The 137,699-nt window shown below is 56.0% G+C and overlaps 5 protein-coding genes across 10 annotated transcripts in view; 2 read left to right on the top strand and 3 right to left on the bottom strand.

Moving 5' to 3' along the window:
• The window catches only part of NUP98 (nucleoporin 98 and 96 precursor), a 36,178-nt gene extending 18,414 nt beyond the window's left edge, over positions 1-17,764 (bottom strand). For 2 of the 3 annotated variants that reach the window (XM_084301264.1, XM_084301265.1), the window contains exons 1-16: positions 17,668-17,764; positions 16,034-16,140; positions 15,186-15,287; positions 14,869-15,048; positions 14,020-14,159; positions 12,758-12,865; positions 11,959-12,142; positions 10,248-10,411; positions 9,375-9,512; positions 8,598-8,736; positions 6,860-6,952; positions 6,343-6,483; positions 3,667-3,800; positions 2,184-2,371; positions 811-927; positions 22-326 (exon numbers count right to left, since the gene is read on the bottom strand). In XM_084301264.1, the coding sequence (XP_084157390.1) occupies positions 22-326; positions 811-927; positions 2,184-2,371; positions 3,667-3,800; positions 6,343-6,483; positions 6,860-6,952; positions 8,598-8,736; positions 9,375-9,512; positions 10,248-10,411; positions 11,959-12,142; positions 12,758-12,865; positions 14,020-14,159; positions 14,869-15,048; positions 15,186-15,287; positions 16,034-16,106 (2,206 nt within the window). In that variant the 5' untranslated portion in view covers positions 16,107-16,140; positions 17,668-17,764. The remainder of the gene's footprint in view (positions 1-21; positions 327-810; positions 928-2,183; positions 2,372-3,666; positions 3,801-6,342; positions 6,484-6,859; positions 6,953-8,597; positions 8,737-9,374; positions 9,513-10,247; positions 10,412-11,958; positions 12,143-12,757; positions 12,866-14,019; positions 14,160-14,868; positions 15,049-15,185; positions 15,288-16,033; positions 16,141-17,667) is intronic. The other variant, XM_084301266.1, reaches the window with a different exon arrangement.
• Positions 17,765-18,104: 340 nt separating this feature from the next.
• PGAP2 (post-GPI attachment to proteins 2) lies at positions 18,105-30,050 on the top strand. Of its 2 annotated transcripts, none has more exons than XM_084287639.1 (6): positions 18,105-18,133; positions 19,092-19,266; positions 20,457-20,709; positions 22,401-22,495; positions 28,662-28,770; positions 29,069-30,050. In XM_084287639.1, exons 2-6 carry the CDS (start codon positions 19,102-19,104, stop codon positions 29,197-29,199), a joined length of 753 nt encoding a protein of 250 aa, XP_084143765.1. In that variant the 5' UTR covers positions 18,105-18,133; positions 19,092-19,101; the 3' UTR covers positions 29,200-30,050. The 2 variants fall into 2 exon arrangements, with proteins under 2 accessions (XP_084143765.1, XP_084143764.1); XM_084287638.1 differs by having other exon boundaries at positions 22,401-22,507.
• A 2,499-nt stretch (positions 30,051-32,549) lies between these two features.
• Positions 32,550-38,599, bottom strand: RHOG (ras homolog family member G). The gene is made up of 2 exons (XM_084305893.1): positions 38,528-38,599; positions 32,550-33,598 (listed from the first exon to the last, which is right to left on the bottom strand). Exon 2 carries the CDS (start codon positions 33,556-33,558, stop codon positions 32,983-32,985), a length of 576 nt encoding a protein of 191 aa, XP_084162019.1. The 5' UTR covers positions 33,559-33,598; positions 38,528-38,599; the 3' UTR covers positions 32,550-32,982.
• Positions 38,600-40,408: 1,809 nt separating this feature from the next.
• STIM1 (stromal interaction molecule 1) lies at positions 40,409-125,313 on the top strand. Of its 3 annotated transcripts, XM_084293926.1 has the most exons (13): positions 40,409-40,637; positions 72,931-73,061; positions 80,620-80,734; positions 84,049-84,160; positions 85,424-85,539; positions 98,894-99,071; positions 103,561-103,738; positions 107,773-107,940; positions 109,156-109,256; positions 109,710-109,945; positions 114,783-114,849; positions 114,956-115,173; positions 122,636-122,773. In XM_084293926.1, exons 1-13 carry the CDS (start codon positions 40,517-40,519, stop codon positions 122,641-122,643), a joined length of 1,749 nt encoding a protein of 582 aa, XP_084150052.1. In that variant the 5' UTR covers positions 40,409-40,516; the 3' UTR covers positions 122,644-122,773. The 3 variants fall into 3 exon arrangements, with proteins under 3 accessions (XP_084150052.1, XP_084150051.1, XP_084150050.1); XM_084293925.1 differs by lacking the exon at positions 114,956-115,173 and having other exon boundaries at positions 122,636-125,313; XM_084293924.1 differs by having other exon boundaries at positions 114,783-115,173; positions 122,636-125,313.
• Positions 125,314-126,241: 928 nt separating this feature from the next.
• LOC311220442 (sodium-dependent proline transporter-like) lies at positions 126,242-133,125 on the bottom strand (the record flags this gene model as incomplete). The annotated part of the gene is made up of 15 exons (XM_084303978.1): positions 126,242-126,382; positions 126,668-126,841; positions 127,036-127,154; positions 127,255-127,354; positions 127,552-127,686; positions 127,925-128,037; positions 128,187-128,311; positions 128,476-128,579; positions 128,687-128,821; positions 128,916-129,054; positions 129,251-129,300; positions 129,481-129,629; positions 129,733-129,864; positions 131,050-131,236; positions 133,060-133,125. 15 exons carry the CDS (start codon positions 133,123-133,125, stop codon positions 126,242-126,244), a joined length of 1,869 nt encoding a protein of 622 aa, XP_084160104.1.
• Positions 133,126-137,699: the final 4,574 nt, after the last annotated feature.

Here is a 137,699-nt window from a genome sequence, read left to right as displayed (position 1 = left end):
GCTGCCCACCCACAAGCTAACCTGCAGGATGCACATGATGCATGGTTTCAGTCTCCTCTTCACGTTCATCTTGAAGGGAATCGTCATGAAACGAGGCATCTTCACTGCTGCCTTCCAGACCATTTCGCAAGGCTGCCCGCATATTCAGAGCCACGATGGTATCGTCCACGTTGTTCTGGTGTTTGTGCACAGTGTTCTCGGGAGTCTGGGGGATGGGCTTGGCGATGGGGTTAGTGTAAAACCTGGTCACTTCATGTTGATCCTCCTCTTCCTCTCGCTCACCATCTTGTCTGTGGTTTTCATCAGAAGGTACTGACAAAAAGAACCTAAAGAAAAACAATTGAATTGCTAACAAGCGCTCCAAGTGGGGCATTACAAGGGCAGAGCAGAGGGGGACAAATTTAATACACAAAAACAACCTTAGTAATAGGACACATTCAGATCAGTGAAGTTTCCTTAGAATTCCACCTTGCTGAGGAGGACTAACCAAAAGAAAAGGTTTCTCTCACTTCAGGGTGAGGTTTAGCACTCAAGTGGCCTAGTCTCTCTCTACAGGGAATGAGGAGAAACATATCCCGAAAAGTTACCCCTCTTTGAACTCCTGAGTTTGGGTGGAATGAAGTGGCACGTGACTACACAGGAAGAACAGACGGCCAGCTTAAGAGTAAACGAATCTCACAGTACGTCCACTCACTTCCAGTGAACAGCTAGGATGGCATCCCTCAAAAATAACTACCTACATTATTAACGATAATTTAGAGACAGGCATAGGCAGTCACAGCCATGGACCTGCAGCAGCCATCACCGTACCGGTCTCCGTTCTCTGGATATTCTGACGGAGAAGCCAGGTCTTCGTTTTCGCGATTGACAGGTGAGAACAGACTGCTATTGTTGAGATTCTTCAAAACCAACTTCTTGATGCTCTTCCTAAAAAAAAGGACACAAAAAGACAAAACAAAGGGAAATTGGGTTATATCCACTGCAAAAATATATACTTCACGCTTAATTTGAGTGGTCCAGGGAGCAGAAGCCAGTTGTGTAAGACCTGCTTCCACACCTGTTATATACAAAGTCTTCTGTAAGAGCACTGCAGTAGCTGAGTTACTACATTGTTTTTTTTTTGTTGTTGTTGTTGTTTTTTTGTTTTCAGTTTCATTCAAGGCTTGGGTTTGCAAATAAGTGTAAAAAAGTCATTGAAAGCTCCAAAGCCCACGTTCAGTAAACCACAGTTATCAGTTTTTACAGAATGTTGCCTTTCCAGCAGAAGCACATAAAATGTGCTTTCCAGAAGCACATAACCCTGTCCCGCAGATGCAGGCTTTTCTTTAGTACAGGGACACTTTAGGAGCAAATCAATGGCCGTGCTAGGACCCACTACCTGTAGTATGAAAAGCACTGAAGACCAACACCAATTACACCTGAAAGAAGAGTTTAAGCATCTGTTTTGTCCTGAATTTTCATTCATTTGGTGTTTTTCAATAAAACACAGAGTAATTCCATACTCTGCTCTCTCCCTGGAAAGTGAGCAGATGTTTCAGGCTAAGTTAAACAGAAACTAAGCTCATAAAGATTACAAAACATTATTTTTTAAGTGTGTGTCTAGAGGGACTTTCAGTGACTGATTCATCTTTGAAGTATTTGTTTTAAGTAAAAACGAAAGCTTTCTAAAGCCCTTTTTAATCTGATTGCCACTGGTATGCTTAAAGACCGAAACCAAAAGCTTTTTTTTCATTACAATAGATCCACAGCACTGCTATTCACTTCTCACAGAAACAGCTGTGTATCTCAAAGAGAACCAGCATTAGGCTGTGAAATTATCAGAGATCTTCCTTCAAACTGGTGGCATTAACGAGCTTAACAACTATTTCACATGCAGGAAGCTGCACGCTATACAAACTTTCGTTATAACAACTTCTGATTTCATACTCTTCATTCCACTCATCACCATGTTTTACTGCTTATTTGCAGTTAGCAGTTTAAGCTGATTGTCATCTCCTCCCCAGAAAATATTTCTCTCCAAATTATACACAAGTTCTGTTATTGCTATTGATATTTGAGCCCGGTCACAAAAAGTGATGGGATTTACAACACTACGAAGGACTTAACCTGATCAGAACGGGAGTGATACTACAATTATTCTTGTACTGCTTGCTCCCTCTACCATACACGAAAGGAACACTAACTTGGGCATGAAAGCGCCGTTGGACAGGGATGGCTCATCATCATCGAGACCATCGAAGAGCTGGGATTTGGCAGAGCCAGCTGACTGCAAAGCTTTTGGTCGCACTCTGGTCGCGGGGCGCGGAGTCAGTTTGTAGTGGGTGGGTGTCGTTAAGGCCTTCTGAGCTGCTGGGTTTGTTGGTTTCAGCCTCTGAAACACAAGGAAGCAGAATTTGAGTTTCCATACCGTGAACCATAAGGTTAGTTAGCCAGGGACCTTATAAAAGCAAGGAGTGTAATAAGCAAATGGGGAACCAATAAACAAGGACAGACACAAAGCTGGCTGATGACAGGTAATAGAAACAATGCCAAAGGCCAAAATTCCCCAGTCTCGCATTGATGGGCCACCAAGAAGCCACAAGCACAGCTTTCAGAGAGCCAACCTGGACCTCAACGGTTAGGGGGCAAACCAAGAGGAATAGGATTTGGGATATTCCAGGAGGTCTGGGGAAGCACATAAAACTTCAGGAATGCTTAGAGGAAGGGAATGGGGGAGGTGCAATGGAAGGGGACAGAGAGAATGAGCATGAACAGGCTGGTTGTGTGTAAACACAACTTGTCAGCACACTTCTGACTCGAGTCCCGCACCTGATCACAACTCTCTCTCCCATTTTCTCATTAAAACCCTTTTTGACCATCTTTGTGTTATCTCACCTCAACCTGTGTGTGAAAATACAACTGGGACAGGCATGAGGGAATTTGGGGCCTGCAACTGCAGTTGTCCTGGCGAGGCTATCAGCCAGGCAGGGGAGTGGTGCTGACACCGAGGGAGCCGTTAGCACAGGGTGAGCAGAGAGCACAGGGTGAGCAGTGCCTGTGTCTCTGCAGCAAGCTGGGGTAGGCAGCAGGCAGGAGACGTGCAGAGCAGGTAGGGGGGCTCAGGACTTGGGCAGGGGGACTGGGCAGACAAAGGGGGCAATGCAACAGCCAGCAGCCTGGGAAGGAGCCCCCTGGGCCCAGGGGAGCGCTGTGCTGGGCTCCAGAGCTGGGCTGGAGGAATCCCCAGCCTCTGGGGCTTGTCAGGGCAGCGGCCATTTATGCCGTCCCTTAACACTTAAGCCTGAGAGGTGTGCTTGGTTGGTTTTCAAAACAAACCGACAGCTCAAGACTGTCATAAGCCACACTCAAGCTAAATACTAAAAATACTCCAAGCACAGACAGCTACCCGTCCTCATTCTCAACTAGCAGCAGCGAGCATAATGAACTCCAAAGTCAAGGCTCTGATGTATTAGAAGCAGTAAACAAAGCACCAGCACAAGCTTGTCCTGGATAGCATTAAAAAACAAAAACAACAACAAAAAAACACCCATACCACAGAGTACAGGGATGGTAGGTCACTAAGTTACTCACTTTACTCACTGTTCATCTTAAGTGAAGACATGAGAGAGAGCACAACATATGAAGTCATTTCAAATCTTTCCCAGAAAACTAGTTTAATACACTCACCTCTTCTTTCTTCTTTGGATCTGACATGGGGTTTCTGAACAGCGGGGAATCTCCGAAGGGTGAGTAAGTCAAGCTATTGAGGTGCTGCTGGAGGACCGCCTGCTGGGCTGCTGATGCATTAGGGTCTGTCAGTGCTATAAGAAGAACATCTGTTTTTAGCATTCAACACGTTTATCAACAGAACCAAGGCAGACAGGAAAGACAATGCCCCAGAGGCTCTCCTCATAGGAATTCAGATTTCTGTATTGACTTCACCTTTCTTTCCCCCTTTTCTTCAATCCCCATTTCTACAGAATTCTGCAGGAAGAACTCATCCTGTTCCTTCATTAGTATTTGGAACCCCATTCAGTAAGTTTTTATGTGTGAAAAGCTGAGGGCATAGAGTTACCCAACAGCAGAATGAGCCTGGCCTGCCAAAACCTTTAATTAATAATCTGATTTCTGAAGCATTAATGTCAAAGCTGCTGCAGTGATCAAACTTAGAGCTCTCTGCATAAAACGGCCTCTGAAACTTGTCCATCTCCTAGCATCTACTTGTAGAATTAGTAGGAACTAAGAAGTGTTCACGCTATGAAATATTTAAGCAACATAAAGCACCCTAATTTTAATTCTAAGAAAAACAGACTGAAGCTGTGCATTCCCAGAGATGACCAAAACTAGTCTCGGAAACAAGACCTTACTGTCAGACAAAGTGTGCTCAGGAGGAGAGTGTGAGACAACTGGTCCTTACCAGATTGAAATCTGTAGGAACTGAGCAAACACTAACCCGAGACCTTTCCCTGAGCTGTGCCACTGAAGGCAATATCTACAGAACACTGTACCACCTGAACACTCAGACCACCTGCTGACATACATCACTGAAGGCTCAAGCTTAGAAAATGCAGAAATGCAATGGAAGCAAGACAAATATGTAGAACCTGACTGCAATATATTGAGCAGGTATTTTCTCCTGAGCTCCCCCCTCAGCCAAATCTTTCCTGTTACATGTAGTAGGTCAAGTAACTTTAACAGGTGTTCACAGCAACCCAGCATAGCTAATGCTTGGGGTACCCCCTGGGTGCTGCTGCGTGCCCCCTGCCCCAGCAGGGCCCCGCGGAGGAGCCCCCAGCCCCTCTCCTATCCTGCTGACTGTGCAGGACAGCCTACACAAAACACCCACTGCTCTCCCTTTGTCTACCAGACCAGTCGTTTCATTGTGGAAGCTTATAAGGTTGGTCAAGCATGATTTCCCCTTGGGGAATCCATACAGACTGCTCCTGATGACTTTCATGTTGCTCACGTGCCTGCAAATGGTTTCCAGGATTAGCTGCTCCACCACGTTCCCAGGGCCAGACCTGAGGCTGACTGGTCTGTCACTCCCTGAGTCTTCCTTCCTGCCCTTCTTGATGACCAGAGTGATATTTGCTTTCTGCCAGTCCTTTTTTTTTCCCTCCACTCCACACTTTTCCCAACTGTCAGAATTATTCCACATTTGGGAGTAGCTCTGCCATGACATTTGCCAACTCTCCCAGAACCCCTGCACACATTCCCTCCTGACCTATGGGCTTATATAAGCCAGCTTTGCTTAACTCTTCCCTCACCTGATCCTCTTCCACCATGGGTACATCCACCTGCCTCCACCCTTTCACCCTCGTTTCTGGGAACTGGTGTTCCTGAAGGCTGGCCTCGCTGGTAAAAACTGTGGCAAGAAGGATGCTCAGGACCCGAGCCTCTTCCCTGTCTTGTGTCACCAGGTCTCCATCTCATCCAGCAACAGGCTCACATTTTACCCAGCCTTCCTTTTGCCACCCACCCACTTACAGAAGCCCTCCTTGTAACCTTTGACATCGCTGGTCAAGTTCTGTATAGGCTTTAACTTCCTAACTTCATCCCTGGATGCTCAGTGTCTGTGTTCCCTACAGGTCACCTGTCCTTGCTTTCACCTTCCATCCACCTTGTCTATCTGTGCAGGCCTCCCGGCATTTTGCCTGTTCTGCTCGTTAGGATGGACCACTCCTGGACTTGCAGGAATCCTTACACATTACCCAGCCACACCACCACACGGTGCTGTGGACCATCCCCTCCCTCCTCACCACCCAGTCAGAAAACATCTTCCCAAAATTGCCACCTCAGCAGGGCTGCAGCAGTTCCGTATGCTGTTCATACGAAGTGTTCAGGTTTGCCAAACAAGATGAAGACTGCTGGAAGTGCAGAAGTGGTGCAGTTCTAATTTACAGAACGACAGGGCAGTGACTGAATATAAAGAGCAGTCATCTGGCCGATGGTACAGCTTACTCACTAGTTAAGTCTCTCTAGTTCTCCTAGCTAGGATCACTGAAGAAGCTACTGCCACATTTCACCCCCCCCTTTCTTACATTATAAGAAGGGCCTACTGCTGCTGCCCCAAAGTTGATTGATGGAAAACATCTTGGTAATATTGAAGAGAAAGCCTTAAAATAGCTGCGACTATTAATAATGTTAAGTAACTTTGTATACATATAATATTAAAAGTAATTCAAACACAAACAATTACCAGAAAAGAAGTGTCATGGTCTATTGATGCCACTTCTGTTCTCAAAGAGCTCCTCAAACATTCTTTTTCACTCCGTACCATTTCAGGGGGATTTATCTATATCTTTAGGAATGTTTGAGAGAAGGGAGGAAGCAGCAATTAAACCTGGGTTAATGCACACTTACCTACGGCAGGCTGAGGGGCTCCGAAGCCCAGAGTCGCTGTTGATGTATTGAACCCCGGTGCTCCAAAAGCTCCTGTTCCCAGTGTTCCACCAAGTTTAGGCTGGGTATTTCCAAATAAAGAAGTCTGTCCTGCCCCAAGAGCTATGGGGGAAGAGGAATGTTATTCACTATAACACTGACAAATTTAGAAGCCAGTTTATCCCACAAAGAATCAATTATTTGTTAAATTGCAAGAAAGATTTGACACGCCCACGTCAACTCAAGGCTCGTGTGGTCAGACCACCAGAGACTTCAGAGGGTGCCATCAATTTTTGGAGCCACTGGCCACCACCATAAGCAATGCCACTTGCAATTTCTAAAATGTTATCGAGTGCATCATTATTCTGCTCTGCTTTGTTCCGATTTGAGACAGAGATTCGTGACTTCAAGGTAAAGCATCTAGGGCCACAGCACGTAATACAAATGGTATTTTATTATCAAAGTTTGAGGACTATGCTTAAGCTAATAAACTGTTTACCTGTTCCAAACCCTGTCCCAATTCCAGTTCCCAGAGTCCCAGTTGCAGGCTTATTTCCAAATAAGCTATTTCCAGCAGTGTTGGCACCAAAACCTTCAAGGACAGAAACAGTATCTCATTAGTCTAAAGCTAAGAAATTAAAAACATAAATAAGCATCACCAGCTCAAAGACAGCCCTACCATAGTTAAGGTCAAAATTCACGCACCATTTTCAGCCATGCATGTTAAACATGCAGCAAGAAGCTACTTAAGTGGTAAATTAAATATTTAAGTTATGAACATAGGACTGAAAACATTGGTATAAGAATTCACCACCTTGCTTTCTTAGACTATTAAGTTTGTTACAGATTAAAAAAAAATTATAAAGCCAGAAAGGACATTGCGATGCTGTATCAGGCAACAGAATGTAACATTAAGTTTCTTCAATGCCTGGAAGAACAAACCCCTTTTTATACTGTTTATACCACACACGCACTTCTGATTCTTACTGACAAAGCAAGTAACAACTCAGGTTTGTAAGAGCGAACTACTCAAAGACATCTAATCCAAATCTAGCAGTAGACAGGCTATTTTTTAAATTGAAGATTGTGAAACCATTAAATGTTGGTTAGTGTAAAGACAGAATTAAACTAGAAAACTGCAGTCATGGACCAAGATCAGAAACACCCTAGGACTGAACTCCACTTTTCCTATAAACTGCACTAACACAAGGAATGCAGGGAAACCAAAACACACACTAGAATCAATATCGTTTGCTAAACAGGGACTAAAAAGCAGTGTCAATGTGCTAACTACTGTGGCTACTTAGAGAGCAGCAGAACAAGAAACTTGGAAGCAACTTCCACAGAAAACGTGATGATCATTTACCTAAGCTTGATTACCACAATGAACTATGCCCTGTAAAGCACTGCCCTGTCAGTCTAAGAGCTTGACAATTTATTCCCTCTTTCTGGAAGGCTGGCATGGCAGAGTAATCATGTTTTACTTTTTTTTTTTTTCCAGATTTAAAAAAAAAAAAAAAAAAGAGGCATATCAGGATCTTTAACATTCTAAAACCATTCCTGCTTAATTTTATGAGTACAGTTTCAATGCTCTCAACTTCAGGAGTAAAATAAAGATTAAAAGAAAAACAATGAAGGAAGACTATCATTTACCTGAACTATCACTATGCATTGCCCTACTTGATCACCCACTCATTTAACACTCAATATTTAATGGTGTCAGAGGCCAACATTAACACAAGACCCAGTTCTTGGGACTTTGTTTTTCAGTGTGAAGAGTCAAAACCAGCTACAACTGAAACCAGAACTGTTTAATTTTCTCCTTGCTCCAGTATATTTCGTTGTATCTGCCACCAAGCTATAGGCATCACTATTTTCACCCTGTTTTCCTCCAGCACTCCTTTGCAAAGACGGAGGTTTAAGAGGCTATTAATACACTATGCTGTGTGAGTGCTTTGATTTTAAAAGTTTTAAGTTACAGGTTAGGTCTTCTTAAGCACTAAATGAAATAGTGGTACTTTTACTTCACCATCTGCCTTGCAAGTCAGGGAATACCACCAAGAAGAAAGGTGTAAAACACCATCCAAGACGTTCCTCTGCAGCAAAATTCATCAGAAGCATGGCTTACCTGAGAATTCTAAACTCATAATCATTTAGCATGCGATATTCAGCAGCCAGGTATGTGGTATATGCAGTATATTTTAAAGTGATTGAATCCCACTTTTTTTTATATGTACCAAAATTGGAAGTGTTTGTATTGGTTCCTAAAGTCAGGGTTGGTTTGTTACCAAAGAGCCCGCCGCCAGTGGTTGTGCCAAACGAGGGAGCACTGGTCGTGGTGGTTCCAAATCCAGCCGGCTTGCTACCAAACAGGGTCTGAAAGGGAAGAAAATGAGAATTTGAAACCTGAAAGACTGAAATTAAAAGAAATTGTATTAGCTTCACTGCAGGCAACAAAGCAGAAGTAAAGCCAAGCATAACTTTGACCACACAACCCAGACTCTCAAGAATGGTGTTAGTTGCAAGCCACGTGCACTAGCATACAGCAAGCACCTTCTGGAAATAACTTTTTCCCTCTTTTACCCACCTCCACAGAGCATAGATTAAAACCTAAATAACTGAAAATCTTGACTCAAGTTCATTTTAAGTCAATATATAAATCTAAACGCTTGTATTTTCAACGCCACTTTGAGGCACCCCTAGCGATACAGAATTACAGAATTCTGTGATTTGATATCATAATATCAATCTGTGATCGATGTCACAAAAGGCTGTGATTCTGTATCAGAGGGCATACACAGGCAGATGTTCAGTCTCTCTCACTGTCTCTCATCACTAGAGACGAGAAGTTCTATCATACACGCTTATACCTTGATTTTGCAAGACACACACAGTTTTTGCCTCTTCAGTGCCTTAGTTTAGACAACACTACTTTGAGTGAGGTCAACACACAGTAACAGGACTCTAGAAGCCATTTAAAAAAAAACATTTTATTATTCAAGGCACGGACATACCGAACCGCCAACACCAAATCCTGTGTTAGTTTGTCCAAAAAGACTAGTTCCCGTTCCAAATCCAGTACCAGCATTTGTATTGGCAGCTGTTCCAAAGAGGCCTCCAGGCTGCGAGGGCTGGGTTGCCCCAAAGAGACCCTACAAAGAGGAATTATGTTAAATTATGTTAAGATAATGCTTCAAAGCACTTATAATGGCAGAACAAATATAAGTCTGTTAACAAAGTGATACTATAATATTTCACCTTTTGATAAGGAAAAAAGACAGCTAAAAATCATTTCATAAGCTTTGTTAGTTCTCTGGGAAATTAGTTACATGTTCCCAGCTTGAGAGGATATCAGAATCTCCTCCCCACTTCGAATGGCAAAGATGGGCAATAGCCATCCCATCCGGTTTTCTGGGAGAAGTTACAACACACGCAGAAAGAATACAGCAAGAGGTTTTGGCTCCAGATGCACAATGCAACAAGTTACAGCTATGCAGTGCCTTTCTACCCTAAGAGCCCACAAATGCGGCTCATTGGTCGCCAGAAAGTACAGAATCCTCAGTAACACTCAGTGGGAATTTATGTAACTCCATTATTATTTGTTATCTGTGTGAACATGATTGGAAATACCTGAGTTGGTGAGAGAGCAGAGTCTTTAAAGAGAATGGGAAATGTTACTTGTTAACAGCCATGCTGCTGCCCACTTGTTTTAGTTGGCAATAAGTTCCTAGATCAGACAGCAGCATTCAGAGCTTTGCATCTTACTTTTAACAAAGCTGTATTACAATTGGACGAAGATGCAAAGAACTATGTAACAGCCTCCTCTGTGTAGCTGGAGGAGATATAGCACAATTTAAAGCTTTCTGGTTTCAAACAGTTTATCTTACCATCGTGTTTGTGTTGGGCTGCCCCAGCGTGTTGGTATTGCCAAAGGAAAAGCCGGTGTTCTGCGTTGTTGTGGCTTGACCAAAAGGTTTGTTGAACAGGCTCGTAGTTTGAGGCTGCTGACCAAAAAGCCCCCCTGTCGTTCCTGTTCCAAAGCCAGTTGTACCTACAACACAAACAGATTACAGATTTGTTGGCTTCGTTAAACCAAATTAGTTTAAAAAAAACAAAACAAAACTCAAGAATTTATCCAAACCAATGCTCAGTGCATTTAAGCAGGAAAAAAGAAACGCCTCAAGCCAATGGAACAGCATGACACACAGTGTCAATACAGCACAGCACCTGCATTCAGATGGAAATGGTTTGTGTCAGGTGTTTCATCAGGTTCTCCTTGTCCTGAAGTCAGTGTGAGTATAACACTCAACAATTACCAGAAAACTTCACCTGACAGGTAGATCTGACCAAAAATATGCCACTTTTGATATGGTCAGCTCATCATCCGTTGTAAAATGGAAACTGTCCCATTTGCACCTGAAGAGAGCTGACTGGGCAGGAGGTAGATACAGTCCCCTGCTTTCCAAAAACTGTTCTATAACCCACACAACTTTTACTACAGAAGCTTCCACCTGAACCTCAAACACTCTCCCTTTTTTCCCCCGATGGAAAAAAAAAAAAAAGCCTGTTCACATGTGATGTGGTAAACACAGCATACACACAGCCAAAAGCTTTTGTTCCTTCTCCCACAACTGTCATTGCTATCTCTGCAGAACTTTCTTCAGAGCTGACTGCACGAGAAATACACGAAGTCCAGCAAGACTGCTACGTTGGGCAGTCTGGGTATTTTAGTACGGCCTCCTCTATGTGGAACCCGCTCAAGGACAGCAGCTCAGCTCAGCCCTGAAGGGTATCAAGCAAGCCTAAAGGACAGACAAAGTTCTAACCTCTGAAAGCAGCAGATAGAATTGTTTCTGTTTCTATCAGCTGTAGGATTTTGGTCTTCTGTCTCCATTTTAATTCCACAAATGCAAATATTTACTTACATCTAGGTTCACGGCAAAAAGCCGATTAGTTCACATAATAGAATTGGCATTCAAGCTTTTCAGCAGCATTTTCTTTACATTAAGTTCAAAAAGGTTCACCAGCTGATCAGTCCAACTGACCTGCAACTGCCAGATATGCAACACCCGGCCTTTATTTTCCATCCAAGAATGGCACAGGGTGGCACAACAAACGTGTCTAGACCCTAACCCTGAGGTACGGTGGAGAAGAGATCCAGGCAAAGTCTAATCAGGTCAATACGTTAACAGGTCAAAGGAATGTGTCTGCTCATCAGCAGAAGTAAAATCTTGACTTCACCTTTAACCACCTGATGCTAGCACCCTGGTGCACAGAAACACTATCCTGGTGGTTCTACTTCAAATTGTTTTACTCTTCCACATGAGCTAGCTGACGTTCTTGTAAAGACAGATGCTCGAAAGAACTGTTTACCAGCAAAGCTTTGGGGATGCAGACAAAGCACACAAATGCTGAAGAGCAAACCAGTAAATATTTTTATGGAGAAGAACCTGATTATCAAACGCTGACAACGCAACTAGTCAAGCTCTGAGCTCACTCCAGCACTTCCTCATCTTTTTTCATGGGCGAATTTTATGGAGCTTAACAAAACGTTTGCATGTTCAGTCACAGTGAAGACAGACATTCGGCAGTACTTACTAGTTCCAAAAGCAGTTTTATTCTGTCCGTAAGAAAAGCCTGTATTAGTAGTAGAAGAGCCAAAGAGTCCTGTAGCTGTACTTGACGTAGCCGTAGAAGACCCAAACAAGCCTGCAGTTGCTCCTGCTCCTACAGGGTTTGTGGGGCCTTTCCTGTTTGCCTGGTAGTCTTCTAAACGGAGCTCCTAGTAAAGGAAAATCCAAATCTCTTTACATGTTCTTTTTATACAGAATAAGATGAGAACAGTGTTGATAACATGTTTACACAGCTTTCAGGGTGAACGTGTCAAGAACAGCTGGTAACACCTCTACATTTTTAGAAATAAGGGCAGCATAATCAGGACCTGAACTTATCACTGCTGTTCACATTTGGGCTTTAATTTTATTTCTATGCGCTTCTACAGATCTTTTGATTAGACCTATTTTGAAGCATCAAATAAGTCAACTTGAACGGAGAAGCTTCATGATTAAATCCTTGGGAACATTTGTTTATAATAAACAACGGAGTTTTGTCTGGGGTTCTGCCATTTCATCAGCATAGGATTGCTCCCAGCAGGATCTCTTGCCCTTCTGGTACATGGCAAGAGAGAATTTCAGCTCTTTAAAAATTATAATTTTAAGCATTTAAGACCAACATGATGCGTCTTCCTTGATGATGCCTCTTTTGTGAGAGACGCAGAAACTGAAAGTTGTACTCATTAATGAGCATGCACAATACTTACTGCAGTCACAAAAAACCTCTGCCAGAAACAATACTAAATAACAGACAAAATCAACACGTTTGAATATTATCGACTGACCTCAAGAGATTTGCTTTCATATTCTTTCATAGCAGTAATGCACTGGTGCTTGGTATTAATGTTAGTGCTAACTCCAGATTTTACCATAGTATCTGTACCGGTTGGTGGCTGCAAGAGAGGAGAGAAAGGAATCAAAAATATATCCATATCATATCTGGATGATATACCACATCCAGACAGGTTTTCATCGATACCATTACTTTCTGGGCAGACAGTGTTAAAAACTACACTTATTGCAGGAACTGAAGCAGGACATTAGCATTATCTTACAGCTGGGGCCTCACACAGTGGTGACGCATGTTCGGTGGCAATCAATAATGAAATTTACCCTAGTAACCCTCTAAACAACGCAGTGAAATCATTTGTTTTATTTTCAACGCAGTTTACGATACAAATCCTCCAGCTATATCCAGGGATTTTATTATCCCTGATGATTTGTTTCCTTTTTTTAAATTGTACTACGTAGAAACTCACAACCGATGCCCCTCTGACACTGCCCAAGTTGATCACCCTTCTGCCTACAACCGGGGAAGCCGAACGAAGTCTCAGGCTGTTAAATCAGTTTGTACAAGCATCATCCCTCTTCACTTCTAAACTGAACAGATATTTGGGAAAAGGAACGCCTCTTTCAACAGCTATCAGTTACCCCATTTCCACAACATCTGCTCTTCCAAGCCACCCTCCATCTTCAACTGCCACAGAACCTTCAGGACGGATTATTCTACCCTTACTTAAAGGGAACTCAGCCACAAAACACGCACAGGGAACCAGTCTTCAACTTTCAGTTTTCATTCCCAAAGCCATGATGACTTATGTAAGTGGATTACATTTATTTTGGCCCACATTTGGAATTTTTTAGCCCTTTCTGCTCTGAACATTTAGCAGTGATCACCGTGAACTCTGTGACACCTCCTGCTTCCGAGAAGACTCAAACTTTTGAGCTGGTTTCTCTCTTCACCTCTCACACAGCAGTAAATCTAACAAGTCTAGATAGGGCATTACTCCACAGTGCTTGAGAACTTGTCAAATTCAGAATAAAAGAAGTACATACAACTAATTCCAAAGAGCTAGACTATTTCCACTGCAACGGGATATTTTCAAGCTATTTCAGAATACCACATACTGTACACATGAACTTTTTTTTTTTTTTTTAAAGAAAAAAGAAAGCTCAGCAGCCAAGACAGTGCTCTACACAAAGAACTGCAAAACGTAACATTTCCTATAGTAAGCAGGCTGCATTAAGAAGGAAAAACAGAACTTACATTGAACTTAATGGTTGTGCCAGTTGGAGCAGCAGTGAAACTAGTTGGGCCGAAGAGAGAGCCAGATGTACTCCCAAAAGGATTGGAAGTTGTGTTTGTGGTTCCAAAGAGGCCGCCACTGCTGGTGCTTGTTCCAAAGTCTTTAAAAAAAAATAAAAACAAGAAGATCAGTACAAGGACAAACTTTAATTTTAAAACTGAAAGTCAAATGCTCTATTCAAATTAGAAAGCATTTTGGAAATGGAAGAAACTGTTAAAAAAAAATTGAGCAGTACTGGAAACGTGTAGCCTGTCAACGCACGACAGATTAGCCCCCAACTCGTCACCCCAGGAAATACTACAATAACCACAGCAGCCAGTTCCATCCTCTTCCTGACAACACCACTAAGGAAATGATGTGCACAAAGGGAAACAGTGAAGTTTCTATTTCTCTTCTCAAAAGTGTCTGCAAGTTGTTGTTTCTGCTTCAGGGAATTACGGTAGAGTTTAAGAAGCATTTCAAACATTGCAGTGCCAGAAGCAGAATCAACCACAACTGCCCTGCAGAAAGCAGAATAAAAAGCTAAGATCAAGCAGAGCCAAAGGACATTTGAGAATGGAAAGTACCAGTTGACTACTAAACAGGCTACAAAATCTGTAGCTGTCATTTTAGCCATGAATTTTGAGCTAATCAGTTTCACATCTGGCTACCACGGGTCACAGTAACATAACCACACCCTCTGGAAGAAAAGGAAGAGGAACTACACAAGAAAAACATGCTGAAACCTCACATTAACACTTGTATCTGATCCCCACTTATACCCAGCGTTCTGCACTTCTCACTCAACAATTAGGAGCAGCTCTACTCACTTCCGAAGCCAGCGGGCTTGTTCTGCGCGAAGGCATTGCTCTGGGATGAGAAGAGCCCTCCACCGGTGCTGGTGGTGCCAAACAGGCTGTTTGACGTCCCCGTTGATGTCCCAAACCCAAAGCCAGTACTTGTGGAGGAGGTGGCCGGCTGGTTAAACGTCGTCGAACCAAACAACCCTCCTGAAGACAGAAACAAGCTGTTAATTATTTGCAGTCATTAGCTGCTGGGGTTTTTTGTTGTTGCCATGTTTTGGTTTTAAGTTACTTCCTTCTTTCAGGAGAGGATTTGCACTACAGCTGTAACACTGCTGCAATACCTGGCTTTGTCTGTGTGCTGCCGAAGAGGCCTCCAGTGTTGTTGTTCGACCCGAAGGCTGAGGTGCCAAACGCTCCTCCACTCGTAGTACCAAAGCCAGCATCTGAAATATCAGTGACACAGTTTAGATGAAAGCATATTCTGAACGTGCAGTGAACACTGTCACTGTCCTCACTTCCAAAAAGAGGTCAGTGCCTGACCGTGCACTAGTGAAGGGGCACGCTTAGCACTTGCACAGCCAGAGCAGCAAAAGGCTGAAGCCTTGAGCCAGCCACTGCGACGCGAGGCACAGACACCCAGCTCTGTGCCACCCTGCAAGCTCTCCACCGCTCGTCACAGCACTTGGGAGCAAGGCAAAAAAAGCCCGTAACAGAACTGACGAGTTGGTTTCCCCCCCCAAGAAGACAGATGTGGTGATGTACAGCCTGCTTTAACAGCCAAACCCACCTCGCTGTGATACTTATAACGTGCACCTCCAGAAAACTCCTCAGGTTACATGCTTTTTCCTTCCAAGCCCTCCCAATGTGTTCTCATCCTGATTGAAAGGCTTCCCCCCAACCCCACAAGACTGCCTTCACCTGGCTTCCGCGTTTCTCCTTTTATAAGGGGAAGTTTTATCACCCGTACGTGGAATTCTGGTGGCTGCTGAAGGTAAAAGCTTGTGCTAGCTGAGAGCCCTGGGACTCCTGAACCCGATTCAGGAGCAAAGCAAGGGAGCTGGGCAGCCCAGCAGCGCTCCGTGTCCATCACGCACAAAGTCACCCCCCCACGTGAATCTCTAGCTGCACCTCTGCAAAAAACAGACAAAGCAAGGGAAAACCAGACTCCAAGTTTAGACGTAGGACTTACTTTGTCCAAATGTTGAAGTTGTCCCAAAGCCAGTGCTGCCTCCAAACGGAGTTCCGAAGGATTTGTTGAACATCTTCAGTATGTATCTGAGTTTCCTTTATCTAAACCTAGAAAGAAGAATTCAGTTTTATTTAAAGCTTAATGTGACAACTCATTTTCACCTTCCTTGCTCTTGATGGCAGCAAGTAATTTGAACGCTCAAGCCCCCAGACACATGAAAGCATGACTTTTGTCACACTAACTTTAAAACAGTCACAGCCCCTAACTTTAAAACAGCCCTAGGAGACACAACACTAATAGTTCAGCAGCAACTTCCCTCTGTCCTTCACTACATTTCATGCATGTGTTACCTGCTCAAGTAACTAACAAACGAAGCTGTGCTCCCAACAAACCCCTCCTGAACCTCTATCAGGAACAGCAATCCCCACATTCCCACTCTATCTGACCTGCACCAGGCAACTCGCACATGATTTTGCTCAGACACCTGCAGGCCTGGCAGCCCACCCCATCAAACAGCCTCTGTCAAACACGCACAGGGGCTGCGCTGCGGGCACCAAGGTTTCCCTAAGGAGCTGCCCTTTCAGCCCTACCTCCCAGCCCCTCCACTCACAGCACAAAGTGGAAATGCCCTGCACGAGAGCTACATGAACAGGGCTCCCCTCAGCTTCCCTTTTACTGCTCACTGGGCTGCACTGAGACTGTCTGAAATTCCCGAACAGGTCTCTAAGTTAGCTGCTGGCTGGGGCTTTATGCCGGTCAGGCAAGGCCCCATCCTCCCGCACTGCACCTGCCGCTTATTTACAGATACATTTGGTAACACCACCATGCTCCAACCTTTCCTGCATGTACAAACATGATGCCAGACCTTTTTCATAAAAAAACAGAGCCAAAATAAAATCACAGCAGTTGTACTCCAGTGCAGAGAAACCCATAGCCCCTTTCCGTAGGGGGTAGCCATTGTTCCATCACTGGCAGCACCACTATGACATCGAAAAAGGCACCCTCAGGACTGGCTAGGAGAGGGCAGCGCAGACCCCACGGGTTTCCCCCACAGCAAAGCGCAAGGCTCGGTGGGCACCGCTCGTGTTTACAACGCGCTGCGAGCCACAGCGGGGTAGCTCCGTTCCATAACAAGGCGCTAAACTCTCGCAGGACCATTCCCCGGTACTTTGGGCTCCCCCAAACCCCAACCGTTTGGCAGCCAACACCTCCCCAGCGCTGTCAGCAAAGGAGGCACCGCCACACGGCCCCCCCGCGATGGGGCTGCCCCGCGCCCCCCTCATCGCCCCCATGGGCAGGCCCGGGCCGGGGCTGCGAGCCCCTCACACCCCCCCGGGGCTCGCTGCCCCCCAAATCCGAGCCCCAATCCCACGGCGGAGCCTCACCACGCCATTAACCCCCGCTAATTACCCCCAGCTAATTAACGTCACCTCATTACCCCCAGCCCACCACATCCCCGCGACCCCCTAGGCCCTGAACCCGGCCCCCTCAGCCCCCTGCCCCCCCCCCCAGGCCCCGTTCGGCCCCGTTCGGCCCCCCCAGGCCCCTCGCGGCCTCCCCCGTTCCCCGGAGCCCCCCCGGCTCCCCCCCAGCCCCTCCCCGTCCCGGTGCTCCCCCCCCCGCCCCCCGCTCACCGCCGGGAGGGGCCGGGCCCGCCCAGGCCTCTCCGCGCCGCCGCCGCCGCCCGCCGGAGGAGGGAGGCCCGCAGGGAGGAAGCTGCGTCACAGCCCGCTCCGCGCGCGCCTCCCAGCAGCCCCCGCGCCGCGCCCCATTGGCCGGCCCCGCCCCCCCCCGCGCGCCCGCCGCCGATTGGTCGAAAGCCGGGCGCCCCCTGGGGGAAAGGGGCGGGGGTTCGATTCGATTGGTCGAGGAGGCGCCCGCGCGCCCGCCCCCCTCCCCAGCGCCGATTGGCTCGCGCCGCCAAGGGGCGGGGCCGGCGCCGCGGAAGGGTCCAGAATACCCCCCCCGCCGCGCTGCGCCACGGCCGAGGCGGAGGGGGCGGGGCTTCTGCGGGGGGAGACCAATCAGAGAGCGGAGGGGGCGGGGCCGCCAGAAGGGGCGGGGCCGGGCGCGGAGCGGCGCGGAGGGGGCGCGGGGAAGGTGCGGGGGGGAGGGGCGGGGGCGGGGGGGGACGGGAATGGGGGGACCGGGACGGGGGGGGCGGGAATGGGGGGCTGGGAACGGGGGGCTGGGAATGGGGAGCTGGTAACAGGGGTACGGGAAAAGGGGGACCGGAACGGGGGGCTGGTGACTGGGGTGCAGGAATGGGGGGGTGTAGGAACAGGGAGCCAGGAACAGGGGGTGCGGGAACGGGGGGTGTGGGAATGGGGGACCGGTAACGGGGGTGCAGTGATGGGGAGCCGGTAATGGGGTGTGTGGGAATGGGGGACTGGGAACAGGGGTAAATGGTAACGGGGGACCGGTAACGGGGGTGTGGGAACCGGGGGGTGCAGGAATGGGGGGCTGGTAATGGGGAACCGGTAATGGGGTCTGGTGATGGGGGTGCGGGAACGGGGTTATGGTAGCGAGGGGTCAATAACAGGGGTCTGGTAATGGGGAGCCGGTAACAGGGGTGCAGGAACGGGGGGACCGGAACGGGGGGTGCAGGAATGGGGGGTGTGGGAATGGGGGACCGGGAACAGGGGGATGGTAATGGGGGGCCAGTAATGGGGGTGTGGGAACTGGGGGGTGCAGGAACGGGGGACTGGTAATGGGGGTCTGGTGATGGGAGTGCAGGAACGGGGTTATGGTAGCGGGGGGTGTGGTAAGGGGGGGTCAATAACGGGGGTCTGGTAATGGGGAGCTGGTAACAGGGGTGCGGGAATGGGGTGTGTGGGAATGGGGGACCGGGAACAGGGGTATGGTAACGGGGGGCCAGTAACGGGGGTGTGGGAACCAGGGGGTGCAGGAACAGGGGGCTGGTAACAGGGAACTGGTAATGGGGTCTGGTAATGGGGGTGCAGGAACAGGGGGCTGGTAACAGGGAACCAGTAATGGGGTCTGATGAGGGGGGTGCGGTGATGGGGGCCAGTAATGGGGTCTGGTGCCGGTGCTGCAGGCCCGGCAGCATGCTGCAGGTTCCGCTGCCCCTGGACCGGGACGGGATCCTGCTGCGGCTGCCCTTCACCAGGCTGGCCGTGGGCACCGTGTGCTGCCCCCTCTTCGGCTTCCTCTTCTGCGTCACCTGGTCCCTGCTCTTCCACTTCCAGGAGACCACGGCCACGCACTGCGGGGTGAGCGCCGCCGATCCACGGGGGGGCTGCATGGCCCTGGGGGGCTGCAGGGACTGTGCCAGGACCTTGGGTGTACCCTAAGGTACCTCACAGGCACCCTATAGGTCCATAAGGTACCTCATAGGTACCCTATAAGTCCCTAAGGTACCTTATAAGAACCATATAGGTACCCTATAGATCCCTAAGGTACCTCACAGGTACTCTATAAGTCCCTAAGGTACCTTATAGGTACACCATAGGGCCTTAAGGTACCTCACAGGTACCGTATAGGTCCTTCAGGTACCTTATAGGTACCCTATAAGTCCTTAAGATACCTTATAGGTACAATATAGGTACCCTACAGGTCCTAAAGATACCTTATAGGTACCCTGTGAGTCCTTAAGGTTCCTCACAGGTACCGTCTAGGTCCTTAAGGTACCTTACAGGTACCCTATAGGTACTCTATAAGACCTTAAGGTTCCATATAGGTACCCTATAGGTCCTAAAGGTACCTTATAGGTACCGTATGTACCTATATGTACATACGGTACATATATGTACCGTATAGGTACCCTAGCAGTCCTTAAGGTACCTTATACATACCCTTTGGGTCTTTAAGGTGCCTTATAGATACCTTATAGGTACCCTGTAGGTCCATGAGGTACCTTATAGGTACCTTAAAGGAGTAGCGAGGTGGGGGTCGGCCTGTTCTCCCACGTGCCTGGTGACAGGACGAGGGGGAATGGGCTAAAGTTGCACCAGGGGAGGTTTAGGTTGGATATTAGGAAGAACTTCTTTACTAAAAGGGTTGTGAGGCATTGGGATGGGCTGCCCAGGGTTCAGTCCCCATCCCTGGAGGTCTCTAAAAGACGTTTAGGTGTAGAGGGGGCTACGTGGGGGCCCCGTGGGGGGCTCTGGAGCCACGGGCAGGCTTCTCTCCAATGCTGGTGTCCAAGGAGAGGGCGTTGGGAGGACCAGTGAGTCCAGCAGACTGGTGTGTGGTGGGGGGGCAGGTGCCAGAGCCAGGGGCTGGCCTGTTACACCCTGGGACCCCGAGAAACCTCCTGAGAGAGCCAGGAACAGGATCAGAGGGCAGCGGGAGAGCACCTGGAGGACAGCACGAAGGAATCCCGACCCCTTCATCCCCACGGGGCTGGGTGCTGCCCCCCCTGGCTCCCCACGCCTCCCTGAGCCGCTGCGTCCCCCTCCAGGTCCCCAACTACCTGCCCTCCATCAGCGCGGCCATCGGGGGCGAGACCCCGCAGCGCTACGTCTGGCGCCTCTGCATCGGGCTGCACTCGGCGCCCCGCTTCCTGGTGGCCGTGGCCTACTGGAACCACTACCAGAGCTGCCACTGCTCCCACCCCCGCTACCCGCGCCTCTGCCACTTCAACCTGCTGCTCAACCTGCTGGAGAACTTCGCCCTGCTCGTGCTCACCTACGTGTCCTCCTCCGAGAACTACGGTGGGTGCCTCCTCCCTCCCGGGCCCTGCGTCCCGAGGGCGCTTCCAGGGTCTGTATCTTGGAGAAACGGAGGTGGGAGAAGGAGGAGGATCCCTAAACGTCGGGGTTGGGACGTGGAGGTTACCCCCAGTGTGCAGAGAGCCCTGTTCTTCCTGAAATTATTGGGGCTGACGAGTGGCACCCAGCACAGGCTGGGTTTTTGTCGCTGCTGGCCGCTTCTCGTCACGGCTGGGCAGAGAGAGGCCAACGCCTGCTGCTGCTCCCAGCACTGCCTCCACGCCTGAGCTTTGGCTCCGAGCCGGCCTCCAGCCTGAGTTTCTTGTAGCAGCACTTCCAGCACCCTCCCACCAAAAATGCCTGGGCGAAACTCCCTGAGTCAGCCTCAGGGCAAAGCCAGAACCTTTCAGGTTGAATCAGCACAAAATGGGACCGTGCGAGGCTAGGAAACGCCGCTCAGGAAGGGAAGGGAAAGGAAAACTCTTTTTTTCCCCACACGGTCTGATCAGAAACGAATCTGAAAGCCGGCAGCACCAGCAGCTGCTGGGTGCACGAGGGCTCGTGGTGGGTCAGCGAGGTGGAGCTGTTGCAGAGGAAAAAACAGCACTGCTGGGGCTCGCTGTGCCTGCTGCTGTGCCGGGGCACAGGACGGAGCCCTGCGGGTTCTGGTTCCTCACCGGGTGGCTCTTTGGAGCCGTTGCCCACCCGGCTGTGGTGCAAAGCCCAGCAGCCAGTGCAGCAACCGCAGCGCTTGGGGCTGCAGGGACAGCTGGTGGCTCAGCACGAGCCCATTTCCCTGCTCGCTGCCCTGTGTTTTGCAGCCCAGAGGTTGATTCCTCTGCTCCTCACGCAGGAGCTGTGCCTGGGGCAGCCCGTCCTGGGGCCCTCTCTTGCCTGCTGGATGTCAGCCCCGTAAATTTCCCACCAGCCAGGCACTCGCAGGCTTAACCTGCGCCTTCAGCAGGGAGCCCGTGGGCTCAGGGCCGAGGAAGGAGCCCGGGGATGTCCCCTGGGTGCTCCAGGATGCCCCCCGCTGCAGCAGGGTTCGAGCAGCCCCATCCTCCAGTCCTGTTTCTGGGTGTTTGCTGCTCCTGGGGGGCTCAGCACGGGGCTGGGGGCGAGCTCACCAACAGCTCCGTGTGCTCCGGGGCAGCTGGATGGAAACCTGGTGGGTGGGGGTGTGTGGTCCTGGGAGGAGGAGGAGGAGGAGGAGGAGGAAGGGCAGAAGCTGCGCTGAAAGCTGAGGCCAGCCCAGCCTCGCAGCTCCTCGTGGCAGCTCCTCAGGTCTGTAGGGAGAGCTTCGGAGCTGGAGGAGGAGGGCAGGGGCTTGGCCACCTCCAAGGGCTCCTTCCCCACGCTGCTCCCCGTCCCCTGGGGTGAGAGGGAAGGGGGGGGGGGGACCTGCTTTATGGCTGGGGGTCTCGGCTGTGAGCTCAGCCGGTGGGCTCGGTTCCTGGAGAAAAGGCTGGGAAACTTTTTATTATTATTTTTAACAGAAACACTTCTTTAAAAAGTCACCTGGGGTAGCTGGGCTCTCCCTCCCCCTTCTCTGCACGGCTGGCGTGGTGCCGTGAAGGCTCCGTGCCCTGGCGCAGCATCCCCGGGGCTGTCCCAAAGCCTGTCCCTTCCCCCTGTGCTCCCAGCTCGCTTCCCTGCCCGGCTGTAACAGGAACCCTGTTGTCTCGTTGATTCAGCAATCCACGAAAATGCCTTCATCGTCTTCATCACGTCGGCCCTGGGCCACATGCTCCTGACGTGCATCCTCTGGAGGATGACTAAGAAACACACAGTAAGTCCCGAGGTACAGACACTTTTCCTTTCTTCTCTGCTCGGGGCCGGGGCTCTCGGCTGGCGGTGGCAGGGCTTCAACCTCTACCTCGCTTCGAAATAACCCCAACGGGGTGGGAAATCCCGTGATGTTGGAGCGAGAGGGGCTGGAGGACAGGCGGTCACCAAAATCCACGATTTGGTCCAATTTACCCAAACAAAGCAGGGAGGAATGTCCGTAATTCCTGCTCTCTCGTTTCCACCTGGAGCTGACACCTGGAATCCCAGCCCCTGTCCCCGTGTCCCCGGGGTCTGCCCTGTCCCCCGGGTGCCCATTTGGGGCCCTGTGGGGTGCGGTGCCCCCATGAATGGGGGCGGCTGCGGCAGCGGGACGCAGGCACCGTGCAAACCTCCTGCTCCGGGGAGGAGCTGCCCCGAGTGCTCCTGTCTGTCTGTCCTGCTGAGCAGGGTGGCCGTGGGTCTGGCCAGGCAGAGAGCCCGGCTCGTGGCTCTGTGTGGTGCCCTGTCTGCTCCACAGCGTGCCACGGGGCCGGGGGGCCGCACGCTGCTGCTGCCCGGGCTGGGAACAGGCAGGAGGCTGCGGCCGTAGCTCTGTGGGCATGGTGGTGGTTTGCCAAGCCCGGTGGCTTCGCCGTGCTCGTGGCCTGGGGGTGGGACAGGGGGTGGCTTCCCAGTAGCTTCCTCTATTTCATCTTTTTTTTTTTTTTTTTTGCTTTCCTTGATTTTGCACCCCCTGCGCCTCTCCCTCGCAGTCCTGCAGCTCAGATGAGGGCTCCCCGAGTAGCACGTGCTGACAGGGTGCGTGTGCCCATGGGCATTACAGCTCCATAGCACCAAGCCCAGCTCATGGTGCACCAGCAGCAGCACTTGTCCTGCTGTTGGCTTGCAGGAACACCAGTTTGGGTGCGTGCTGTGAGCCCGGTGGCCATTCCCTTGCCACGCTGGAGCACACACTCTCTGCCTTTTGGCACAGCTGGCCGTGCTGCAGCGGGCAGGGCGCTGCTGTCCCTCCTGTCCCTGCCACACACGGCAGTGCTGCTGCAGGAGGGTGAGGGCAAGCGACCTGCCAGCAGGCAGCCGGCTTCTTCTGCTGATCCCTGGGGTGTCTCTGCACTTTGTGCTGGGAAACGTGGGGACCAAAGTCCTGGCGGCAGCCCGAGGTGCCCCGCAGCCGTCTGGCAGCACTGCTGCCTGCGGGTTGTCCCCCGGCTGTGTCACCCCGGGGCCATTCCTCTCCTTGCCAGGAGGCTGGCACAGCGAGCAGGGGGTCTCCTTTCTGCCCAGAGCCCTTCCCACACGGCTGCACCCCCCGTTCCCTGCATCTGAAGGGGCTGGGAGCTGTGGGGAGCACCCTGCACCCGCAGGCTCTGTGCGCCTCGGGGGGTGAGGCGGCTGCTCGCCCCCTCCCCGGTGCTGCAGGGCTCAGCACACGGGGTCAGGGCTTGGTGTGAGCACCCAGTACAGCACCAGGGACATGTGCAAGCAGCCCCGGGTGGCCCCCCTGGAGCAGGGCTTGAAGCAGGGGGACCTGGAGGTGCCCCAGCATCAGCTGCGCTAGGATGGAGAGGAGCTGCCCGAGCAGTGTGGGGCAGCACCCAGCGGCTCTGGGTTGGTTGTGAGAGGCTCCGCGCTCTCAGGCTGGGCAGGATGGGACTTGGAGCTTGTCACAAGGTGCCCAACCTGCCCCAGAGCTGTGGGTGCAGGGGCAGCACAGCCCAGGACCCCAGGAAACCTGGCCCCGAGCCCGGGCTGGTTCCGATGGGGCCGCCTGTCAGCAGATGGTGCTGTCGCCCGGGGAGCGAGGTCCTCTGAAAAAGAAAGTGCGTGTGCGACGGAAAAGCTCCCACATTAAATAAACCCTTCTGGAAGCAGCGGGACCAGGACAGAGCCCGTGGCCGGGGGAGGCCTCTCCAGGGAGCTGCCCCTCCGCAGGGCGGCTCCGGTGCCCCATCAGCACCCCCAAAACGCAGCCGGGCTGGAGGTGCTGCTGTGAGCCGTGCTCCTGTGGCTTCCCCACCTCTGGGCCAGGCAAAAATGGGGTTTGTCCTGCTGCTCGAGTCCCCTGGGCTCGTCCCATGGCCCCAGTGTGGGTCTGGGGGCTGTGCTCGGGGCCACAAGGGGGGCACAGGGCCGTGCCAGGGGCCGCTGCGGTGCCACATCCTCCTCGCCAGTGCCAGTGGGAACTGCCCGGCCCGGCAGGGAGAAGTGTGGCAGCTGCTGAGCTGGGCAGATTGCTGAGCTGGGAGCCTTGTGGGGTTATTTTAGGGGAGAGCACGGGCTGTGTCTGCTCGCAGGGGAAGCCAGGGCTGTCTGGGAACAGCCCTGGTGCTGCCTCGGAGCCAGGCTCCGGCTCGTTTCACATGGGTTGTGGGGCGATTTGGTCACCTCTGCCATCCCCCAGCCCTGCAGCAGGAGCAGATCCTGCACCCCGAAGTCGTGGGGTCCTTGGGGGAACTTCCAACAGCCCCCAGGAATGGGAGAATTTGGGGCAATTCTGCACGGCTGCCCTGTGCCATGGCCACCAGAGCTCCCCGACCCAGCTTGGGTTTGCCAGGGCTGCATTTGGGGCCGTTTTGGGCTGGGTTCCCAACCCATCCCATCCCGCAGGAGGGCGCAGAGCCACAGCATGGGGTCACCGGGGCCCTTTGGAGGCCCCGAAGCTGCCGGGCTGCGCTGGGGTTTCAGCGTGAGCACGTGTGTGACAGGAACCGGGGTTGCAAAAGCCTCGCGCTCCCCAGGGCTCGTGTTGCAACTGCAAGGGCAGGAAGGTGCTGGGGAACTTGCTGCTAATGGGGAAGTGCTCACGGCTTCCAGCTGCAAAGAGCGAGAGAAAGGAAAATAAAGCTCTGCGGGAGGGGGGGGGGGAAAGGAAATCGGGCAGGGAGGAGGAGGGGAAGGGGCAACAGACAAGAGCTCGGGGGGGGAAGGAACACAGAGAGCCCCCAGCACGGGGCTGGGCGCACAGAGGGCGGCGCTGAGCCCTGCGCACATCGCTGCTGGTGCTCCCCAGCTCAGCCCCAGCTCCGGGCCAGCTGCAGGCCCCCTCAGCCCCGTGCCACGGGGAGCAGCGCAGCCAGGCAGCCGGGTTTCACTTCTTGTTTGCAAACACATTTCTCCTCTTCCCCGGCAGCTGGCGTCACCCTCGTCTGCGTCCCGGCCCGGAGACACGCATGCACGCGCGCGGTGGCCGGGCGCTGGGGCTGTGCCGCGCTGTCCCTCCGTGCTGTGCCGAGCCGTGCCGAGCCGTGCCGAGCCGTGCCGAGCCGTGCCGAGCCGCCAGCCCCTCAGGAGCCGAGCTGTGAGCAGGGCCCGTGAGCACGCGTGGTTTCAGCCCAGCTCCTCGCCAGCAGCCCCGCGGCGGTGGCTCGCACGAGGCCGCTATAAATATCCCGGTGCTCAGCTCGCCCCGCTGGAGCCGCTCGGCTCCGCGGTCACCGCAGGGAAGCCAGAAGTGCTCTGGGGGCCAGCGGGGCTGGGGTGCAGCACGTAGCCCCCGGGAAGGGCTCCCAGCACACAGGGGGTCTCTGGAAAGCCCAAGCCCCCTGCGTGGGATGCGGCTGGGTCTGGCACCTGGTCTGCGCGTGGGGTGCTCTGAACCCAGCCACCTGTGCCCTCCTGTGGCACATCCCTTGGGGCACTGAGGCATAAACCCCGCGGGGATGCTCCCTGGAGGTGGTGGAGGAGCAGGCAGGCTCCGTGCCTCCTGCTGCCCGTCCCGCAGCCTGGTAGCCAGGGCTCGTGGTGCGGGGCTCTTCCCAGGGGGAAGGGGTGGCTGGGGGCTGTCGGTGGGCTCCGCACGGGGCGCAGGGCACGGGGCCAGGCCCCTCCGTGCTGGTGGCTGCAGCCGGTGGCATTTTGTCCTCCTGTCCCCCTCCGTCTGCCTCCTGCTCCTGACTCACCTTCGCGTGCACGGGGCAGCGTGCTGCAGCGCAGAGCCTGCAAGCGGCGGCTCTAAATATAACGTGCCTGTGGTTTGCTGGGCCAGACGCGTGTCCCAGTGCAGCGGGGCTGCCTCGGGGGGCTGTGTGCATGAGGAGCAGGGGTCAGGGGCCGGGTCCACCAGGAAGCACAAACTCCCAGTTTCCATCGATGCTCCGCACCGTGCCAGGACAGGGACATTGGTCTCCATGGCCAGCACATATCCCGAGCCCGTCCCATGTCCCTGGGGCTGCCTTGTCCCTCTTGTCACCCACCTGCAGCCCTGGGGGCTGCCTCAGGCTCCTGCTTGGAGCCCCTGCACCACCCCTGGCGCTGCCTGGGCCCCCCCACCCTGCACAGCCGTCTGCCCCACGGCTTAGCTCGGCTTTTCCCGGCAGCAGGGGGGTGAGACTCTGGGCTGAGCCCATCCCGAGGAAGGATTATAGAGGAAAACAGCTAATTAGGTGCTGCCCGGGGCAGAATTAATCCTCGGTGCCAGGGCACGCGCAGCTCAGCCCCCTACCCCACAGCTCTGTGCCTGCGGCACCGTTCCCATCCCAGCTCTTGGCCACCAAGTCCTGGGGGCACTTGAAGGAACCTGGCAGCGCCGTGATCCTGCTGCACGCAGCGGCTTCCTGCAGGGCTTGTCTGGGGCTGGGGGCACGGAGCTGTCAGGGGCTGGGGGAGGTGCTGCGTGACGTGGTGCATGAAGGTGGAGGAGCTCAGAGCTGCGTGGTGCCACGGGGTGCAGCGCGGCACCACCAGCTGCAGGGCATTGCACTGGATGTGGTGCAGTGCAGCACGGTGTAGTGCAGTGTGATGTCACGGGGTGCAGTGAGGTGCCACGAGGTGTGATGCAATGCCACGTGCTGCCATGCAGTGCAGCACAGTGCCACGAGGCGCAGCAAGGTACAACACAGCACGGTGCCATGAGGTGCAGTGCCGTGCCGTGTGCTGCCTTGCAGTGCAGCATGGTGCCATGAGGTGTGGCACGGAGCAGTGCACCACGGTGCCACAAGGTGCAGCACAGTGCCACGAGGTGTGTTGTGGTGCCACGTGCTGCCATGCAGCGCAGCATGGTGCCACGAGGTGCGGTGTGGTGCCACGAGGTGCAGTGCAATGCCACGTGCTGCCATGCAGTGCAGCATGGTGCTCCGAGATGCAGCACGCTGCGGAGCATCCCGGCATGCCATACAGCTTGATGCAGCGCCGCGGGGCGCAGCTCAGGGTGACGTGGTGCAGCTCGGCGCGCTGTGGTGCCGCGGGGCGCGGTGCAGAGCGCAGGAGCCAGGAGCGGGGCGCTGCCGCTCACCTTGCTGAGACGAGCGGGGCTCCACCACTGCCTGCGGCGTGCGACTGTTTCCGCTGCCGTGGGACCTGGATGAAAACAAGGCTGTGCCGTGACCCGCTTTTCCGGTGTGAAACTTTGCATAACGCGGCCACAGCCCCGCATGCTGCCTGCTGCCCTGCCACCGGCTGGCACCGCCGCGCTGCGCCCCGCGCCCCCAGCGCTCCCCCAGCCCCTCGCCCTTGTGGGTCGGCACAAGGAGAGCGGCCGTGGTGAATTGGGGAGCTCCGGGCTGAGCTCCCCGAGCCCCCAGATGGCAAACGTAACCGCGAGGCCGCCCTTCCTCTCTGGGTTTTCCTCCCCGCCGCAACCTGTTTGTGCTCGGGGCGGCGGGGCTGAGCCTGCAGGCGCGCTTTCGGTGGGGTAATGGAAAGTGTGATGGGGCAATTTAAATTTTCCTTACTCTCAGCAGTCCCTGAAAATGGAGTTTTTGCCTCACGTGAAACATCAGGCGAGAGGAAAATTCCCCTCCCACTCAGCAGCAGGAATAACAACCAGGGTGGCCCGGGGGGCCGTGGGTGGCATCCCCGTGTCCTCCGCCTGGGTCCCACCCCGATGCTGGTGCTCACCAGGGACGCGTGCCTGAGCCCTGCTGCGGCTCGTGTGGTGCCTCCCACGCGGCACCGGCTGCCCACGCTGGTGAATTCCCCACTGCCGGGGCTGGAGGATCCAAGTCTGGTTGTGCCGTTGCCCCTTCCCTGGGTGCCAGCATGAGCTCTGCTGTGGGAACCATTCCCAAATCGCTGGCAGTGCCAGGGCACGGTGTGGTGCACGGTGTGGTGCATGGGGCTGTCCATGTCCCATGTCCCCGCGGTGCCGCGTGCGCCGTGACGGGGCCGGATCCAGCACCGGGGCCGTGCGGGCGGCCAGGCTGTGAGCAGGTGCCCTCGGTCTCTTCCAGGAGCGCAAGTCGTACAAGTGGAAGCAGCTGCTCTTCTTCTTCACCTTCATCACCTTCGCGTTTGCCGTGTGTGTCTACTTCCACCACAACTGGTACTGCGGGCCCGGAGGTACGGACGTGCCGGCTGCGCTCTGTGCCACTCGGCTGTGCCAGGGTTTTGGGAAGGGGCTGGGGTCACCCTGGCTCGGAGCAGCAGAGCCCCCACGCGGGACGGTGCCCAGCCACCCTGCTGCTCCCCTCCTCTGCCCTGTGCTTGGCAGAGGCCCGGCACCGACCCCTGCCCCACGTCCTTGCAGCCCTGGGAGCTGTCCCCAGAGCTCCCTGCTCTTGGGGGCAAACTGGGGGCAAATCCGGCTGCCGTGCGGCACGTGAGGCATCCCACTAACCCGCTGTGTTTCCCCTGCCAGTTTACACCATCTTCGCTTTCCTGGAGTACCTGGTTGTCCTCTCCAACATGGCCTTCCACATGACTGCCTTCTGGGACTTCAGCAACAAGGAGCTGGTGGTGAGCTCCATGCTGGAAGACAAGCACTTCTAGCCGGGCCCCGCACGCCGCGGGCACCCCGCAGCGGTGCTGAGCCGTGCCCTGGGTGCAGTGAGCAGCCCCTGCCCGGCGGGGCTGTGGGCAAGAGGTTTGTGCCTGCCGGTAGCCGGGGCTGTCCTGCAGAGGTGCTGGCCCCGTGGCAGGGACATGAAGCCGAGCCCCTGCCCCCTGTGGTGCTCGGTGCCCTGCTGCTGGAGACGTCTCCGTGTCCTGGGCTCCAGCCTTGGTGCTGTGCGTGGTCCCTGCCCGTGGCCAGAGCTCTCAGACGCGGGGGGCGTGGAGACCCGCGTGGCCAAGGCTCCCTGCCCCAGCTCCCTGCTGGTTTTGGGACCCAGGGGAGGGCGGGCGAGGGGTTGGGTGGCTGCTGCCTGGTTCTTTGGGGGGTCCTTTCCTGCCCCACACTGCAGCTGGGTGGCCTCACGGTTTCTCCTCCAGGCTGGGGGAACTTTGTCAGGGGACCCTTGGCCAATGTCTCCAACAAGGGCTCATGGCCCAGAGGGGGCTGCGAAGCTTAGGGGAGCCCCCACCCCGCGTCTCTCCGGTCGCACCCCCAGAACTGAGTGAAGTGAACGGGGCAGAGCTGGGCACAGGCTGCAGAGGCTGGGGCTGATTCAGGCCCCTCGGTGCTGCTGTGGGGCAAAGCTGCCCCGGGCTGAGCTGGAGGGGCCCCAGTTGGGGTCCTGGCAGGGCTGGGCAGCCCCTTAAACCCCTTAAACATCTCCACCCGCGTGTGCCCTGCTCCGGGTTCCACCCATCCCTCCGCCTGCATGCGCGCGGCGTGGCGCCTCCCAGCAGCGTGTTCTCTCGGTTTGGAGGATGAAATAAAGCACTGAATATTTTTGTGAGCTCTCTGCCTCCTCACTGCCCTCCCTCCTCCTCCTCCTCACCTCCAGATCCATCGCCTGCACCCGGGGCGGGCTGGGGGCTCGGCTCCCTGCAGCTGTGCCGGGAGCTGCTCCGGTGCCCGCGTGGACGTTGGCACGGCTGTTTGGGGACAGGGAAGTGCCCAAGCCCCCGGCACAGCCCTGGCACAGCCCTGGCACCCCACCACGCCCAGGACCCCAAGGCGATGTGGGGCCGGGGCTGGGTGCAGGATGTGGATTGGGGTGCGGGTTGGATGCTCTGGGCAGCCCTGGCGGGGTGCGGGGTCGGGGGGAGCTGCTGGCAGGGACCTCCTGCAGCTGGAGGCGCTGCTCTCCGCCCGGCCCCGGGGGCCTGACGCGGCTGCAGATGCTGCAGGGCTGGGCTGGGCGGTCACGGGGCGGGGGACGTGGGATATGGGGCATGGGAGGTGGGATATGGGGCAGGGGATGTGGGTTATGGGGCAGGGGATGTGGGATATGGGGCACGAGATGTGGGTTATGGGGCACGGGAGGTGAGATATGGGGCACGGAATATGGGAAATGGGGCACGGGAGGTGGGATATGGAGCACAGGAGGTGAGATATGGGGCATGGGAGGTGGGATATGGGGCAGGGGATGTGGGACAGCCACGTGGGGCTGATCCAGCTCGGGGCAGGGTGCAGGCAGCGGGGCCGGGGTGCAGCTCAGCCGCCAGCCCTCGGCTCCCCTTTGCGCCGCCCTGGGGCTCCCCCGGGGCTGCCCACGCCTCGGCACGGCCCTGACCTCATGCAGCAGCAGGGACGAGGAGGGGAAAACCCAAACCCGTGAGCTCATCCCCACGCTGCGCCCCGGGGCCAGGGCAGGGCCGCGTCCTGCTGCAGCTCCACGTCCTGCCCCGGGTCCCTGCCTTGTCCCAGCCCCGCTCCCCTTGACCCCTCCGGGGGTCCCCATGGCCAGACCCTGCCCCAGCAGCTCCAGGCGCACGGAGCCCCCCGCTGCGGCCCTGGGGTCCCCGTGGGGGCAGCACCCTGGGGACACAGGGACGAGGTGTGTGGGGCTCCCGGGGGGCTCTGTGGGGTCTGTGAGGTTGGGGGGGGCTTTGCACCATCCCCAAGGCGCTGCGGCGAGGCTGGCGGCCGGCACGTGCCCCCGGCACAGGATGGGGACGTGGGCACCCCCCCAGCCTTGTGGGCACCGTCGCCCACGCCAGGCCCCCGGGGCCCCCCCAGATCTGCCGAGGAAGCTGGCGGGGAACAAAGGCGGCTTGTGCGGGGCCGCCGGGTCTCTGCCCTTCCTGCAGCGGGGCCTGGCTGCGGCCCCGGGGCCAGACAAGGGACCGTGTGTGCCGGGGCCCTGCCAGGGACGGATCCGGCCACCGGCAGCGCCCCGAGCCCCCTCCCCAGCACCCCCAGGGATGGCTCCGGGCGTGGGGGGCTCCGGTGCTGAGCTTGGAGGGGGTGAATGGGGCTTTGGGCAGCTGGGGCTGGGGGCTGGAGGCCCTGCCTGGGGAAGGGGGGTGGGATTGGGGGGGCTTTGGGGTCCCTTCCAACCCAAAGCAGTCTGTGGTTCTGTGCGGTGTCCCCTCACCCACCATCTGCAGTGCCCCCGTCCCCGTGCCCTGCAACGTCCCCATCCCATGTCCCTGTGCCCACCCCTGCCGTGTCCCCATGGCCCCGCAGAAGACCCCAGCGCTGTCCCTGTGTGGGCCCTGGGCTGCAGGCCCGGCCATAGCGGGGTACCCCAGGCTCCCCCCAGCCCAGGAGCACCCCCAGGACACCCCAGATTTTGGGGTCAGCGCCCGCATCCCCCCAGCAGGCGGCTCCAGGGGTGCTGGGAGCGCACAGGAGAGCACAGGAGGTGCGGGGGCCTGGGCAGGGCTGGTTTTATTCACAGAAAAGCAACTCGGCGAGGGGCTCGTGGCAGGCAGGTCCCATTGCCATTTGCAGTTCTTTGTCACCGGGGTCCTGGGGGGGGGGAAAAAAACCCTCCCCAGGGCCTCCCCAGCTCTGCTCTCGCCGGGGCCGGGCTCCTGTGGTGGAGCGGGGCCGGTGCTGGGCGCGGGGAGCGGCGATGCTGAGCCCCCCCCGGGACCCCCAAGCAGGACGGACCCCAGGCACCCATGGGGTCCCCGTGGGGCTGGGTGCCCAGGCAGGAGCCGGGGGGGGGGGGTGCAGCTCCCCCGGGCATCCCCTTCTCAGGAAGCGTTGCTCTGTGCCGGCACTGCAGAGGTGTCACCCGAAAGCGAACGCTGGCAGCCAGGGATGAGGAAGGGGCTGGAGGGGGGGCAGGACCCCAGGGGGGGCAGCAGGGAGCCCAGCCGGCCCCGGGGCAGGTTGTGCAGGGTGCTCGGTGCCGCTCGGGGCTGGCAGCCCTCGGCCCTGCTGAGCACCACGGGAGGCAGCGAGCCTGGAGCTGGGGGTGCTCGGAGCTGGGGGGGGGTTTGGAAGGAGCTGGGGGTGCTCGGAGCCAGGGTGCTTGGAGCTGGGGGTGCTCAGAGCCGGGGGTGTTTGGAGGGAGCTGGGGGTGCTCAGAGTCAGCGTGCTTGGAGCTGGAGCTGCTCGGAGCTGGAGCTGCTCGGAGCTGGGGGTGCTCTGAGCCGGGGTGCTCGGAGCTGGGGATGCTCAGATCTGGGGTGCTCGGAGCCAGGGGTGTTTGGAGACGGGTAGGCTCAGAGCTGGGGGTGCTCAGAGCCAAGGTGCTCGGAGCTGGAGGAGTTTGGAAGGAGCTGGGGGTGCTCTGAGCTGAGGATGCTTGGAGCTGGGGGTGCTCAGATCTGGGGGTGCTCGGATCTGGGGTGCTCGGAGCCGGGGGTGCTCGGAGCCGGGGCAGCGGGGGGATGCTGGCAGGGTCCTGCGGCGCTGGGCAGCGCCCGGGGAGCGGCGGGGCCGGGGCAGGAGCGTCTCTGGCTGGGCTGGCGCTGCGCCCGGGCTGCCCCTCACAAGAGGACGCAGGGCTTCTTGGGCTTGGCCGGGGTGGGGTTGAGCACGGCTCGCACCGCCTCCGTGAAGACATCCTTGATGCCCTCCTGGTTGAGCGCGGAGCACTCCAGGTACTTGACGGCGTGGATCTGCTTGGAGAGGCTGATTCCCTGCTGGGTGGTGATGGGCGCCTGGTTCTGCTCCTTGAGCTTCTTCATGGTCTCGGGGTTGTTCCTCAGATCCTTCTTGGTGCCGACGAGGAGGATGGGCACGCTGGGGCAGTGGTGGCACACCTCGGGGTACCACTTGTGCTTGACGTTCTCGTAGGAGGGCGGGCTGGCGATGGAGAAGCAGATGATGAAGACGTTGGTCTGGGGGTAGGAAAGCGTCCGCAGGCGGTCGTACTCCTCCTGGCCGGCCGTGTCCCAGAGGTTTAAGTTAATAGTCCTGCCATCCACCGTGTTCTGGGCGCTGTAGTTGTCGAAGACGGTGGGGATGTACTCCTTGGGGAAGGCGTTGGTGGTGTAGCAGATGAGGAGGCAGGTCTTCCCCACCGCCCCGTCGCCCACCACCACGCACTTGATGCTCTGCATCCCGCTGGCCTCGGCGTCCCCCGTGTCGGCCCTCAGCAACCTGTGGGGTAGGGGGAGGAAAAGGGGTCAGGGAGCGGGGCCACGGGACACAGCCCTGCTGCCTGCAGCCCCTGCGGTGCTCAGAGACCCCAAAGGGGATCCGTGTCCCAATGGCACGGGATAAATGTGCCACTGGGGAGCATGCCTTCCACTGGGTGCTGCAGCACCCCGTGCCATGCCGTGCCATGCCGTGCCGTGCCATGCCGTGCCGTGCCGTGCCGTGCCATGCCGTGCCGTGCCGTGCCGTGCCGTGCCACCAGCCCCGCTGCAAGGCCACCACCGCCCCCAGCAGCTGTGTTTACCCCCAGCCCCGGCGCACGTTTCCCTCTTTGCCTTCCTCCGGCTCCCTCTGCGATTCCCATCAGGGCCGCATCCTGCTGCCCATCCTGCTGCCCTTCCTGCGGGACCGGGGGGCCGGCAGCCCCCTTCCCGGGGGCAGGGTCCCGCTATCAGCGGGGACAAGGACCCCGAGGGCTGCTTGGGGGGAGGATTTATCTCGGTCGGGGACCGAGGCTCACGCGGGGCTCACATTCGGTGCCGGCACCACGGGGAGGGAGCGGGGCCATGGCCACGAGGAACGAGGGGGACGGGGACCGGACGCTGCCCGGTGGCTGGGTGGGGGGGTCCCGGGGGGGCTGAGCACGGCTGGGGCAAAGGCAACGGGGCCGTGCCCCCTGCCCCCCATGGGGAAGTCTCTCTTCCTCTTCCCGCGCTGACACCGGCTTCCTGCCCGCGGGGGCGGCTGCGCTGTGCCCCCCGCCCTGCCTGGCTCCGGGCCCGGCCCCGCGCCCCCCACCCCACAGCTTTAGGGAGCTCCCCAGGGTGTGGGTGCTGGGCAGGGGGGGGCGGCCACTGCGTCCCCCACCCCGTGCGGGATCCCCCGAGAGCGAGCCCCGGCCTCGTCTTCCTCCCCGCATGGCTGCAGGCTTTGGCTGCGGGCGGCTTCCTCTACAGGAGCCTCACAGCGGCCCCGGGGGGGTCCTGGGGGGGTTTTGGGGGGGCAGAAACACGGCAGGGCCTGGGCAGGGGCTGGAGCAGCAGCACGGGGCCGGGCGGTGGGATGGGGTGAGGGGAACGGGACCAGGAGCAGGTTTGGGGGCAGACCTGCCCGGGGTGGGGGCTGCAGGGACGCACGGGGGGGGCAGCACTGGGGGGGGATCCCTGGGGTGCCCCCTGCCCCGCTGCCTTCCCGGGCAGCTGACAAAGCTGCGACCTGGCTCGGTTTGGGGTTTTTTAATCTCTTTTCAGCACAGAGGAGCCGGCACAAGCGTGGCTTCCTGCAGCCAGCTCTGTTCCCAGTTCCTGCGGGTTGGACCCCACGCAGGGCTCAGCCCCCTCCCGACCCCCTCTGCACACCCCAGCCCTGCTGCGGGGACCCCACGGGACCCCACGGGACCCCACGGGACCCCATGGCACCAGGCTGAGGGGCTGGGGGGGGGACCTGGGGGGGCTCTGCCCAGCACGGGGCCGGGGACACCCATCCGGAGAGCAGCCGGGGGGGGCTCAAGGAAGCCGCTGGCGGTCTGTAAATACCCAGGGGACGGACACGGGTGGGAAGAGCGGCCGGAGCCCGAGGACAATGCTGGCAGGAGAACAAATGGGCAGGAGCCGGCCCCGGTGTGCGCGGGAGGAGGCTGCAGCAGCGGGGCCGGGGCCCTGCTCCTCCGCACAGCGCCTCGGGCAGCGGGGACGGTCCCACCGCTGCCAGATCCTGGTGCTGGGACCACCGTGCTGCCCCCCAACGCATCCCGACGTGGTGGCAATCATGGGAACCACGCGTGTGCCTGTCCCTGTCCCTGTCCCTGTCCCTGTCCTGGAAAAGTCATTAGGGCCGCAGGGGCAGTGCCCATGTGGAAGTGGCCGTGCCCCTGAGACCATCACTGCCCCAGGGAACGTGGCCAAGCCGTGGGGCAGCCCCTGTGGGAAGGGTCCCCGCAGCCCCCCGGGGGCTGTGAAGGCCCCGCACAGCCCCGGCACCACGGGCACGGCTGGCTCTGGGTGCAGGGACGGGGACAGGGACACGGCAAGGGCACCCGCAGGCACGGTGGCAGCGGGCACGGGGCTCACCGAGTGCGGCACCGCGGCACCTGCCGAGCCCCAGCTCATCCCCGGAGGGATGGAGCCACCCCAAAACCCCACAGCAAACGGGATCAGGGGCTGCACCTTGCTCTCCCTGTGCCACGGTCCCCAAGCATCCCGCTCCGGGGCTCCCAGGGCTCCGTCAGCCCCATGGCTCCTGCCCCGCGGTGCCCGGGGCCACCCGTCCCCAGCCGTGTCCCCAACCCCGGCCCCGCTCTGCACAAGGCCGCTCTGTTCTCCCGGGAAGCTCTGGCAAACCCCACTGCTGCCGGCAGCTCCTTAACTCCTTCTCACCCCACGGGGAGCCTCGGTCACGGCACGGTGCCCCCGCAGCTTCCCGGGGTGCCCCGGCCCCAGGACACCCACTGCTGAGGCCAGAAAGTTTTGGGGGCATCCCCATGGCACACACCCCACAAATCCAGCCCCATGCTGGCCTCAGCTGTCCCCAAAAGGCCATGGTTGCTGTTAGGGGATGGGGCTGGCCATGCTTTGCCCCATGGGTGCGGGATCACCCCATTTGGGTGCAAGATCACCCCATTTGGATGCAGGATAACCCCATTCAGGTGTGGGATCACCCCATTCGGGTGTGGGATCACCCCATTTGGGTGTGGGATCACCCCATTCCTGCTCAGCCCTGGGGTCACAGACCCTGCTGGGGGCTCCAGGGGCAATGGGATGGGGCAGATGAGGTGCAGCGGGTTTTGGGAACAGCCCTCGTGCACGACCCGGGGACGAGGGGCAGGGGGTTGCAGGAGGGGCCCCTTCCCTGCCCCACAGCCCGGCCCCACACCCTCGCCCGGGCCCCGTGGGGCCCCCACAGCCCCGGCCCGGCGGGAGGAGGGGAAACCAGGGGAGGAAGAGGAAGAGGAAGAGGAAGAGCAGGGACACGGCGGGGGCTCGGCACCACCGGGCCACCGCGGCCGGGCTGCGGGGTGCCGGGGAGGGGCTGCGGGGTCTGGGGGTGATTCATCCCCCGCCGGGATGGGAGAAACGACTCATCTCGGCTTCAGCAGAAAAGGGAAGCAAAACCTCCATCCCTCCATCCCTCGCAGCCGGGGCACCCCCTGCCCCCCCCCCCCCCCCCCCCGCTGGGTTTTTCCGCTGGGGGAGCGCAGCCGGCGCACGGGGCAGGGCGCCCGTGGGGCCGCGGGACACGGCACGGCCCCACAGAGCCCAGCACTGCACCCCACACCCCACACCCCACACCCCACACCCTGCCCACACCCACGCTGCCACCTGCCCCACACCGTGCGCCCCACAGCCGCAATCCCTGCTGCACCCCACGGCACGCACCGTGCACCCCACACCGCGCACCCCACAGCGCACAGCCCCTGCCTTTCCCCACCACACGCTCCGTGCACCCTGCCCACCTCTCCCCGAGGTCCTTCCCACGGCAGCGACCCTGTCCCGGACAGACGGACGGCCCCGGACAGCCGGACACCACAGCGGGGTTCCCCCGGCCGCAGCCGCTGTGCCAAGGGGGCCCCGCTCTGCAACGTGACTTTGTGGGTTCCCCTGAGGAGGAGGCTCCTGGAGGGGGCTCCCTGACCCTGCAGCACCCATAGGTGCTGTCGGGGGACGGGCAGAGCACCCCGCACCCCCCCGCAGCCCCTTCCCCACTGCACGGCCCCCACCCCAGCTACCAGAAAGAGGAAACTCATCAAACCCAAAAACACGGAGCAGGGAGCCCCGCAGGGGCCGAGCCGCGGGGAGCGGGGAGCGGGGCGATGGGTGCCGGGACCCCGCTCGGTGGGAACCTCCCCACGGCTCCCCCACGGCCTGGGGGGGCCCCGGCCCCACTGCAATAACACCGACACCGTCTGTGCTGAGAAAAAGGATTTGGGGTTTCCCCCGCTTTCGGGCTGCAGGCCCTGCCCGAGCCATTTCCTCATCCTGCTCCCGGCGCTTCCGAGCGCAGCCCAAGGGGGGGGTCCAGACCCTGCTCCCCCCCCGGTGCGTTTGGGGTCATTTGTGCTGCAAACGTCACCCAGGCACCGGGGGGGCATTTGGGAGACGGGGAGAAGGGGACAGTGATGGGGACATCATTGCCCTGCTCTGCGCCTTGTGGGATGGGGATGGGATGGGATGGGATGGGATGGGATGGGATGGGGATGGGATGGGATGGGATGGGATGGGATGGGATGGGATGGGATGGGATGGGGATGGGATTGGGATGGGATGGGGATGGGATGGGATGGGGATGGGATTGGGATGGGATTGGGATATGGGATGGGATTGGGATGGGGATGGGATTGATGGGGATGGGATTGATGGGGATGGGATGGGATGGGATGGGGATGGAGGAATGGGGATGGGGATGGGATGGGATGGGATGGGGATGGGGATGGAGGGATAAGGATGGAGGGATGGGGATGGGGATGTTGGGGACACCTCCCCGTCCCTTTTGGGGTATGTGGGGGCTCTGCAGTGCTGCAGACCATCCCCGGGACTTGGCGTGACCTCGTGCCCTGCGTGTGGCCCGTCAGGTGCCGCGAGGAAGAGGAGGGGAGGACCCCACAAACCCCCCCCCGTGTGTCACAGCGTCCCCAGAGAGGGGCTGGGGGCTCCTTTTTGGGGTCTCCAGCAGCCGCCGGGACCTGGGGCTGGGCGAGCGGCTCCGCGGGACCCTGCTGGGGCGGGGGGCGAGCAGCAGCACCCAAGGGTGCCCCCAGCATCCCCCCCCAGCGGGCTGCAAGGGGACGCAAATTGGCGGCACCCCCCCGGACCCCCCGGCATCCAGGACCCCCCGGCGCCCCCGAAGGGGGGCGCCGGGGGGTCCTGGATGCCGGGGGGTCCGGGGGGGTGCCGCCCCCACGATCTCCCCCCCCCCCCAATTTCCCACAGCACTCACCCCGGGGCATGGCGCTGGCTTGGTGGGGAGGGGGCTGCGCTGCGCTCCCCCCCCGGGCGGGCGGCCCGAGAGCTCCCGACACACACACACAGAAAAAAAAAAATAAAAAAAAAAAACTTTCCTCCCGCCGCCGAGCCCCGGCCCGCCCCCGCCGCTTCCTTCCTGCTTTGGGGAGGGGGGGGGGGGGGGTTGGGGAAAAAAAAAAATTAAAAAAAAATAAAAAAATAAAAAAATAAATTGGGGGGGGCCGTGGGCACGGCAGGATGAGGGCGTGGGAACGGCGGGGGGCAGGGGGATCCCCCGGGGGGGGCAAACGCCCCCTTTTTGCAACACCCCCCCCCCCCCTTCCTGAGCCCCCCCCCCTATACTGACCCCCCCCCCGGAGCAGGGCAGGGCGCTGCGGGGTCCTGCTGCCACCCAGAGGAGGGATGGGGCAGGGGGGGGGCTGCTGGGTGGCACTGAGAGGAGGGGGGGGGGGTCCCACGCCTGGGGGATGCTGTGGACACGTCCCCATCTCGGGTCCCAACGTGAATCCTGGCCCCGTCACATCCTACCCCATCCCCATCCCCATCCCCATCCTCATCCTCATCCTCATCACCATCCCCAAGCCATCCTCACCCCTATCCCATCCCCATCCCCTCCTTATCCCCATCCCATCCCCATCCCATCCTATATCTTAACCCATCCCCATCCCATCCCCATCCCATCCCCATCCCATCCCCATCCCATCCCATCCCATCCCCATCCCATCCCCATCCCCATCCCCATCCCCATCCCCATCCCCATCCCATCCCCATCCCATCCCATCCCATCCCCATCCCATCCCCATCCCCATCCCCATCCCCATCCCCATCCCCATCCCATCCCCATCCCATCCCCATCCCCATCCCATCCCCATCCCATCCCATCCCATCCCCATCCCATCCCCATCCCCATCCCCATCCCCATCCCCATCCCCATCCCATCCCCATCCCATCCCATCCCATCCCCATCCCATCCCCATCCCATCCCCATCCCATCCCCATCCCAACCCATCCCATCCCCATCCCATCCCCATCCCATCCCCATCCCATCCCATCCCACCCCATCCCATCGGGGCCATTCACTGCACACCCCCCCCAGCCCCCCTGCCCTGGGAATGGCTCCGGGTGATTTTGGGGATGGATCCGAGCTTTTTGTGGGAAAAGGCTGTGGGAAAACCCGACCCACAGCGGGACCGGCTGGGGATAGGGGCTGGCAAACACCTCGTGGAGGCCAAGCAGGAGCTGTGTGGGGCCCTGCCCTGGGGGTACCCACTCCTGTCCCCATCCCCGTCCCCGTCCCTGTCCCCATCCCCGTGCCCTGGTGCTGGGAGCCAGCCAAGGGCCCTGGGGGCTGCAGGGGGCCTGGGCTGCACGGGGCCCTCTGCTCTGCACTGGGCACTGCAGGAGGGTCCCCCCACACTGTAGGACCCCCCCCCGGCCGTTCCTGCCCAGAGAAGCCACAAGGTTGGGGGCAAGAGGGGGGGGGGGAACAGAGGTCCCCGTCCCCTCTTCTACCCGCACTGGTCACCCATCCAAGCTTCACACGCGGCCCCTCCTGCTTAGCTTCCGCGCCGCGCCTCGAGCCCAGCCCTCTCACCCCCCCCTCACGGCCACCAGAGGGCGCCGCGGCTCAGCGGCAGCGGCGGGAGACGGGGAGGGGGGGAGAGGGAGCGGAGGGGGCGTGGCCAGGAGCCCTCCCGCCATTGGCTGGGCGTGCCGGCGCTTGGCTCCGCCCTCTGTCAGCGAGCGCGCGGCGGCACGGGCGGGGCGGGGCGGGGCGGGGCGGGGCGGGGCGAGACCACGGGGGCAGGGCGCGGGGGGGGGCGGAGGGAGAGACCACCCCGGGGGGCGGGGGGGGGCCGGCCCGCGCCGCCCCCGCTGCGTGAGCGGCCTCAGCCCGCAGCCGGCCCGGGGCGGGCGGAGCGGCCCCGAGGAACGGCCCCGAGCGGCCCCGAGCAGCGGCCCCATGGCTGTGCGGGTCGCCGCCGCCTTCTGCGTGCTGTGCGGCCTCCTCCTCCTCGTCCTCCTGCAGCACGGCCGCGGCGAACGGGCCCCGGCACCGCACCTGGAGGACGCGGCCATCGCGGGTGAGGACGCGGGGACGGGAACGGCCTCAGGGCCCCCTCAGAGCCCCCTCAGGGTCCCCTCAGGGTCCCCTCAGTCCCCCCAGAGACGCCTCAGGGTCCTTCAGGGCCCCCTCAGAGCCCCCTCAGGGTCCCCTCAGCCCCCTCACAGCCTCCTCAGGGCGCCCTCAGTCCCCTCAGAGCCCCCTCAGAGCCCCCTCAGGATCCCCTCAGCCCCCTCAGAGCCTCCTCACGGCCCCCTCAGACCCCAGAGCCCCCTCAGGGTCCCCTCAGGGCTCCCTCAGAGCCACCTCAGAGCCTTCAGGATCCCCTCGGAGTCCCCTCAGAGCCCCCTCAGCCTCCCCCCAGCCCCTTCAGAGCTCCCTCAGAGCTCCCTCAGGGTCCCCCCAGCCCCCTCAGGGTCCCCTCAGAGCCCCTCAGCCCCTCACAGCCCCGGGAGGGCCCCGCGCTCCGTGCCCGCCGCCCAGCCGGGCCCCGGGGCTCCGGGCACCCCCCCAGCGCCTCAGCGGGGCCGCCCCGTGCTCCCCTCTCAGCCCCGTTTCCCCCCGACCCCCCCGGCACAGCCCCGGGGCTCCCCCCGGCCGTGCCCGCAGCCGGCACCCGGGGTCTGGGGCTGCTCGGGGCCGGCAATCGGTTGGGGCCCCGGGGTGGTGCCTGGCTCAGGGCATGGGCCCTGCTTCAGGCCCGTGTCCGGGCCCTGCTGGGAGCCTGGCTCAGCACCGGGGCTCGGGGCTGCGGGGTGAAGGTGCCCAGATGGAGCCAGGCACCCTGAAGGCCTTTGGGGCTGGCTGGGGGTAACGGGGAAAGTCGCTGGGATCCCGCTATGGGGTGAGCCGTCAGGAACCTGGTGCCTGGTGTGCAGGGAGCTGGGTTCACCTCGCCGGCAGCCCGGTTTACGGGGCTCCCTTCTGCTTAGTGCAGCCCGTGTGCTGCCTGCTCTGCTGGAAGTTGTTTTTGTGCCCCCCGTATGTGAGCTTAAAGTCCTTAAGCCGGTTCGCATCCAGCCCGCTCCATTAAGGAAACTGGATCTCTGCCGTCCTTTTGATGAAGCAAGGTTTATGCCTCCAAGGAATTTTCGGGTGAGTTATTTTTGGAGGCCCTGCAGAAGTGTGGCGGCCCTGGTGATTCAGCTGCTGCCTCGCTGTTCCCTTGCAGCCGTCGGTGTGGGGAGGGCGCGGGTCCCAGGACCTGCTGCCCAGGCTGCCCACAGGTGGGGTTTTCCTGCAGGAGGGCTTCGTTCTTCTCCACGCCGTTGGCTTTTCTCTGCTGGCACGTTCTGGTTCCTTCTGGGCGCGCAGTGCTGCAGAGCAACACGTGGCACCTCGCAGGCTGCAAACCCAGACACGCGTTCATACGGAGCGGGGCCCTTCAGCCTGAAGGCTGGCAGCTCCTGGCACAGCCACGCCATGCACGGGGGGCTCGGTGGTGCTTGTTGCACTCTGGTAACACCCTTTAAAGTAAGTGTGCCCTTTGAGATCGTGTGGCCACTTGCTTTGTAACTTTTAGGGCCACTGCCTGTAGCCTGGCACAGTGAGCAGCCCCAGGCAGCAGCACGCCGCTTTTCTCCCCGTCCCCAGCAGCACAGGCTCTTATCGTGAAGCAGGCGCGGGTGTTTGACACATTTTCGAAAGTGAAAGGGTTCCGTTTATTTATTTGTTTGACATGCCACGATTTTAATGATTTAAAAAAAAAAAATAATTGGACGGCTCTGGTCACTTTTCCCTGGGGCAGGGGGTGCCGTGTCCCAGGAGATGCAGGGAGGCTGTGTGCCAAAGCAGAAATGTGGCCTCAGTGCTGTCTGTTGCTCAGGCTCGGCTGCTTGTGTTCCTCTGCACACCCCACGGGCACAGCGATGCGCTTTGCTGGGCGTTTGTGCATGGTTTGGGTCCTAAGATTTATGAGTGGGGGTTTGAGAAGAGCAATTTTGTGTGTGGAGGAAAGTCAGCGCTGGTGACCGGGCTCTGGGGGAAAACCAGATCAGATTTTCTTCTGGCTTCGACTCGTTCACAGGCTGCTGGTGAACGCTTCATCCTTAATCTTCCCGTGCCGGTATCAGATTCACGCTGGGCTGCTCTCAAAAGGGCAGGAGCCATTTCGTAAGGCCCGGGGAGCCTCGCTGCGCGGGTCGGTGCCGCGGAGCCAGGAGGGGCGGCGAGGGGGTCCCGAAGCTGCCCGCGAACACCTCGTGGAGCAGCGCCGTGACCCGGGGAGCCCGGGCAGCGGCCGCCCTGCGTTGCGCAGGATGTGCTGACGGCCGGCCTGCCGGTAGGATTGTTTTCACCCACACGTGGTTATTTTTAGCCCCAGCCCGTCCGGCTGCACGCCCGGCCCGGGGCTCTCGCCGTGCCGTTCGCACGCCCCCCTGCCGGCGGCGGGGACGGAGCCGAAACCAGCGGTGCTGCCAGGAAGGGGCCGCTCCTCTTCGTGGCTCCCTGCTGGGACCTCACGGCCACCGGTGTCCGTCCGGTCCGTGGGGACGGGCTCGTGTGTCCTGCTGTCTGCGTGGCCTTTGGCTCGTCCGTGCTGCCGTCTGCGTGGCCTTCAGCCGCGCGTCGCGGCCGCTTACGTCAGGGGGGAGCACGCACGGCGCTTCTGCTGAGCCTCGGGAACTGGTGCATGGGATCGCAGTGAACGCGGTGAGTGCCTCGATGGTCCGAGCTGGTGTGGCTGAGCTTGCTCCTCTTCTCCTGTCATCGCTGCCAGGGACATCGCTGGAGATGCGGGGAAGGCGCAGGGGCTGTGTCGGGGGTGGCAGTGTCTTTTCTGGCTTCCTTGGCCGTGGCACAGCTCACCTGAGCTCTGTTAGGTTGCCACCTGCCCCGTCCCCTTCCAGCAACAGGGAAATGGCAGTCTGTGCCCCTCAGAGTGCTCTGTGGGACGCTCCATGTGCGTGGCAGGCCGTGCCTGCCCCCTTCTGCATGTGCTCCCAGTGGCCTGGTGCTGGGCTCCAGCCCCTGCTCTGCCTGCATTATTTGGGCAGGGGCTGACCTGGGTGTGGATTTACCCCATTTCTCCATCCTGCAGGAGCCTGGGGGGGTCCAGACGGGATCAGCCCCAAGCAGAGCAGGGGCACTGGGGCTGCCATGGGACCAGGATTTGTCCCGTGTTTGTGCTGTGCAGCAGCACCCCTCTTTTTCTTCCTTCTTCTTCTCCACACCTGCTTCCCTGTCGGGGTTCCTAGATCCTGAGGTTTCTGGATCACCTCTGCTCCTGTCTGAGTGGTGTTTGGCAGAGCAGAGCCGTGCCCCAGCTGCACTGGGGGCTGCCACGTGCTGGTGGCAGTGTGCGGGTGGTGTCAGAGGGAACCCAAAAGCAGGTGCCCAAAACCATTCCGGAGACCTGTAGGGCTCTGAGGGAAAGCTACACAGAGAGAAGGATGTCAGTGATAACAAAGCGAGTGTGCCGAAGGGGGCTGCAGCCACAAGCTTCTAACCGCTCGTTGCTTTGATCAGGATAAAAAAATGTTTTCTGGATGATTGTGGTGTGACCACAGCAGGACGTGGCCGTAACGGGGCCTTCTGGAAGCACCGCGTGGTGACCATCACCGGTGGGAGCACCCCAAGGGGCGGTTACCTCTCCGGCTCCCAGTTTGAGTATTATATTGAGCATTAGGGTTGCTGGTTGTTTAACTGGTGGAGCATTGTCACTGCATTTCTTTCATGCTATTTCACGTTCACCTCACCCACCACGATGCCAAAATCCGCACCTGTCCTCTGTTCCGTTGCCAGAACCTCTGATTTCGTGCACGGCAGCAGGGGAGCTGCACAGCCGGGTGCTGGTGGGGGTGGCACGGGGGGTGCCCGAGGTGGTGTGGAACTGGGCGCTCCCTGCTGCTCCTTGCCCTCCGTGACCTGACTCCTCTGAAGTCACCGTTTCTGTAATAACTTCATGGCCTCACCTTTCCCACAGGCCTGGAGGGGCTCGTGAGGCACCTGGACCCGCTCCCTTTTTCTTGCTTTTAAACAAAACGCTTTCAAAAAGCGGCGCTGTCCCCGAGGCTCTGAGGCTTTCGTCACCGTGCCTCTTGTTCTAGCTGCAGCCGTTCCCTGCCAGCACTTTCACAGAGCAGAGGCTGCTCTTGCTGGGCAGCTTGAGGACATCTCCGTGGAAGGGACAAGTGTTTTTTGACGTGCCAGCTCAAAGTGTGGCCGTGGGGCCGGCCGAGGCAGCTCGCTGGGTGCCCCTTCCCCGCCGCAGGGCAGCCGGTGCTGGTGCGGCTCTGGCAACGCACACCTCCTGCTTGGGGCAGTGCCACTGCTTCTGGGAACGCGTTAAAGAAACGCTACCAGAAAACAGGGAGTCTCCTGCTTGGGTGGCACGGCCTGCGCTTTTTTTTTTTTTTTTTTTTTCAGGGAAGAAATTTTATCTCCAGGAACCGGCGTTCTGAGAGCTGGAGAAGTTCCCGTCCCTTGGCAGCGACCGCGGCCCGGTGCCTGCGGAGCGCGTGTGAGAGGAGAGCCTCCAGGGTTACTTGGGGCCTGCTCGTCCTCCTCCTGGGGGAGAGGAGAATCCAACGTTAACCACATGGAGAACGTAGGCAGAGGGAGGCTGAATGGACAGCACAGGGACATAAGTGGCACCTCCTTGCCTCAAGCCCCGATCCACGTAACGCGGTGCCGTGGCCGCAGGCAGGTGCTGGGGAGGAGCACGGGGCTGGTGCTGCTGGGGCTGGGGAGGCTGAGGCTGCATTCGGCCTTTTGCTGGCTCCCTCCTGGAATCCTCAGCCTTCAAACTGCCCCTCTCAGAACCATCCCGTCCCCACGGGGGTGGCGTTTGGGTGTTTTATGGCTCCGTCTGTGTCGGGCTCGCAGGGTGCCAGGGGCGTGTTGGTGACGCTGTGCACGTTACCTGCTCCTCCTGCTCCTCCTGCCAGCACGGAGCGGTGCCTGTCCTGCCTGGGGGCTGGTCCTGCGAGCCAAGCGTGTCACAGTGCCCTGGGTTTGATTTCGAGAGCTGAGTCCTGAGGGAAGGGAGGCAAAAGGGCACCGAGCGCAATCCCACGTGGATCCCGTCGCTAAAAGGAGGCTGTACCAGCAGGCGATCCTCTGAGAGGAGCAGCTTTCCTCGAGGCTATCCCCTGCTTCTGAAACTGCTGCTGCAGCCCGTTAAGCTCAGAGGCTGGTTACAGGAGGCAGCAGCATTTGCCCGGTGTGGTCCAAGCAGCTCACCCCTCTGCTGCCCTTAACTGCTCGTTAGCCGCCGTCGCGTTTCGGTTTTGAGAGTCCTTATCACACGACCTTCATGTTCAAACGCCCGGCTGCTTCCCGACTTATTTAGCTGTGAAGCAAAGCTGGGGAGGGAGAAACAAAACTGGGAGCAGGCAGGAGCCCGGGAGGCTGTGGCTGCCTGCTGGCCACGGGGAGATGTGGCCGGAGGTGTTAGCGCGGAGCTGCCACGTGTGGCTGGGAGTCCCCCGGGCTGGGCAGGGCCCCGGGCTGGGCAGGGCGGCTGCGTGGCTCCCTGCAGCTCTCCCCCAGCCCAGGCTGTGTGAGCAGCACGGCCTCTTGGCCCCGCTCAGCTCTGGGGCCTGTCCTCTCCCCCCTTCGTGCCCTGAGGGCTCGCTGCCAGAGCCCAGAGGCGTTCCTCGAGGGCGTGAAGCTGCCCTGCTGCCCCGAGCCTTTGGTTTTTCCTCGTGTCACTCTCAGCCAGCCCCTGCGGTCCCGTCTCGCTGACTCTGCCTCTAACTGCAGCTCCTCCTTCAGCGGCTGATGCTGGCCCTTCGGCAGGGGCAGAGGACGCGGCCGCAGCTCCACAGCGGGGTTGGCTCTGACTTGGAGCCTCCCTGCACCGCTGCTGCAAGCCTGGGAGAGGGGCTGGTGGCCGGGGCGGGCAGCAGGGCTGTGCCCCAGTGTGGCACCTCTTGTCACCGGTGGCTGCAGGGCAAAGCACCCGGCGCTGGGCTAGGTATGAAAGTCGCCAGAGGAGCACAAGGAAGTCATTAAAGCCACTGCGCACGGCTTACGTACGCAAACGGTCCGTGCCTGTTTGTTTTATCTTCATGAAATAGTATCAGATGCTTGTTTGTTTGCGTGACCGGCCTATTTTTAAGTAACCTATTTTTTCCACGTTGGAAACTACACGAGCTCGTGGTGTGTCGCGGGCATCGGCACGGGCTGGGCTGCCCTCGGGAACCGCCTGCTCCTGGGGGCTGCGGTGGGCACCGACCCCTCCCCAGGGGCAGGGGCATGCAGAGGAGGCACCATCTGCCCTGGGCGTGCAGATTGGGGCTGTGGAAGTGCAAGAGGCCTCACTGCCCCCAGCCAGCCTTCAGAAAGTGGTGGAGAGAGGGGGAACCGGTGGGCAGCAGGCACCGCTCCGTGCCTCGTGCGGGGCGGCGAGGCGCTGGCTTCATGGCGAGGTGCTCCGTGCTCTGCTGTCCCCAAAAGGAGGAGTGTTGAGGTCAGCTCAGTTCACTACTCTAGGTTTTCGAGCTCCGGTGCCTGAATTTCTGCAATTCTTGGAGGCTGGAAGCATAATAAACAGGAGAACTTGAAGAATGTTCCGCATCGGAGTTGTAAATGAACAGCCTGCTTGTTTGCGCTGCCTGCCCCGTGCTGCTGGAGCCAAGCTTCGTGCTGCAGGCTGGGGGGAAGAGCTCAGGATTAGAGCTGCTAAGCAATGTGTGTTTAGGTCGGGGAGGGTGCCAGTGCAGAATTAATTTGTGACTAAGCAAAAAAAAAGAAAAAAAGATGCTGTTTTTTCCTTGATATCAACAGATGCAGGATAAAACCTCGTTTGGGGGCCAGACATAACTTCTGAAGATATTATTGCCCAGGTTGCTGCTGTTGTTAATGCTGCCCTGAAGCTGCAGAACTCGGTGTGTCACCTTGTGCCGGCCCGCGGGCCCGGTGCTCGCTGCGGAAGATCTGCAGGTTTTGGTGTATGTGAGGGGGAGCCCCGAGCAGCAGGCCCGGAGCAGCGTCTCCTCGTTAATTACTCCCGCACGCGGCGGCTGTCAGCACGGGGCGGTGGCGGTGTCACAGCTCGTGGCTGAAGTGTTGAAGGGCCCTGCAGCTCCCGTGCAGCCGCGGGGCTTTCTCCTCTTCCTGGTGTTATACAGCAGGATCAGCGTCTGCCCCCTGATCTCCACGCAGGCATTAAGCTCGTAGGAGGGTGTAAATAACTAAGGAAGAAGGGATTTGTGCGAAAATGACCAAAGACCACCCCGACCATTCCATTTGGGGGAACGTCAGCAGTGACCCTGCAGGAGAGGAGCCGTGCAGTGGGGCAGCGGGTGGGGAGGGCGGCCGATGCTGGGCACGGGGAGTGTTTCCTGCCCCTGTTACCAGTGGGGGCTGCGGGAGCATCGTCCTGTGGGGTTCCTGGAGCCCTTGTGTGCTCAGCATGCCCAGGGCCCCGCTGCTCTCAGTGGTTTCTTGTGGGTGGCACCGCTTCCTGAAGACTTGCACCCTGTGCTCTGTAGATAATTGTGTTTTCCTGTTACTTGTTTGCTCTAACTTGTACCATTTTAAAAGAAAACGTGGCAGGGGATACTTGGGGGCACTCGGTGCCCCTCTTCCACACTGTGCAGCGTGCCGAGTCCTCTGGCAGTTTTTCTTACAGCTCTTGGTAGGGAGGAAGGGAGATGGGGTCTCAGTTGTTGTTTCCTCCTTGCTTTTTTTCCTCGTGGTGCCCGTGCGCCTCGGTGAGGGTGCGATTCACCCCTCTGCGGTCATGTTGGTCTAGCAGCCTGCTGTTCTGTGCCATCGCTGCGGCACTGGGTGTCTTCAGGTGCAGCTTTCACCTCGCTTGCCCATGTTAGGGGCGAGTTGATCTCCAGAGCTGCCTGCTCGTGGTGCTGGTGCTGGCTGAGGTGAGTGCCTCGCTCAGCACCGAGCGGTGCTGCCTTCTGGAGGCGCTCCGAGGGTCCGCACGGGGAGCTGGAGTCGGGGCCGTGGTGTCCCCGCGCCGTGCCGTGCCTCCAGCTCGCTGCAGCCTTACCGTCCGGATGAGTTTCCAGCTGGTTTGTTTTTCATCCCGTGGCTATTTTCAGCCGCTCAGCCTAACAAGGTGAAATGGCTGAGATGTTTTTCTGCTCCCTGTGGCTGTGCTATAAGGAGGCAGAGCACTCGCTCAGGCAGGCTCCCCGGTGGGGAGCGGCTCACCCCAGCCTCCTGCGTTTGGTAGCCCCTGGCTGTCTGCTGGCACGGCCCCTCTGCACCACTGGGCTCTGCGAGAGCTGCGGCCAGCCCTGACCAGAGCCCAGGGGTGTCTCCTGGGGGTGCTGCTCGTGTCTGGCAGCGTGGTGCTGCCCGAGGAGCCGGGGATGTCTTCAGAGCTGCGACTGGTCTCATTATGCCTTGGCTGGAGGAAACCCTCAAACTGCTGTCTGCTCGGGTAAGGTTAATAAGGGGAAGAAAACAAGACAGAGACTGGCTTGGTTGATGAGGAGGGAAACCCGTGAGTTAAGGTGGTTTCTGTGCAGCACCCACCAAATATCCGTGGGCCCTCACTGCAGGGGGAACTTTGGCACTTCAGGCGCCTCAGAGTTGGCTGCAGGCTCCGGTATCTTTAACCTCGTGGTGCTGTAGGACGTGGAAGCGCTCCTCTTCCTATTTCAGCTGGAGGATTAGCCTGCAGAGATCCCGTTGCCCTGCAGGAAGTCATCTGGCAGGGCCGGGACTTGAACCCTCTCCCAAATGTCAGGCCGGGGTCCCAGCCTGTGGACATCCATCATCGCGGGGCGCCACGAAGCGATTCCTTGTGGGGGAGTTCAGGGGAAGCCGCTTGGCTTCTGCAGCAAATTGAGCACCGGGACGTGCGTCTGCTCACCTGCGGGCTCTGCTGCCCTGCCAGAGCCACCCCTTGCCTTCCGAAATGCTTCGGATGGAAGCAGCAAATTGTCCCAAAACCACGGCTTTTTCCCCCGGTTTATGGGCAGCCTGCTGGGCTCAGTTCATCCTTCTTCACTCGGGTTTCACGCTGCGTGCCTCTGGAAGCTGTCACTGGTGGCACGGGGCACATCAGACCCATTATAATTATGCTAATCTAAATTATGCTAATCTAAAAGCACAAACACAGCGTGAGGAACTGCCCAGCCCAACACAGGCTTCTTGCCCACCACAGCTGAGCAAATCCCTCTGCCCCTCCAGGGAAAGGGAGGGCCCCCAGGGCTCAGACCCCCCAGAGCAGCGCTTTTCCTTCGGTTTGGAGCCCTTTGCACACCTCCTTCCCTGCTCCTTCATCCGAGGGGGGAAGGCAGCTTGGAAATGGGTTTGTGGAAGTAGTTGGGGTTGGGATTGAGCTTCCCAGAAGCAGGCGGCCCGACAGAAGGGCTTGTGAGGCTGCCCTGTAAAGCTGTGACCTGGTTCACTGCCTTCTCGTCCCGGGCTGGAGCCCTTTGTGTTTGCTCAGGAGCAGCACGTGGGGTGACGCGGGGTGACGCGAGTTCTCCTTTATTTCGGTCCCAGCCAAACTCCTTGGAGGTTACCAAGCTCTTGGGGAAGGTTTGCTTGGTTGTGGCAGGCCGTGTGTGTGCTGTGGGTGCAGTTGTGCGGCTGCTGGGGCGATGCAGAGCCCAGCTGTACCGCAGAGACAAGCTGCACTGAGAGGCGAGAAGGAGAAGGCTGTATCGTTCAATGGAGGCTGCGTGTGGCTGTTGGTAACTAACCCTTCCCGGAACTTGAAATCTCTTTTCCGTGCGTAATTTTCTGTTTCTGAGGGAGGAAAGCACTCTGCTAACCAGTAATTGTGCTGGATTTTACTGCTGGGTGCTCGTCCCAAGAGAGGAGCCGTAAGAACGAGGCCATCTGGAAGAGACCACCTCAGGCTCCTGAGGTTTTGCAAGCAGAGGGACCCGAGGTGGCAGTGGTGATGGCTATGGCTCAAGGTGCGCGTGGAGGCTGCTGCAGAAGGTGCCCAAGGAAGGAAGGAGGCTGCTCTGCTCTGCTCTGGGACCGGGAACTGCAGGAAAATCGCCTGGTGGGAAGCAGCAGGAGAGGCAGCTGCACGTCTTCCTCACACTGATGCTGGAAATAATTCCTGCCTAAAGAGCTAGAGACCAGAGCATCTCTTATTTTCTATTTAATGAGGTGTTATAAAGGATTCAGAGGAGGCTGGACTTCTATTCCTGAAATCACAGAATGGCTCAGGTTGGAAGGGACCTGAAAAATCCTCCAATTCCACCCCCACCAGGTCAGGTCACCCAGGGCCCCATCCGGCCTGGCCTTGAGCACCTCCAGGGATGGGGCATCCACAGCTCCTCTGGGCAGCCTGTGCCGGTGCCTCACCACCCTCTGAGGGAAGAATTTCCTCCTAATGTCTAGTCTAAGTCTATCCTCTTTTAGTTTCAGACCATTCCCCCTTGTCCTATCATTAGCTACCTGAGTAAAAGTCCTCCATCCATTTATAAGCCCCCTTTACGTACTGAATGGCTGCCAGGAGGTCTCCCCGGAGCCTTCTCCCCTCCAGCTGCACACCCCCAGCTCTCCGCCTTGCCACAGGAGCGGTGCTCCCCCCTGCGTATTTGTGTTAGGATTTGGCACCGAATTTTATTGGTAGTCAGAGCTACACCTTCTGTAAACACAGCTCTCGAATGTAGCTGATGTTAAACTACGAATCCACGTAACCCTGGTGCAGGCCCAGAAATAACCCGCGGCTTCAAGCCTTTGCAGCTCTCCCTCATTCTGCCCTGACCACGTGCTGCTGCTGCTCGGGGCCGCGCTGTGTCCATCTGCAGGGGAGCCAGCGAGGAGCTGCCACTCGCCGATGGTGGCTTTGAAGAAAAATCAGATTTGGGGCAAACGAGTGGTTCTGGGCGGGTCAGCAGCAAGCGAGCAGTCTTTTTCTAGAGTGGCTCTCATCAGCTGCAGCCACTCAGTAAAACAGAAACTGCTTCCATCCCATGGCCGAGGGGAAGGAGCTCGATTCAGGCTGCACAAGGTGAGCAGTCAGGCTGGAGACTTTCTTTCTCCCCCAATGCGTTCATGTAACGCAACGAATGCGTGTGACACGCTGGCCTGGAGATGAGTGCTAAAACTCGTTTCCGCTTCTGTGGCTACCCTAATAGCTGGTAGAAGGCCCGGAGACCAGAAGCTAAAGGTCTAAGAGTCCTGCTGTGCTGGTACTTGTAACTCACGTGCGTAATGACGGGCTGCTTGGGGTGCAGCCCTAGCAGATGAAAGGCTCTGAGCAGGGCTGTGTCAGCATCCTGCTGACGGCTCAGCTCCGTCACTTGTTTCCTGGCACAGAGGAGTGCTGGGGGTGACGTGCCTGCTCCTGGGGAGTGTGTGCTGCCAGCACGCCCAGCGGCCGTGCTCCTGTGGTGGGACTGCTCCAAAGCCTTGGGGCAGGGCAGAGGATTTAGGAAGAAATGCGATATACCTTGTAGTTTTTCTTTTTTTTTCAGGCTAGCTGGTGAAGCCTGGAAGATAAAACAAGCTTTCAGCATCAGCACAAAGGCTGGTTTTCTGAGCAAAGGGGACCAAAAGCGTGGCAAATCAAACTTGGGGCTCACGTTGAGCCAGGAGCACCAGGAGCATGGGGCAGGGACAGCCCTGGGGCTGCCCTCCCTGGCTCCGCTCCGGCGTCTGTCACGGCGAGGCTGCAGGAATGCTCCTGGGCTTTGGGAACCGGCCGTGCCGAGCAGCTGCTGCAGCGTGGGCCCGCGGGCTGCTGGAGTCGAGGATTTCGCACATTTTCTTCCTTTCAGCCCCTGCACGGAGCAATTTGTGCAGCTCTGAGTGCAGCGGGTGCCTTGTCCATGGGCTCACCCAGCCCGGTGCCCGAGCAGCCCTCAGCCCTGGCTGGCAGCGTCCCTGTAATCGCCTCCCTCTTGGCTCTTTGCAGAAGGGACCAGATGGCTCCTTTCTGCCAGGATTTAATGATTTTAAATCCGCCCAGAACAATAATTCCCTGCTCCTGAAGCATCTTCATGTCTGTGCAGTAACCAGATTGTTTCGATCTTTAATATTTAAGGCTATTACCTTTCTGCAGTGCGTTGTTTCTTGTGATGTGGAAAATAACGGTCCCTTCCAGTTGTATTTTTTCTTATTCAGAAACAGGCACTTAAGTAGCCTCTACTGTAGGTGGAAGCTGTGGTGGTCCGTAATTAACTTAAACGTAAATTGAGTGGTATTTTTCTGAATATACTTAGTGGGTGCTTGGAGTTCAGAGAATCACAGAATACCCTGAGCTGGAAGGGACCCACAGGGATCATCGAGTCCGACTCCTGGCTCCCCAGAGGACTACCCCAAAATCAAACTCGATGTCTGAGAGCATTGTCCACATGCTCCCTGAACTCCAGCAGCTCGGTGCCGTGACCTGGGCAGCCTGTCCCAGTGCCCGACCCCCTCTGGGTGCAGAACCTTTCCCTAACCTCCAGCCTGACCCTCCCCTGCCCCAGCTCCATGCCGTCCCCTCGGGTCCTGTCGCTGTCCCCAGAGAGCAGAGCTCAGCGCCTGCCCCTCTGCTGGTTTTAATAAATAAAAATATATTAATCTAAATTAATAGAGCTGCAGGTGCCACGAGGCCTCCCCTCAAACCAGGTAGTCGACAGGCGGTTGTGGACCCATCGGTTACTGGGCGATGGGAATAATGGAGCTGGGAAGAGCATGGATAGTAGGGTTAGGGGAATTCCTAATAAGTAGGGGCTTAGAAGTGGTCGAAATAGCTTGGGTTCATGTTCAGGGCCATGGGGTAGGTTTAGTGGTGAGGGGAATCTCTTTGGTGGGGGGTTATGATGATAAAGATGCAGATTTGGCTGGATCAGTAGTGTGAGGGTCAATCAGGCTGTGATTCTCATGGGGAATCACGGTGTGGGGCTGAGTTGTGGCGCACCATGAGGGAGGGGATCCCCTCTTTCTCTAGCTTACAAGGCTGCTGCGTGGGATTCTGCCACGGCTCCTCTTCCCTGGGCTGAACAAACCCAGGGCCCTCAGCTGCTCCTCGCACATCCTGCCCTCCAGACCCTTCAGCACCTTCCTAGCCCTCTGGAGGCTCCCTGATAGTTTGACCCCTTTCTGACGCTGTGGTGCCCAAAACCTCACACGGTGCTGGAGGTGAGTTGATTGCTCCGGTTGCCAATAAACTCTGGTAAGCTGCCACGTGGTTTGGTTCAGCCTGGCGTTTATTCCCGACGTCTGTCTTCTCGCCCAGGTGCTGTGTTCGGGGCTTCCAGCTCCACGCCGTGGGCTTTCCCCTTGGAGCGGGCGACCCAAAATGTCTTTTCCATTTCTAATCGTGTCCGGGTGCTGTGCCAGCTGCAAGCTGGGCACCGGGGTGTGCAGGAAGGTGCTGCAGAGGGAGCAAACAGCAAGCACAAGGCGACGCTCTGCTGGACTCGCCTTTAGGCACAGGCTGCTGGGCACTCAGGAGCAGAAGGGTTTCTGTGTCGTGTTCTGTACCTGCAAACCGGTGTTCGTGCAGGATTTATGGGGTGCCAAGGGACAGGTGTGCTTCATTTGCTCTCTACCCCATGCACACCCTGGTACCCGCTGTGCCGTGTAAGTGCACCCAGCCCTTCAGGGGCCCAGGCTCTCTCTCGTGCAGGTCTCAAACCCTCCCTCCTGTTCCCGTCCAGCGTCGTGCACGAGTTGTCCTCATTGAAACTCCGGGGGGCAACTCAACTGCCAAGTGCCTGGTTATGAAAAAGATGCTGTTTGTTCAGCTGAAATCAAGATGAATGGGGTCAGGCTCCAACCCGGCCTCGTGGCTTTGTGCCCGGGGTGACTTTGAATAGTACTTTCCCTCCTGGCACTTCAAAATAATAGACGGAGATTGATCGCATCGCTTCTGGTGGGAAAGCGAGCTGAGATCTCAGGAGCTAGTAATTTAAACTGACCCTGGTGCAGATGGAAGCCACGCATCCAGTGCACATCATACAGCACGCGGGTAACGCGTGTCACCTCGTTAAAAGGTGTGTGTGCATATAACGGGACAAAACTGCTGGGCTGAGTCTCCTGAGGCTGAAAGGAGGAATCCTCCGCAGGCGTGGTTGAGAGCCCGGGCTCTGCAAACTGCTGCTGTGAGCAGGGCTGTGGCTGGCGGGTGGGTGAGCTCGCCTTTGGGGGAGACGTCCTCGTGTGTCAATGGAGTCTCTCCAGAAGGATGGTCATTGCTCCTTGGGGGGCACTTTGTGCTCTGCAGGGATCCAAGCCGCAGTCCCTGGCTGCAGTGCTTAATTGGAGTCCCTTCCTTCCCCTGCCATTTCCTTACTTTATCCTCTCCAAATTGCTGCCCCTGGACTGAAAAGTGGGTTTCTGTGGTCAGGTGTGGCAGCAGCGTTCTGGTTGTGCAAGGCAAACGGAGCCTGGATCTGGATTAAAGGCTCTGAGCCTTGAGGTAACGTGCTGTCTGCATCGTTGGTTGTGCTGTGCTTCATTCTGATGGCCCGGCTGGAAAACTGCCCGTCTGCTCTGCTTTAACCCATCCTAACGCTGGGTCTTACCTGAGCACCTCTGCAGGAACCCGACAGCTCTTCGGACCACAGCACGTTGTGAAAGTTGTGGCATCGCCTTCCAGGCTGCTCAGGGGGAAGCAGCAGTGCAGGCAACAGCTAAGAAATGGCTTAAAACGATGGGAAAAAGGTGAGCTGGTGAATCGTGAGTGAGAAAAAGGTGAGCTGGTGTATCGTGAGTGAGAAAAAGGTGAGCTGGTGTATGGTGAGTGAATCCCGACGTGTGAGAGCACGGAGTGAGGGACCCCAGCTGCTGCGCTGCCAGGTCGCAGTGAAAACATCCCTGAGAGGTAGGCTCTGGGCAGAGTCAGGAAGGATTAAACAATGGAATTTAACAGGCAGCAGAACAATGGCTGCAGTAGCAGTGGGGCTGTGCTAAGGACGAATTTGGCATCTGCTGTTCTCTTCCCTGCATTTTTCGCTTACACAACAGCGTTGCTTTAAAACACTGAACACAAGCACGGATTGCATCATGTGGAAACTGTTCCCTGCGCGGAGAAGACAAGAACCACGTTGTCCAATGACTTATCAGCTTGCCTTTTAAAGCAATTTTATTACTCCAAATAAATAGCCCTGAAGATTTTTTGAAGACAGTCTTCGGGGAAAGAACGAAAGCGGCCTGTGATCGTGCCGGCGTGGTGCTGTTCCCGGCAGCGCACGCGGCCGCGCCGTGCTCCCGGCAGCGGGCAGCCCGGGCCTGGCGGAGCAGCGTGCTTCAGCCCGAGGGCAAAGGATGAAGGGATGCAGAGCAGATGCAGGGCTGGCTGCAAAGTGATCCCTGCATCCCGTGCAGCTCCGGGCAGTGCCCTCAGTGGTACCCAGACCCCCGGCACGGGACGGGGCAGGGCAGGGGGCTTCAGCCACGGGACGATCTCGGGCTGGGGGCAGCAGCCTCAGGTCTGCCTGCTTGATGCACCCTTGGCCTTGCGACGTCGTGCAGAAAACCAGGCACTTCCCTGACTTTGTACGCTACGGATGTGGTGACAGGCAGCAGCAGCGCGGGTGTCTCATGCGTACGGCAGCAGAAGGCAGCGCCCCGTGGCGCAGGAGGCACTGCTGGCACCCCGCTGGTGTGAGAAGCCTCCTAATTTCTGCGTGCTGCTTGCCTGGAGTCAGCAGCCTGCTGAGTGCAATCCCCAGCCTGCTTTGGCTGCTCACCTGCAGAAACGAGCCCCTTTATTACATGCACTGCTTGTCCAGGAGCTTTGAGGCTGTGAATCTCCCCGCTGCCCTCGTAGAGGAACCTTTCCATTTTCCAGGGGAGGAAAACGGGGGCACAAAGTGCTGTAACCCGTGTTCCACCACCGTTAGTCATTCCGAGGCTCGATTTTTTGGCTTGGGCAGGGACTGCCTTTTTTTTTTTTTAGCAACAACCTTTATTAGCAAGGCAGCGTCAGCTCGGCTCCCGACCAGGCGGGCCAGGTTTCCTGGCGGTACGGTGGCTGCCGCTGCGAGCACCGCGCCAGCGCCTGCCTCTCCGTGTCAGCACTGCGCCCACCCCGGGCCTCTGCTCTGCTGCTCTACTCGGCGCTGGCAAACGTTACTTTGGGGCAGAACTATGACAATTTAGAAACCCCTGCCTGGTAGCAGCACGGCTGGGATTGCTGCAGCTCACAGGTCTGCTCTGACAGGCGTCTTTCTTCTGGGTCTGCTCGCAGAGCTCCGAGGCAGGGCCACTCGCACGTCGCCGTGGCTGCATGCACAAGAGAAAGGGCACCAAGGGAGCAGCTCGGGCTGCTCCGGAGCTGTTTCCCCGTTCTGCCAGCCGCGGGTTGCTGCTGGCTGTGGCCGGCCGTCGGTTTCCTCCCCGGCTGCGTCGCTTCCTCTGTGCGAGCTGTGCGGGCTGCCTGGGAGCCGTCCTGGAGCTGACGCAACCGCAGCGCTGGTTCTGGGCTCCAGCAGCACGTTTGGTTGGCAAGGAGAAGAGAAATGTTGTTTCTGCGATGTGAATGGAGCTTACCTACTGACAGGGATTGGTTTCAGCTTTTGCTATCGCTGCTCCTCGTCGATACGGCTGTTTGTGTTTGTGTTTGTCTCTGGTGCACCAAGAGCTGTTGCCTCCAAAGAGGCAAATGAAGTGCTCAGGGATCAGATTAACCCTTCATGATTATAATTACTGGAAAAAAAGATGTGCTGAAGTGCAAACAAGGGTCTCCTTCCCCAAGGCCGCGGGGCTGCCCTTTGGGACCCGTGTCCTTCCCCTCCAGAGGGGAGCTTTGTGAACGCTGCCCTGCAGCTCTCCATGTGGTGCTTTTGCTTTCCAGTCCCCTTCCCCGTACCTCTTGCTCCTTGCACCACCATCGCTCACGGGAAGCGTTAGGCCTGGTGACACTGCATTGTTCTCAAGGCCGAGCTCTGCTCAGAGGCCCCCTGGGCCGGACTTCACACCTCAGGGCTCTCGGGGGTCTCGTCCTTGCACCACCCCAGGGTTGCTGAGCCTGGCTGTCAGGCGAGTAAAACCTGACCACTCTGTGAACACCAAAACTGGTGGAACTTTGGTTTTCTGTGGGTCTGAGTCTTTGTTCAGGAGCTGCTTCCTCCTCCCCCTGCTTTCCTCTCTCCACCCTCTTCCCCTCCCCACCCAGTGCCGCTGGTTTTCTCCTCTGCTGCCCGCAGCAACGTGGGCTGCTGGGGAGCGGGACGTGCTGCGGCCCCGTTTCATCAGGGAAAACCTCGAAGAATGGGATTTTTGAGGCATTTTGGGGTTGAGTTTGGGAACTTCTCTTTTTGGTATATAAACTGCCCATGAGCCGATGCTGAATGCATTTTGGAAAACAGTTGGATGACCAAAGGTGAGCAACAGGAGTCATGCCAGAGGTGTCGCTGCCCGCGTGGCGAGGAGCAGCACCACGCGCACCCCTGCTCAGCACCCGGACCCACACCCAAACCCATGGCTGTACCTCCAGGCAGCTCTGCCCACATTTTGGATGGGGCTGCCCCGTGCACGTGCCCCACACCGTGAGTGTCCTGTACTCGGCTTCCTGGCGAGCAGCACGCGATGCCTCCTCGCCGCACAGAAGGCGCCCCGGGAGCGGCGCGTGCCACCTCGGCAGGGCCGCCTGAGAGCAGAGGCTGCTGTCACCATGCTCCCGGCTCTGCAGAGCTTCTGTGAAAATTAAAATCATCAGTTCTGTGTGTGCGAGGGATAAATAAGGTTAAAATGAGGAGAAGATGTCCTTGTATGGCAGCGAGGGAACGGTGCTGCTTCACTTGCATTAATTACGTTGAAGCTTGTCTGCGAAGGCGCTCTGGGGCATCCTTGGTTCCTGGGCGGCTGCGAGGAGGAGGAGGAGAGGCAAGAGGCCCTCCTGGGCAGGCCATGCATGGAGCCTTTCCTTCTGGGGAAGTCATGGAATGGTTTGGGTTGGAAGGGACCCTAAAGACCATCGAATCACAACCCCCTGCCCCCAGCCCAGGCTGCCCCCAGCCCCCTCCAGCCCGGCCTTGGGCACTGCCAGGCCTGGGGCACCCCCAGCTCCTCCGGGCAGCCTGGGCCAGGCCCTCACCGCCCACAGAGGGAAGGGTTTCTTCCTAATTTCTAAGCTCAACCTGCCCTCTTTCAGTGCAAAGCGCTGGCTGAGGTGTAGTGCAGGGTTTTACAGAGCTGGTTTGGAGACGGGATGTGAGCCTGGGATGTGAGCCCAGCCTTCGGGTAGTGTCACCCCTGCTCCTAATCCAGCTCGCAACCAAAGGAAGGTAATTTAGGAAACGGATTCCCTTCTCTCTTCCCTCCACCCCCACACCTCTCAGACTGCAAATCTCCTTTCAAATTCCTCAGGAAACTCCCCATTAAGGAGAATGTACCCAAGAATGTACCCGGGTGAGCTGCCTGGCCCGAGGGGCTGTGGGGTCTGGGGCTGTGCCATTGAGGTGTTCATCCTGGCAGGGATGAAGCCTTCAGAGGAAGACCTGGTTGGGGCCGGAGGGCTGTGGCTCTGCTTCCCAGCATATAAAGGGTTTAGTCCTCCAGATATAACCAAAACCAGGCTCACACTTTCCTGTAATTTATCTGCAGCTAGAAATGTTGGGGAGCAGAGCTTTGGGTGCCTGGTGTCCGTGGGCGCCTGCGTGGGGAGTGTGGAAGGGATTGCTTTGTGCAGCAGCACACGGCCACCTAAAATCACCTCACATCGTCCTTGGCACCCGTGGGTCACGGTGTCTGCGTGCACAGGCACACCTGGCTTTCAGGAGCTGCCCGTGGCAGTTTTCTCACCCGAGGTCTCTGCGTGGTGTGGGAGCACCCGGCTGTGCTGCGCGGGCTGTGGTGGCCGGGCAGGCGCGTGGACCTGAGACATCGCTTCCCTTATCTTGTGTCACATCCTGTGAAAGTGAGAGATGGGAGGGGGAGAACAGAAAGAGATTCTGGGGAGGGTGTAAACTACTTCCTTGCAGCATTACAAACATACCTTACTGCTCTGTGCTGGGTGAAGACAACTGCGTGAGCCGAGGGGCTGCCACCCGGCACGGAACCTGTTCAGCATTGAAACAACTCCTTTCATGGAAAGCTCTTGCAAAAAAAGGACGGTCTTTTTTTCTATTAAACGTGACTTTCCTTTTGACAAGTTAGGGTGAAATACTTTAAATCATAAAGGCATTTTCCTGACTTCTGCAACAGGAGGGTGTGGGGAGGGCAGAGGCAGAGTCCTTGGGGGTCTGCGAGGACGGGGCGAGCGGTGGCAGACACATCACAGCAGGGAGGTTGTGATTAGGATTAGCGTGGGCTGCCTTTTTGTTCAGGCAGTGAAATTGGGGTCAGAGGCAGTGGAGCCCCTGCCCTTGGAGGCGCCGGGACCCTGTGTGCATGGATCAGTGCTGGGCTGCCTTCCTGCCTGCACCGCTGCGTGGCTCATGCGGAGCACGTCACTGTTATAAATAGAGAGGATTTTCTGTGTGGTATCAGTGCTGCTCACGTGGCTCTGCCCATATCCTACCCTTATGGACGTGCTGCGTTGCTTTCAGCACGAGGGAGACCACGGGGAGACCCGAGAGGGGCTGGGGGCTGCCTTGGGGCCGGGGCGGTGCGGTCGGGCAGGGGCTGAGCCCCACTGCTCGAGCAGCCCTGTGCAAACCACGGTGCCCCCGCGCCTGCCCTGGTGCCCTGTGGCTGTGCACGAGGGTCGGGGAGCAGCAGGACCTGGATATGTTCAGGTACAGGGCAGGTACGGGGCAGTTACACTCCCATCTGTGCCCAAGCAGTAAAATCACCCCAGGCTCAGGAACAGAAGCAGCTGCAGCACCACAGCTGCCGCTTGTGCCTGAGCTTGCTGCTGCTTGCAGCCGCTCTTCCCAGTGAGACTGCTGTGTGCCTACAGGGAAGTGAACGTTTTCTCCAGCAAAGCCAACTGGAATGAACAAGCAGCCTCCGAACTGTGCTGATGCCTTCTGAGGCACTCTTAGGAATAAGGATTGCAACAAAAAACCCCAAGCAACCATTCTAGGTAAAGCCAAAAGTCATGGGGCAAAATGCATTTTAAATCAAGTTTGTAGTTCACCAGCCCGTGCAGCCGGTCAGGTTGTGTCACTGTGGGGGTGACACGATTTGGGAGACAACTCTCAGCCCTGAAAGCATACACTGGAAGGAGGAGAAAATGTCTGAGGAGCGTGAGTGATAAGGAAAAACCTTTACTTCGGGGAACTTGGCACGTTGTGCTCGGTCTGCAGGTCCCTGTGCTGCTGCTGGGCCGCAGCACCGTGTGAGTCCTGCGCTCCTGCTTCTCTCTGAGCTCTTTGGGTGCGGCTGCCCCGTGTGTTTGCAGGGTACTGATGGTTCGAGTTTGTTCTGGGCATAAATCAGAGCCCTGCCTTGGCGCTGCGCAGGAGCTGAAGGGCTCGGCCTCGAGCTGCTCTGGTTCTGGAGGAGCAACCACAGCACTGGCACCGTGCTCCTTCCCCGCCCGGGAGATCCTTCGGAGGTACGCCAGCCCTTTCATCGCTCCGTTCCTTTGAAGCACCGTCTCCTTTGATCCGGGGCTGGCCCCCAGCAGAGGACGGTTGTGTCCTGGCTGCTCCTCAGCCTCGCTGGAGCCTCCTCGCTGCTCACAGCACCGGCCCCGCGCCTTTGGGCAGCGGTGCGGATCCACCCGGGGAGCGGCACCGTGGCTGGGGCAGCGTGGCCCTGCCTGCGGTACCCGGGGGCTGGGGACACGGGGGGGACAGCCCAGAGCTGCCCACAGCCTCCCAGTAAGGCAGGTGGAGAAAATGGGCCCAGAGCTGTGGGGATGGGAGCGATGTGCACGAGCTGCAAGGAGGGGAATGCTGCTGAAGCTCCCCGTGTCACTGGGTACCGGTCCCTGAGGTCCGTAGCATCGCGCTCTGCTCTGGGGGTAACTCAGCCTAGGCTTCAGTGAGATGCTGGGCTGGTCTGCTGTGGTGCTCAGTGTCCTGCCCGAATAGTAAAAATATGGAATATGCTTGTGTGAGGGGTTCAGGTATTTATCTATAAATGCTCTGAGAGCACGATGGAAATTGGGTGTTCCTCTGCCAACATCTTCGCTCTGCAATTATTTGTGTGCCTGGAGTTCTTCATGTTCCCGATGTCTCTCTGTGGTCTGTGTCACTTCCCAGAGTCCCAGGAGCCGAGGACTGGAAATCCCTGCCTTTGGGCGAGCACCACTGCAGTGGTTGAAGGAAAATGAGATAGGATGGCAGAAATTGTGGTTTTCATTTGATTTCTTCTTAGCTTTCTTTGCCGTCTGCAGATTTTTTCAGGCAAGAATGACTCACCAACCTTCATTATGCGGTTTCCTGACTTTCAGCAAATTTTTTTTCTTTCGCTTTTTAAAAATAATTATTAGTTTTGCATCACGGTGCGGAGCAGCCAGTGTCTCAGGCAGCGTACCGTGGGCTGAGCCGCCCGGAGCGTCGCCTCGCGTCTGTTGCAGGCTGTCAGACAGGCACCTGGATTAATCCCCCGCCCTATCTGGGCTCCTGCCTTCCAGCACGGCTGCGAGGCTGCCCCGGCCGTGCGGTGCCTGCCCTGTGCTGACACGGGGCCAGCTGTGGGGAGAGGAGCCAGGCAGGGGCCGTGCTCGGCGTGGAGTCGCCAAGTGCCGGAAGGTTTGGGCTGCAAAGGACCTAAAGATCACCTGGTCCAGCCCCCGCCGTGGGCAGGGCACCTTGCAGTCCCCCAGACACTGTCTTACAGGAGCCACGGGCGTTGCAAAGCGAGGTGCACGTCCAGGGCCAGCCCCTGAGTTCTGCTGCCGTCAGTGAAGTTTTGCCAGCCCGCAGAACCCCTCGGCGCACCCCAGCCTCGCTTTTTGCAGGTGTGGCTGCCCCGAGCCGAGGCTCGGTGTTGCAGGAGCAGGGTTTGTTACCTCTGCAGGTAGGCTTTCAGGCTGCAAGCCCACAATAGTGCCCGGTTGTGGTACTGTGCTCGGGGTTTGTGCAGCACGGGGTCCTGGTCCGGGGCAGGACGGGTGCCGACGCTGCTCCCTCTGCTGCTCTGCCCTCGGAGGAGCGAGGCCGGGGCTGCAGCCCTGACACAGTCCCTCCCCAGCTCTCCTACATTCTGTGAGTTACATTTAATTACAAATGCGCTCGTAACGCTGAAAATATTTTAGGAATCACCCCTTTTTTTTTGATCCTGGAATGCATCCCCTGGGCTGGGTCTGTAGAGGAAAAATCTGCGTGCTGTGCTGGGTTTTGTTCTGGTGGCTTTGGAGAGACGGAAGTCACTAAGGTTTGTTAATGGAAGTTGGTTAGAAGGTGTGGGGAGAGAATAAATTCATAAAATGCTTGTACATATGAAAAACGTCACCCTACATTCGTGCCACAAAGCAGAGTCTAGAAAAGGGAACAGCACTGCGCGTGGTGCCATATTTTCTTTCATAATTTGCAACCCTCAGAGAACACATTTGATCACTTCCTTGATTAAATCTCGTTTCCGTGCGGCGATGGAGCAGCCCCGCTCCCGGCGCTGCCGCTGACCTGAGAAGCTCTCGCTGCCGGCCCGGGGGATGAAGCAATTCGGGCAGGAAGCCGCAGGAGCCGTGAGAGCTCTTCCGAGGCGATGAATGGGACGAGAGCGCGGAGCCAGCTCGCGCCGTGCGAGCACCGAGCTCCTTCCCACAGAGGAGTCCGTGGCCGCCTGCAGCAGGGGCCGGGTGGGCCAGGGGAGCTCAGCAGACGTCTCCCACCGCTGCTTGTTCCCGGTGAGTGCACGCTGTGCCACGTCCATCGCCTGCCGGGGCCATGGGAGCCCTTCCAGCGACGTGCCGACAGCGAGCCCCGGGAGCCAGGCAAGCCTGCTGCCCGCCACTGGGACCATGGTGGGACTGCGCGTCGGCAGGTTGGGGTGCTGCAGGGACACAAAGAGAGGGTGCTTGTGGAAATCAGCACCGCATCGGGTCGTGGGCAGCTTCAGGGTTGTGGGCAGGTTCGGGATCCTGGGCAGGTTCAGGGTCGTGGGCAGTTTCATGCTCCCCAGGCGTTCCCTGGCAGTGCCAAAGCCTGGGCTGGGGGCTTTAGGGCCCCTCCAACCCAGCACCGGGCTGCTGTGCTCTTCTTGAAGAGGGTGCTCATGGTGTGCCGTGGTGACAGCAGGGTGCTGCTGGTGCTGGTGCTGGTGCTGGTGGTGGTGTCCTTCCCTCGCTCACCAGCTCTTGCTGGCCACGGCTGTGCCCGCAGGGAGCACACAGGGCAGGGCAGCCAGCCCCAGGCTTTCCTTTCCCATCCTTTGCCACAGTTACCGCTGCTCCTTTCTGCCTGGCAGAGGAGAAACGTGCCTTTTTAACTACTTGGCTCCAATGTTAGGTTTTTCCCCTTCAGAAAAAAAAAAGAAAAAAAAGGAAAAAAAAGCTGCTGTTGTTATTTGGATGCTGTGTTGATGCTGCTGAGCCCCTCGCAGCCATGTAGCCAAGGGTTTGATGCGAAGGAGGAGGTGGAGAGACTTTTATTTACCAAGTGGCCGGTGCTTTCTGGGGTGGGTACCTGCAAGACCAGCAGCTATCAGTTATTTCTATCTCGAGTTGGCTGAATGGTTCCAGCGTTCAAATTGCCAGCAATATTAGGAGGTCTGAAATAATTAACGAAGCTTTGCCTGCCTGCAGCGAACCTGCTTCTGAGGACGTCAGTTGTGAACGCACGGCTGGCTGCATCTGTGAGCGGCTCCCTTAAAACCAGATCCGAAGGGCCCTCGCTGTTTGCAGCAGTTTTAATCATTTGATTTCCATCAGCACAAAAGGGAAGGAATGCCTGGGCAGTTAATTATGTAGTTCATTATTGTGAAGTAACCCAATCTCCAGTCATTTAAGCTCGTAAGAACTTCACCCGGCCTTTGGCTGATGGTCGTGCAGAATGCCCTGACGTGCTGTTTTCCGGCAGGTTCTGAGCCAAAGCAGGGTGATTTGCAGGCTTGTGTTAAAGAACCTTTTGGTACCAGCCCAACAGAAATACTGCGCAGTCCTCGGGGCTGAACAAAATGAACAAAAACTTCTCAGGTAATGCTTGAAATCATCTCTTTGTGACCACAGCGCCCCAGCAAGGGTGCTGAGATTTGGTCTGGGGAGGTCTGAGAGCACTGGGGAGGGCAGGGTGGCACCCAAATACTCTGTCAGCATTGTGGAAGGGAAACCTCACATCATACTGCAGGCACAGCAGGTCGTGTGTTGAGACAACGTGCGAGGGAGGAGGTGTGGGCGCCGCGAGGAGAGGCCGATGTGGGCTGAGGAACAGGATAACATCGCTGCTGGGCTTCCCACCACGAGGAGAAAGGAGTTTTGGTTGGTGGGGTTTCTCTCGTTGCATTTTTATTATTATTTTATTTATTTATTTATTTATTTATTTTGGATGGGGGTTGCTGTTTTTTAAGGGGCTAGAAAGAGCAGAAGAGGAGGAGTGGGATGGGAGGCTTGCACCGGAGGGGATTGGCAGGAGGCGGTGGTTGAAATGGCTTTGCTGCTGGTTGCAGGGAAGAGCGAGGATGTTTGGAAGAAATGGGCAGAAGCTTTGTTGATATTAAACCAATAAAACTGCTGCATGGAGAAGATGGAGAAGCCTAATTGCCATGAGTGATGAGGGAATTAATTGTAGTAAATAAATGCTGAGCTTGTGCCAAGGATAGAGGCCCGTTTGTGGAAGAAATGCTGACTTTTTAATTGAGTAAGAGCTAGCAGCTGCACAGCAATGCCACTTGGCTGGTTGGTGCCTTCCTGTGCCTGATCTAAGCTGGTGCTGGTGCTGTGACAGTGCCCGTAGTGCTGGCAGCCTGGTGATCACCAGGAGCTGTCTCCTGCGTGCTTCAGCCTGTGGTTTTACGGGGTAGATCCGCGGAGGTTGGGGCATGCTCCAGGACCCAGCCCTGGAGGCTCTGCCCTCAGCAGGGAGGAGGCAGATTTCTCCTGATTTCTGCCCGGTGCCTTTCTCTGGATGCTATTAATAGGCAGTTTGCTAACGTTTTTGGGTGGACCTCTTTGCAGAGCCACCCAAGGGCGTTGTTACTTTCTCTAAAAGTGGGTCAGAGATCAAATGGTCTGATCTCTGGTTGGGTTTGCATTTTTTCTAGACTATTTAGTTTGGGTTAGGTACAGGTTTTCTTGCATTGTGCAAGCTGTGTAATTAAAGAAAAAAGCAAATCTTTGAACTGCTGGTACTTAATGTTTGTAGGTTTTCTGCTAAGAACTGTGGGTTGGATTGCTCCTGCTCAGGTGAGGAAGCAGGGATCTGTACTGCAGAAGCCGTTCGCAGTGCTTCATATAAATGTAAAGTGGAAAGCTCGATGGCTCCAGTGAATTTCTATTTAAATATCTGTTACAGACAGCAGTGTTTCAGAGGTGATGATAATTCTTACAGCAGCAAGAGAACGTGAATAATTTAGTCGTGTTGAGCAAGAAGGTTGCTTGAATGTTCTCTTTGCTCATGATGAAACTCCTTTCAGCTACTAAAGCTGCAATGAAAATAACAGGTTAGAGTTTCGAAGCTTTGGAGGAGATGTGAAGATGGATGAGGTCCATGTCTTCAGTGCCAGCGGACTGTGTGTGGTTTCTCGATATGACAGGAATTGCATTTTGCAAGGATTTCTGTGCCCTGTTCCAGCGCCTCCAGAGGAAGGAGTTCTGTGGCCAAGGGAACGTGTTCAAATGGACAGAGGTTACCAGGCCAGGGAACATGTTGAAATCCCAGTGTCGTTTGACAAATTCACCTTTTGGGAAAATGGTTTGTATACGAGTTTTCACATGCCTTTATGGATAAGCATTGTAAAAATAGAGTAGTGACTGACAGCTCCCTGTACAGTAAATAATATCCAGCTGTACGGTGTAAAACTGTGTAAAAATACTGGGAGGATTTTTAAGACGGTGGAAATGCTTATACACTCACAACTTTGTCAGGCTCTATTGTTTGGCAACTAGAGCTGGAGAACCGATGCTTATTTTGCTCTTCTCTTGCCTTGCTCACCATGTTGCTGCTTTGTAGCTTTGAAGAGAATCTCATCTCTTTCATTTTGCACTCTCCCAGTGAGAACAGCAACCTGTCTGTGCATTCTTTACAAAACCCTTAAACGCTTTTGTTAAAATTTTAAGGTTGTACTTGGCATTTTTTTACTGAAAACTAGAGTTTCATGGGAAGAACCCCGAGCAAGAAAGTTATGTTGAGGCCTTGTTTGTATTAACAGAAAGATGTAAACGATTCTTTTCCCCAAAATATATGAAAATATAAGATTTTTATTTTTTTTGGCTGCCATTTCAGTGTTTATAAGAGCAAGTTATGTAAATCACGGTTGTTACAGTTAAACTGCTATTTAATCCTGTCCTGATGGCTGTTCTTGTTATAATGCTCGGTGCTGCCGGGGACAATCAGCTGCGATTGTGTCAGCGTAACTGGAAAGATAATGGGGCCTCGCAGAAGAAAATTGAGAGAACCTGAAATTTAACAAACAGAATTCTCGTTAGAGAGAATTTCCCATGAGAAATTAAAGATCTGGAATAAAATATTTCAGTGCTACAGGATGACAGAGTGGCTGAGGCGGGGGGCACCCCTGGGTGCTGCTGCTCGCCCCCTCCCCGCGGTTGAGCCCCCAGCCCCTCTCTGGGCAGCTGTGGGAGAGGTGCTAGGACTGGAAGATAGGGCCCACCTCCTCCCCACCATTTCTCCTGAGGGGAAACTTTCTAATCTGTTCTAAAACCAGCCCAAATTCCTTGTGGTTTAGATGTCATTCAAGCACCTGGGCCTAAGTGCCTGTCGATGGCTTCCTGGGCGGCCGCACCCAGGGCCCCGGGCGATGGGAGATTGCTCCTGGGTGGGAGGTGGCAAAAGGCCTTTTGTGGTGGTTGCTGGCCCCAGGCCTGGCGGTGTGAGTCCAGGATGGACTGATGGCGTGTGTTAGTGGCACCCCGTGGGCAGGCCATCGTCCCTCACCTGCAGGGGATGGGGAGAAAAGGGGCTTGCCTTTATGGCAGTGAGCTCCCCACCATCATTCAGAGGTGATGGTGGGGAGATAAGGAACAGGACTGGAGGCCGACAGCCCCTGAGGGGACAAAAGGCTGCTGCTGCCTCAGAGAGGTGGGATGGGAGGGTGGGGGAAGGACGGGTCATGGTGCCAGCCCCTAAGGGACACGGAGTCACGCCACCACCCTGGCCTGGGCTGGGCTTCCCTCTGACACCTCAGGGCCTGTGCTGGGACCAGCGCTGTCTGTACAGGCAAGGATCGGTGCAGGACCTTCTGGAGGAGGAGGGTGTTAGTTAAACAAAACCAACTTCACCCTCAGCTCAAGCCCTTCACTCTCTGAAGCTGCCTCGTGTTGGGTGTGTGTCCCAGCGGCCTGAAGCAGAACATCATTTTGGGTGGCCTGGAGGACAAGGGAGGCCGCCTGGCACACCCCCGGTGTCAGGAGGAACCCAAGGGGGGACCTGGCTTTAGGAGACAAGGGTTATTACCCTATTATTTAGGAGGGTCAGGTTATTGGATTCAGTATCTTGCTTAGCCTAACATAAATCTTAGGCAAGGTTGCTCGCCCCGGTCTTTGTTTCTCCATTTTGGGTATTTTTACAGCTGCACCTTGTCTTCCTGGCCTGTGGTGAAACCTCGTGACCATTCTTTATCAGTGTTGGGTCTTCTGCTGATTAAATCACCCGTGGCTTATTTAGGCTCTTTCTGGCCCTGATGCAAACAAGTTCCTCAGTATTTATGAGCCTGCTTGCTGTTGATTGTTACTTGGTTATCAACACATGCCATTCTCGCAAGGGCTGCTTTATTGCTTTCTGGAACTTGCACAGAAAAAGATTTCCAGTCATGCTTCATTCTTAGTGTTTGGGCTACAAATACCAACACATCATCATTGTGGTTGCAGGAAATCTGGGCAAGATCACTTCAGTGCGTGTGTCTTGTTGCCTGAGTGCTGGACAGACCACTTGGAGACGTGTTTGGGGCTTAAGAGTTATGTGGTTAGGAGACTGTTAATATGAATAAAGCCACGTTTTTTAATAAAATGACCTTTTTATTCCCTATAAATTGAACTTTGACACAGTGTTGCTACATTAATTGCTATAATAATAAGGTTCAGAACAAGATGATCACATAATATTTTGTGAGGTATCTTTTATCCTGATTTCGTTTTTCCCGCTGAAGCCAAGCCCAAAGGCAGTATGAATACAATCACATTCTGTTTTCTTGCTCTCTTTCATGGAGATGAACGTGACAAATCACTGCAGAAAAGACCCCTCCCAAAGATATTAGATAGCTTTGTGATAGCTGTGAAGAAAGCATGGAGGGAACAAATTTTTACAGGGTAGGAGAGGAAAACCAAATCTGCGCAAAGCCATGTAAAGACATCCAATAATATTTAACATAACTCTGCCAAGTTCCTCTCCCTTTCCAATTAGGACCAACAGAAAGTACCCAGTCAAGAAATCCTTTCACCCTGGTTGCCGTGAAGCCTTTGAAAACGCGGTGCAGCCCTGCACGATGGTCGGCCACCCTTGCCTCCCCATGCCGCCTCCCAAGGTGGGGCAGAGGAACAGAAGTCTCCTGGCACCCCACCAGGGACACACTGAGTCACCTACACTGGCACCACCTCTCACACCCTGCCGAGTGTGGTGTTGTCCCTGGCTGCTGCTTTGGGTTGCGGGGTGTTGCTGGGCTGGATGTTTGCCAGCTGCAGCGAGGCACAGTAGGCCTGATTTTTCCAAAGCTGAACTCTTCTACATTTTCTCCTCCCTTTTTTTTTTTTTTTTCAGCTGTACAAAGTAGAAGAAGGAGACTGCTAAAAAATGTTTACCTTTCTAGTTAATAAACTATAAATTCAGCCTGAATTCTGCCAGTTCCAGGCCTGGCAGTCCCCGTATCTCACAGAAGTGTTCTGATGCAAAAACGTCATGCCATCGATCACGGTGTCCTCAAAACGTCCTGTGAGAGCTCCCAGCCCCTGAGCGGGGTCAGGGGGCTGCGTGGAGGGGCTGTGGCCGAGGAGGTGGAGCAGGACGGTGGAGCTCGGTGGGGAGGCTTTGTTCTGACCGCGGTGGATGCACCCCACAGTCAGCTTCTGGTCATGGTGCTTCTTGTTAGCTAAGGCAAATTCCTGGTCGGCCAAGTTTGCACAGCTGGGAGTTTCTCCTGGTGAGGTTTACATTGCAGCACTGATAGCCGCCTTGGAAATGTGGTGGTTGCGGTGGGACAAAGCCAGCCGAGGACTGCTGTTGGGGTATTATCTACCGGATCAATACCACCTGGGGCACGTGTGTGTGCCTGAAGTCTGGCTTCTCGCTGCTGCTCTTTTGAAGCAGCAGATTAACCTCACGATTCAATGCCACACAAAGACATGCTGCACAACCAGCCCTCCGGGTGTTCCCTCAAGGGCGATCAGTTTTCCCAGTTCTGTAGCAAAGACCCGTGCCTCCCCTCGATAATACCTGCTTGCCTGTGATGCTGTCCAGGGCCCAGCTTGGCATAGCTGCAAGATGCCGGGGCCTGGTGCTCTGTGCCTGTTGGGGGAGGATTTGTTGTGCCGCTTGGAAGCGTAACTGAAGGTGTAGGTCATGTAACTGAAGGTGTAGGTCATGTAACTGAAGGTGTAGGTCACATAACTGAAGGTGTAGGTCACCTAACTGAAGGTGTAGGTCACGGTGAACCTGTGGCCGTGGCTGCTGGCTGTTTGCCTGCAGGGACGCCATCTGGAGAGCCCACGGGGATGGTCTACTGACCATCTTTGAAAAGGGATTTTCCAGCAAAAAAAAATACGTTATGTGGTTGTATTATGCATTTGCATATTGAATTAATTCAGTATTCAAAACACTAGTGCAAGATCGATAGCTAAGACCTTAAATACATTTGTTTGTATGTGTATATATAAAGACATCAGAAATGAGGGGTCACAACCATAATGTAAGAATTCGGTCTGATTTGAATAATGCTCTGACGTTCATCTAAGTGTTTTTTGAGTGGTTTTGTTTTAGGCAGAATATAAAGTACATAATTTAAACTGTTGCAAATAAGGAAAGTTTAATTTTAACTCTGAATCCTCGGCTTATGTTCCTCGAAATTAAAGCCACCGTATTTTATTGTCTCCTAACTGGGGGAGCGTACCTCTAATAAAGCTGGTTGTGAGACACGTATTTGGTGTAGGAACGTAAGACACAGAAAATCAACAGTTACGGTAGGAAAACAGCCGTAACGTATGCTATTCTGCTTCTAGGTGTGTGTGTGTGTGTTTGTTTTAATGAATTCTTAGAAATATTTAAGAATGAGTAGGCTTACGGCTGAACCTGCACTAAGTTTAGAAACTTCGGTAGCTGATTTAGAGTCAACTGCAATTTGCTTGGCTTGATCGTCTGGTCTTACATAGATACGGGAAATTCTAGAGAAGCCAAGACAAAACAATGGTATTTGCATAAGTTTGTGTGCTTCTGTTTGCTGTCTTAATCTACACGGTCTGCACTTGTTCCTTTTTTTCCATTCTGCAGAGGCAACAAGTTCTCCTCTAACATTAACCTGTCTGCAGGAGCAAAACGTGCTCCTGGAACAGCTCCGCTGGGGCTGTGTTTGTGTAAGTGGTTTGGCCTGGGTTCGAGGTGTGGTTTGGTTCTGCAGCCAGTCCAGGGAGGATGAAGGATGGGGTTTCTCTGTGAGATCTGGAAATACACATGGTATCAGCTGGTGTTAATCTGGTGTCCTCCGTATGGGAGGCTCTGTGCTTCCACGTGGAGAACGGGGCGATAACAGGATCCCAGCCTGCTTGGGGGCACCCCTGGGTGCTGCTGCTCGCCCCCTGCCCCAGCAGGAGCCTCCTCCCCTGCAGGCCGAGCAGTCCAAGCTCTCGCAGCCGCTCCTCACAGGACTTGTGTCCCAGGCCCTTCCCCAGCTTCAGAGCCCTTCTCTGGACCCGCTCAAGCACCTCGATGTCCTTCTGGGAGTGAGGGGCCCAAAGCTGAACCCAGCACTCGAGGGGTGGCCTCAGCAGAGCAGAGCCCAGGGGGACGAGCACCTCCCTGGCCCTGCAGGCCCCACTGCTCCTGACACAACCAGGATGCCGTTGGCCTTCTTGGCCACCTGGGCACACTGCTGGCTCGTGTTCAGGTGAGCATTAATCAGCACCCCCAGATCCTTTCCCTCTGCACAGCATTTGAGCCTCTGTCCTCCATAGTGCTGCATGGGGTTGTTGTGGCCAAAGTGCAGGACCCGGCACTGAGCCATGTTGAACCTCATCCCTTGGCCTCTGCCCATCGACCCATCCTGTCCAGGTCCCCCTCAGGGTCTCCCTCCCCTCTGGCAGATCAACACTTCCCCCCAGCTTGGTGCCATCTGCAAACCAGATCACATGGATTTAAAAATAAATAAAAAATTAAGCTCAGGTGAATTTGATGTTCAGAAGTCTTTCCTACCAGTAGTGTGTCTGACTGCTTGCTGGTTGTGTGAGGATGTCACAGACAGAACCGTCCAAATCTTTGGTAGCAAGCTGAGTGAGGGTTTGTTTATTGGCAGTAGATACAGAATGTGTAGCAGCAGCAGGAAATGTGACTTTTCCCACAAATAAGCTTGTCTTGTCTTGAAAGGATCATCTTCAGAGTTGGAATGAGATTTGAGCTCTAAGTCATTTGGGCTCTTCTGCCTAAATCCTGAGGAATTCACTCGGAGCTCTGATTTTTGGAACATGAGAGCTTCTAATGGGAGCTGGGCCAAGAGCTATTAAACTGATTTCCCATTGATCTCCAAGCAGTCACCGCTGGATAATTCGTAATCATTATCTGCTTAGAGTGAATCCATGCAGCCTCTGTGAAGCAGAAGGCTTTTTTCTTACCACGTGCCGTTGGGGACCCCACCTTTGGCGGATGTTTTTGGTGCCCGCTGCCTGTGCTTGTGCATCCGTCGCAGTGAGTCACACAGCGCCACGCAGCAGCACCATAGATGGGCTGGGGGAGCCAAGCTTGACTGGTGCTCACATGGACTCAGGCATGTAGCAAAATATGCGGTGTTAATCTTGAAACGTGGAAAAATATGTGAAAACAAGCCAGAAAAATCTATTTCATAATCAGGAAGAAGGCGAACTTTTTTTTTTTTTTTTTAATTGGGGTATTGCATAAACGTCCAACTGCTGCTCCCAAACGCCGTGCCAGCACTGGCAGCCTCCACGTGAGACGCGGAGCTGGTAGCAGGAGGGGAGCTCTGCTGCGGGACACCCTGCTGCCGGGGCTGGTGGTGCCTGGCCCCGGTGCTGCAGCAGTGGTGTGGGGACGTGGGGAGCATGACCCGGAGAAGAGCAGCCTCGGTCAGGCCATGGCCTGTCCTTTCTTGTTAGCATTACAAGTTTCATGGGCAATCTGGCAGTTGCACTTAACCCTGCTGTGAATGAGCACTGGGATACTGGGTAGGGTTCGGGGAACGCTTTTCCAAACACCAGATGTTTAATGAGCAAACAAGGCGGCGGGTTTTTGGTACAGGCTACATCATGTTGGTGTTTTCTCCCCCAGCAGAATTCTGCCGGATCGACAAGCCCTTGTGCCACGATGAGGACGAGCAGCTCAGCTTCGAGGCTGTCCGCAACATACACAAGCAGATGGACGACGATGCCAATGGCAACGTGGACGTGGAGGAGAGTGATGAGGTTCGTACTCAGCCCTTTTTCTGTCCTCTCACATAGTTCTGCTCCCGTACAGGGCCCGGGAGGGCTGCTCCGTTACGGGCGGTGTTAATGTGGCAGGGGTGCCTGGAGGCTGCTGGCTGTCCTTTCCATCTGATCTGGCAAGGAAGCAATGTTCCATCGTGATCCAAGTTCCTGGTCCAAACAATGTATTGCAGTACTGTAATCTTTAGTGTGCATGACTTCTCTCCTGTGTTAGGGGTTTCTAGCCACTTGATTTTTGTTTTATATACAAGCTTTTATCAATTTATTCCATGGCTGAAAGACAGGTAGATCTGTTTAGGTGGTGGTTATTATTGCATTGCTTTCTTTTTTAACTCTGGAGTTGGGAAACCCGTCTGATTCTGATTGAGCCTCTCTTTGCCATATCGATGAGCAAATATGCTGGCTGCTGTCTCCTTCCCATTCTAGTATTTTTATTTACTCCATTATTTCACCGTGTGGTGGTTTTGCTCAGGTGGGCAGCTGAGCTCCCCCACGGCTGCTCTCTCACTTCTCCTCCTCAAAGGGAAAGGGAGAGAAGAAAGTATACTGGGAAGAAAAAAACAACTCAGGGGTTGAGATAAGGATGGTTTAATTAAAGGGAAAAGGAAGAGGGGAAAGAAAAACAGGCAAAGGCTGTGTGGAAACACAGAGAGGAAAGAAATTACTCTCTACTTCCCATCAACGAGCAACGTTCAGCCATGTCCGGGGAAGCAGGGCCCCGGTATTCACAGCAACTGTTTGGGAGGACAGACGTCTTCACAACGGGACTCCCCCCTCTCCTTCCCCTTTCCCACCTCTTATTGCCGAGTGTGACACCACAGGGCATGGGACATCCCTTTGGTGGTTTAGGTCGGCTGCCTGGTGATGTCCCCTCCCCGGCCCTGCTGGCTCTGGGGGTCGGAGGAGCCCTGGTGCGGTGCCAGCACTGCTCAGCAGCAGGCACAGCAGCGCTGGGACACCAGGGCTGTGCAACTGCACGTGCAGGGCACAGCGCTGCGTGGCTGCTGCAGGGAGCATAACTCCAGCACAGACAGGCCCAGCACACACCAACCCACCTGAAACTGTTACAGCACGTTTGTCCATACTGCAGAAAAAAGAAACTATTTTTTGTTGTCTTGGTCATTGAAATTTTAGCTGATAATTTTAATAAAGAGAAAAAAAATTTTTTTCCTACCTTAGTGACAATAGAAGGAGTGATAGTGACAGTAGGAATAGTGACTACTTGAAAAGAGAAAGCTTCGCTGTCTGTAGTGTCTCCTCAGCTGCAGTGGATGCTCGTTCAAGAGGCTCAGGGCTTCCAAATGTTGGAAGTTAAAAGAACAAAGGCTGCCAAGGTGACCTGGCAGCCACAAGATCCCCGTTTTCCCAATTCCTCGATCCGTTGCAGAACCAGTGGCTGGGCAGGGGTGGCTCGCAAGGCTCAGGTGCACGATGTCTGGCTCGAGGGCTGCAGGAGCTTCTTGAACGGTGGCAGCACACGTCTTGTGCCAAGTCCATGGCACGCGACCGAGGCTGTGCTGGGAGCAAGGGCTGCCGAATGATCCGAATTCTTGGCCGTGGAAGGATTGGAAACAGGGGCCACTGCTGGGCCCGGTACCCAGCACGCGGGTGGTGAGCCTGGCAGCCCCGTGCCGCCGCTCTCCTGGGGCACGCGCTGCACCGCCTGGTGCTGGGGGAACCTGAGGACCCTCGGACAGCTTACAGAAACGCAGCCCGCTGCTTCTGGACCCACAGCTTTTTCATTTTCTTCTCTCATTCTGATGCATATGTCAAAAGGGAGGCAACGACAGCACCTGCGTAGTGCTGCACCGTCCTCCAGAAGCCTTCCTCTAGGACACGTTATTCACAGTTCCCAGATGCAGAAATGGAAGTCCAGGGAGGTGAAACCTGCCACATGAACTAATGCAGCAGGGGCAAAGCTGCTCGTGATGAGGCCCCTGTTGTTCCTGGGAGGATTGCAGTCCCCCAGGAATCAGCACGGCAGCCTCGAGCTGAAAGCAGCGCTTACGGGGAGCCAGTGGAGTGCTCCTGCTGGGTGGATTCGGCTGATTGTTCCCGTGCTGCGGTGCCATTCCTCTGCCTAAATTCTGCTTGGTGGAGCAATTACAACAAATGAAAAGCTTTCCTGAGCAAATGAAGAGCTGCGGTGCTGCGCTTGTGTGAAATGAAAAGCTCTGAACTGCATTTCCTAAAATGTGGTGTTTTCCCTCGAGGCTGCTCTTCGCTCAGCCACTCGCCCAGGGGCTGCAGCTCGCTGTCCCCACGGAGGTGTGTGGGGTTCCTGGAGGGCAGGGGATGCACGTGGCCGTGCATGTGGCCGTGCTCTCTTTCTCAGACGTGGTGCAAGGAGAGCTGAGGTAGCTCCTAGTGCTGCTGTGCCGTGCTGCTGGTGCTCGTCCAGCCCGGGCCCCACGCAGCAAGGGGACACGTGCGTGGGTTCAGCAGAGAGTCAGCAAATCCCCGTCACGGCTGCAGCGGGGCCGTGCCTCCAGCTGTCCTGTGCTTCTCATGTGTGGCTCTGTGATGGGAGAATATTTGCAAAATCCTGCGTGCCTCACAGCGTAACCTAGCCGACGTCACACAGGTGCATCTTTTTGGGGGCTGAAGATCTTTTTCCTTGGCTTCCCTTTCAGAGCTGATGAGCGTGCGGCGCACTGGGAGTGCCCGTGTGCGTGTGCAGGCAGCGAAACGGTGCTGGGGCTGCGAGCCTCACCCCTGCTGAGCTCAAGACCTGTGCTGACGTTAAAGCTGCGCTGAGTTAGCCGTGTCGTGAAGGCTTTGAAGCCCCCGAAGGTCACATTTTGAGAGGTTTCTCTGGCCAGCCTGCTCCTGCCGGAGCCGCTCGCCGTCCCCTGTAACCGTGTTTTAAAGCCCCGTCTCTGGCTGCGGGACAGCTGCTGGGGATATTGTTTGGAAGAATGTGCCCTACCACAAATAGTTCCTCTGGGCAGGCTCCCCTCCGTGGGGGTTTGTATACTTGGGGTTTATTTTTTTATGGGTGAATTTGAGACAGAACAAAATGAGCTGACATCTTCGTGTCGTTCTGGAGCAGTGTTGGTGGTGGGTCGCTCCTGCAGGGATCTGCTGAGCTTAGTTGGACGAGTTGCCTGGTAAACCACATTTCTCCTTCGGATTCATCTTATGTCAAATGCTTTAATTAAAAAAAAAAAAAACACGTTTCCTCTGTTGAGGATAGGCTGAGGTAATTTTGAAGCTTGGCTTTAATCACCTGTTCTCCAGAAGCATTTGCAAGCTCCAGCGGAGGGCAGAGGTCCCGCAGCCCTTACAGCACAGGGCTCGTGCTGCAATGCTGCCCACCGGGCCAGGTCTGTCCCTCGGCCCGCGCCGTGTGGCACCAGGAGGGATGCTCGTGGTGAGAGCTGCAGCTGGGAACCTTGACCTTGGGTTTGTTGTTTTGGCCCTTTCTCTCCGGGGTAAGTTACAGATATATTGTGTTTGGGTTAAGATTGTGCAGAAAGGGAGTGAGAGGCAGATGATAAGTTTATCTTTAAGCTGTTCTAATTATAGGTAGGGTGCGTGAGATTTCGTCCAACAGCTTCATGCTGTCCTTAAACCATCGCGGCATCTTTCCTTTCTGGATTGAATTTTCAATGAAGTTTAAGATGACATCAGTGGCCTCAATTAAAATGAAAGAGCTATCCCTCGTGGGGAGATCTTCTAATTAGCGATCTATTTCTGCTCTTCACGCTCACTCAAAAGGCAGCTCCGGCTGTTTAGGGGCTACTCTGATTTAGGTTTAAATCGACGGCTCTCTCCGACGCTTTTAGCCTGGTTTCCTAAGGAAACAGGGTTTCTGTTACCGCTCTGTCACTCCCCAGCTCCTCATAATTTCTGATCTGTTGTCTCGCTTCAGGCACGTTAGTGAGAAAGAGGTCTTGAAGACAGAAGTTTCCTGCAACTTTTCGTGAAAATCAGGAGCTCAGAAGACTGGAAAACCGCACGCTACCTGGGGGCAGGCTGCATGAGCTCTGCTGTTAGCCTGTTCTGCTCATGTAGCACACGCTCATTTAGCTGGTGCTCGTGGGGCACCCCTGCCCTGTGCAGCTGGTGGGATTTGGGAACGTGGGAGGGGGCTGAAGGTTTGGGGAGGAGACACAGGGGTCCTGCGGGCAGTCAGGGTTTCTGCAGATTAGAAAGCACAAGGCTAATCTCCAGAAAATCATTCTTCATGGAACTGCTGAGTTTTGGGTGTGCTTTCAGCCTCCGAGACCAGGGGCTTGTATGAACCAAAGAACCCGTGCAGCCCCAGATCCCTGCCCCTTTTAGAGGGGAGAATAATGAGCTGGTGGAGAATTAAAACACGGGTGTCTGACCAGGTCCCATAACCCTGAGAAGATGCTGTAGTTGGTGTCTGGGGGGTCCTCCACCTGATGGTGGAGGTTTTGTCTGGCTGAACGTGGTGAGAAACCTCCTGGCCTCTGCGTTCACAGGCTGGCTGGGGCTGGCAGCCCTCTGCAGGTCTCCTGCTCCAGCCCCAGCCCGGGCAGGGCCACCCAGAGACACTTGTCCAGGACTTTGGGTTTTGGGTCTCCAGGGATAGCACCAGCAGCGTGTCCTCAGTGCTCTGTAAGGGTTTGAGGTTGGTATTCTGTGTGCTGGTCCTTCCGCTGGGTGTTTGGCCATCTGGGTATCCCACGGCTATTCCACATACACGTGTTAAAATGCACATCGTGTACGTGCTCGGGACAGTTGTCTGTGGGTGTGAAATCTCTGAGGAGTTTTCTCCGGTGGGGAAAAAATGAGAGCCATACAACTTCCAGCTAGAAAACTGTTCATGCAGCAGGTGGGAGAAGTGCCCTGAGAGCTGCGGGCACGTCAGCGTGCAGAGCAGGAGCTGTATTTATTCGTATTTACCTGTGCTGGCTGGCAGCATGTGGTGGGTGCAGCAGTCATGGTCTGCACCAGGTTCAGAACATTTCTGATGCTGCTGGATACGGAGTTAGCAGGTCAGAAGCTGTCGTACCCGCTACAGCTGAAAATATTCCAATTTTCTGACGTGGGTTGGAGACAGCGAGTGACACCAGCAGCCCTGCAGAGACCCCAGTTGCCAGGCAGGACCAGCTCTCCGAGAAGACCAGTCGAGGCAAGCTCTGGCTGACTTGCTCTGTTTGCACTTCTGTTTCTTACCCTTTCCATAGAAGACACTCGGAGAAAAGCTGCTCTTGGCATTTCCCTGGGCTTTGGTGCATGCGGCGCCGCTCCCTGAGCATTCCCAGCCATGCAGGCATGGCATGACCGGCGTGTCGGAGGGGGCAGTGGCTGCATCCTGCATCCAGTGAGAGGTGGATCCCCTCATCCTGGGGCAGGCGGCTGGCCCGGGTGGTCTTTAAGGCCCCCTCCACCCCATGCCCCTCTGTGACTCCCATCCCAGCGCTGGCAGCACCGCGAGCGTGCCGCGGGCTCCTTCGGATGCCGGGTGCTGCAGGGAGCTGGGAGGGAGGGATCACTTTCCCTCCCTGCGCTCCCCGAGCTAAATTTACAGAGCGGCAGCTGATCCCCGCGTCCCGGTGGGAGCTCGCAGCCACCCGGTGTGTGACGCCGGGTGACATTGCTGCCGGCCCTGTAGGTCACAGCAGCGGGAGGCAGACCGGGGCCCGGCTGCACTGGGCTGCACGTGCTGCAGCTTCCTGGAGGGTTTGGTGTCCTGTGTGCTCCGTGACAACGTGGGAAGGAAGCTAACGCTTCTGCAAGAAGCTTTTTTTATTTTTATTTTTATTTTTTGGGAGTTAATGCTTTCTGCAAGCTGGAAAGAAGAGGGCAGATCACCGAGAGGCTCCAGCTACAGACACCTGGCGCTGGCATTGGCAGCGCCCCGAGTGGGCTTGTGAAGAGTTCAGAAGGTTAAAATTGCTGTGGATATTTTTAATATCCAATATACTATTGAAATACAATCTATTTATGCACAGATAGCTTTTGAAATAATTCTGTTACACTCCTCACCTTAAAAAAAACGTGAACAGAAATCTGCTTGGTAATCACACAGTGAGTCAGTGAGTGCAGGTAGGGATTTACATGTGAAATTGTCTTTTAATTTAGTTGTTGTACTAGGAACTGGAATGTGAGCCATCTCCTTCCCTCTGTTCCGTGTTCACATACTCGTGCTTGCCTCCCATCTCCTGAACTCCTCCTACCCAGAGTGCCGTCCCAAACCTTGCTAGACTTTCCCACTCTCTCCATTTTTTCTGATGATTTTCTTCACTTTTCCTTGGTGTCTCCCGTTTCTGCCCCATCTTCCCCTGAGATTCGAGGAGGATGGGAACGAAAGAAAGATGCTGTTGTGAGGGATGTGCTCCCTCAGTGAGCTCTGATCTGGCTGCAGACAGCGATGACAGGACACAAATATTCTTCAGTGGCCCAGCCGGCAGCACCAGCAGCAGCCCTCACCGCTCCTAACACCTGATTGCCGTGGGTGCCACTCGTCTTTTCCATTGCTGTTGCTGTTTTGCCTGTGATTTGGTTGCACCATATTAACGTACAGGAAGCAAAAATGGAAATGGAGAACGGTTTAAGCAAAAGGCAAATATTGACCCCACAAACCGCCCGGGAGCATCTGGGGACTGGGAATGCAGGCTGCAAGCACCGGCACAGTGAGCTCGTGGGCTGTCCTTTACGTCACCGCAGTCTCCTTTTTTTTCATTATTTTTCATTTAATTGAGTAAGCCACTGGACTTAACTTTTCAGGAAATGTGCTGGGAGCTGCTTTGTCCCGGTAAGCCCGCTGTGACCAGTGGAGCCCGCGGGGACCAGGAGGCTGCCTCCACGAAAGCAAGGCGCTGCCCTCCCTGCGGCCTCCAGAGGGAACACACCTCGGCCCCTGCGGACAGCACGGGCTTCAGCTTTCGTTTGGAGTTGCAAATCCCATCCAGTAATAATAATTATTTTATTTTCATTGTTACCCCACTGGCGTCAAGTCGGTTCCACTCTACCATTTAGCTGAATTCTGGGAGCGGTTACAATCCGGAGAAAAGTCTGCAATCCCCACAGCACAGGTCATGTTATTCTGGTACTCTGTGTTTATCTGTATTAAAATCAATGTAATATTAATTTAACATAAGTACTTGCTGGTTATTGCCTGGCTTGTCTTCCCAAGTGCCAGAGGTACTGCAGAAGCCGTGGCAGAGCACGGCAGAGGTGCTCCAGGCCCTCCCGCACCTCGGGGCCCTGCTGGGCTCTCGCCACCAGCTCCAGGCCAGGGGCAGCCTCCCCAGCATGAAAAAGGAGGCAAAATGCAACTGTGAGACTGGAAGTAGAGATAAATGCATGCAGCTCCAACAAGCTGCAGGTGTTCAGTAGTGGCAGTGTTTCTTACAGCAACTCAGCCAGGCAGATGATGTAGTTTTAGTCTGAGTGAATAAAGCCTGAGGTGCTGCAACCCAGAGCTGTAGGGCTTTGCTACAGAAAGTGTTCCGTGACAACATGCGGATGTAATAGTAATTGTAAGGTGAAATACTTCTTAACTCTCCTGTTGTCTAAATGATGAATCGAAGAATAATCCTGCTCTTTCTTCTTCTCCTAGTTCTTGAGAGAGGACTTGAATTACCATGACCCAACGGTCAAGCACAGCACTTTCCATGGAGAAGACAAGCTCATTAGCGTGGAAGATCTTTGGAAGGCCTGGAAGACATCTGAAGGTAAAAAAATAAAAAACACAAGCAAAATTAAATAATCTAAATAACCACACACACACACTCCTTGCTACAAAGGGCTGTGTGTACATCACAGGGAAAATACTCTTATTCTGCTTTTGCTGCCTTCTCTAAGTTATTTTTCCAGCTTCCTTCTTTTGGGCATTTCTGCATTTTTTTGCTCTTGGTTCTTTCCAACTGTTAGTGCTGGCATCTGAGTACAGCCATAAAAGCCTAAATTGTTTTTCTTTCTCTACTCCTATAAACGTGTTAAAATAGATCCAAATACTGCCCTATTCCAGTTTCTCCTTTAAATTCTAGTTTCAGCTGATGTTTTATGGGGTACTAACATCCTACATATTAAATAGAGCTGTGTGGGAGTTTTTCTACAGATTGTATTTCCCTGAGAAGAAATTTGCTGAACTTGAGATGCTCCTTAAACTAGTGCAAAAAAGGTAGAATAAAATCCCAAAATGCTAAAGTGTACATAAATGCATTCAACATAGACGTAAGCTGCAAGTTCATTAAATGGTTTTGTTCTTCTCAGCAGCTTAGTCCAGGGAGGTGGTGAAAGTTCAGTCCCTGGTGGGAAACTCCCTAAAACTTCTGAATTTTTGAAGAAGTTTTTAGGTTCACTGGGACTTCTTGGCACAATTTCACTTTCATTTTTTCCCTGACCAGAATTTTAGAATTTCTGCTTTGAGAAATCTTAAAACTCACCCCTCCCCCTTCTTTCTGTGTTAGAAACTTTTATTCTTGATATACTGGGGGTTTCCTGTGATCTGTGGCATGGACCATTTCTGCCAGTGACTGCATTTTGCTCCTCAGTTGTCCTTTTCTATTCAGTATGCTATTTGCTGCTCTTAAGACTGAGAACATCTTTTTTTATCCTGATAGTTTTAATTGCTGCTGATCAATTCACCTGTAGTCTTTTCCCTTCCCTCTGTCCTCCAAGATCAGATAATGTTATGAACACCTCTTGCTTGAAAAAATGGCTTTTAGTCTTCTGATGAATTTATCAAGTTTTCCATTTCTCCTTCGTGTCCTGTACCATTTGCATGTGATTTGTCAGCCTCGGCTTTTAAATTACCCAGGGATGGGATGTGCTCAGTGCCTTCAAAGCCCTGTGTAGGTACAGCTGGAGGCACGTTACCATCTCTCCCAGTCCCAGGACCACGTTCTTTGAAGGGCTGTCTGAAGGTGCAGGGATTCTGGGCACGGCCCTGGCATTGTTTATCCAGACTCCCTGTCCCACGGAGATGCGCAGCCACATGGTTAAAATTCTTGCCCAAGCCTCTTGGAGCCAGCAGGACGCTCCCGAATCGCTCTGCCTGCTGTGTTCAGGGGAAGCCTTGTGTCAGAAATATTCACTCTGTGGTGCGGCTGATTACAGATGACTTTGCCAGAAGTGCATTTCAGCGTTGGTTGGGTAAGCACAGAAGCCATTAGGGGATGGAGGAGACCGTCCCGGGATACTCCCCGGGTCCCTTAATTGCGGAGCTGCTTTTGCTCTCTTCCTGTTGCTGACAAGTGCAGGAAGTGGCATTGCTCTGCGTGCAGCTCCTGTGGTACGGCTCTTGTTTTGGGGGATGTAATTAGCGCGCTGCTTTTCTTTCTCATTGTTCTGCGTATCTGGCTGATAAAATTAATGACTGGTTCCAAAAGTGGTCTCGTTTGGAGACTAATCCGGGCGTTTGAAAGCGAGCTGTAAAACAGTAGAAGCTGGCGAGAAGGCCAGGGCTCTGTGCGGCTGCGAAGGGCAGCATTGACACAGCACTCGAGGCGTGTCCAGGACACGTGTGCCCATTCCCTGCATCCCTTTTCCGAAAGGTTGGGGTGCTTTTACAATGGCTTGGCTTTGATTTATATAAATCCCTCGGTACGTGGGGCTCTTTGAAGCAGGAGATGGCCTGCGGGCAGGGTGCAGAGCAGGCGCAGCCTCCATCTCTTCACGCGGCGGAGTGCATGCTGTCGTGCCCCTGCCGTGGCCGTGCAGCCCAATGGGACCCTCTGGGGGCCTCCAGCGTGGAGCAGATGGGGCTAGCAGGGTGCCCAGGTGCTTCAGAGCTTGCTTGAGTCTCTGCCTCCCGTGGGCCCCTTGGCCTGGGGGGCTCTGTGGGTGCAGCTGGGCTGTCCTGCTGCGCTGGGCACGGCCACAGGCACCGCTTTCCCTCCCAGCTTCAGTTTCACATCTTGCTTCTGGCCACAGAAATGAGTTTCCCACAGTTTGTGGTCCAGGGACTGTAACTACAGGGAGTTTCCTAAAGCTTTGCGTTTCCGAACATGCACCTATGAATCATTTTGCAAGTTTACGTGAGGATTGTACCTTCTTCTGAAGCCTTGCTGTCTCCTGCTGAACTCCTGGCTCTCGTCCCGTCGGTTCTGTCATCCTGCTGTTGGAGGCACCGAGCTCGCTGGAGTGATTTGGAAGATGCTTCTCATATTTGTGGGGCAAATCACTGTTGACATTTAAGACGGGGCCACGAAGCTTTGAGTTCAGTGTTGACACAGCCCTTTAAGCCAGTAGTAAATGGGTCTTTTCTCCTCTTGGCTGTTGGAAACCGCGCGTGAGTCAGCCTGGAGGACGCTGGGCTGGGTGCGAGGCAGTGACCGGCAGAGTGGGCGTCCAGCACAGAGCTCTGTGAGCTGCTGGAGGCTGGGTAAATGCCCCGAGAACTCAGCCCACGCTCAGCAAAGGCAGAAGCTGATAAATTAAAGCATTGCAAAATAACAACCCCAATGTAAGATTATGTTGCCTGATTTCCTTTGCTTTCACGTTGCTGCTGTAAGTACAGCAGAACTAAGCTGGAAAGGCAGAAGCTCCCTTCCCAATGGTTTTGTTATCCTGGTATTTGAGCTTTATGTGTCTCTCAGTGTTGATGTTAAGCCCCTCAAAGCAGGGCTCCCAGGCTGACCGCGCATGATGGAAATCCACGAGGCAGGTGAGGCCACTGCACAGAAAGGTTCCCCTGGACAAACGTGCTTTGCTGGCAGTTAGGAGACAGCAGCAATATCACTTGGATGACAGAAAGCTAAGCAGTTTCCCTTACCACCTGCGTGTACTTTGGGGCTCCCAGAGGACCTCGGCCACTGGTACATTCCTGGTATAACAGCCCTTGAGATCTCATGGCCTCCGATGCTGACTCACTGCATGTTTTGTAGGAATGTATCTGTTTCAACTCTACAAATGTTTTCCCTTTGCTGAAGGCAATAGGAAGAGGTGTATCCGGGGAAGTAACTGGTTATGCTGTTGTTGCTGACTTGATGATTTTAGTTGCTTGGTGAAAATCCTAAGCTGCTTGCATGTTTTCTACCCACAGTGTATAACTGGACGGTTGACGAGGTGGTTCAGTGGCTCATTACCTATGTCGAGCTGCCGCAGTACGAAGAGACCTTCAGAAAGCTGCAGCTGAGTGGACATGCCATGCCCAGGTCAGTGCTCACTGCGTAGTCTGTGGGAGGCATGCCAGGGAGAAGAACAGACTTGAGGTGGCTCATAACATCGTGTGCAGTTCATCTGCGTGTGCAGAGCCACGTAAGATTCCTGTTCTGCTTCAGTTACACTTGGAGGGTTTGGCTCTGCTGCAGTGTTCTTTGCAGGGATTGATTTAGCTGTAAGTGGGCAGGTACCTGCTGTGGGTGAAAGGAGAGGCTGCAGTTTGAGCGGTGTGGTTGGAAATGCTGTCCGTGCTGGTTTGGGACCAGAGTTCATCAGTCTGCATATGCCCGAGCTGTGTTTTCAGAGCTAAAACCCCGAGCTAGAGCAAAACAGATCTAGGTGACGTCCTGGCTCTGCCACAGATTTCCTTCATAATCCCAGGGAAGTCACCAGGCTTCTCTGTCATTGGTCATCATCCTCAGCAAAGGGATGATCTCTGCTTGCTGGGTTGCATCTAGAAGTTCAGGGGCACTGGCTCAGGGGTAGGTGTGTGTCTCTGCACCACCCAGCACTGGTACGTGCTGTTAATTCATGCCTCTTGATGCTCCAGCAAAGGAGACTTCAAACCCACAAGATCCTCAAGAGAAGTGCTGGCTGTAAAGTGGCTTAAACTCATGACAAACTTGAAAAATCTGAGTGCAGCTTTTTGGGTAAAGGTTATTCTCTCTGTACAGGAACCTATAAACTGACGGATAAGTTTAAAAAAAAAAAAAAAAAAAAAAGGTGTTCAAGGCAGTGCAAGGTGTGTGCTCAGGTTTCTTCTGTGTGGGAAGTATGTCCCTATAGTCAGGTGTCAAAGGCTATCAGTGGAAATTGATTTAATAAAATAATTATGTCAGTAGTTTAGGTTGTCAGGATAAATAAAATAGGCATGGCCATACTTTTTTATCCTCTCTAACTGAAGCCAAAGATGATCGTAGAATCAAAGGATATCCCGAGTTGGAAGGGACCCCTAAGGATCAGTGAGTCCAACTCCTTGCTCCACACAGGTCTACCCAAAAATTCAGGCCATATGGCTGAGAGCACAGTCCAAATGGTTCTTAAACACTGCCATGATGCTGTTTAACACTTTGATACAGATCTTCTTTATAAGAAACAACTTTATTTGAGGGATTTCTTTTGTCCTGATGGTCTAAGCAGGTAGTTTATTGGTCCTGTTCATCACATTTCTCCTCCTCTAGTTTCCATGTCACTAATTATGGGCAGTTATTAATTCAGATGGATATGACCGTGCCTCATTCTTTTTTTTTTTACAGGCTAGCCGTAAACAACGCTACCATGATGGGAACTGTTCTGAAAATGACAGACAGAAGCCACAGGCAGAAACTGCAGCTGAAAGCTCTCGACACTGTGCTCTTTGGGCCTCCTCTCTGTAAGTAACACTGCAAACCTCAGCGGCTGTTAAGTGAGAGGAACGGTATCTGCTCAGCATCAAACAGCAGAGATACACATCAACCTGAGCCAGAGTTTATGCTGTTTAAATTGTTGCTGGTATGATCAGCCAGACACAGCAACAGGTTGCCTCTGGTGTAACCCAGCAGCTCTGCAGCCGGAGAGGCATCCTGCCACAAAGCGCTGTGTTTGTCTGACGGGCCTCTTGCAGGCATGGGCTGCATTTTCCTGCTGGGATCACCCGTGTCTGTAGGAGAAACCTTTCCATCCTTTCCCTTAATTGCAGTGCTGGCCCTGTGGCCCAGCGGTGGGGTTTGCAGCTATGTGTTAACATCTGTGGATGGGAGCCACCTGCATCCTTACAGAGCAGCTGCCTTCAGGTGCAAGTGCAGGCTGTCCGGGTCCTGGCTGCAGAGCTCCTCCAAACCAGCAGAACAGCAGTGTTTAGGATGAATGAGAGCAAGGGACTGAGTTCTTTTGATGCTGATTACAGGCTTCTGTTGATGATCTAGGAGCACTCTGATGTTTATCTCAGCACAGCTTGGGGTGCTCCTTTTGCATTCGTTCTGTCTGCCTCATGTCTGCCGTCTCTTTATTAAATGTACTTCTTGTGTCTTTCCCACTTATTCATGTTTTCCTCTTTAGCTTTTGATGCTTTTGTGAGGTAAACTGAAGCCTTGCTTGATCAGGGGCCTGTTTTGCTTGGCATCACGCAGATGTGATGGGTTTTTAAGGCAGCCTGTATGGACTGCACACGTCCTGAGCCCTCCTGCAAAGTGCTTATCTTTCCCTTTTAGTCATCTTGTACCCCCTGTGTGAGGGGCTTTCAAAAATGAATACAAAGGGGTTCTTTCTCACCAAATACAATACAATACAATACAAATACAATGCAAATACAATAGTCTGGATGCAAATTCTGGCTCAGGAACTGCCATGGTTTCAGTTGCTGGCAGCTGGAAATACACACCATCAGAAATACCACTTCCTCTGTTATTTCTGTGGTTTTTTAAGCGTCTGCTACTGCCCACTGTTGGCAGTGCCAGCGAGGATGGCTGCACCAGAGAGTCGGCAGTAGCAGGCAGGATGAACCTTGGCTCTGCACAACGTGGACACGCTAACGACCTCACAGAGAAATTGATTTTTTTTGGCCGGTGAGAAGTGATAAGGTGCTTCCAAAGTCCAGCCCTTGGTGCAGCCAGTGCTGTCACTTCTTGTCTTCAGTCCGTGTCCAGGCTCCCGAGAGGCGGCGCAGCAAGGCAAATCCTGGGCAAATCGGCTGCCTGGAGTAAACTGGGTGAAATTTATGAGGCTTGGAGGAGACAGGAGCCGACTGAATGAGCCGTGTAGGTTACACAGCCAGCCGTGTTCGCTCGCAGTCATTACAAAACACGTGCTGCCTCGGGGACGGTTTCCTTTCTCAGTCGCAGGCCTCTTGGTTAGCACGGGGCAGCCCCAGCTCTGCCCTTGCTTTGTTCCTGCTGGCAGCAGCAGGGCTCGGAGCAGGAACCTGCCAGGCAGTTGCAAGATGCTCTGGAAATGGCAGAGTAAATTGCTCTCAGTGATTCCAGGTCAATGGCTGCTCTCTGTTAGAGGTACTGCTGCGTGCCGCCGTGGCACTGTAACACCAGCCTCCGGTCACGCAGGTTGCAGTGCGTGGTGAGCGGCACTTGGAGTGCTTCAGGTCGGTGTTGGAGCAGGGTCACTCCCTCACTCCCCCCCCACTCGCTCACTCCCACCCCTCAAAAAAAAAAAGGGAGAAAATGTGATGGAAAGGGCTCAACGGCTGAGATAAGGACAGGGAGATCACTCAACTGTTATTGTCATGGGCAAAACAGACTCAGAACAGGGAGATTAACAAAATTTATTGCTAACAAGATAGAGCAGGGAGGAACGAACAAAAAACAAACTCCAGCACCTTCCCCCCATCCACCTCTTCCACCTCCTCCCCCCAAGCAGTGCAGGGGAACGGGCAATGGGGGCTGCGGTCAGTCCCTGAGGCTTCATCCCCGCCACCCCTCACGGTCCCTCTGTGCCCCTGCTCCCCGTGGGGTCCCTCCCATGGATGCCGTCCTTCCCAAACTGATCCTTCAGGGGCTTCAAGAACTGCTCCCACACGGCTCCGTCCCACGGGGTCCATCCCCCAGTCCCAAACTGCTCCAGCACGGGGTCCCCACAGGTGGGCGGCAGCTCCCCCCAGACCCCATCCTCCTGCTCCACTGGGGGCTCCTCCACCCATGGGGGGGCTGCAGCGTGGAGATCTGCTCCGTGTGGGACCCATGGGTGCAGGGGGACAGCCTGCTCCACCAGGGGCCTCTCCACAGGCCGCAGGGGAACTTGTGCTCTGGTTGATGGAGCACCTCCTGCCCTGCTGCTGCACTGACCTTAGGGGCTGCAGGGCTGCTTCTCTCTCCTCTCTCCAGCTGCTGTTGTGCAGCAGTTTTGGTTTTCCCTTTCTTCAATCTGCTCTCCCAGAGGCACAAACAACATCTCTTACTGGCCTGGCTCTGGGCAGCAGCAGGTCCCTTTGGAGTCAGCTGAACCTGGCCCTTACCTGACACAGGGCAGCTGCTGGGCTCTCTGCTGGACAGAGGCCACCCTGCAGCCCCCCACAACCAAAATCTTGCATGTAAACCCAATACAGTACCTATCAGGTATGTGAATCCTTTAAGCTTTTAGCTGATGTAGGGATTTAACGCTTTTTAGACAGCAATATTTGCTAGTTGGTAGCTAATTGAATGGATTTGTCTCTGGTTTATTATGGTGAGAACTCACTTATCTAAAACTAATTTCTTGAGAAATTGATTGCAAGGCAGCAGTTCTCAGCAGCCATCAGCGATCAGCAGTAATTCAGGAAGTACTCCGCGACCTTTTAAGCTGCAGAAGCTGCTCTTCTGGCTCAGCAGTAGATTCAGTGGTTTCAGGTGTGTTCCAGTTCTTGTTCTTTTTGTTTGGTCGGTGAAGGTGGTCTCCTCTGCTCCTTGCCGCTGCAAGGGAAGCTCCCAGCAGCAGGATGTGGCTCACGGGTACAGGACCTTAAGGGTTTTTCTTCTCTCCCAAAGCAGCTCTTGTACCTGCAATGCATAGGAAGTAATAAATACACCCAGCCCAGCTTGGAGTGCCACGGCTGCTTCCTTCAGACTCACAAATCCAGACATCGCACTGCCAGGGGGGATTCCAGCCCAAGTGCCAGGGCACTGTTTCTCATTCTGCCCCATAAAGTCGGGAAGACTTCCTCGTCCTGAGGCTAAAAACTTCTCTGATGTCTCCTGTAGTTTGGAGCAGAGGCTTCAGCCAGCACCAGTTAGCTGATGCGCGCCTGGCCAATTTGCTTGCTGATCAGCAGACTCCTGTGGTCTCACGAAGGCTCATTTTCTATGCCAGACTCCAGACGTATGATTCCTCTCTTCAAAGAGGTCTGCTCGCTTGCAGGGCTACAGCTCTGTAATTAATCCATCGCACAGGAGTGTGGTGAAATTACAAACCAAGCGAGATGAACTGATCGAGTCTGTGTCTGTGTTCCTTTGTTTTCCTGTTCCTTAGTTCAGAAATGCATCCAGGACCAAATATCACAACTTCGGGTGAAACAGGAGAGGAGAATTTAAGGAAGCAAGCAGTGAAATGTAAAACCATAGGGTTTTCTTTGTGAGTAGTGAATGTAGATTTTTATTCTTAACTCTCAAGTAACAGACTCAGCTGTTTGTCTCCTCACCTTGCCCAAGGCAGCACCGTGGTGTGATTTTGGATCGGACAATGGGCACCCGAACAGGACGTGGCACTTGTTGCAGGTTTCTGGATGAACTTACTTTTTTTTTTTTTTTTCAGTAAGTGTTTATTTCTTTGGTGTCCACTCGGGGGTGGACAAAGCCAGGTGTCCATTGGTAGAGCTTCGTGTGGCTGATTTGTTTCTGTTTGTTGTGATTAGAAGAATATTTGACAAGTACTTCGAGACCCGCTTAAACATTATTTGTTTAAAGCAATAGAATTTCTTAACCAAATAGCAGATTGATTTATCGCTGTGAGATTTACCATCCTCTTTAAATATTTACAGTTAAATGGATTGTGTTTGGATTTCCTGCACCTATGCAGACAAGCAGCTTTGTCCCATTAGGACACTTTGTAAGTGACTTTTCTGCTCACAAGTCAGTGCTGTCCGTCAGTGGAGCTGTCTGTCCATGTGACAAGCACCTGCTAAATAAGCTGTGGCTTTTTTTAACAATAGCTAGGAAGCTAAAAACCCAGGGGGTGTGCTTGGTGTTCAGACATCCCATTGTCCTCAAAATCAGCAAATCTTTCAAAGGTGTAAGGTTCTTTACCCGATTCTGGTGTGAGCCCACTAGCAAACAGAAGTGTTCCAGTACTGGAGGAAAGTCCCAGTCTTGGTACAGACAGAGACACGAATGCCAAGTGCCTTCAGGGAAATGCAGAAGACTGGTAGCTTGGTTTTTAAAGGAGGTGTGTGTTCTGTACTTGGTTTTATGCTGTTGTCCCTCAAGCAGCTGCAGCCTGAGCTTTTCTTCTTTTCTGTGTTGTCTGAAAACATCTGCTCCTGCACGTGGCAGGCTGCATCGTGGATCTGATTAGTTCCCACAGAGGAACCAAAAAATTAGTAATTCCCATGTTTTCTGATACTTCAATTTCACTATAAATAACTGGTGTGGAATGTAGATTTCTTTTGTTTAATCAGTGCTAATGTAAGTTGCTTTAAAATTGCTGTTTTTCCAATAATCCAGCTGGGTTTTATTCCCAAAGCAAAACATTGGGAAACTTTCAGTTTAAAAATTGAGGCTTTGAATTTTTGTCATTCATGGTGGGTCTCTGGTTCAAAAAAATTCAGGTTACTCTTACGCTTTTACTATTGCTTAGCTTCTTACCTTGCTTCTTTAAAGTAGCAAGGTAAGAAGCTAAGCTTTTTTCTTTAAAACACGGCAGCGCTGCAAACCCAACGCAGCGTCTGATCATCCTGCAGTCACCTGCATGCCTGCAGTGGGCTTTGGCAAAACGGTGTCTGTGCTTCCTCCTTGCCTCCCACAAATAAAAAGAAAAAAAGCACGGAAACTGGTGTCTCCAGTGCCGTTTGCTCACCCTGCAGTGTTTGTACCCGTGGTGCTCTTGGCGCTGTCTGGCAGCTGAGGTTCAGCTCTGAAAGCTGCTCGAGACACTCGCTACGCGGTCAGCTTCTGCCACGGGGCGTTAGACAGGCTAAATAGCTGGGACAGCAGAAAGTCCTGCTATGGTGAGATAAAAAGAAGAAAATGGAGCGTTCAGGGGTGATCCTGTGCTGCAGGGACACCTCACTGGTGCCCACGGGCGCCAAGCCTGGCGGGTGCATGGGACGAGGCTGCCAGCCACGGCCGAAGGAACCCATCCATGCGCCTTGTGCAGGAACCAGGGGTGATGTTAAACATGAAAAACGCCACCTCTTCTGTTTGGCATAGGTCTTTGGAGAAGGAGCACACCACCTCCCTGTGCCTTTCCCAGCGCTGTGCACCGCAGCCTGGGGTCTGTCTGCGCGCAGAAACCGGCTGCAGAAACTGCGGGCAGGGCGGGCAGCTCTGTGCTGGGATAAGTCACGTTCCTCTGGGGTGGTTAATGCCTTTGCAAAGCAGAGTTGTTAGAAGGGAAGAAAGCAGAAGGTGTTCTGGCACGGAATACCTGATTTGGAGCAGTTTGATCAAACCAAGCGTGATCCCAGCACCTTGGGCATTTCGTGGGGCTGCAGCAGTGTGTGTGAGCTGAGTGCTGGTGAGGCAGTCTTGTGGTTCACGTAGCTGTGGCTGAGAGCAGCCAGGTGCACACTTTTGGAGGCTGGTGAGGTTGTAGTGAAGTAGATAGACGTGGCACTGCGATTCTGAATGCATCTTCTCCTGCTGTGTTGGCACTTGGAAGGAAACAGCGTGTGCAGCCGTCCCGTCCCCCTGGTGAGCCGCCAGCCCCCGCGGCAGCGATTCCAGCGGACCCCGACAGAGCCCCTCCAAGGGTTTTACTAAAATGCAGCTTAAGCTGTTTGGAAGCTATAATCGTTCATTTGCTAAATTCCAGGCACTTCTGCTAGCAATTTGGGGAATATGGGTGGGTTTGTGTGTTTGGTGTGGTTTGGTGGCAGGGGGTGGCATTGTGCACAGCAAACCAGTGTGCGTTCTGGAAAGGGACTTGGTGAAGTGCTTGTCGGGGAAACCCCACTTAGTTGCAACAATAGCTAGTGAATATGCTTTATGCTCTTCATTTTTGAGTAGGTTAATGGTACTGAGAACTCCATTTGTGGAAAAATAATTGGCAGTTTGTGGTAAACGCTGTTTTTTGTGAGCGTCAGTACAAAATGTAACAGCTGTACTTCTGTCCTTTCTCCCCCTCCTGAAGCCCATGTGGAAGCTGCAGCCTGTCTGGTCTGTGGGGCGATGGGCTGAATCCAAGCACGGCTTGGATCTGTCACAGAGGAGGAGAGTGCACAAACTGGGGTAAAGTAATCAAGTTTCAGATGATTTGGGTTTTTATTTACCATTCTTTGAACCACTCAGAGGCAGTGGCCGGGATGCCCATCCCAGCTGGTGGCCCCGGCCCTGCTCGCAGTGCTCGTCGTTACCCACACACTTCTTCCCAGGAATGAGGACTTCAGTTCTGGTGAACCTGCATTCTTGCAGGGCTGCAGGAAGCAAAAAGGCAACTTTTACATCCAAGCTGAGTTTTCCCTATTGTTTCCTTAACGCTTGTCTTCAGTGGAAGCCACCAGAGAGGAAGGATGCTTGCCAGGCGGCTGCGTGGTGTGGCTTTGGCAGCAGGAGGAGGCTGTGAGTCAGCGGGGCTGGGTTTGGTCGGGGCTGGGTTTGGTCGGTGTCTCACGGGGCTGCACCCAGCACCCCGGGCTAAGGCAGGCTGGAGCTGCCTGGCTGTGAAGGCAGCAGAGCTGCAGCACTGGGCAAAACCGGCAGTGGGAACGGGGGGAAACCTGCAAAGGAGAGGAGAGCTTGGGTATTGTGGGAGGGCAGAGAGCAAGTCATCTGAACGAGTCACCCAGGCAGTCTTCTCACGACACGAAATAAGAGGGATCTGAAGTGATGCATGTGCAGCAACTTGCCAGGAGCTGCTTCTTAGGAAGAGGATGTTGTGATAATCCATCCGGAATGGGAAGCGGGGCCAATGCGAGTCTTGTTTATTTCTTTAGCGTTGAATTTAGAAGTGAGTGTTTTCAGAGAATGACTGGACTCTTCTGTGGCACGTTAGGTGATGCACTAGGTGACACAGAAGGGGGGAAGGTGCTTGGATGGCCTCCTGGCCGCCCCGGGGGGCTCCCAGAGCAGCCTTGTCCATGACCCACTGTCGTGGTTCCGCTCGAGTGGGCAGCCGAGCTCCACCACAGCCGCTCTCTCACTCCCCCTCCTCAAAGAGGAATGGGGAGAAAATATGTGAAAAGGGCTCAAGGATTGAGATAAGGACGAGAGAATCACGCAATAATTATTGTAACGGGCAAAACAGACTCGGCATAAGGAGATAGTAAGATTTATTGCCTACAACTAACAAGCGAGAGAAGTGAGAAAACAAAGGAAAAAAAAAAACAAAAGCACCTTCCCCCCATCCACCCTCTTCCACCTCCTCCCCCCGAGCGGCGCAGGGGAACGGGGAATGGGGGTTATGGTCAGTCTACAGCACTTCTTCTCTGCCGCTCCTTCTCGGTCACTCTCGTCCCCTGTGCTGTGGGGTCCCACCCACGGGATGCAGTCCTTGATGAACTGATCCGGCGTGGGCTTCCCACAGGCAGCAGCTCTTTCAGAACTGCTCCAGATATGGGTCCGTACCACGGGGTCCATCCCTCAGGAGAAAACTGCTCCAACCTGGCTCCCCTACGGGCAGCAGCTCCTGCCAGGTCACCTGCTCCTGCGTGGGCTCCTCTCCACGGGCTACAGGTCCGGCCCAGAATCTGCTCCGGCAGGGGTCTTCCACAGGCGGCAGCCTCCATCGGTGCAGGGCCACCTGCTCCACCGTGGTCTCCTCCACGGGCTGCAGCGTGGAACCCTGCTCCACCGTGGTACTCCATGGGCTGCAGGGGGACATCCTGCTTCACCATGGTCCTCACCACAGGCCGCAGGGGACTTCTGCTCCGGCGCCTGGAGCACCTCTCCCCCTCCTTCTACACTGACCTTGGCGCAAGGCTGTTCCTCGCTCCTCTCACTCTCCCGGCTGCTGTGTGGCGCAGCGTTTTTTTTCCCTGTCTTAAATATGCTCTCACAGAGGCGCAAAACAACATCGCTTATTGGCTCGGATCTGGAAAACAATGGGGCCCTTCCCAAACATGGGGCAGCTTCTAGATCTTTCTCACAGAAACCACCCCTATGGCTCCCTGCTACCAAAACCTTGCCACGTAAACCCACTACACCCACATCAGCTGGGTGCAGGGCTGCTGGCACGGCCACGTCCCACGGTTCCTTTGAATGGTTCAGTTGGAACGAGGACATTATTCCTCTTCTTTCTTCCATTTATGCACCTACAGAGACCCATGTGGTGTTTGTGTGTTTAAGCAAATTAAAGCTATCAGTACTGCAGTCAGGTGCTGGTGGGCTGGGCAGAGCAATAGCTACCAGGCATTGCTCTTCATCGATTAAGCACTTCAAGTGACAGGTGGCACTGATGCTTTCCAGCAATAGATTAACCATTGCATTCCAGAGGGAAATTTCACTGTTACTTAAAAAATTGTCCTAAGGCAGGGGGTTATACACGTCTCCATGAGCTGTACCGGTATTGCTAAGCCAAGATTTTTATTTAATCCGTTTCTGCTGAAATTCTGTTAATCTTCTGACAAATGGGAGGTGATTTTTCCTTAGCTTCAAGTATAGCAGGCTACAATGAGAGCAGTAAAAAGGAAAAAAGCAAGCAGCACAAGCTGAGATGTGTCGTTGTGTCCATGATCTGTGTCTGTGCCCCTGGGCTTCCACAGGGGCATCAGCGCTGCATCACCTGCTGCTGCTTCGTGCCCACGGCCGTCAGTCCAGCTTCAGCCTCACATGCTGCTCGTCACCACGCTGAAGTTGAATGCAGCCTGAACAGTTGGTCAGGAAGAACAAAGTGGAGCAAAGCGGTGTAAGGTTACACAGAGATGACCTGAGCAGTGCAGGTACCGTAATTCAATGAGCTCCTGCTGCTGCAGCCGAGCTGGGGTGATGAGCTGAGTTTGCCCCAAGCCTCTTGCAGAGACAGGATCGAGGTGGAAGCTTAAATTTCCTTCACTGGAAATTCCTAAGTGGTTCGTGTCTCACGTGCAGCAGGCTGGGAACACGACTGCTCGCAAGCGCCAGTTTCCAGGAAAGTGCAAGCACTTTCCTTCATCAGCCCACACCCAGAAAGAAAAACACCCGCTGAGGACAGATCAGGAGGTCTGTAGAGGGGAATGCTCTCAGGTATCCATCTGTTTCAGCTGGGGGCTCTGGTCGGCGATACCTGAGAGCCAGTGCTCCAGCTGGGACACCCTTTGTATCGCCAGCCTGCGGACCGGGGCTCCCTCGGCTTTCGCATTTCTCTCCAGGGCAGCATCTCCAGTCACGGCTTCACTTTTTAGTAAAAACACAGTTGGATGTGCTGCATCACCCAGGGTTTGTATGACCATCATATGTTAACTGGACAACACCTATCAGATAGAGTGGGGGAGGCCAGTTTGTATCCCGAGCCAGTGCCCTTACTGCTTGCAGAAACTCTGCCCGTTTCTGGTGCCTCCTCTGTCCGTAGCGGTACCACCAAGGCAATGGCCTGAGCTTGCAAGCTGGTTTTGGGTGCATCTTTTCCTCTTACTCTTAAAATGCACTTACAGAAATAAGTTAAATTAACAATTTTCGTGTCATGTTTGCACTATTGTCCTGTGCTCTTCAGGCGATCCATCTGCCCCAGAAATCTCCGTGTTTACATGCAGAATATGCATTGTGTCACACCCGGGTATTTCTGTCAACCCAGGGTACCGTCCTTTACACATGTCCCTCATGCTGGCTGGTGTGCACTCCTCATTTCTGGCTTTCTCTCAGCCTGAGCAGTTCCTACCAGCCGCAGATGCCAGCAGCCCATGTGAGTAACTCCAGAAATGGTCTCTGCGGGTGAGGATGACCCCGTTACACCAGCACACTTTGAGGCCAGTTTCGCTCAGCAGACGGGGAGCTGCAGAGGCCCCACGGAGAGGCTGTGCCTGGAGGGGGCCGGGGGATAGGTGGTGACACCAGGAGCAGGGTCGGGCTCCAGCACTTGGATGCAGGGAGAGCAGTAACGGGTCCCTGCCCTCTGTCACTGGTAATTAGGTCCATGTAACGAATCCCTTATGAAGCGGTCAGAGAGGAGTCAGGGCATATGTGTCTGTCATCTGCTGCTGGTGGGAAAACCCCTTGTTAAAAGCCTCATCTTTCCTGCTTCAGGCACGTGTCAGTAGTTCTCTGCTTAAAAAATAAATCAGATCAGAAAGACGAGGTCGAATACCAGGCTTTTTTTCCTTACAGCAGATTTAATATTTACTACTGACAAATAGCTATTTTTCTATCTCTGCTTTGAACCTAGCTTCAGGTGGTCGTGGCCTTTCCTTCCTATTTCAGCCTGCATGGACAAGAACTCAGGTGGAGTGCTGTCCTGTAGAGATGCCAGACCCAGCAGACCCCAGAACGCCACGTGGTGGCACGGTTTGGCATGTTGCTCCTGGAGCTCCCTGGGGTCCAGGCCTTTTCTGAGCCCCCCACCTGCCTGCACCCCGTGGCTGTCCTCTCCAGCCCAGGCTTATTCCTCAGCCCGGGGCTGTGCCTGCCTTCACACGAGGCTGATCTACGGCCTGAGACTGGCAGTGACTCATCTCGGCCCGGTGCTTGGTGCATGTTTGTGTGTGTTTGTATTCCTCATGCTCCTGGAATTCTTTGTCTGTGGCTTGCAACCAAAATGTGGAAGAATCCCTGCATCATTTACATCACAGCTCCAGGATGGGAAAAGGAAAACGTTGGCCTAACGTGCCTTCTGTGCTTGGTATTCCTCCAGTCCCCACGACCATCCTCTCTGTGCTACCAAATCACAGGCACATCACTTACGGAGACGCGTGGGGCTCTGGGTGTACTCCATCCCCGCCCCAGCCTGAGGTCTGTCAGACCCAGCTGTGTTTTTCTCCCAGTTAAAGCTCTCAACATCCTCCTCTGCTGCTTTTTCATCGTCTCCTGCATACCTGCAGTGTTTGTTTTCTTTGTCTCTTCCATGCCCTGTTGTTTCTGGATCGTGTGTCTTGACCTAAAATAGAGGCTTACTGGGAGCCACGTAGGCGTGAGTTAGAGCAAACATCTGTACCAGTACCTGATTTCACTAGGGCGTAAAGAGATTCTGGGGTACAATAAATATTGTTCTTGCCTCAGGTATGAGATTCCTCATCGCTCTAAATGACAAGTCATTTTTATATAAAAAAACTTTTTATGAAAGGTTTTGACAGGAGACGTGACACAAATTATTTCTCAGCAGCCTGAGAGATGTATTTAGACCTCTTCTTATCGGATGAAGTCTCTGCTTCTCTTACAAATTTACCGTTTTTTGAGTTTCCTGGGAAAAAGAGAACAGATTCTTATGCCTTTCTCTGTTGCCTCTCTTTGGATTCCTCACAAAATTACGGAGAACACAAATGCTGTCTGAGTGGAGCAGGGAGCATCTCTGAGAAATGAATGTATGAATTTACTGCTCAGAAACAGAGCAGTCACATACTCATCCTTCCCATTTGAAGGAACTGCTCTGCCTCTGCATAGTTTTTGTCTTACTGCCCGTTTGGGGGTTCTGCCATATTTCAGTACACCAATGGGAGACTCGATGTGATCTTTCAGAGATCACGGTGGCTGTAACGAGATAAACCCCGATGTGGACTGGAGGCCAGTGAGACGGCTCTCCCTGCGCTCTGCAGGGATGATGCTTACACCCAGGCATTAGGAAAGCTTTTAAATGCTTGCACAAATTAAAAGGAAGGGAAGTGAAAGCCCTAAATTTGCTTTGTCATTTTGAGGGAGGATTTTTTTTTTCTTTCAAAAAATGTTTGCTAATTGTATTTGAAGGTAGCAAAGATGAATTTGAGGCCCTGGAGGCCTTTCTGCTCTACATTTGAAATACTCGGGAAGGCAGTAACATGTTCATGTTACTTCAAACTATGTCAACATCTTTTTGGTAGAGATCCACCTCAAATTTAGTGAGACCAACAAGTCTCACCAGTCTCTAAAACGCCAGTTGAGATGGAAAGGTTTTGGGGGAAACTTGCAGTGAGAGACCGCAGTCGTCTCGGTCCTGCTCAGGTTGTGAGAAAGTACTCAAGGTGTCTTCTTACCTGAAAACAAAGCTGAGGGATTTGGCGAGCAGAGTGTCGGGGCTGGCATGGTTTGCTCTCACATAAACCCTCACTCACGCTCACCTTCCTGCTCTACATCTGCAGGAATGCTGATGTCAAAACCTCTGGGTCTTCAGGGAGTTTTAGAGGAACCTGTGCTGAGAAGCCGAGTTGGGCTGCTGGTGCTTGGAGTGTTGTATGGAGCGGCTGAGCCCATGTGTGGCTGCCCTGAGACATGTCAGTCTGGATATCAAAGCTAGGATAAAAACTGCTGTACCAGTAACAGGAAGAAATTAGGGTTAAGAAATTAGGGTTGCTCTAACTGGGGTAGCAGCTGGACAGGGAATCACGGCTGGCTTCACTGAGCTGATCATCCTCATCTTTAGCTTCCTTGGTACATCCTTGTTTGAGATTTGCTAAACAGTAAAAAAAAAAAAACAAACAAAAAAAAACCTACTTCAAACATGGTTTTGGTGGTTGTTTTTTTTCAGCACCTAAGAAAACAGTTGCTTACTTCCATTCTCTCGAGTATCCACACTTTAAAGTAACTGTTCTGCTAAGTGTTGGAAAAGGAGGGGTTCGACACCGAGTTGTAATTCTGCTGGAAACTGACGATTTGAAACTGGATCTCCCTCTTCTCTGGGATCACAGTCATATTTTTTCAAGAGTTGCTTTCTTACCTCATATGCCTCTGTGCTCTATGGTATCAGTATGGTATTACCCTAAAAACAGCTGTTCTGATGGTTCGCAGGAGCTATCACATATTATGGAATGCCAGACATGTTACAAAATTTTGAATTTCATCTTTCAGACTTTTTTTTTTGCTTCCCCGCTCAAATTGGATAAATATTGACACGGTTCTTGTATTTCTAAGTATTGATGGAGCTCAGATTTTCCTTTTGTTGTGGCACCTGGGTCACAGTTCCTCCCGACACCACCTTCAGGTCTCACACCCAGCTACCATGCAAGCAAAAAATGTCGGAGTTAATCATTTCTGCTGTCTTTGAATTCAGCGGTGTCTCTGCTTCTCTTTCAGTAACTCGTCACAACCACCTGAAAGACTTCATGCTGGTGGTGTCTATTGTCATCGGAGTGGGTGGCTGCTGGTTTGCCTATATCCAGAACCGCTACTCGAAGGAGCACATGAAGAAGATGATGAAAGACCTTGAGGGGCTTCACAGAGCTGAGCAGTCTCTCCATGACCTTCAAGAAAGGTAAGCTCTCTGCGTGTGCCCAGCTGGAGCATTCAGCTGGTGACCTTTCCTGCAAAGTTATTCCTCGTTTAGATTTCAAACAAGACGATTTTTGCATATGAAGATGTGTTCATGCTCACTTGACCTGCTTTTTTGAGGTTAGTTAAGTGTTAACTGAGTTAAGCTAGGGCTCTTATGGTGTGCCATGTGAAGCCTTGAGTGGTAAGAACTTCCTGGCGTCACCGGGGTCCTGAATCTGTGCGGTGAAGCCACTTGAGCAAAGTGACTCCTGGCACGCTGCTGGGAGGTGCAGCCGAGGGCATGGTGACATGGAGCCGAGCACGCTGTGTGTGCTCACCCGGAGGCTGCTAACGAGCAGTTTCATTTCCTTTCTGTCTTGTTTTCACGTTGTCTGCCTGTGTGTTAGTTCCTGTTCTGCCCTGATTGCTGGCTCTAAAAAATCATTTCTGAGTGTCGAGGAGATCTTGACTCCGTACGGCTTTGTTGTTGCTGGCACATGGGAGCTCTCCTTCCCCTTGGAGGTTCGGTGCTTTAAGGTGTAAAACATCAAACTGAGGACAACCGACTTGAGCACTCCTTCGGGGCCTGACAGTGCTTTGCCACTCACAGTTCTGCTGCAGTCTCTAATTCTGAACAGGTACCTCCTACACACTCACCACAGTTCAGTGTATAGCAGCAGTGACATGTCTGGTGGTTTCTACTCACAGTCCGACTCCTGTTGAAAATACATCAGGACTTCCCCTCTGCACTGAAAATTACGGTGTAAACCTGCACCTAAAAGGGAAAAAGAGCCTCTGAAAGGCAAGTAAAGTCATCCAGTTCACGTAGAACTTGTCATCCAGCTTGTTTCACTCCGGGTTTTGGCCATCAGGAAGCGTACTGATAGGGTGGAAGCAGTCAGGAGGGGAATTGCACATCCTCTCTTGGATTCTTCTTTGGGCTGTGTGTAGCTGTCAGTGCTTCCCTGCCTGCCCAGTAACACCTAACCCTGGAAGAATGAAAAAAAACACATGTGGGGGGGTATTAAGTGTGAGTGGGTGAACTGTAGGCACTTAGGCAAAATACCGTAGCCTGAGGAATGTGATCTGTAGTCACTGAAATTATGACAGTGGTTCCAGTAAAGCTGCTCAGCAGAGAATGGGCTGACAAAGCAGGCTCCCTGTGTGCAGGGGTTTTGTAGGGGGGAAGAGCATGCGAGGCTGCTGCTGACGAACCAGAGGGGTTTTCTGGCAGTAAGATTTTGTTACGGGTCGATTTAGCAAGGAGCAGAGCACGGTAAACTTCAGCTCTCCTTTTTACTAATTTTAAACGTAACATTGAAGGATAAACCTTAATTTGGCTGCTGTGCAAGCTGACAGCTACGTTCCCAGTGACGTCTCTGAGAGCGGAGCCAGCCCCAGTTACGTGGGGGCAGCGCTGCAGGTGACCGGGACAAATGCCAGGATCCTAAAGATGCAGATCCCCAGTGGAGACTTTCACAAACAGCTGAGGCTTCAGAAACAGTGCGATGCACACACGGGACCACAGCACGCTTTCTTACCTACCTGCTTCTGACAGCCTCCTAGGAAATGTCCATGTGTGAGGGATGCTTGAAAGCCTGTCACTGCCAAAATTGCATCAGTTGGTGTCTATATGGAGAGAGGAAACTCGACAGACTGCTACGTGTCAGTGGTGCAGATACGTGACCTCTTTTCTCTTTGACTTGAAGAGAGAAGAAGCTGCATTTCCTCTCCATCTGCTGAGGAGCTGGTTCTAATCCACGGCTCGTTTCACAAAGCTTTGCATAATTTTACATTACAGGCTGCAAATATCCCAGAGAAAAAGATTTATTTTTTTTTCTGCAGCCAGGACACAGGAATTCCTCCTTGGTGTCCAGCTCCTGCAGCAGCTGCCCGAGGTGGTGGTGCCTGTCGGTGTGACCACGCTATGTGGGAGCCTTGGGCCCTGCTTGGAGGGCATCTGTTAAAGAAGGAGATGGGCCCGGGAAGCTTAACTAATTCACAAAGCCAGGCAGGGAAGCACAGCACCATGTGTGCTCAGCATAGCTCGACTCTTACCCCAGCACACCCTGTGGTGGTTCTGCAGGGTGTGTGCGAGGGGCTGTGCTCTGCAGAGGCACTGGGCTGGAGCTCAGGGAGTGGGAGGTGGATTCCAGGCCCTTGGCATCCTCTTGGCACAACACTGAAGGAATTCTCCTGCAGAGGTGGATATGCCTTCACTTCTCCAGCCTAGCTTCCTGGGAAGGTTCAGCTGTGGAGCTCAGCTGCTGTAAAAGTGGCAAAAACTACCAGGAGGAGCCTTCCCGTGGACCTGGGTAGAAGTTAGGAAGTTCTGCTTGAACTAACCTCTTCTAGCTCGTGGATATCCAGCTGGAACCTCTGGAGGGTGAACGATGCCTTCTTCAGCCCTGTACTGACTGCTGGCACTGCTACCTGACTGACAACCCCGGTATGTTCTCAAGGAATGTATATATGAAGGGCCATTTTCTGTTCATGTTCAAAATACCTTTTGAGAACATCCTCCAGCTGAGTGACCCATCAAAACAGAAAAGTTCAGGTCTTAGCACGTCCTCCTGATGACCGTGCTCCCAAACTGTGAAGCCCCCGGTGCGCCTCGGTTCCGTGCCCCTGTCACAGGTGCAGCTCTGCTGGCACCTTGCTGTGTCCTGGAGCTCGGTGCACAGGACCTAGGGTGGCTGAATCAGATGCTCTGCACAGACATCCAGATGGAACACACAAAGTGTGGTTTTGTCCATAACCAGCATAAGAAAATAGACACTCTGCTGCTGGGAAATAAACAGAAGTAAGGGATAACAGAGTATTAGTGTGCCTTGGAAAATTATGTTAAGGATAAAATTCCCAGGGAAGAATTCTGCGTAATAGCATAGGGAAATTTCTCCTTTAAACAGAGATGTTTTGGAGGTTTGGGATTCTCACAGCCCTGGTGTGGAAGAGCTTTAGCAGTGATGCACAGGGCAGAGAGCGTGGGTTTATCTGAAAACTTGGAATGTCTTGGCAAAACCTCTTCAAATTGTGAAGAAAAACATTTGAGTTTCTCAACAGAGCTGTAAATTGAAGATAAACCCTTTCCAAGAAGAGAGCCAACATCGTGGCTGCTGAGAGTCCAGCCCATCCAGATTTGTTCTGAGTTGCTGCCTGTATGCCAAGGAGGAGCCTGAGCAGCAGGAGCACGCCTGGGACCACGAGCTGCAGGCAGCAGTCGGTCACTGCCGAGAGCCTGAGCCACCACTCTGCACCGCTCCTGGGCCGTATTTGTCCCTCCTTGCACCACTCGTGGTGCGCCAGGACCCCGCTCCCCAGAGCCCTGCTTACTCAGCCGGCGCTGCCTCGCTGTCCCCAGACACCCAACCTCGCTGTCCCCTCCGCTCTGCTGCTCAGCGCATCGCCCCCTTGCCTTGCTCTCCAGTTTGGACGTTGAGGATCTGGAGTGGGAGAAGATCTTGGCGTTACGGAATGCTTACTGCTGGCTAAGATGATTTCGTTTGTGGCTTTCAGGGAGTTTTTCTTTTCATTTTATGGAGGGTTCAGTAGAAGCAGGGCAGGAGGTGTGTGTGGAAAGGACTGGCTTGAGTGGGGAGCAGATCACAGAATCCTTGAGGTTGGAAAAGACCTCTAAGACCATCAAGTCCAACCGTTAACCTGGCACTGCCAGGCCTGCCACCACACCATGTCCCTAAGTGCCACAGCCACGTGTCTTTTGGAGACCTCCAGGGATGGCGACTCAAACGCTTCCCTGCTGCTAGCACGTGGAGGTTGTTTGGGTGGCAGTGACAAGGGACGTCACTGCCTCTTGTCAGGACAGCTGCATTCCTGATGATAGAAATTGTGCTAGGATAAGGATATGAAATTGGGCTAGGATAGGGATATGAAATTGGGCTAGGATAGTGCAGCTCCTGTAAAGTGAGGACAACAGAAACCTTGAAACAAGTCGCAGTGACCGCAGTGTCACGGCCCGCAGCGGGCTGAGACTGAAGGGGTGCAGGTAATCTGTTATCACTTTCTGTTGCCGTACGTAATCCCTGACGATTTCATCCTGTCAGGAGGAAAAATAATCACTTCCAGGCAAGATTAAGACTTGTCTAAATTTGAACACTTTTGCAAGTGGAATATGGAGATGTCCCATCTGTGCATTCATACCCACTCAGGCCTACCTTCCCCTCCTGCTTTTTTCTCTTTTTTTTTTTTTATTTTTAATTAAAGGCAGAATTTTTGTAAAAACACTGAAACTTCAAATGGAAGTAGTGAGCATTTAAAAAATGAAGTAAAGGTGAAAATCCAGAGTTGGCAACTTAATTTCTTCTCAGGCACGGTGAATTTTCTCCTTGAGTTTTCAGATACGATCTCTGTTCACATCAGCGTAGAGCGAACAGGATTGGGGCTGCTCGGGGCTGTGGCTGGCCAGCAGGCGCACGGTGGTGCAGGACAGCCCGGTGTGCACAGCACTGGGCTCTCGGACTCTCTCTTTGCAGACTGCAGAAGGCACAAGAGGAACATCGCTCTGTGGAGGTGGAAAAGGTGCACCTGGAGAAGAAGCTGCAGGATGAGATCAGCATCGCCAAGCAGGAGGCACACCGGCTCCGAGAGCTGCGGGAGGGCACAGAGAACGAGCTGAGCAGGCAGAAATACGCTGAGCAGGAGCTGGAGCAGGTAAGGGGGCATGGTGGGGCACTTAGCAAGGGGGCACGGGGACACTTAGACACGCCAACGAGAGCAGTAGGCAGCTCCTCACTCTGCTTCTTCCTTCTGAGGAATCCAGTGATGTTCTGCTTCCGACACTTTTTGCTTTTCCACTCCCCTTTGTGGAGGAAAAGATCCGTGCATTTTTTTCACCACTTCACATACACATCCCCCATAAGGAATTACAGCGCTGCTTGCTGTTGGGTGGCAGGGACAGCAGAGGTGCTGTCTCAGGGGACGTGCTGCTGTCACGTCATCCCAGCACACCTTCCAAAAGGAGAGGCATTGAACTTGGCCTCTAGCTGCGCCCCTCTGGTGACTGCTAGCCCCAACTCCAAACCAGAAACTCTTTCTTTTTCTCTTTTGTATTTATTTGGGGTTTTAGGAAGAATGCAGAATGAGTTCTTACTGTGTTTTCTTGTGTCACAGAGGTGTACAAAGGAAATTTTCTTCCAAGGAAATGTAACGCTAGATTAGAATCTGTATAGGTTAGAGGTCATATGCAATTCGCAAAAACATTAGTTTTAAATCTAGACTGACAGGAAAATGTATTCCCAAGCTGCAGATTTAAACACAGGCCTAGAGAGAATATTGTGTGTAATGCTGCTGGAAACAATGAAATGTGTTTGGTCCAGAAATACACACAGATGGAACACGTGTGATACTGTGAAAATAACTTGTCATAGGTCAGAAAAAGGATTCCCAATCCTACATCTAAAAGCCTTGATTCCTATAAGCCACAGGGAAGTGATGGAAATCAGGGACATTGCTGATGGCACCTGCCTGCAGCAACAGAGAGCAAGGAAACAACATCTGGGGATTTTACCTCAAAATCTGTTGCCCGAACCTACAAAGAAAGTCCAAAACACAAATCCAATTTCTACTTCCTATTTCACCCGAGAGAAAATTCTTATCTGACCTTAATTCATGGAACAGTTTAAACTGAAATTTGACAGAATGGCACGGGCCAAGCAAGTGCCTTGGCTGTTCCAAGGCCATCAGCGTGCCCTTCCAGCCTGGCTGTGTTCTGCCACCATGGAGGGTGGGGAAGAAAACGAAACAGGAATCCAGAGTTTCCCACTGGCAAGGGAAGAGCATCTCTCCTGGGTCAACAGGTAGCCAGGGAACCGTGGGGCAATGTAGCTGAAGTGTGCAAATAGCCAGCAGTCAGCCAGTTCCCTTCCCTCTTCCTCTCTTATTGGAATAAGAGCTGTTCAGACACCCACAGACTCCTGTGAGAAGCTTTGCTCTCTTGGTCTCATTCCTCCTAACTTGTCATACAGCCTCCCCACAAATTCATCGAGCTCCATGTCAGAGCATGCATTTGGGCACCTGTACTCGTGTAGCCAGCAATTCAGCCCTTCTGGGCCATTCAGTGAGGCCATGCAGCCCTGCTCTCGTACCTCATAGCCCTTGTGCCCAAGCTGCTATGACCTTTGGAGAAGGCAGAGCGCCATCCATTCCACTTTCCCCCTCCACTTTACATTTGTTAAGATATCTGAAAAGCCAGAGATGACTTAACCACTCTGTTGTTTCTTAGAGGCCTTCGTGAGGGATGCATTGCAAGGGTGAGTATCGGTTTTATCCACCTGACCCCACTGTGTGGCTGTAACACAATCACCACCCCAATGAACTCGAGACCACAAATACACTTAACCAGTCACTCCCACTGACCCTAAACTCATCTGGTTTTAAGATCTTGGGTCCCAGTGAATATTAGAACAGGACCCTCGTTTGCACCAGTTGATTCTTACCACTAAACCAGTATTCCTGCTGGAGCCCAGCATCTGAGATTAAAAACCAGGAGATTTCAGGGACTGGGCTCTCGTGTGTGTACCAGATTGTTGACGCCGATCCTCTCCTCACTATGTCATACTCCACCCAAACCATGGGCCCTGACCTCAGATTCAGAAGGCATTTGTTGCTTTCTAAGCTGCTCTTAGTGGTCATATTGAGATCTTAGAAATCTCCCCAGGAGAATACGCACAGTCTGCACGGATTCCCCTCTGCAGCCATGTCAGCCTTCGTGTTGTGAGCTCTGCTGTACCAGGGCTCATTCCAACCACTTTTCCTTGGCTGTTGCTCTGCACTGCTTCCCTCTTCCATAATTCCTAAGAACCTTGGAAGTGTTTTGAGCACACCTCTGCCCCAGATCTGTAGGGGCAGATTTCTTGTCCCCCATGCACTTACTGATCATGATCAGGGTTCTGCATGGACTGGGGGAAGCACGTGGTGCAGCTGACATCCAAGGGGAAAAACCAGGCTGTCCTGGGGTCTGTGATGCTGGATTTGAAACTTTGGAATGACTCAGGCCATGTTATGTTCAACAAGACTAAATCTTACCCAAAACTGACGTTATATGTAGCTCACCTCCTCTGTGGTGCCCCCTGGCTACTTCTAGATGAATTCTGCAAATGTACTTCAGCATAAAGTATGAGATGAAAGCATTTAAGTGTGATGTGGTGCTTTTGGCTTGCCAGCAGTTGTGCTTGTGCTGGATTTGGAGAAAAGTAACTGTGCTAAACAACGTGTTAATGGAAAAGATTCAAGTTTGAGCAAAAAATAAAAAATGCACATCTTTAGTTCGAAAATGAAAAGGCACTGGCACCTTGCTAGCTAAAGGCAGGTGTGAACAGAGCCACGGGGAACAGGCATTGAAGGTCCCACTGACCGTGTGCGCATTAGGTCAAGGCCCCAGAGACCAGAAAGAGGAAATGGGTTATCTGCAGAGCTCCCTGGGCCATCTGCAGAGCTCCCCAGCCCTTGCCCCACGATGGCACGCTGTCTTGTGGCTGGACCCCAGGCCACACGCTGCCAGCAGGTGCTTTTTGTTGGCGGGGTGCCGCTTGCCGTGGCAGTGAGAGCACCCGAGCGTGCTCAGGGCTGGAGCTCTGTCAGCAGCAAGGCCGTGGTACAGCTCCAGCCACGTGCACCCCTCCTGGGCTTCCAGGTGCCGTGGTCGAGGGGCGCAGCAGGGCTGAGCTGCGGGCACCGTCCCGATGTGGAACAAGTGAGCAGGGCTTAGCGGTAGTGAAGTCCCTCCACACCACGTGTAATAAAAGAGACGCGCTAATTCTTCATGCACTAAGTGCTTGTATATCAGTTTTGGTGTCTTCAACCTGCTGATCACCCACTTCCTTCTAATTTTGTAATCGCCCTGATCCCCAGCAAGATAAGTGTGTGCAGGAGACGAGCTGCGAGGGAAGGAGAGTCCCCAGGAAAGCTGCAGGAGCTGCTGATTCCAGACGTGGCATTTCTTTTTCTGACCAAGTAGCACATGTTTAGTGTCTAAATATTTTTGTCATCTTGCTCCAGTGCGAAAGTTGTCTTTTGACAAGCTCCCTCTGTTTGGCTCAGTAGCTGCAGTGAAAGGAGGCAGTTGCCTGCGCGGTGTTGTCAGCAGTTTTGCTTCGGGAGGAGGAGAATTTGTGGGTTTAGCAGATCTGAAGGCAGGCAGCAGAGATTTCTAGAGGCTGGAGATAAGCACTCTGAATATCCTTACCTAAAGCCTAGTTCCCTTTTAACTAACTTGTGTGTCGTGCTGTCAGCTCTGGAGGATTTACTGTCCGTGCCACTGTGAGTCAGAGGAGCTGCCCGAACAGATGGGCAGAGCAGGACGTGCTCAGCGCTGCAGCGGGGAGGCAAAGCAGCACTGCAGCTGCTGGAGGTTTTTGAGAGAAACCTTAAAAAAAAAAAAAAATCACCTTTGAGATGAAAGGACAGCACTGTGGGCTGCTCTGGTCATCCAAGCGGAGCGCTGGGTGGCTGCCCACCTCGCACTCCCCCGTGCCACCTGCTCACAGTACCGGGATGCCACCGCTCCTATTGACTTCAGCTCCTGTCACGAGTAAGATTAAGTTGCGTGGGGTCTTTTCTTTTGTTTTTTTCTTTTTTCTGGTGCATCAAAAGCCCTGTGCTCGCCCCCAGCAGTTGCCCGGTGGGTCCCCGGCGGCGCGCTGCGGCTGTCCCCGGCCCTCCAGCGCTGCCCGTCTGCCTCTCCCCAGGTGCGGATGGCGCTGAAGAACGCCGAGAAGGAGCTGGAGTCTCACTGCAGCTGGGCTGCGCCCGAGGCCCTGCAGAAGTGGCTCCAGCTGACCCACGAGGTGGAGGTCCAGTACTACAACATCAAGAAACAGAACGCGGAGAAGCAGCTCCTGGTGGCCAAGGAAGGGGTGAGAGTTTCAGTGTCCTTGTCCGAGGTCTTCCCCGCGCGGTGCCGGAAGAAATGGGAAATGAAACTTGTGTAAAAGTGTGTTCTTCTGCATCTTCCTCCCGTTTCCTTTCAGCGAGCCACTTCTGCATTCATCTGCTGTGTCACGACATGCCAGAAGCCTTAGTGCACAGCAGTGCTAAACAAATCAGTGTGAGGTCCTGTAGTCCCATAAATTGTTCAGGTGAAAGACACGATGCAGTTACACAGCTGTGGCTCTTGACTTCATCATATCTAGTGCCTTAGTTTTGCCTTTTTAAAGTGCAGCAGGCAACTAAAAGCAGTGAGTAGCAATTGCCCCTCACTGCTGCAGGCACGGGCTGGGGCCATGCCCCTCAGCCCCGCAGCACTCAGCAGGCTGAAGTCCCGTGTGGGTGCAGCATTAGCTGTGGGCTGTGCGTGGTGCAGTCAGTAAGCAGACAGTTTTGTACCTTTACAGATAATGTTTTAGAGGCATGGGAAACAAAATTTATAACGTGCATGCAAACTGTAGTGATGAATCATCATTTCTTGTTCCCGGTGAAGAAATGTCTGTGCCAACTAAAAAGCGGGGAGCAGCAGGGAAGCTGTTGGAGCACGCGTTTGTCTCTGTGGACGTTCACTGCAGCCAGAACTGACAGCTCGTGAAAAGTTGTCTGCCTTAAACGTGTTTTCATTATGAACATCTTAACATTTCAGGGGGTTTGCTTCTCTTGTGTCAGATGTCGCGGCCGTGCCCTTGGTTTGTCTTCTGTGAGTCTCCAGTTAATGCCACTGGATGCTGTGAGCCAAAGATCTGTGTGGGGAGACTTCAGTTGTGAATATGCACAGTGACGAAGGGAAGGTTAAAAAAACACAACAACAAAACACAACCACCCTAGGGCATTAATATTATTTCTTTCATAGTTCTCTCGTGAGAAAGACCAAGCAAGAGACATGGAGTAGCTGGTTTGATGCCCTCTGAAATCAGAAAGGCCAGGGAGGAGCATGAAACCTGCAGCCTGCTTACTTGCTCCCTCATCCACTGCGTTAGGAAGCATTTACTGAACATCCCTCAGTGAAAAGAAAATTCACACTATTTACACGTGTGCTAACAGCTGCAGGACTATTTCTGTCTCAGCCCATCCAGGATGTTCTCGTCCTGGAGGAAACATAAGGTCATCTTCTTCCTGTGACCTTTTTTCTGTTAATGTTCCAGGCTGAAAAAATTAAAAAGAAGCGAAACACCCTGTTTGGAACGTTTCATGTTGCTCACAGCTCATCTCTAGACGATGTCGATCATAAAATCTTAACTGCAAAGTGAGTATCTACTTCACGTCTTCCTTTATTTCTGTCTTCCTCTTTACCCTCTCTTGTATTTAAACACGAGCGTACTGCGGGCTGTGCAGGTGCTCTTGGTCTCATTTGGCTCGCCTTTTGGGTCTGCTGACCTTATTTAGATGGGGTTGGGCTCGCTTCTTTTCATCAATTATGTTTTATGTGTGTAAAATTGAAATCATAGTTGTGCAGAGCAATGAAAATCCCACCAAAATGGCTTTCCTAAGGAGCTGGGAGGCTGCAGCATTCAGGTGATTATCCCTGGCAATCCCAGTTGTTACTGCTCTAAAGGTTACTGCTCTGTTCTCAGATGTGGAACGAAAAATGTCTCAAGCATTAGGACACAAAGCTGAACCGCCAGGCTCCCTCTTTCAGGCAATGTTTTGTGCTTTCCCTTCAATTTCTACATTTCCCCTCTTTGACCCTTGCTTTCAGACAAGCCCTGAGTGAGGTGACAGCGGCGCTGCGGGAGCGCCTGCATCGCTGGCAGCAGATAGAGCTGCTCTGTGGCTTCCAGATCGTCAACAACCCCGGCATCCACACGCTGGCCTCAGCCCTGAACATCGATCAGAGCTGGATGGGCACCCCGCGCCCGAACCCCTCGCACTTCATCATGACTGATGACGTGGATGACCTGGACGAAGAGATCGTGTCTCCCATGTCCATACAATGTACGTAGATCGTGTGGAGAGGTGGAGCTGCTACAAGTAGTTCAAATGCATTAGGAGGAACTGAGGTATCCAAGTTGTTTTTTTAAGGATCAAAGAGAAAATATTAGCTGCAGAGGGTTGGGAATGTCCATAAGTGCCAGATCACCACTCGTTGCTTGCAGCCTGTTGATTCCAGCAGAGCTAGTAATTCGTAGATGTTACTTTTCATCATTTAATCTTATCTGTGCTGTTCTGTTCAACTCACTGAACGGAAGCATTTACAAGAAACAAAGCTATGGGCTACTCACAGAAGTGAGAGGCAACTGAAGTGCGTTTTCCCTCACTTAAAGCACTTGTTCAGGATAGAAAAGGACTGGGAGCACCTCCTCCTCATGCGAGCTTTGCACCTCTTGCCATTCTGAGCAGGAAGGAGCAGCCTGCCGTGGTGCTCCTGCCCATCTTTAATAAATTGTTAAATATATACGGGAGCAAAGGCTGAAACCCCAGTGCCCATCTCCTGTGTAGGGGTGTAGTCGCCAGGGTGAATATTCCTTCCCTCTTTGTCAGTGCCTGTTCACATGCAAAGTGCATCAGCTCCTGCAGAAAGGAATGGGGATTGGGAGAGGGAGAGCCTGCTCTGAGGAGCTCGGTATCTGAAGGGGCTGAACCTGAGTCACCGTGTGCCTGGCACTCTCAATTGCTGAGCTCTTGCGTTACGTGGAGGCTGTCTCCCTCTCTGGAAAAGGTTTGTGAATCAGCCCTGACTCTGGTTCCCATGTTCAACTGACCCAGATTCACACGTGGCCTAGCTTCTCTCAGAAATGCATTTTCCAAGTACAGTTTTCTATCTCTAGCTGTTGCATAAGAGAATGGGAAGCGGCTCCAGACGCTCTGACCACTGCTCTGCACCAGCGGGCGCAGTGACGCAGGCAGCAGCTCTTGGCAGGAGCAAAGCTTTCTGAGCTGCAGCTGGGAGGAGAGCAGCGCTGACTGCGTTAGTGTAGCAGCCTTTTTAGTTACGCCTGATTCAGGTGACTTTCTGGCCAGGGCTTCATCAGAGCCAGGCCTGTTTAACTGGGCAGGCGGGGGAAGGACAGACAGGTCTCGGGGCTGGTCGGAGGGCAGCAGGGGGTGAGACAGAGAACCCAGAGCCCGGGTACCTGCAGGACGCAGCAGGCAGGAGGGACGCGGTGCTGACACGTCCCTGGGGCTCAGCAGGCACGGGGCACAGAGTTTGGGCTTGTGTGTGCATGAGCTTAAAGCAATGGTGCCCCAGCAGCCTTTGTCTTCAGTCACCAGCTGCAGTTAGAGACCACGCTGGGCTGCTCAGCACGTGGAAAGGTGCGAGCGGGGTGTTGGTGAGGCAGGGGTGTTCCGAAGAAATCCCTGAGCAACAACTGAAGCACGCTCCCAGGGACGGGAGCTTGACAAGGCGTGAGCCCTGGGCTCAGATTTTAATCCCCTGCTCCTCTGTTCCTTGCTGCAGACACCTGGAGCAAGGTGTGTGCGTGGTGAGTGCTTGCTGTCCCAGTCAGCCCAGTAAGCGGAGCGGGGCCGCGGCGCTGGTCTGCAGGGCTGGAACCCGGCAGGTCCCTGCTGCCTTCCCCAAGGGCTTTGTCAGTGTCCAAAACCAGCATCAGGAGAGATGCAGAGTGCTTCCTCCCCGGGCGAGCTGGGGATGTTGCTGGCTGCCAGTGATGATGTCCCTGTAAATCACTTTTCTCTCTCCCTCCCACCCCCGACTGGCCTTTCCCAGATGCAGCCTGGCTTTTTGGGCGCAGGTTCAGTGATCGCTCGTCTCTGTCCTCGGAGGATCAGTCCCTCTGGAAATACCCCGGTTTGGTTCTTTTTGATTATATATATACATTTTTTGTTCTACCCTCTGCCCTTTTTCTAGACTAAAAATACATACACAAATTTTCCGACTTTCCAGCACGGGAAACTAATGAATGTACCTTTCTTCACTGAGCCATCAGCATCTTTACTAACCCCTGGAAAGAGTCTGGTGGGACGAAGAAGAATCACAGTTAGCTCTACTCCTTGCACGCTTTGGGGATTTTTTTATTTTTTTTTAAAAAAAAAGAATCCGGTTACGAAATGGGGAGGGTTGTTCCTGCTTGTTCTTACCCCCGAGGCAGCGATGAAGGATTCAGGCTGGCGGGGGTGGCACCGCTCCCGTTCTCAGCCCACCAGCCCAGGGGACCCTGCCCTCCCCGTGCCCATCCTGTGACACAGGGCACGCTGGTGACTGCCGTGCCTTTCCTGGAGCTTTCCTCAAAGGTGCTTTTAAATAACGTGACTGGTGGCACACACTGTGCTGATCTGTCCCCCGGTGCCCAGATCCCTGGGGGCCGTGGCAGTGGCGTGCTCAGCCCCGGCGGTGGCACCTCCACGTTTTTGGGTGGGTGACCTCCCACGGCAGGAGAATCACCGACGGGCAGGCATCAGTGTGGTGGAGGAAAAGAGTGTGTGCTGTGGCAGGAGAGGCTCTGCATCGGTACTGGTTGGGAGTTGTGTGGTGGCAGGATTAAGAGCAGGTTATTTGGGTGACCTTTGTAAAATGTGCAGTCCGGAATAAAATCGTATTGCTGTGAAACGAGCGTGTGCTGCGGCTGTGCGAGGCCGTGCAGCGGGGGAGGCAAGGTCTTGGTCCTGAGCTCACTGCAAGGTAAACCACGCAAAAGGAGAGTGCAAAGCTGTAACGTGGTAAACAAGGAGTGTAATGCCAGGAAAAAAAAATAGGAACAAAATAAGTCCCAGGAGAGAAAGGCAGAAACCCAGAGTGGAAATCAACCCCTCCTCCCCCGGTTCATTATTCTGTAGAGCTTGCTTCCCTGTTAGCCCCCCAAACCGAGCTCCTTCTCTGTTTTGTGTGAACACTCAGCAGCAGCAGGCAGGTTGGGATCTGCTGTGCTATTCCTGGCCGTGATGCCGTAGTTGGCAGCGTTGCTGCTGCAGAGTCATGGCAGGAGAGCTTGAACATCCTCCAGTTCTGCCCCGTTAACGCTCTCCCTTTCACCTCCTCTGATCAGTTTTTTGGTGGTTCCCACTGGGGTGAGGTTGTCAGTTTTTTTTTCCACTCGGAGTCCCTGTGACTCATTTTCATTTAATTTCAGCTCAGGAGTTGTTCGGAGAAAAAAAATCTGAAATGGGAAGTGAAGGTTGTGGGTAGGGAGCTCCCGCAAAGGATCTGCAGGTGGCCGTGTGGTAAAAGCAAGAGTTGGCAAACCGAGCAGTGAGGCCCTACGAGAAACTGTGATCAACCTTGGGAAGGGGAAAATAACGAAGGTGGCTGAGTTATTGCTGGCTGGACCAGATGATCATGGAGAGCCTTCCCAACCTTTGTGACTCCATCGTTCTGTTGCTGCTTGTCCCTTCTTCCACTTGAAGCCCATCCCAGCGGTGACCCTGCAGCCCACCGGTCTCCGTGGGTGCAGCTGAGCAGCAGCAGCTCCGTATTTCCTAGCTGTAGTTTTTCTAGCAGCAATTAGCTGGTTCTTCGATTCCCAAAAGAGCTCTCGTTCTACTTCATTTCTTAGCTTACCTGTCTGTTCACCTTTTTAACCATCTTCACATTTACTTCTTACGCCACCTGTCCAGCCCTGAACACCTTATCTCCCACAAGAGGTGGAACATCTTGTATGGAAGTGGCAGCAAGTGGCTTAGATGGTGACGAGGCCACTGAATCCTCAGCTAACAGTGGGTGATACTCTGCCTGATCTAAACGGCTGCTCAGAGGGCTCTGTGCCATGAAGGCTCCCTCTGCCTCTCCAAAGGCCCAGCTCCGTGTATGGGGTCAGGGCAGGGGTAACGGGCTGAGCTCTCTGCCCCGTGTTACTGCTAGGTACAGCTACGTGGCCAAAAAGATCGCTGTGATCGTAAAAGCTATTAATTAACTGGTGACAGTGCTCTCCGAAGGAGACAGTCCAATTTGTTCCTTTGAACCACGATGGATTTGCATTTAGAGAGCAATATTTTTCAAATTGAGCGTCTCTTTGATCAGTGAGCCAACTTGTGAAACAGCTTGGGAACAAGGGGCACCGCTTTTGAACCAGACCTATAATTTCAGGTGTCTGCTGTGATGAAAGCTTGCGTCTGCCCAGCTCATAAATAGTTCTGTGTATCTGCCACACGGCCCAGCTGTTCTGCCCTGCAGGCAGGGTGCAAGTCGAAGAGGTTTCTGCATCTTCCCAGAGGCTTTCCTGCCCCTAAATACAAAGCACCTCGCAGCTGTGCTTTTGGTGGCACTGGGGGCTGTCTGGGTGGCACTGCAGGAGTTAGAGCGGCGCAGAGCTCCTGCGCTGGGCTTGGCCTCGCCGACTTCAGGTGCCTGCATCTGACCACGCCAGCACAGGCTCCTTTTTTAGGCTGAGGAGAAGCGGTACAGCCAGGGCCCAGTGCCTGTGAGCGGTGTGGATGCCTGTGTTAGGACGAGATGAATCATGCCCTGCAAGGCCTGCCGACTTCACGCTTACAACGAAGGAGGCTGGGTGGCAGCTCTGCTGTAGAGCTGGGTAGGATGAATCATGCAGCGAGTTTCTGCTTCAAGCAAGATGATCAGATAAGGTGTTCAGAAAGCACCTATATCAGGAATGCCAAGCGTAGTTTCTCATGGGCTGGTCATTAATCTGGCATGTTCAGCAGCAGCAGCAGCAGCTTTAATGCTTCCTCCGCATTAAACCAGCATAACCGATAGCACAAGGTGGGGTGGCTGCAGTGGCCCAAGCGAGTGTCCTGGGGACAGAAGGCATGGTGCTGTGATGCGTAGCACTGGCCGTGGGTGGCAGCTTTGCCTTGCTGATCCGACGGGCGGGGTGTTCCAGCTGCCTTCAGCATTCTCCCCTTTCTCTCGTTGCAGCTCCTGCCTTGCCCAGCACAGTTCGCCAGCGCCTGGTGGACCCACAGCACGCCCACGGATCTCAGAGGTTGGTAGAGAGTTACGTGCAAGGCCAGAATGAGTCGGGCCAGCCTGCCCATTACCTGGCAGGCAGAGTCTCTCTCCGTCGAATGCACAGCCTCTCCTCTGGACAGTCTTTCAGTTCCGACCTTCCTGGCACCAGCCCATCATCTGCTACCACCGCCACCTCTTGCTCCTCATCCACCACTACTGCACCTGCTCCTGCTTCCCATGTCCACCCTATCTATTACCATCACACCACCACCTCTTATTTCCTTCAGATGGACTCCACCCCTGATCTACCCCCTCCTGATGTCACCTCTGGAGTTCGCTGTCGCACTGAGAGCTTTGGGTATATTTTGCTGTTTCTTTTCTAGCTCCCCCTTGCCTGCTGTGTCTCAGAGCTGATGCTTGCTGGGGTGCCCTTTCTCCTAGATTCCTTGTGCCCTTTCCTTTTGGGCCTCTGTTTCATTATTTATCCACATTTTTGATTCTTCAACCTCTCCCCCATGCAAGTGGACTCTGTGACGAGTGCTCTGTGGCCCATTCCCATACCTATGACCACAGTGGGTGCATAAACCACGGAGGTGCTGTGGTTCAGCTGTAGCTCAACAAATGAGAATTCCTGGGCACCCAGGTACCTCTTAATAAGTCAGTCCTTGGGTGATGCACCTGGGAGAGCAAAGGTAACACAAGTAATCAAACAAACACTGACCTTATTTGAAGCCTTGACTTGTTTGGGGTCTTCACAAGCAAATTGCAAAGGAAACGTAACGGGTAGGTACTGTGAGCAAGTAGTCAGAGCTGCTGGAGGGTTACAATTTGTGCTGTTGTTTTAAGAAGAGGCAAAAAACAGCATTTAGGAAATTTGTGTTTCAGAGTGACTCTTCACCTCCTCCGTTTTGGGAAGGGACGAGGCATTTTGTGCTTGGCTAAGGAACAGCTGGGTAGTGAGAACAGGAGGTGAAGCTTCTCGCGGCTGGGTCGCTGCCTTCAGTCCGTTCCCTCTCAGTGGTAACAGCCAGGGAGGGAGGCTCGCTGTGTGCAGGCAGGACCCGAGGAGCTGGTTACCTCCACGCTGACGTTAGAGATGGGAAGGACTGGGGCAGCCAGAGAAGCAGCAATCCCACGAGATGTTTGGAGACGTTCTGTGGCCCGAGCAGAGGGTGATGTCTATTGGGTGGCCCTGGGTGGCCTTCTCCCAGAGCAGGTCCGTGGCAGCTGTCGGGTTTTTTTTTACCCAACTCCAGAGCGCTGTGTGAGCCTGCATCCCTCGGGGTGCTTGGTTCAAAACCCAGCTGAGGTTGGAGCAGTGTTTGCAGTGAGTGCTCTCAGCTCGGGGGCGTTGCAGGCGCGGAGGTGCTGGTGCTGAATGAAGCAGGCAGGGGAGAGGGGCTGTGCCTGTCCACGGGGGAATCCCACCGCGCCCTGCCAGAGAGCTGCCCTGGGGCTGTGGCCACGTCACGTCATCTCTCTGCTCTTTGCTTTCTCCTTTGTACAATTAAAAATAGTCCTTGCCCTCAGAACAGGAAGCACGCACGTGGGAGACAACCGGAGCTCTGTCATGGCAGAAGCAGGTCAGGGCAGCGTCTTCGCACATTTCTGTATCCAGACAGAAAACCATCCCCAGTCACCACATCCTCATTTGTCCTGGCATCTTGTACATCGCTCCGTTTACTTGTAGGAACTTCTCCCCGTAGCTGTAGGCTCTCTCCTGACATCTCCGGTTCGATGTCATTTGCACAGCCTCTGTTTCGGATGCCCGACTCTCTCGCTAACTTCTGTGTCTCAAAGCAGGTCTGCCTGAGGGTGCCTGACAGCAGAGCAGTCTCTGAGCCCCAGGCTACGAATAGTTGTGTAAAGCCACCAGCAGTCACAAACAGATTAAAGCATTCTGGACTGTTCTGGGGGGAGAAACTGAGGTGGACAGTAAAGAGCAACACCTTGGTTAATTCAGTAATGCTTGTTTGGGGATTATGAGAAGCAGCCTAGTTACAATTTAGATGAATTACTGCCAATTTGAATTCGGCTGAGGCTGTCCCAGCTTGACAGATAAAAGCTGGGAATACTTCTCATGTCAGGCAGCCCGTGTTTACAGCCGGCCTTCCTGTCTGTACAAGGGGCTTGTCCTGGGAGCTCGAAGGCTGATTCAAAACTGCTGTTTCAAAAATAGCTCTATAAACACTTTTTTTTTCAGCTGAGCCCTGATCAGAGAGATGCTTAATTGCTGACCGGCTTAAAGTCTTGGTGCTGCAGACTCCCCTGGGAGTGGCAGAGGGAAATGCGGCGTGGCTTTGGGATCCCCATTAGGAAAGGCAATGATGCTGAGAGGTCATTAGGAGAGAATAACCAGCATCTCCTTATTCCCCACCGGCACTTAGGAGCTTATCAGGACCTCATTGTTGACTGCTCACCCACAGGCAGGACTGCTTTCTGCTCCCAGAGGAGGGAGCAGCTGCTGCGGCAGGATTTTAGCAGTGCGGGTAGTTCTGCAGAGTATAGGAGTATTTGGGGTAAGGTTTGATCCAGCTACACAATAGCAGACCCCAAAATCCATCCTCATTCTCTATTCATCATGGAAAACAAACCTGAAGAATTGGGTACGAAAACGGGTTCTTAACGTTGTTGCTTTTAAATTTTTGCCCAACTGCATCTTTAGCAGATCCTGCTTAGATGCATCCCTATAAAAATACTGCCGTGCAGGCAAGGCGCAGCGCAAGCCAACATATTGCTCTTAATTTCTCTTTTGTACAACCAGTCTCGGAGGCCTTTATAAACATCCCTCAAGCTCCGCAGCCTCCCAAACTGGCGAGCAGAACAGATGGGAATCTGAGGCTGAGAAAAGCCTTCCAGGGAGTCACTGCCAAGGATGAAAACAGAACCCACAAAAATCCTGGGCAGGAAGAGCGCTGCCCTGAGTGTTTTGGACTGCTGGATCAGATCAGTTCAGCCGCTCTTGCGGCCAGCAGACTCAAATGTTGGCGAGACCTCACGAGAAACTTGTCTCAAACAGCCCGTTCCCCCAGAGGAAGGCTCGGAGGCCGGTCCTCCCCGTGTCCTGCGCACGAGCTGTGCCTGGTGGTGCTAAATCTGCCCGGAGCTAACCTGGTAGGGACGTCCTCTGCAGGCACGGCCGGTGCGTGGCCTCCCAGTTACTGTCACCAACTCCTCACTGTCTGCTTCTCTTTTGCAATTGGCTTCAGAGGATCCGGTGCAAATAAGGTCAGAGCTGTTCTGGTTTTGAAGGCTGATGTGTGTTTATAAATGTTGATGGAGGGGGCTGGATGTCCCTGGGAGGGAGAGGGGTTGGAGGGTGCTGTGTGCACAGAGGTTTCTGCTCGCCAGTGCCTGCTTTAGGTGGTACCGGTGGATAAACGGGGTGGAGATGGGTCTGTAGGACCAAACCCCCCGCTCTGGCGACCCTTTTCCAGCGGGGAGGGGAGCCGACAGCCACGGCAAAAGCCGGGTGGCAGCGATCTGGTAAAAACAGTAATTCACAGCTCTCCTAGAACAGAAGGGCAGAAATTACGGGTGGAATTGTGTATTAGAGGCTGTTCCCGAGCCTCTGGCTGTCACAGCACAATGATCAAGCTGTGCAGCAAATTCGGTGCTGCCTCCTGCGCGGCCGCTGCTGCCCGGTGCCGGGCGGGTGGATGGAGCTGGGAGCTGCAGGACCCCGGGGGGAGGCAGGGAGCCACGGAGGCAGCAGGGTCTGGGAGGCCACAGCACTGAGCCCTGCTGCAGCCCGGTCACGTCCAACGCCCTTGAAGCACCGCTCGGTTTCTTGGAGCCTGTCCCCTGGGTTTAGCAGGCAGCAGGAGCCCACCGGAGGAAATCATTCGATGGGCTGCGGTCAAGGAAAATGAAGTAGTTACTCTATATTGTCCTGTCCTCTCCCCCCTTCCTCCATCATTACCAGCCCTTCTTTCTGCCATCTTTTGCTTCTTTTGTTTGCAAAGCGCAGTGCATCCCATTTCCTCACTCTCTCATTCACCGTGGGCAGTTTGGATTCGTGGAGCAGCAAGGTAGGAAGGGGGCAGAGAAAACCCCAGCAGCGCAGAGATCAGCCTGCAGGCAGTCGAGCTCGGCCAGCCTCACTCCTCACAGGCTGTGAGCACGCCTGGCTGCACGGGAAAGGAAGCAGGCAGCACTGCAGCACAGCCGAGACGTTCACAAGCATGAAACGAGGCTCCCAGCCCTCTGATTTCATGGTCAGCTCAGAGTCTTTCGAGGGGGGAGCCTCTGGGGAGCTGTGCTGCACGCAGCAGTGCTTTGTCTGGAGGCACCTTCCTGCCGTGCCATGCAGCCCCTGCCCCGTGCCCGGCGTGTCCTGTGGAGAGCCTGCGGCCCCGAGTCGGGAGCAGGAGCCTCCTGGAAGTCAGCAGGGTCCGTGCCGGCCCTTTCTGGCCCACTGGCCATGATCTTTCCCCTTCTTGTCCCTGCTCTGGGCTCCGGAGCATCCCCAGCTCTGTGCTGCCTCCGGCCAAGTCAGCACGCAGCTGGGTCGTGTCCCCACGTGTGGCACATCTGCCCTCCCTTTGGGAATACATTCCCGATCTATAACTGGATAAATTATGGATAAAAAGGCTTAGCTTAGCACCGTTTGGATATCTGAAGAATGCCTGATGGTGTCTCCTGACATCAGTTCCTTCAGTCCTGCTGTGGACAGCCAGCCCGAGTGCAAGGGAAGAAGAAATTGTAGTCCAACAAGGTCTCTTCTCAGCAGGAGCCCACAGCCCGTAAAGTCTGCAGGGAAACACATCCTGTGCCCCTCAGGTCCTTCTCCTGGGGGCCTGCCTAGCTCTCTCTCTAGCTCCACAGCCCCAGAGGACTCTAGAGGTCCGTCTTGCAGAAGGGATGTTCCAGATGCACTGTGGCGATCGGAGCATTGACCTCTGCCAGAGCCAGGCTGTTCTGAGCCCCATTGTGCATGGAGGATGGAAGCACGGTGGCAAACCCAGCATTTTGGCCTGGGCTGGGACATCCCAAGGAAGCCGTGGATGTCTGGGATGAGGAGCTGGACCCACACAAAGTAACTGCCAGCCCCTTGGTGCCGAGGGTCTCCTGTTATCAGAGCAGTCCCGGGGAAGGGACGCGGTGGCCGTGGCGTGCCCGGGGAGCAGCTCCCGGCCGGTCCTCGGCACCAGCCAGAGGCAGCCGTACCCCTGCTGCGAGGCAGGGACCAGCTGTCCGGGATCGGGTTTCCAGCGTGTGCAGTCAGAGGAAGAAAATCCTCCACCACCAGAGGATGTTTCTCCATCTGCTGTCGTCATTTTCTCCGCGGCCATGACCGCGCGGCCGCTTTTGTCCCTTGTCAGGACCTTGTGCAAGGCAGGCGAAGGCACTCTGGGTGAATTAATGGCTGTCTGCAGATCTCAGCGAGGAGAAAGCCTGCCCTCCTCATAAATGAGGCATTTGTGAAGTCATCTGAGATCCCTAACTTCTGCTGTATTTGCTGTTATCTCACTTCTGTTTAGAAGAATGTCTTCACGGACTCTCTCCAGGCACCTCTGTGCTTACGGCAGCCAGTGGGAGCTCTGGGTTGGTTTTACAGGAAAAAAACATCCTCGGGTGTAGGTAAAACTCTGAATTTCAGCTGAGCAGGTTACAATCTAAACACGTTTCTGTTAGCCCTGACACGCTGCCCGTGGTGTGCAGCACGGGGCACTGCTGCCATGTGCTGAGCTCGCCCCAGACCTGCTCCAGGACGGGGGCTGGCGAGGAAGGGGCACAAGGGGCCCATGTGCAGCCCCACCGACTTGTAGGGCACGTCACTGCTGCCCGTGGGCCCCGTTATCCCAGTGAAACCCCGGAGCTGCATCCACTCCTCCCTGCATGAAAGTGACCTTCTGGGCGGCCGCAGCATCCGCTGGCAGCGGCCGGAGCCGTGAGCTCGTGTCTCCATCGGTGCCTCCATCGCAGTTGTCTCCCTTGGACCGCGTCCAGAGCTCTCTCTCAGAATAGCTGGGGATTTCACACCATCCAAATTGTTCGATTCCTGCGCTCCCCGGCCCGCTGCTAACCTTGAGGATGCAGCGCCCTGCTGCTTGGATGGCAGATGGGCTCGGCCGTGTGTGTGTGAAAGGCAGGGACTATTCCAGCAATGCCTGCGGCTGTTTTCCTCCTGTTAAAATAAGAGAGGACGCAGGCTCCGCAGCTGGGCTCTCGGAGCGGATCTCGGGCTGTATCCTAGCCATCCGTGAGGTTTTTCTAACTATCTGTGAGATTTTTCTAACTATCCGTGAGATTTTTCCTTTCCTCCACGCACTCCTGTGGAGCTGTGGAACAAAAGCCCAAGTTTTTTTGGTAGGTTTGTTCCAAAATGCCCTTGCTGCTATGACGAAGGACGATGCTGTGAGGATAATCCTCCCTTCCCTCTGCAAGCACCTCACAGTGGTACAGCCGTGTAGGTGACCTTCCTTGTGCTCTGTTTCTGCAGCCACTTCTCCACCAGTGCAGTCCTGGTGCTGCCTGGAGCTCTCCTTCTTCACCGGCTCTGTAGTGGAGGCATCTCGTCCCGTCCTGCCTTCCCCTTTCTCCCTCTGAGCTCTGGTGCTGCTCCTGACGGCATCACCCGGGCCGGGCGGTGAGCTTGGCACAGCATGGCCACGTCTCGGGGCTCGGCCGCACCGAGCTGTCTGCTCTCGGGGGCAGCACGGCCCCGAGCTGGCGAGCGCCTTCCCATCCCCTCCCTCACCCTCTCCCCTGCCCTCCGCTCTGCTCTTCTCCTCTCCGCTCCCTTCTCCGCTCCGTGTTCCTTGCCCCCAGCCTGTGCAGGTGACGAGAGGTGGCTCTGACCGACCCCTCGCAGCCCCTGCGTGCCCTGCAGGCGGCGTTGGTGGCACTGCAAGGGGTGAGGGCAGCCATGGGGCAGGCAGTGGGGCAGGCAGTGGGGCAGCAGCACAGCTCCATCCGGCTGCACCCATCCTGCACGGGCACGCCAGCAGCTCTCAGAGGGACCACGGGGCCGTCGGGCCGGGGCACAGCAGCGCTGTGGGGCGATGGGGGCTGCGGCTTCCCGTCCCTCCTGCCTCCGTTCCCCGCTTGGGGAAGGAGGTGCTGGGGGTGGCAGAGCGGCGCCCCGTTGCCTTTGAGGACCACGAGCAGGCAGCAGGCTGGGGGCACAAACCGCTGGGCAGCAGGGGCCGGGCTGCGGGCCTGAGCCAGCGGGGCCGGCCGGGGAGCGCACACAGATGCAAGCTGAGGGTCTGGAGAAGCCTCTGGTGAAATTGCCCTGAAACCCGGCCCTGGTGTGGCTGGGATGAGCTGTGTAACGCTGTGAGCCGGCTGCTTTGTGGGATACAGTGCAGGAAGGGGGCAGAGGGCACTGCCGATGGTTGCTGGCACATCCAGGCTGAGCACTTGCTGCTCCCTCGTGGGCTGGAGCCTCCGTCCCTCCGGGCTCCACCAGGAGCCGAGCCGTGGATTTACGCATGGTGCTGGCGGTGTGGCAGGGCTGGCTGTGCCACACGCCTCAGACAGTTCGTGTGGGGCTGGGTGAGGCCCCGTCCCCGGGGTGCCCCCACCAGCAGCCGCCCGGTGCTGGTGGGGAGGAGCAGAACCAGCAGGAGGAGGCAGCGGGAGCAGGACAGGCCCCAGCCCCGCTCCTGCATCCCCAGGGGCCGTGGGCTGGCTGCGTGCTGCGCTCTGCTGGGGGCTTCCCCTGCCGAGCCCCCACCCTCAGCTGCTGCATCTGTGTGCGTGTGGGCCAGGGGGGCGAGGGGGTGGGGGGGACAGACGGGGGGGGTCCGCGGTGCGAGCAGCGCTAACGAGCGGCGCTAACGAGCTGTCCTCCTCCGCCTTTCAACCCCCAGAGACTTAACTCGCTGCGACTCCGAGTCCTGCATCCCGCACCTGAGCGACCACCAGCGCATCCCCAGCGCTGCGCCCAAGCTGCTGGCGGCGCGCCCCAACCTGCTGACCAGGTCCGTGGAGGAGGCTGCCCCCGCGCACCCTGCCCTCGGCGCGCCCACCCCCAACGGCGGCAGCCGGCACGCCGAGGCCTCCGCGCCGGGGGCTCTGCCGGAGCGCCCGGCCGAGAGCCCCATGGTGATGAAGAAGATGATGACGGTGAACCACGGCATGGAGAAGTCCTCCAGCCTCGGGGAGATCAGCCACCCGACGGCCGGCAAGCACAGCCACTCGGATTCGTCGCGGTCGCACAGCCCCAGCTCCACCGACCCCGACACCCCCTCCCCCATCTCTGACTGCCGGCCCAACAGCGCCAAGAGCACCCGCATCCCGCAGCTGGCTGCCAAGAAGAGCCCGGGGGACGAGGACAGCAGCTTGACGGGCGACGAGGTTGACCTCGGCCAGAGCAAGAAGAAGTTCCCCCTAAAGATCTTCAAGAAGCCCAAGAAGTAGAGAGAGGAGGGAGGAGGAGGAGGAACCGCACGGACGCGACCCGCTGGGCCCGGGGGCAGCGCCGCGCCACCCCCCCGGCCCCCACGGGCGCCCTCCCTTCGAGTCGTGTCAGCACCCGCGGCGGGAGGAGCCACCTCGACTTATTTATTTCCTGATCTCTGAGAAACCAAGAAGACGACCGCTCCCCCGAAGCCAGCAGCCGCCCTTTCCCCCCTCCCTGTTCCCGCAGCCCCCAGCTTTGCTGTGCATGGCTTCCAGTTACTCCTGCCTCCGCTCAGCCACACGGCATTTGGGTTTGGTTTCAATGTGGTTTTATTTTTTTATTTTTTATTATTATTTTGTGTTTTTGTTTTTGTTTTGTTTTGTTTCTTCTGCCTCTTCCAACCTTTGCACAGGCTGTTTGGATGGCCGGGGTGGCGGGAGCCTTGCCGTGCCGCACGCCGGGTGCCGCAGCCCGGGCAGGGGGTGCCGCAGGTGTCGGCGGTGGGGCCGGCGCCGCAGCCGTTCTCCTCCCCTTTATGAGTCACTTTTCTTGCACCCTGGCCCCCAGGGTGGAAGGGGAATGCCCTCTTTGTGCGCTCTTGATAAGCGAGAGCAAGTACAATACCTCGCGAGGGAGGGCCCTGCCCCTGCTGGTACTCGTGCGGCCAGGAGCGCGCTGCTGAAGCTTCTCCCGCTCGCACCAGGGAGCTGCCGCCCGCGGGGTGCTCACAGCTCTGCCCTGGGCAGCGTTCCCCCCGCCGGGCGCGTGGCACCAGCGGCATCCATCCGTGGTGTGGGGGTTGGATCTGGGACAGAGGAGCCCCCTCCTGCCCCTGTCTTTGCTTCCCTGCCCGGGGGAGCAGGGCCAGGGCCAGAGCTCGGCTGGCACTCAGCAGGGTGTGAGCACCAGGGAAGGGCCCGGGGCATCCCCAAGGGGCATCGGGACAGGGCCAGCCGCTGCTGCCACCTCTCTGCAAGGCGCTGTGCAAACACACAGCCACGGCATCCGTCCCCAGGGCAAGCTCGGAGGGGGGGTGCGGGGCACGACCAAGCTGGGGGGCAGCCTCCAGGCTGGGGGTGTGGGGCTGGGTGCGTGCCCGTGGGGCTCGGTGCGTGCCCGGGGCTCTGCCCTTGGGCTGGGGCAGGCTGGGGTGGGTGGAGGGTGCTCACCAGGACCTGGCAGCAGCCTCCCTGCCCTGAGGCCGGGCTCTGACCACTGGGTGCTGCCCCGGGGCTTGGCTGCTCCCCTGTCCTCCCTGGGAGGCTGCGGGGCTCATCCTGCCCCAGGCACCTTCCCCAGCACAGCTGCTAAGGGGGAGGCCCCTGCCCCTGCCCTTGGCTGAGCCCTGCTCCGTCCCGGGGCCAAATCCTCTCCCTCCAGCCCCAGCCCCAGCCCCTGCCCCCTGCCCTCCCCCAGCGGACGCGGCCGGAGCTCCACCAAGCCCAGGTCCCGCTCCCACCGCCCCGTCCACGCCGAGCCGCTGGCCCTGGCCGCCGGCACCGTCCTGGGAGGCAGCTGCTACCCCGAGGCCACCCGGGACTCGGCCGCTGCCGGCAGGGGAAGGCGCACGTCCAGGAGGGGCAGGGAGGGAGGCAGGGCGGGATGCCAACAGCCCCTCGGGGCCTTGCTTTATGCCAGAGTAATATATTCATGTATGTTGACAATACAGGAAGGGCTATCGAGGTGTTTTTCGTTTCGTAGGTGGTAGTTAGACAATTACACTGTTGCTTTGAGATAAGTGAAAAATTCCTCTAAATGACTAAGTGCCTGCGCTTCCCCGCGGCTGCTCCCGGCAGCGGGGACGGGGTCCCGGCAGCGGGGGCGGTGGACGGGGGCTGCTCTGCCCCCGCCGTCGGCGTTGTCGCCGCCTCGGCCGGAGCCGGCCGGGGAGCGGAGCCGGACCCCCGGGAGGGCCGGGGAGGCCTCACGGAGCCCCCCCGGGGCGCGGGGGCTGCGGGCTGGAGCCGGGGCCGGCGGCGCTGCTCGCGGTGGCGGAGACCTGCGGATGCTTTCTGGAGAAGGGGTTGGAGATCCACTGAGCGGCAACTGTTGACGCGTCTGCCAACTCTTGATTTTTTTTTTTTTTTTTTTTGGTCATTTCATAAAACTTTTAAATCCAATAAAGCATGTAGTATATTTTACCAGCAGGCGCCTGCCGCGTTCTTCACCCCCCTGCAGCCGTGGGGGTCCCCTCGGTGCCTGGGCCCTGCGGTCCCGGTGCTGTGCCCTCGGAGCCCTCTCCCTCCAGGCCATGGTGGGAGCCACTGGTGCTGCCCCAGTAACGCTGCTGCAGGGACGGCCTCGTCCTGCCGGCACTGCCGCGGAGCCCAGCAGGAGCAGGGAGAGGACGGGCACGTCCTGGCCATTGCTCAGCCCTCACCAACACCTCACCCCGCTCGCACCCTCTGCGTGTGCAGCCAAAGCCAGGGGGACGCCCACGCCCCGCACCCCCCGGCAGCCCAGCACTGCGCCCCAAGGGGTGGCAGCAGGATGAGGCCCTGCGGGATGGGTCCCTGCAGCTCCGCAGGCAGCAGCGTGCGTGGGCTCGTCCCCATGGCCCATCCAGCCGTGCACATCGTGGTGGGCTGCAGAACTGTTTATTGCAGCACAAGCAAACACATTTGTGTGCTCACAGCCCCCTGAGGCTCCGAAACCACCCCAGCTCTGCCCCCAGCTCAGGATGGTGCCCAGGGAGCTGCCCCTGGCCGTGCCAGCCCCCTGTGCTTGGGTCCCTGCCCAAGGTGGCTGCCACTGGCAGGGGCACTGCCGCCAGCCTGGCCCCCCGGGACAGCGCTGGGTCAGGGCCAGGGACGTGCACAGCAGCCCCCAAACCTCTGATGGACACAACAACCACCCAGAGGTGGGTAGGGCTGGAGCACAGCCTGGCAGCCGGTGCTGCTCACGGAGAGTCCTTTAGAAACACTTTTTGGAGCATGTAGAGCATTTCCAGGAAGGAGAATTAAAACGTGCTGGGATCAGTGGTTAATGTCCTCTGGGACCGTGTGATGGGGAGCCTCGTGCACCAGCAGCCAGCCCCCGGCTGGGCGTCCCCAGCACCGGGACTGGCATCAGCCTAGGTGTTGCTTTCGGGCTGCGCGGAGAAGTCGCTGCTGGTCAGGGTGATGGTGAACGGCACGTTGATGACTTCCGCGGACACGTCCCGGCCGCCGGCCGCCCTCCAGGAGTTCAGGGGCTGGGTGGCTTTCTGGATGCGCTGCAGGTGGGCAAGGGTGAGCAGGGGCTGCCCTGAGCCCCCCCCAGGGCACAGGGCAGTGTCACTGCGGGAAGGGCACAGCCGCAGACACGGCCACCGAGGGGCTCAGACCCCACCTTTCATCCAGGCTCCGTGGCTTCAGCCCTTTTTCTCTCTTGGGGACGGGAGAGCATCGCCTCCAGTCTGCTGCCGCCCGCTCCCTTCCCACCCCCAGCACCAGGACAGCCCCTCTGTGACCCCATTCCCTTCCCCGTCCCCGTGCCCCTGCTCCTCCCGCACACTCACGTCGCTCAGCGTCCCCGACTCGCGGCACAGGGCCACGGTGGCCCAGAGCGGGACCTGCAGGCAGGTGAGGACGCCCACGCAGATGCCCAGGCTCGTGCCCCAGGCCGGGTACGTGTAGGAGCCGTAGCGCAGGGGCACGCCGTACATCTCCAGGAAGGTGTAGATGAGCGTGAACTGCAAGGGCAGCGTGGTCAGGAGTGAGGGGACGGCGCAGCACCACAGGGAGCTGGGCCAAGGCCACCCCAAGCCACCTCCAACAGCCACCAAGGGCCCAGGACACTGGGACTGGGGTAACCCCGCTCCGGGAGGCTGGGAGAGGAGCTCATCACCCCTCAACCTTCAGCCTCGGGTGAGCGCCCGATGCTTACCAGCAGCAGACAGGGCGTGAAGAAGACCCAGCACAGCTTGAAGTACCCCAGCATGTGGCTGCACCAGGACGGGCACTGGCAGATCATGTCCCTGATGTCCTGGCAGAACTGGTCGATGCCTGCAGGCACACGGAGGAGACGCAGGCGTGACCACCCCGCGGCACAGGGTGCACCCAGCGCACACACAGCCGGCTCCAGCGAGCCCCCGGCCCCGCTCACCGTAGCAGAAGGAGATGCCGAGGCACATGAAGAGCGTGATGATGACCAGCCCAAAGCCGGTGCTGTACGTGTCAATGAGGGTGAACCAGAAGATGCCTCCCTGTGAGGTGGGGAGGGACGGGGTCAGCACCTGCGGCCAGGGCCACCGCCCGTGCCAGGGCACTCGCCGGCCTCTGTCCTCCTGCCCTGGGACACGTGCGGAGGCCCAAGGGGAGAGGAGGCCGATCCCCGCCCCCCACCCTGGTGTCACCCAAGGGGGTGGGTGCTGCAGGATGGGGGTGCTGGGGCCCAACAAACCTGGGTGATGAGGAGGAGCCCCAGCAGGTAGAAGGAGATGCAGAGCGCGCCCAGGAACAGCGCCTTCCTCCTCCACTCACGCAGGGCCGGGAACTCGTCCAGGATGGCTGTGGTGATGCCCTCGATGTTCCCAAACTGGGGGATGGGGAACGTCGGTGGGGGAATGTCACCATCACCATCAGCCTCCCCCCATGGGACGTGGCTGCCCCAGGAACAGCCCCACACAAGGAGCCTCCATAACCCCGAGCCCAGCCCTGGCCTCGTGCTCCCAGTCTCTGCACATCGTGCCGTCTGCGTGCCCAGGACGGGGTGTACCTGGCACCCCAAGGCCAGGCACGGGGCAGGACGTGGGGCTGCCCAGGGTGACAATCACCATAGTGTCCACTCCAAGCGTGAAGAGCATCAGGAAGAAGAGGATGGACCAGAACGGGGAGCCAGGCAGCAGGGAGAGCGCCTCGGGGTAAGCCACGAACGCCAGCCCAGGGCCTGGGTGAGGGGGACGAGGGGAAGCATGAAGGATAACTGTGATGGCAGGGCCAAGCCCAGCAAGCAGGTGACCAGGCTGGGTGAACTCAGCTGCACTGGGATGTCCCTTGGCATGGCACACACGTGTCCTCCCCTCCCCAACCCCATACCTGAGTCGGCGACGCTGCCCACGGGGACGCCTTTCTTCAAGGCCATGTGCCCCAGCACCGAGAAGATGGCGAAGCCGGCGAAGAAGCTGGTGCAGCAGTTGCCGATGGCGATGACCAAGGTGTCCCTGCCGGGGAGGGCATCACAACCCCACGTGCATGGGGCAGGGGTGGACCCAGGAGCACCCGGACAGGTCCACACATTCCCATGGCCTGGACCTCCCTTCTCCCCCCCCCCAGCTTTGGCTGTGCCCCACCAGCCCACATCCCCCAGCGCCTGCCCCAAGCTCACCGGATGACGTTGTTGTTAAACTTGTTGTAGGAGGCCATGGAGAGCAGCCCCCCAAAGCCGATGCCCAGGGAGTAGAAGATCTGCGAGGCCGCATCGCTCCACACCTGGGGCACGAGTGCAGGGAGGCTGCAGGGGCCCCAGCCCGGCCCCACTGCCCCCACCCCAGGGACCACCGCAGGGTTTGTGGCCCCCGGCCCCGGCGCGGGGTTACCTGCGCGCTCTGCAGCTTGCTCCAGTCGGAGGAGAGGTAGAAGCGGACGCCGTCGAGGGAGCCGTTCAGCGTGGCCCCCCGGATGATGAGGATGAGGATGACCACGTAGGGGAAGGTGGCCGTGAAGTAAACCACCTGCACGGGGCACGGCAGCGCTCAGCCCCACTCTGCCCGTGGGGCAGCCCCAAGCCCCCGCGGTGCCCCCGCGCCCCAGCTGCGCGCTGCTCACCTTGCCCGAGCTGCGGATGCCTTTCAGCATGCAGAGGAACACCACGACCCAGGCCGCCAGCAGGCACAGGGCGAGGGGCCACTGCACGGGGCCGGGGTCCCCGAGGCCGGAGCTGTGCGTCACCCCCAGCACCTGCTCGCTGCGGCACGGGGACACGGGTCAGCGGGACGGGATGCAGAGCGCGGCACCGGCACCGGGAGTCCCCTTGCTGCAGGGCACCCTCGCCTCCTCCGCAGCGTCCTCGCCCACCCCTCCTCCTTTCACAAAGCCTCCAGCACCACCGGCTGCTGCCCGTGGGCTCAGCCCCGTCCCAGTTTCAGTCCCCCCTGACTTACTTCCAGAAAGCCTCGCTGGCGCTGGTGTGGGTGGCGCTCCCCGATGCGTTCTGCAACACAGCAAGGTCACCGTCACCGTTACCCTCACCACCACCCTCCTGGCCCTGGCTCAGCCCCAGCCCAACCATCCGCCCCCTCCTCTCCTGCTGCAGGCAAAGTTTGGCCCCAGGGAGCCCCCCCCAGGCCCCCTGCAGCGTCTGGCCCCGCGGCCCCAGCCTGGGGACACCGACCTGGCAGAGCTCCGCGTTCCGGGGGGCATCGCAGGACCAGGGCAGGGGGCTCTGGAAGGACGAGCCCAGGTAGTAGAAGGTCCAGGCGATGATGACGTTGTAGTAGAGGGACACCAGGGAGGACACGAGCAGCATCCCCACGCCAACGCCTGCGGCAGGGCAGAGGGGTGAGAGGGGCTGCCTCAGCAGGGACCTGCCCGGGGGCTGCGGGGGTGCAGGGAGAGGAGCCCCCAGCCCCAGCCCCGGCCCTACCTCGCAGGATGGGGCAGCACTTCCAGACCGTGATGGGCCCTGCGGCCCCGTACTGCCCCAGGCTCAGCTCCATCAGGAAGAGGGGCATTCCCGTGAGGAACAGCATGATGAAGTAGGGGATGAGGAAGACGCCTGGGAGGAGCAGAAGGGTGGAGGGTCAGGGGCACGGTGGGCGCTGTGCCGGGGTCCAGCAGCCCCCCAGAGGGCAGATGTGTGGTCCCGCACCCGCAGCAAGGACACGAGTCTGGGCAGGGCACAGGGGAGCAGGGAACCCCCAGGGGCTGCTGGCTGTGTCCCACAGGCTGTCCTCGTCAGCCCCACAGCAGGGACCCGAGCCAGGAGCCAGGGGGATTGAGGTGTGTGGGTGGTGGAGAGGCGGCCCCGGGTGCTGCAGCAGTGCCCAGGACTGTGGGCATCGGGCTGGGGGGGCTGGGGACAGCCTGGGCTGGCGTCTGGGGGGCTGGGGGGGCTTTAGGGCCCTTGCACTGGGACATTTGGGGCCGCAGGAGGGGAAGGGGGAGACGCTCCTGCCTGCAGTGAGCCCCACGCCTGCACCTGGAGCAGAGCGAGCGGCCCCATTGCTGGCAGCACCCCGAGCCCAGCCCCAAAGGCCAAATTCCTCCTGGCGTGAGGCAAGGAGCAAAGCTCAGCCCTGCTGAGCCCCATCCCAACCAGCTGCTGGCACAGCCCCAGACCCACACAGCACCACGGGGCGGGCAGGGATGGATGGAGGGGGGCCGGCTGGGGACACCCCCGTGCTGGGGGCAGCTGGGGATGGGGGCAGAGGCCACTGGGCCAGGCAGGATGGGTGCAGGGCCTCTGTCAGTGGGGTGGCACGGAGAGGTGCCAGGAGGCAGCACAGCAAGCCCAGAGACACGGCAGTGCCAGGACACGGGGAGAGGGGCCTTGGTCCGGGTGCAGGAGGAACGACCTGGGGATTTCAGAGGGGCAGAAGCAGCGAGGGGCTGGTGAGCAGCCTTTGGGGAGGTTTCTTTCGGGGCAGCCCCGCGTGCTGGGGCGTTACAGCAGGCAGGCTGCGTGCCGAGCCTGCCCTTTGTCCTGCCACAGGTCATTCCCCCTGCTTGGCCGCCTGCCTGCCTGCAACGGCACGGATCTTGCACCCACAAAGCATCCTTCACCTCGCAGTGGGATGGAAGCAGCAGTGCCAGGAGCCTGGAGCCCCCCGGCACACGTGTGCTCCCCACAGGGAGCGCAGCCCCTGGCCCTGGCACGCCGTTCCCCCCCCCCAGCACCCACATTCCCTGCACCCATTCGGGCAGTGCTCGGTGCAGGGACGTGGCCCCTCGCTGCACCCACCTCCTCCGTTGCGGTAGCAGAGGTAGGGGAAGCGCCAGACGTTGCCCAGCCCCACGCAGTAGCCCAGGCAGGACAGCAGGAACTCGTACCTCCCGGACCAGGTCTCCCGGGGGGGGCTCTCAGGTGGGGCTGGGGGCTCTGGGCAGGGCTGGCCGGCGGTCGGACCCTGCTCGTGGAAGATGTTCACCTGCGGAGGGGAGCGAGGTGTCGGGGGCTGCTGGCCCTGGGCTGCAGGCTCCGTGAGGCTCCTCGGCAGGGCTCAGGGCCGGGCTCTTATTCGGGTTCCCAAATGTGCTCTGGGGTCCCCCAGGACTCACACCACAGGAGCCCGTGGTGCCCCCACATGGGGCATGGGTTGGGGGTCCCGCACAGAGCTCCCTGTACCCCCAGCCTGCAGCAGCCAGGAGCAGGGCTGGGGGTGTCCGAAAGCCCTGGTGGGGTCTGGTGCAGCAGAGCCAGCAGCAGAGGGGTTCCCAAATCCCAAATCCCAGCCCCGGACGCACAGCCCAGCCCAGCCCACGTTACCAGCAGCCTGCAGGGCCCAGACGTCCATGCAGGACCCCCCGAGAGCTGCTTTACCAGCCCCCGAGCAGCAAAGCGGTTGCACGGAGCCAGCTGAGCCCTCCCCTCACCTCAACCCTGCTGCCCCCAGAGCAGAGGAAGGTGAGGAGGATGAGGTGAGGAAGATGCCCTGTCCTGCACCCAGCCCTGTCTCAGCACGGCTACTGCCAGCGGGGTGTCAGCGCTGCAGACCCCAGGGCTGTGCACACCCCCGTGGAGGGGCCGTGTTGTGCACAGCACCCTTTTCCTTGGCCCACACCATCCCTTCTCGATCAGCGGGATGGGAAAGCGCTCTGCAAACCCAGCTGCACGGGAGCTCTGCAGGCCCCAGAGGCTGCAGACACCAGCACCCAGCCCGTGCCTGTGTCCCGTTGTCCTCCCGTGGCTGGGAGGGGACGTGTCTGCAGCAGCCGGTGCTGCTGGGGCTGCTCCGTGGGGAAATGCCACGGGGTGCCCCAAAACACGGGCGTTTTGGGGCTGTTTGGGTCCTTGGCACAGCGCAGCTCCCTCCAGGTGCCCGCACCCGGGTGAGCTCGTGTCCTCCACAAACCAGGCAGAGCTTCCCCGGGCAGCTGCCCACGAGGCAGCAGGTACCAGGGCCGCCTGTCTGTGCGTGATCGAAGCAAACCTCAGGTGAGCTGTGCCGCTGGGGCAGGGCCACCGAGCGGGCTCTGCCTCCTGCCTGGCACAGAATCAGAGCCAGCCGCCCCGCCAGGGCCAGCGGGAAGCACAGCACAGAACTCCCAGCGTGTTTCCAACAGCCTGGGCACGGCCCCGCAGCCCCGCTGCTGCCGACACCCCCTGGGGATCCCCACCGCCGCTGTCCTCCTTCCTCCTCGCCCCGGGCGATGGAAAAGTGGCTGCCACTACAAAAAAAGGGGCACCCTCCTGCCTCCCTGCTGCTTCAAACCAGGCAGGCGGTGAATGTGCAGCACCTCTGAAGGGTGAGGGGATGGACGGGGGCTCGCCCTGCCCAGCGCTGCCCCGTGTGAGCCGGGGGCTTGAGGATGGTGCCAAGGCAGCGTGGCCGCCCCCAGCCCCATCTCCCCGAACACTGACGTGCCCCACACTGCTCGGGGTCAGCACCGTCCCCAGGCGGGTGGGAGACCTGCCCTGAGCCCAGGGTGACGCCAGGCTCTGGGCACGGTGAGCACCCTGAGAAACCCCAGCCGCTGTGCCGAGGCGAGGTGCCTGCCCATGGGCACGGAGGGAGGGCAGCGGGGCTTCCACCGGCACAGCCTGACCGTGGTGGGGCTGCACGGGGGTCCCAGACACGCTGGGACCCAAAGGTTTGCCATCCCCGTGGCCTCCAGGATGTGGGGTCTAAGGGGCAGCGTGCTGCGGAGCCCCCAAGGGATCGTCCCCAGCGCTGCTCCCTCCACACCTCGCTGGGGGCCTGGCCCCAGCACCGGGGCAGGTCAGGGACGTTCCCCAGGGCCCCGGTCCTACCGTGGGCTCCGGTGGTGAGCTGGGGGGCACGAGCCCCGGCGTGTCGAGGTGCCCGGTGCCCGGCATTTCCTGCTCGGGAGGCAGGGCCGGGCGGCACAGCTCACCTGAGACAGGGACGGCTCCGCCCCGGCACACGGCAGGACCTGCTGCCATGGGACCCATGGGACCTGCTGTGATGGGACCCGTGGGACCTGCTGTGATGGGACCCATGGGACCTGCTGTGATGGGACCTGCTACGATGGGACCTGCTGTGATGGGACCTGATGCAGTGAGACCCATGGGACCTGCTGCAGTGGGACCTCAGGTGGCCGTGGCCCAACAACCCCTCCCCAAATGACTTGCCCCACTCCCTTGTGCAGCCATGGGGACGGGAGGCATCGCTCCCTGCTCAGGGGGAGCTGGGGGCCAGCTGGGCTGGCTGTGGGGACGTGGTTTTGTGCTGGGCTCCCCCAAGCCCTGCCTGAGCCACGCTGCTGGAGTGCCCTGGTGCCTTCTCCACCCACGATCCAGCACAAGAGGGGCACAGGGGCACATGGGGCCATGGCACTGCAAAGGTCCCGACCCCTATGCAGAGGAGGGGGTCGATGGTGCCTGTCCCCAACCCCATGCTGTGGAAATGAAGGCATGAGGAGGAGGGGAGGTGGCACTGAGGGACACAGGGGGCCCGCTGTCCCCTCCAAGCCGAACAGCACCGCGGCAGAAGGAAGGAGCAGTTTCAGGAATGGCTCTAACTCCTTCTCCTGGTTATCTGTGGTGGTTGCATCCCCCAAAACACCCACTACTGTTACCCCGTTTTCCCGGTTAGTGTCTGGAAAGCCGGCCGAATGAGGCGCAGAAATAGTGGCGTGTTTCTTCTGGTGGGAGGCAGGCTGCTGCTGAGAGCTGGAGCCAAAGCTGTGATCTACCCACGGAGGACTCAGTACTGCTCCTGCAGCTTCCCCATCCCAGCCCCGGAGTCATCTCCTGCTCTTCTCAGCATTTCTGCCTCCTGTCCTCTGCATCTTCCAGGGGACACCGGGTCAGATCCCTGGTCCCCGTTTCACACCAGCTTCTGTCCATCTCTCAGTATCGCACACATTTTTCACAGCTGAGGCACTGGCCCTGTCTGTCTTTGGCCATTTCCCTGACACCACATCTGGAGCCAGCTGTTTCTAACCCCTGAACACAGCAGGTTCCTCAGAAGCAGGAAAAAAACCTTGAACCAGGGCAATTCCCCCACCACAGCAGGGAGGGGAGAGAGGAGGATGACTTCAAATACGGGGTCAGCTCTTCTCAACCCAAACCCCTTTTTCTTCAGGATGAGAGCAGGTCTCGAGCTGCCCAGTTGTGCACCAGGCTGGTGGCTCTCTGAAAGACTGCATAAAGTCTTTGTGGGTTGAGTGCAACTGAGCTCAAGTGAGCAGAAAAAGGAAGCTCATGGTGAGAGGAAACCAAAGGAAGAAGGAGTCATTCTGCGTGCTGACTATGGTCCCTCCTTCTCGTGCCATCTGCCCGGGCGCTGCGGTGGTGCCGGGGCAGGGCGAGCCCCGGAGCTTGCAGGAAGGCAGCCCCTCTCTCTCTCTCTCTGTCTCTCTCTCCTAATGAGCAGCATTGCTGCAGATTTCTCTGGGTCAAGGAATTAACCGAAATTCCATCCAAAAGAAGGGAACGAAGAGCTATTTTTAGCCTGGGCTATTTTGGCCGCCTTGTTTATGACACTGCCTTGCAAAACGTCGCCCCAGGACAACCGAGGGAGCAGTGCTCAGGGTCGGAAAGTTAGCACAAAGTGTTGTGATGCAAAACAGCCAGGCAGTGGGGGATTAGACTCTGCCATCTGTATTCTCTCCTTACAGACCAGATCCCACAAGAACCACCCCCGAAACGGGTAGGATGCTCACGACTTACGCTGTAGCCCAGAGGCATTCAGAGCCGGAGTCGCAGCAGCACAGCCTTTTTGTCCCTGGCAGGACTCAGGCAGCTCTGTGCAGCTCAGTCCGTGACTCAAGCCTCCACCTCGCTCTCACGGTTTCCCCTGCTTTTTGGCCAGAAATATTCCTTGAGCCTGACAGCTCCCCGCTTGCAGCAGGGCTGCACCCAGCCGGGCAGCCTGGCACTGCTGTGCTGTGAGGAGCTTCAGGATGCGCCCGGCAGGCGACCTGTGAGCACACAGAGCAAGGCAGCAGGACGGGGGAAAGCAGAGCTTCACCTGGAGGAGCAGGGGGAGCCAGCACGAATCCCCTCCTCGGGAAGAAATTGGGACTGGAGACCTGCCCGGCTGCGCTGAGCGAACAGCCAGCAGTGTCACCATCAGGATGGTCACAGCTCTGTGAGGAGAGAGGCCTCAGCTCCGCTCCCTGCTGACAGGAGCCTTTTGGACCCCTTGGTATGGAGACGGGCCAGCATCAGGACAGCACGCAGCTCCGGGTGAGGCAGGGTGCAGATCTCCACATCTCCGTGTTGTACCTGGGGCCTGCAGAGCACGCCAGAGAGGGGGACCCGCAGCCAGGCCCCTACTGCCAGGTGCTGGGTCAGACACAGGCGTGTGGGTGGGCAGGAGGGTGCAGCAGGATCAGATCCTCTGCTCTGGGGCTTCACACGACGTGACTTCCAGGTGCTGAGACAAACCCGGTTCAGTTCTGCGTCCTGCCCCAGCTCCGCGCTGGTTTCCCAGCCGGGAAGGGCTCAATTCAGTCGTGTGGCCGAGGTGCCCGTGTCTCGGCCAGCCCGCGGCAGCCCGCTCAGACGGAGGAACTCTCGCTGTGGGAGCCTGGAGCAGGAACCCGTTAGCACAGAGGCGCCGCTCCAGCCACAGCTGTCTCCGAGCTGGGTGGAGGTAAGGTGTTGTGCAGCCTCAGGAAGTTTGTTTTTCGTTGCTACATTTCCTTCCAAAACTCACCTCTCAGGCACTGGGTTTATTGTGCTCGTTCTGATCTTGCCACAGCCATGCTGGCGGGGAGCAGGCTGGTTTTCCTCTGCAGCAGTTTAACCCGTGACGTACAATCACATCCTCATAAAGTGAAGCAACTGCCCCACCTACTATTGTTTTACCAAAAAAGAGTGAGTAAAACTCAAAGTAGAAGCACTTGAAGGCAAAGATCCGTGAACACAGCACAGGCTTCAAATGATCCGAGATGCAATTTTTTTCCTTCTGCAGGCCTTTTTCCAATCAAGTAGAGAAGCAACCCCAAATTTATTCCCATTTTCTGACCAGTTCCAAATATTCCCTGCATCACCTCTCTGAAATGAGAGCTTTTTGGGCTGCCAGCCTCAGCGCAGTGTTTGTGCGTGGAGCTCTCAGGCTGCGTGGGGCCAGATGGTGCCCTGGGCATAGCTGGAGCCAACCTTGATGCTAATCAGTAATTACCGTTCTTGCTCTGAGCTGTGGTGGAACCAACACCTTCGTATGTTCAGTGTCACTTAATAGTAAACGGGGCTACATCTGGCTGGTGGATGGCTACCAGCAAGGGCCCCAGGGCTCAGTCCTAGGGCCAAGGTTTTTATCAGTGAGCAGGATACAGGAGTGGATGCATCCTCAGCAAGTTTGGTGACATTAAACTGGGAGGTGCTGCTGGGTTCCTGGAGGGACGAGGGGCCTTGCAGAGGGATCTGGATAAATTGCAGCATTGAACAATCATCAGTGGCATGAAGTTCAATGAAGGAAAATGCTGGGTTCTGCACCCAGGACAGAGCAATGCTGGACACAGGCACAGACTGGGAGATGGATGGGCAGAGAGCAGCTCAGCAGAAGGAGCTCTGCGGGTGCTGGTTGACAGCAGGCTCAGCGTGAACAGCAGCGTGCCCTGGCAGCCAAGAGGGCAAACTGCATTTTGGGTTGCATTAAACACAGCTAGCCAAGCAGTCAAAAGAGGTGATTCTCCTGCTGTATTTAGCGTTTCTTTGGAAAAAAGAAGTCTGAGAGGCGACCTCATCACTCTACAATTTCCTGAGGGGGGAAGCACAGAGGGAGGTGCTGGTCTCTTCTCCCTCGTAACCAATGGCAGAACAAGGAATGGCATGAACCGGGGCCAGGGGAGGCTCAGACTGGACATTAGGAAAAATTTATTTACCATGAGGTTGGTCAAAAACTGGAACAGGCTTCCTAGCAAGGTGGCTGATGCCCCATGCCAGTCAGTGCTCAGGAGATATTTGGACAATGCCCTCAGTAATATGCTTGGTCAGGCAGTTGGACTAGATGGTTTCTGAAGGTCCAAGTGAGATATCCTATCCTATCCTATCCTATCCTATCCTATCCTATCCTATCCTATCCTATCCTATCCTATCCTATCCTATCCTATCCTATCCTATCCTATCCTATCCTATCCTATCCTATCCTATCCTGCAACACCTGAGGCCCCCCGTGCGGTGCTGCGTTCGCCTCAGCTCCCCCTGTCCCGCTCGCACAGGCAGAGGCCACGCTGCTCGGTGCTGTCCCCGCGCGTGGGTGCACCTCTTAGGGGGAGGAGGCCCCACCGCTTCTGTGCAGGGAAGGAAGGTGCCATAAATGCTAACTGCAAGATGTTATCACGCCGTGTTAGGCAGCTGCTGGTGGCTGCTGGCTTACAAGGCACCCAGAGAACGTTGGCAGAGGAAACGCTGACTTTGGGGGTTGCGTTATGTGTATAAACCTCAGCAGCGCTTTGGGCACTTTGGGGCACCGCTGT

Source organism: Netta rufina (assembly GCF_964035555.1).
Source record: "Netta rufina genome assembly, chromosome: 1".
Taxonomy (NCBI): domain Eukaryota; kingdom Metazoa; phylum Chordata; class Aves; order Anseriformes; family Anatidae; genus Netta; species Netta rufina.
Note: the sequence above shows the minus strand (reverse complement) of the source record. Positions and strands in the feature narration are given on the sequence as shown.

Coding starts and splice junctions, on each gene's coding strand:
- PGAP2 (XM_084287638.1), top strand. CDS start 19,102: ATGCTGCAGGTTCCGCTGCCCCTGGACCGGGACGGGATCCTGCTGCGG. Junction 19,267..20,456: donor CCACGGCCACGCACTGCGGG/GTGAGCGCCGCC, acceptor GTCCCCCTCCAG/GTCCCCAACTACCTGCCCTC. Junction 28,771..29,068: donor CTGGTACTGCGGGCCCGGAG/GTACGGACGTGC, acceptor TTCCCCTGCCAG/TTTACACCATCTTCGCTTTC.
- RHOG (XM_084305893.1), bottom strand. CDS start 33,558: ATGCAGAGCATCAAGTGCGTGGTGGTGGGCGACGGGGCGGTGGGGAAG.
- STIM1 (XM_084293924.1), top strand. CDS start 40,517: ATGGCTGTGCGGGTCGCCGCCGCCTTCTGCGTGCTGTGCGGCCTCCTC. Junction 107,941..109,155: donor TCCTGGTGGCCAAGGAAGGG/GTGAGAGTTTCA, acceptor TTAATGTTCCAG/GCTGAAAAAATTAAAAAGAA. Junction 109,257..109,709: donor CATAAAATCTTAACTGCAAA/GTGAGTATCTAC, acceptor CCTTGCTTTCAG/ACAAGCCCTGAGTGAGGTGA.